General features: G+C 44.4%; 3 protein-coding genes across 25 annotated transcripts; 1 reads left to right on the top strand and 2 right to left on the bottom strand.

The window, feature by feature from the left end:
* Positions 1–31,010: 31,010 nt before the first annotated feature.
* On the bottom strand, positions 31,011–47,495 carry LOC141735666 (syncytin-2-like). The gene is given in 5 exon segments (XM_074568716.1): positions 31,011–31,060; positions 37,570–37,573; positions 38,792–39,277; positions 39,279–39,421; positions 46,453–47,495. Coding segments are annotated over 5 exon segments (1,572 nt in total). The 5' UTR covers positions 47,342–47,495.
* Positions 47,496–47,879: 384 nt separating this feature from the next.
* On the bottom strand, positions 47,880–94,752 carry LOC141735445 (ubiquitin-associated protein 1-like). Of its 20 annotated transcripts, none has more exons than XM_074568230.1 (10): positions 94,683–94,742; positions 92,175–92,278; positions 80,363–80,495; positions 80,124–80,229; positions 77,403–77,443; positions 71,427–71,551; positions 67,370–68,296; positions 61,218–61,415; positions 59,638–59,739; positions 56,417–57,629 (listed from the first exon to the last, which is right to left on the bottom strand). In XM_074568230.1, the coding sequence occupies exons 5-10, from the start codon at positions 77,434–77,436 to the stop codon at positions 57,489–57,491; spliced, it is 1,527 nt and encodes a 508-aa protein (XP_074424331.1). In that variant the 5' UTR covers positions 77,437–77,443; positions 80,124–80,229; positions 80,363–80,495; positions 92,175–92,278; positions 94,683–94,742; the 3' UTR covers positions 56,417–57,488. The 20 variants fall into 20 exon arrangements, with proteins under 20 accessions (XP_074424338.1, XP_074424331.1, XP_074424333.1 ...); XM_074568232.1 differs by having other exon boundaries at positions 94,564–94,696; XM_074568231.1 differs by lacking the exon at positions 94,683–94,742 and adding an exon at positions 93,583–93,651.
* Positions 94,753–96,554: 1,802 nt separating this feature from the next.
* Positions 96,555–128,087, top strand: LOC141735487 (DDB1- and CUL4-associated factor 12-like). 4 transcript variants are annotated; one of them, XM_074568353.1, is made up of 10 exons: positions 96,564–96,813; positions 97,602–97,856; positions 109,614–109,655; positions 117,028–117,234; positions 118,528–118,588; positions 120,314–120,507; positions 121,608–121,673; positions 122,362–122,524; positions 126,514–126,698; positions 127,452–128,087. In XM_074568353.1, exons 1-10 carry the CDS (start codon positions 96,730–96,732, stop codon positions 127,608–127,610), a joined length of 1,416 nt encoding a protein of 471 aa, XP_074424454.1. In that variant the 5' UTR covers positions 96,564–96,729; the 3' UTR covers positions 127,611–128,087. The 4 variants fall into 4 exon arrangements, with proteins under 4 accessions (XP_074424457.1, XP_074424454.1, XP_074424455.1 ...); XM_074568354.1 differs by lacking the exon at positions 109,614–109,655 and having other exon boundaries at positions 96,568–96,813; XM_074568355.1 differs by lacking the exon at positions 121,608–121,673 and having other exon boundaries at positions 96,583–96,813; positions 127,452–127,756.
* The last annotated feature ends 9,282 nt before the right edge of the window (positions 128,088–137,369 follow it).

The raw sequence follows: 137,369 nt of genomic DNA, 5'->3' as shown, positions 1-137,369 counted from the left end.
AGTTATATTTCAGCCATCGCCCTCCATACCAAAGAGGCTTCAAACGCTTGGCTTGCTTGATTGCAGCGCATGTCTCACATTCATGGATGACCTGTGCAATAGCGTCCATGGTCAAGTCCACCCCTTGGTCACGAGCCCATCTATATGTCGCATCTCTTCCTTGATGGCCTGAGGAGTCATGGGCCCATCAAGCTATGAATAGTTCACCCTTATGTTGCCAGTCCAGATCCACCTCAGCCACTTCAATCCTAGCAGCCCGATCCACCTGCTGGTTGTTCTGATGTTCCTCCGTGGCCCGACTCTTGGATACATGGGCATCTACATGGCGTACTTTCACAACCAGATTCTCTATCCGGGCAGCAATATCATGCCACAATTCAGCAGCCCAGATGGGTTTGCCTCTGCGCTGCCAGTTACTCTGCTTCCACTGCTTTAACCACCCCCACAGGGCATTTGCCACCATCCGTGAATCATTACAGAGATAAAGTACTGGCCATTTTTCTCGTTCGGCAGTGTCCAAAGCCAGCTGGATGGCTTTCACCTCTGCAAACTGGCTCGATTCACCTTCTTCAGCAGTTTCTGTGACTTGACGTATAGGACTCCATACAGCACAATGTGACAGGACCCATCAGTGAACAGGGCATATTTCTTCTCATTTGCTGGCAGTTTATTATATGGTGGGGCCTCTTCCACATGCATCACCTTCTCCTCTGGTAATATTCCAAAATCTTTGCCTTCTGGCCAGTCCATGATCACTTCCAGAATTCCGGGGCGACTGGGGTTTTCCATTCGAGCCTGCTGTGTGATCAGTACGACCCACTTATTCCATGTAGTATCAGTTGCATGATGTGTGGTGGGGACCCTCTCTTTGAACATCCAGCCCAGCACCGGCAGTCGAGGTGCTAAGAGGAGCTGTGCTTCTGTACCAACCACTTCCGAAGCAGCTCGAACCCCTTCATATGCTGCCAATATCTCTCTTTCTGTTGGAGTATAGTGGGTTTTGGATCCTCTGTATCCCTGACTCCAAAACCCTAGGGGTCAACCTTGGGTCTCCCCTGGTGCTTTCTGCCAGAGGCTCCAGGTAGGGCCATTCTCCCTGGCTGCAGTGTACGGCACATTTTTAACACATTGTCCTGCTCGGACTGGCCGCAGGGCTACTGAAGTAACTCCTGTTTAATTTATAGAATCACAGAATCACCTAGGTTGGAAGGGGCCTTTCAGATCATCTAGTCCAACCATCAACCTAACTCTGACAAAAAACATCACTAAACCATATCTCTAAGCACTATGTCTACCCATCTTTTAAATACCTCCAGGGATGGTGACTCTACCACTTCCCTGGGCAGCCTGTTCCAATGCTTAATAACCCTTTCATTTGTTCAAAGGCTTGTCGTTGCTCAGGACCCCATTTAAAATTGTTCTTCTTCCGGGTTACTTGATACAGAGGGCTTACAATCAGACTGTAATCTGGGATGTGCATTCTCCAAAAACCCACAATACCTAAGAAAGCTTGTGTTTCCTTTTTACTAGTTGGTGGAGACATAGCTGCTATTTTGTTGATCACATCCATTGGGATCTGACAATGCCCATCTTGCCATTTTATTCCTAAAAACTGGATCTCCTGCGCAGGTCCCTTGACCTTACTTCGTTTTATGGCAAAACCAGCTTTTAGAAGGATTCTGACTATTTTACTCCCTTTCTCAAAAACTTCTTCTGCTGTGTTGCCCCATACGATGATGTCATCAATGTATTGCAGGTGTTCTGGAGCTTCACCCTGTTCCAGTGCAGTCTGGATCAGTCCATGGCAAATGGTGGGGCTGTGTTTCCACTCCTGAGGCAGTCGATTCGAAGTGTACCGGACACCCCTCCAAGTGAAATCAAACTGTGGCCTGCACTCTGCTGCCAAAGGGATCAAGAAATATGCATTCGCGATATCAGTTGTGGCATACCACTTGGCTGCCTTGGACTCCAGTTCATACTGGACTTCTAGCATGTCCGGCACAGCAGCGCTCAGTGGTGGCGCGACTTCGTTCAGGCCACGATAGTCCACTGTTAGCCTCCACTCTCCATTAGATTTTTTGCACTGGCCATATGGGACTGTTAAAGGGTGAGCGAGTCTTGCTGATCACTCCTTGAACCTCTAGTTGACGAATCAGCTTATGGATGGGAATCAGGGAGTCTCGGTTGCTGCGATTGACACCTGTTCTTTGACCCTCAGCAGCCCAATAACAGAAAGGTCCCCTGAGAAACCAGGCAAGGTAGACAGCCATTTAATTTCCTCCATCTCCAAGGCAGCTATGCCAAAGGCCCAGCGGTACCCTTTTGGGTCCTTAAAATACCCTCTCCTGAGGTAATCTATACCAAGGATGCATGGAGCCTCTGGGCCAGTCACAATGGGATGCTTTTGCCACTCATTCCCAGTTAGGCTCACTTCCGCCTCCAGTACAGTCAACTCTTGGGATCCCCCTGTCACCCCAGAAATACAAATGGGTTCTGCCCCTCTATAGCTTGATGGCATTAGGGTGCACTGTGCACCCGTGTCCACTAGAGCCTTATACTCCTGTGGGTCTGATGTGCCAGGCCATCTAATCCACACCATCCAATAAACCCGGTTGTCCCTTTCCTCCACCTGGCCGGAGGCAGGGCCCCTCTAATCCTGGTCATAGTATCCATTACTCACTTCTTGCAGAAATGACTTAGAAGTCCCTTCAAGAGGATCAGATGTAAGATCAGGTCACCTGCTCTGTCAGGGTGTCCTGGTTTGAGGTAAAACAGAACCAATTTTCTGTTCAGTAATTTTACTTTGGAGCTAAGCCTCTTCTAACTAACTGAACTCTCTGAAATTAACAGCATATTGTTCAGACATTATTCGCTCTCAGAGAGTGTCCTGGTTCCGGTGGGGATAGGGTTAACTTTTCCTGGTATTCCATGCCATGTGAGCCACGCTCCCCCTGAGCTGCCGGGGGAGGGGGCAGGAAGTTGCTGCTTAAAAGCGGGCTGGGGCGTCCCGCGTCCGGCGAGCGGCGGGGAGCGGCGGTTCCGTAATCGCGTTTGTATATTCCCCTATCCGTGTTGTTATTGTTGTTTGCCTGTTCCCTTTGCTGTTCTGTTAAACTGCCTTTGTCCCAACCCAAGAGTCTTGCCTTTTCTTACGATCCTTCCTGTATTAGGAAGGCGCGAGCGAGCGGCACATGGTTCTTTGTTGCCATCTGAGGCTAAACCACGACAGAGAGATAAGACCTGATTATTTATAATTTATGCCAAAGAATGGTATGCAGAGAGGCTCTTGCTTATACATATTGCTATAACAAACAAGGTCGGCTAACTTTGTTATTTGCCATGTTGGAGAGTCGGAAGCAGAAAAGCGTTTCACCTGCAGGGAGGAGCGGACAGGACAGGTGACCCAAAACTGACCAACAGGGGTATTCCATCCCATCTGCCCCATGCTCAGTATAAAAGCTGAAGGATCAAAGGGTCAGCCCTCTTTCTTCAGTGGCTGGCAACCGAGGAGGACCCTGTCTGGTCATCTGCCTTTGATCCCAATCTGTGCATTATTTTAGGTTTTGAATCCAGATCCGGTATCCATTTCCCATCTGTCGCTGAGTCCAGTCTGGGACTTTCCCTGTGCCTGCCGGTGACGTAATCGTCATCCTGGGAGTTTGATACGGTTTTGTATATATTGTATATATTTCGTTATTTTTTTATTATTATTTTATTAATATGTCATTAAAGTAGTTCATTTTTTTTTTCTAAACTCATAAGTCTCTTTCTCTTTCTTCCTCCTCCTCTTTCAGGGAGAGCATCTGTCATTCATTTCAGTGGCCAGTCTGGCAAAACCCACAACACTGGGGAACTGTCCGCTGGAATCTGGAGCAGCACTTTTCCTGGAGGGATCCCCTTTTGTGATTGTTCTTCCTTGCAACTCCTGCACCCGTGTCCGCAGGATCCAAGTAGGTTGTCCATCCCACTTCCTCATGTCCTCTCCGTGGTCACGCAGGTAAAACCACAGGGTGCCTCATGGTATGTACCCTCTATATCCTCTCTCTTGAGCAGAGTAACACCTACTCCTGATAGCTGAGATACTGGCCCATACAGGTGGGGAGTAGGACATATTCTCTTTGAGTTACTGGACCTTATGGGACAATTTCTCCACAGCCGAGATGAGGGTGGGGATAGGGTTAATTTTTCCTGGTATTCCATGCCATGTGAGCCACGCCCACCCTGAGCTGCCGGGGGAGGGGGCAGGAAGTTGCTGCTTAAAAGCGGGCTGGGGCGTCCCGGGTCCGGCCGGCGAGCGGCGGGGAGCAGCGGTTCTGTAATCGTGTTTGTATATTCCTCTGTCCGTGTTATTGTTGTTATTGTTTGCCTGTTCCCTTTGCTGTCTTGTTAAACTGCCTTTGTCTCAACCCAAGAGTCTTGCCTTTTCTTACGATTCTTCCTGTATTAGGAAGGCGCGAGCGAGCGGCACGTGGTTCTTTGTTGCCGTCTGAGGCTAAACCACGACAGGGGGGAAGAGACACTTTCATTGTCTCACCATAGTTGGACAGCCACCTCATTCACTGTTGGTCCCTCTTCGCCTTTCCATTGTATTACTGCCAATGAGTTGGCATACGACGATGGTGCGCTCCGTACAAACTTCTGCCACATGGGCCTTGTGCATTGGACCTCATCAAGACCTGTGGGTAACTGCGCACTGTCCGTGTCATAATAAACCATCTCCCACACGGCTAATTCCCTCAGGTACTGGATACCTCTTTCCATGGTGGTCCACTTGCCTGGATGACATACAACATCTTCACTGAAGGGGTACCTTTCCCTCACGCCTGACAGGAGTTGCCTTCAGAGGCTGAGGGCTTGTGTCTTTTTCCCAATCGCCTTGTCAATGCCCCCTTCCCTAGACAGGGATCCCAGCTGCTTGGCTTCCCTACCCTCTAATTCCAGGCTACTGGCCCCATTATCCCAGCATCAGAGCAGCCAGGTGACAATGTGCTCGCCCAGATGGCAGCTGAAATCTTTGCGCGTATCCCGCAGCTCGCTCAAGGATAGGGATCGGATGATTATCTCTGGTTCTGCCTCTTCCTCCTGTTCTCATGATGGCCCTGGTTCATCATCATCCCTTAGTAGGCGAACTGATTTCTTCGTCTATTTCTTCTTCTGTATAGGGGCACCTGATACCGGCATGGGATGGTTTTCTGGTTTAGCTGCAGTGCCTGTTACCAGGGTTTGAGTAGCCACAGTACCTGTTTCAGGGGTTGGAGTAGCTGCAGTGTCTGTCGGTCTGGTTTCCATCTCTTTCCCTTGAGAGTGCTGCATAATATCAAGCAGTGCCTGGTAGATACTGGCCAGGGCCCAGCACAGTGTGGTAAGTTGTGCCTCTCTGGAATAGCCACAGCATTTTCCTTTCAAATATTCTACCACTTTATCAGGGTCCTGAAGTTGTTTAGGAATGAAGTTTCAGACCATTCTAGGTGAGAAGTTCTCTAGATAACTCTCCATGTTCTCCCACATGCCATGCCACCCATGAGTATCCAGCCTCAGAGCAGATCTCTGGATAGTATTCTTAAATAGTTGTTTAACCCTAAGTAAGAACTGAAACACATTCAGGAGACATAGCAATAGGACCATGCTGGTTTGAACATCCCAAGGATATTCAAAATTCTCAAAAGCTGTTGTACCTGGCCCGAAGGAGAAAAGGGAGGCGAAGGAGTGGGGGAAAGTATCCCCCACTGTTTCCCCCATAGATTGGGTTCGATTATTAATAAATTCTGAGAGACGGTGCCCAAGGTACAGACAGGACAGCAAAACCACATAAACACCCCAAAATAGCTGTCTGAACAGTGATGTTATCATATCATAAACAGATATCACACAGGACAGCAGAATCATAATCCTCATCCCTCTCCCAGAAGTAACAAACATCATCGGAAGGAGTACATAAGCCATATAGGAATTCGCATAACACAGCCATGAGAACAAACCAAGCAACATGGTGACCAGCGACTATTTACCTAATACAATAAACGCATACAACACATTGTTTTTTACAAGCTCTAGTTGGATTCTGGCGTTATCTCAACCCTTCGAGCCCCACGTTGGGCGCCAAAAAGGACTGTCGTGGTTTAGCCTCAGACGGCAACAAAGAACCACGTGCCGCTCGCTCGGGCCTTCCCAATACAGGAAGAATCAGAGGAAAAAGGCAAGACTCTTGGGTTGAGACAAAGGCAGTTTAACAGAACAGCAAAGGGAACAAGAAAACAACAACAATAACACGGACAGAGGAATATACAAACACGATTACGGAACCGCCGCTCCCCGCCGCTCACCGACCGGACCCCGGACGCCCCAGCCCGCCCCAAGCGGCGACTTCCTGCCCCCTCCCCCGGCAGCTCAGGGTGGGCATGGCTCACATGGCATGGAATACCAGGGAAAATTAACCCTATCCCCGCCAGAACCAGGACAATAATCAAATGTACCCTGGCATCGAATCTCGTAAAACACTGTCGCATTCAGTACTAACTTTGTTAAATCACTGTTTTATGTCAATAAACATTTCACTACTTCTCTCTTACAAGTGAAGTTAATCACTCCGCCCGTGACACCTGGTGTAGTCGGCAGGATGTCAGGAGTTATCACTAATTATTTATGGAGGCATGGAGTGAACCCGAGCCCCAAATTCTCAGAGGAATGGGCTTGTGATAATTGTCACAATTGGGAAGTCGTTGAAGAGCACTTAAAAGCAATTAGGGGCCGTACAAAGGATGCAAAAGATAACGAAGTCATCTGTAAAATGTTAGGCACTTGTTCAGAAGCCCCGTACCAAGACAGTGAGAATAGAAATAGGAGAGAGCAGGACCTAGAGAACGAAATAGAGAGCGGGAAGGCAACTGAGTTACTGATATCTTTTAAAAATGAGCAGCTGCAAAAACAATTGCAGGAAGAAAAGGAGAAAAGGCAGAAATTGGGACAAAAGTTCAAAATGATGCTTATACAGGCTCCCCACCCCCCCGACATTGTACAGATTAGGAAACTGATAGTATCCACTGAAGAATGGGACGGAAACATTTGGGGTGCTCCCAATGATAGCGAGTCAGAAGAAGACATTCCTTTTGTGAGAAATAAATTCCGGTCCGAATGAAATAGGCTCAGGCAGAATCCTCTGTGAAGCACATTTTTATTCACGTTCTTGCAAGAGCGGGTGACCTAGCAAGTAGGCACACTTTCAGTTCTTGAAACACACCTTTTTATTCCCTAATCCCGGCCAAATTTTTCCCTCCCCTGTTTCCCATTGGTTGGGTACTCCAGGGTTCACAGTCTGTCCGAGGTGCCTAAAATCCTTCCCGGATGTCCTGCCTCTGTTTACTTCTCTTTATGCTCCACCTAAAGGGATTATCTGACTAGTTTATTTCTTTCCTTTTTGGAAAAATTGCTCAATGTCATTAGCCCTGGTTAAATGTTTGACTGCCCTTCTAGACACTAATCCAGTAGGAATCGGTTTGTCCTTTTGTCTGTGTGATAAGAGATGTTCTACAAGCCTTTGCTGGAGCCTTAGTCATTCCCTTATCATGCCACCTCTGATGGAAACGGCTTTTCTCCTCTGCAAAAGCAATACCTGCCTTTCTTACAACTTCCCCCTTTCCTTTTTCATAATCTTATTGCTTTTTGCATTTCTAGGGCATGGTTCCATATGAGGCCTCTAGAGCCGACAGCATGATGGTAACATTATTCTTTTTCTTCTTGACAGTTTTTATTTTCTTCTAGATGAAGCATTTTCCCAGGGTATGGGGGAGGGTCTACTTCCATTCGTTTTGTTAGGGCAGTTTCAATTAATCGTTGAACTAATCCTCGCACACAGGGAATGATACAGCATCCTGCAGCCACTAACATTCCCGCTACCATTATAAGAGAAGTCAGTATTGATACCACCCTACCTTTCCATTTCCCAAACCAGGAATCCAGCCAACCTGTCAGTGAGGTGCCTATTCCAGAGCTCTCAGCTAACTCATCAGCTAGAGTGGTGAGCCCTTGAAGGGCTTTAGTTATAGTACCATCTGGAGCTGTATCGTTTGGGATGAAGGTACAGCACCGATTCCCTAACATTACACACACACCTCCCTTCTCCGCTAAGATCATGTCCAGGGCGATCCTATTTTCCCATGCCATTCGGCTGGTTGCATCCAATTGTTCAGCTATTCCTTTTACTGCATCCCTGGTATAATTAATAAACCTCTGTTGGTTATAGTGAATATAATTTACCCAATCTACATTTTTGTTTATAGTTACCCACCAGAAAAAGGACAGATTTGAATCCTGCTCCTGTCTGATTCCTTGCTTTGTGTTCATCTGGGACTCCTCTAGGGACTCCAATGGGATCTATATATATCCGTTCATCAAAGGATACACCCACACTTCCTTTTACTCTATTGCCTGAGCTCAGGGATCCTGTTCCTTTGTCAAATGCTAGGGTGAATGGTATTGCCAATTGTACCATTCCACATGTACCTTTCCAGTTAGCCGGCAACACAGATCGCAAGGTCTTCCCTCCACAATACCACCAGAGATCCGCCCGAGGCACTCGTATCGCTGAGTAGTTTCCTTTTACGTCCTTGGTCCCATTCAGAGTTTCAGTGCACAGGGTAAATTCCCCCACAGGTTTGGCAGCATTCACACCCTGGGTATGAAATTCCCACACTATCCCTAAACTTTCCACAATTCCTTGAAGGAATTTGGAAGTAAAATGACTGCCCTGATCTGAGTTTATAGTCTCCACTAACCCGTATCTGGGAATAATTTGTTCTAGTATTATCTTAATTGCCCCTGCTGCAGTAGCTGACACCAAGGGGTAGGCTTCCACCCATCCAGTAAGGCGGTCCGCTAGGACTAAAAGATCTTTTAGCCTGCCTGTTGGTGGTAGTTCAGTGAAGTCTACCTGTATACTTTGGAACGGTCTCAAGCCGGGCTCTCTTCCTCCTGAAGGTTGCTTTCTCAAGGCTCTCTTGTTTACTGTCTTACAAATAATACATCCCTCACAAATTTGGCTATTGTGTATATGCCAAAGCATCTGTACTTCCACAAAACTATTCGCACGTTGCATGCGTTCCCCAATGGCTTCCCTGTTGTAACACTGTCACTATTTCTCACATTGTTTGTTGACCATTTCCCTTCCATCAGGCAGAATCCATTTACCACATTTCTCCACTGCCCCTGCTTCTGTCATTGCTTCTCCTGCCCCAAGGCCCCCTCTTTTGCCACCTTGTCTGCTAATCTGTTTCCCCTTGCGGTAATTGAATTGCCTCTCTGGTGACCTTTAACATGTAAAGCTGCTATCGCACTTGGTATTAATATATTAGCTAACACCTGCTTTGTGAGTTCTTAGTGTAAAAGTTCTTTCCCTTTGCTATTTACTAGTCCTCGTTCTCCCCAAATTTTACCAAAGGTATGCACTACCCCAAAGGCATAACAAGAGTCTGTATAAATTGTTCCTTCCCCTTTCTCCAATTAATTTTAGTGCCTGGTTTAAGGTATACATCTCACATGTTTGAGTAGACCATGCACTAGGTAATTTTTCAGATGCTTTTACTTGTTGGCTCACTCCATGCACCACCGCATATCCATTACACCTCTTTTCCTTCTATCACTCTTGAAGAACTGTCTACAAACAAATGAAGACCCCCAGACAGGGGTTCTTCCCTTAAGTCAGGGCGTATCTTAGTCTGGTACTCAATTACATCTATGCATTCGTGTGTAAGTTCTTCATCCTTTGCCTCTACTTTTCCACAAAAAGCTCGCTGGGTTAAGTGTTGCATGAAAAGGGGCAAAGCAGTTTTGACAGAAAATAAACCCCCTTGCGTTCTAACACTCCTCACCGAGGTGGGAGGCTAGGTGCGGCTAGGTTTAAATTCTGAGTGATGCCCAATTCAGCACTATCAGTCCAATCGCGTTTAATATGTATTAAACTGTTACGCTTTGGATACACTAATAGTGGACTGCACCTTCAGTCTAGTCGTGCTCATGAACTAGCACGGCCACTCTCGAGTCTTTGGTCGCGTTCAGTGAGAAACCGAAACAACTAGCTACTTAAAAAAGTGCAGTTTATTTAAGCAACAGATGTATAGGTTCTTATGGGTTGCCAGCGATAAATACACTGTCTGCAAAGCACGTGCAAATGAAAGTATTGTTACATATACAAAACACGCGACAAAGTTATAAACGATACAGCCTGGCTCTAAATGTAGAAAAGAGAGTCTCTAGAGAAATCTCCAGAGAGACTTCTAAGTTTCCCGAGGAAGCACTCGGTATAATCTAAGTCTTACCCAAAGGCGTCCCTATGGCGGGGGGAAGAGAGGCTCAGCCCATCGACTGATCCCAGAAGTCAGTGATGGAATTCTTTGCGATGGTGTCTTCCCTGGGTATCCCCCCTCTCTCGGGCTATTTTTATGCTATTTGTTATCTTCAAGGTGGAGTTTGAGTGACTTTAGTCATACATCATGATTGGTGTAAATTTCTCTCGCTTCACAATTAAAGGTATAGTTCATGAGAAATTCAGGGCGCAGGCTCAAGGAGGAGTGGTCACACCTTGGAGGCGGGTAGCCTTTGGGATGGAGGTGTGTTTTGGTATTATAATGACATTATAATGAGCAAAGTTTGCACAAGGGACAGCATTTCATCAAAATTTGACAAAATGTTGGCTCTGAGTATTGAGCGGGCGGCTAATTGGCAGCTTATCTGTTTCATGGTATCATCCCATTCCCATATCCGCTATACATCATAAGGTAAAGCCGCGGAATAATTGCATCCCGTCCCGTACCTCATGTAGCTTATCAGGGAACCACAGGTGTTGTATCCTTCATGCCAGCTGTGGCTATTTTCTACCTCAGAAGCCTCTTGATTTTATACTTTTCCTTAATGTGAGAACAATGCTGTACTTTTGTATTTTTAGCCAATTTAGTATTTATTCCACATAATCCACCCCGTGACTACAGTCACTCAAGCTCCACGATACTCAATACTGATAGGAAAGATCACATGTGTTCTTGTGGTGAGGGATATCAAGTGCAAATACATCTCGTGGAGTGATCAAATGAGTTAAACTTTTCATCATAATCCAAAGTCTATCATACAAAACAATTGTCAAAGCGAAGCACAAAACAATGAGTATTAGTAAAACAACAACAGGATGGAGCATCTTGTTATAAAGTCCTGTAAGTGTCGGCGACCATCCAAAAAGAGTATCTCCCCATCCATGTCCTCCGTCTCTCTTGACTCTTTCCAGCACTTGGTGTATTTCTTCAACATCATGATGGACGGTAATCAAAGTTCTCTGTCCATTTTCTTGGGCCTCTTTCAACAGTCGCTTCAATTCATCGTGTTGTAGCAGCTTCTTCACCAGTGAGAGATTCATTCCGATAGGGGTAGGCAACAAATCTCGAATCAATGTATAATTAGATTGTAGCAATTGAAAAGATGTAACAGGAGCTGAATAATTGAAGTCACATCCGATAATGTTAGTAAAGTTACAAACACAAAGATTTGAGTGATTACTTATATCAACTACTATGTCATCTATGAATACAAGACTACAGGGAGACCTCATGCAAACGCACCCTTTCCCAATATATACAAGCACAGTCTCTGGGGTTTCATCGGGATGTATCTCAAAGTGACAAACATTCTGGTTGGTGTCAAGACAAATGTCTTGTGCTTTGAGAGTATTACTCTCACAAATGAATCCTTGTTGGTCTCGTGAAACGCATGCGTCAACATCAACAGTTTGCCATTTATTCTCATTTTGTTGTGCCCACACTCTGTGCTCTATTGGATAGAGTATGGCTCCTTGGTGATTCAACCCCAGCGCAATGATTGGGTATATGGTGTATACCAAAGCATTGCGTATTGTTAAGACAAAAGCTGTGGCCTTGCTCTCAATGGGATCATAGGTGAAATTAACCAGATACCACCAGGACTGAAATTTTTTCTCAAATTCAATTGCGTTATCCCATATTACTTTTCGAATTTCGGTGGGCAAGGTGCCTTCTTCACCTTCCCTTATGATTGCGGCTGTCATAGATTGCATCCACAATTGGGCTTGGATACAACTAAGAGCCAAGGAAACATTGTTTTGGGTTGTACTAAGTGCATCTGTGATCAGCTGATGGTCTTTTTCACCCGTTTCTTCCCACTGAGGCAATATATTCGATAAAAGCCATTGGTGGTTTCCCAATGCTAGTAGAGAGGACTGTAGGGGATGTCTTAATTTGTCCAGATCAGTAGTGGTTGTGACTAGTTTGTTGGCAAGTATCTCAGCATCTATACTATTTAAGACTCCCAGGCCTGTTCCTAAAATACCAGTCACATCCCTCTTCAGTCGTTGTGAAGTGGCAAGAGTTCGTCTGCGTAACCATGCTGACCATCCTGCATAAGATGTACTCAGGAATGGTAAGCAGGTGGGTTTGATCGCAGAGATTTTAATCTGCATTGACAATTCTACTCGTTTGAGGGAATATGTGGGATTAAACAGTATCTGTTGTTGACCTGTGTGTTTAATAACATAAGGGCCAATGTTGAAAATGTAAGGAGTTAGACTAATGGAGGGCTTAGAAGGTACGCCTTTGAGAGTTTGTGGGGGTGTAGGTTCTGGATTCATTTCAGCAAGTTCAGGTGTATTTGAGTCAATCATGAATTCAAATAACAATTCTGTGCCCTCGTAGCCCCAAATACAATACACTACTGTAGGTTTGATGAAAGTGAAATTGTGCCAGCAATCTGAATTTGGCTCCATAATTTTGTAACAATCAGTGTTGTATTTGTCCGGTTTGGTAGAGTCTACATAGATGGTTTTAATTACAGTTGGCCTGTGGTGAGTAGACCCATTGATAAATTGGCAACCAATGTGTATTCTCTTTCCAAGGGCGGCCTCGATTTTAGCCATTTGAAGTGATTCATTCCATCTCCATTTATCTCTGGAATATACTTCACTTCCTTGTATAACCAGAGTGGAGAGATTTAACCCCCTTTTGTTTTCTGGTGTTCCAGTGCTTGCAGTGTACCGTGACAGTGCATTATCCCAAAGCTCAGGTGCTACGTCTATCTTGAATTCAAATAGCAGCGCTATTTCATCCTGTTGCCAACGACAAGTTACAAGAGTGGGTTCCACAAGAGTAAAATTATACCAGCAATCCCACTCGTCGGTGACACAGTGCTTTGTCGTCATTGAGCGTGGGTTCTGAGGGCGAAATATCTCTATTCTCATGGCCTTCTCATGGTTTGAGCCGTTGATCATTCTACACCCTACTCGGATTTCCACCCCTGCCTTACCTTTCAGGACTGGGTACCAACTATTCCAGGTCCACTCATGTAACACCTCATTTTCCTGTAGAACTACAGTGGCCAAACTCAAGTCTCCCTTTCTTGTTCCTGCCATCGCATTGTGTTTAACAAAGGCTTGAGACCATGGCCACTCTGGGTCTCTTTGACTACAAACAACGGAATAAAAAGGTAAAACTGAATAGCATCAATTCCATCTGCCAATTCGTCATTTTAGAATTTGGGCCTCCAGGTAGCCATACATAATAAAAATAGTATTATTGCCAGGATCAATGTCAGGATTCCCTGGAGACACTCAAAGTTAGCATAGGCCAATCCGTCCGTACAGCTCATCCAAGGTTCCTGTAAGACACAAAGGAAAAGAAAATCTGCTCGGTCTTATTCGACCGACGAGGTTAAAAAGAAGGCGAGATCCACCGGGTGCTGATCCGGTGTATCTTCCCTGAACAGTCTTTGGCTTCCCATGCATAGGGATTTTTGGGAGTAGCTGGCACTGTCCCAATTTGAGGCATTTTCACTAGCACAGGTTGCCCAGGGTGAAATCTTCTGGGGTATTTTCCCGGTTCATTGGGAGCTTTTGGAGAGATAATATTGGCAGATACACAGAAAGCTTTCATTTTAGGACAGCCATCTCCACTCCATCTGTTATTTAATTGATAGATGGCATCATCCAATCGCAAATGCCAACCAGGTTCATGAGTTTTTGCAAAATGCTTAACCAATCCATTGGTGCGTTCAACAATGCCATTAGCCTGGGGATAATAGGAAGTATGAAATACCCATCGAATCCCTTCTTCTTTGGCCCAATCTTGTACCACCAAAGCGGTAAAGTGTGAACCGTTATCACTTTGGATTTCCTCGGGAAGGGGAAGTGTGCTGAACCACCCTTTTAGGCCTTTCACTGTGTTGTCCCCGGTAGCTGATTTGAAGCTGGTGGCCATACTGAGGCTGGAGATAATCTCCACCCCTACCAGGACATATCTTTTCCCACCTGATGATCTCAAGGGCCCAATATAATCAATCTGCCAGGAATGCCACAACGTTTTCTTGTCCCAAATGTGTAAGGGAGGCGCCTTACTCAGATGATCTTTGCTGAGTCGTAGGCGACAGTGTGAACAGGCAGTTACTACTTGTTCGCACAGCTTAACCGACACAGGCCCTCTTGTCACCAGGCAGAAGGAGGGGAACTAGGAGAGGATGGGGGGGAATGGAAGCAGGTACCTGCTTGGGGCAGCAGGAGAGCCCCCTCCAGACCTCCCATGCCTCCCCAGGTGCCCGTACAGAACAGATATGGGCCTCTGGAGATAGATGATGGGGGAACTAAGGATGCTGATAAAGCCCCATCCAGGGAATTGTCAAAGCAGCCAGCTCCACGCATTAAGACTGCTTTTGTGAAGAGCAGGAGGAGGGCAATAGTTATGGGGGGTTCCAGTCTGAGGGGAACTGAGGGTCCCATATGCAGGCCGGACCCTTCCCACAGGGAGGTCTGCTGCCTCCCTGGGGCCCATGTTAAGGATATAAGCAGGAAGCTTCCTGGCCTGATGCGGCCCTCAGATTATTACCCTCTTTTGATCTTACAGGCAGACAGTGATGAGCTGGAGAGAAGAAGTCTGAGGGCAATGAAGAAAGATTTCAGGGCCTTGGGATGGCTTGTCAAGGGTTCGGGAGCACAAATTGTGTTCTCCTCTGCCCCTCCAGTTTTGGGGACTGACGAATGGGTGAACAAGAAAATCGGACAGATCAATACCTGGCTCCAAAACTGGTGCTACGAGCAAGGCTTTGGGTTCTGTGATCATAGTTTGATCTGCAGGACACTGGGCCTGCTTGCTAAGAATGGGGAAACCTTATCCCGAAAGGGGAAAAGGGTACTAGGCCAAGAGTTAGCAAGGCTCATGGACAGGGCTTTAAACTAGAAATGAAGGGGGAAGGGGATAAAACCAGGCCCACTAGTAATGAGCCTAGGGATAAAGGGCCAAGGATGGGGGTGAAATCGGTAGCCCAGCTCAAGTGCATCTACACGAATGCACGTAGCATGGGCAACAAATGGGATGAGCTGGAAGCCATTGTGCAGCAGGACAACTATGATGTAGTCGACATCACGGAGACGTGGTGGGATGCCTGTCATGACTGGAATGCTGCGATAAATGGCTATAAGCTCTTCAGAAGGGACAGGCAAGGAAGGAGAGGTGGGGGTGTGGCTCTGTACATTAGGGAATGTTTTGATTGTATAGAGCTAGATTCCAGTGATGATAAGAAGTCAAGTGTTTATGGGTAAGGATGAAGGGGAAGGCAAATAAGGGAGATCTTGTGCTGGGAGCATGCTAGAGACCACCCGACCAGGATGAGGAGACAGATGAAGTATTCTATAAGCGGCTGGCTGAAGTCTCGCAATCGCCAGCCCTTGTTCTGGTTGGGGACTTCAACCTGCCGGCTATCTGCTGGAAATACAACACAGCAGAGAGCAGGCAGGCTAGGAGGTTCCTCGAGTGCATGGAAGATAACTTCCTGACACAACTGGTAGGTGAGCCTGCCAGGGGAGGTGCCTCGCTAGACCTACTGTTCACAAACAGAGAAGGACTAGTGGGAGATGTGGTGGTCGGAGGTCGTCTTGGGTTTAGTGATCATGAAATGGTCAAGTTTTCAATTCGTAGTGATGTAAGGAGGGGGGTTAGCAAAACCTCCACCTTGGACTTCCGGAGGGCAGATTTTGGCCTGTTCAGAACACTGGTTGAGAGAGTCCCTTGGGAGACAGTCCTGAAGGGCAAAGGGGTCCAGGAAGGCTGGACGCTCTTCAAGAAGGAAATCTTAAAGGCCCAGGAGCAGGCTGTCCCCAAGTGTCGCAAGTCTAAAGGGCAGGGAAAATGGCCAGTCTAGATGAATAAGGAACTTCTGATGGGACTTAGGAATAAAAGGAGGGCTTACCACCTTTGGAAGAAGGGACAGGCAACTCAGGAGGAGTACAGAGATCTCGTTAGGTTATTCAGAGAGAAAATTAGGAAGGCAAAAGCCCAGCTGGAGCTCAACTTGGCCACTAACATTAAGGACAACAAAAAAATTTTTTATAAATGCACCAACAAAAAGAGAGCCAGGGAGAATCTCCATCCCTTACTGGATGCCGGGGGGAAAGTTGCAACCAAGGACGAGGAGAAGGCTGAGATACTTAATGCCTTCTTTGCCTCCATCTTCAATAGTCACACCAGCTATCCCCAGGGGGTTCAGCCTCCTGAGCTGGAAGATAAGGATGGAGAGCAGAACAACCCACCCATAATCCAGGAGAAAGTAGTCAATGATCTGCTTCTGCACCTAGACACACATAAGTCTATGGGGCCAGATGGGATTCACCCAAGAGTACTCAGGGAGCTGGCGGGAGAGCTCACCAAGCCTCTCTCCATCATTTATCAACAATCCTGGTCAACAGGGGAGGTACCAGATGACTGGAGGGTGGCTAATGTGACGCCCATCTACAAGAAGGGTCGGAAGGAGGATCCGGGGAACTACAGGCCTGTCAGCCTGACCTCGGTACCAGGAAAGATCACGGAGAGGATCATCTTGAGTGAGCTCTCAGGGCAAGTGCAGGGCAGCCAAGGGATCAGGGCCAGCCAGCATGGGTTTAGGAAAGGGAGGTCCTGCTTAACCAACCTGATCTCTTTCTATGACCATGTGACCCGCCTTCTGGATGTGGGGAAGGCTGTGGACGTTGTCTATCTGGACTTTGGTAAGGCCTTTGACACCGTCCCCCACAGCATTCTCCTGGAGCAGCTGGCGAATCATGGCATAGACAAGTGTCCTCTTTGCTGGGTTCAAAACTGGCTGGATGGCCATGCCCAGAGAGTTGTGATTAAGGGGGTGAAATCCTCTTGGTGGCCGGTCACCAGTGGTGTCCCTCAGGGCTCAGTTTTGGGGCCAGTTTTGTTTAATATCTTTATTGATGATCTGGATGAGGGGATTGAGTGCACCCTCAGTAAGTTTGCAGACGACACCAAACTAGGTGGGAGTGTTGATCTGCTTGAGGGTAGGGAGGCTCTACAGAGGGACCTGGACAGGCTGGATCGATGGGCCAAGGCCAACTGTATGAGGTTTAATAAGGCCAAGTGCCGGGTCCTGCATTTCGGTCCCAACAACCCCAAGCAACGCTACAGGCTTGGGGAAGAGTGGCTGGAGAGCTGCCCAGCAGAAAAGGACCTGGGGGTGATGGTGGATGGCCAGCTTAACATGAGCCAGCAGTGTGCCCAGGTGGCCAAGAAGGCCAACAGCATTCTGGCTTGTATCAGGAATAGCGTGGCCAGCAGGAGTAGGGAAGTGATCGTGCCTCTGTACTCGGCACTGGTGAGGCCTCACCTCGAGTACCGTGTTCAGTTCTGGGCCCCTCTGTACAGGAGGGACATTGAAGTGCTGGAGCGTGTCCAGAGGAGAGCTACCAGGCTGGTGAGGGGTCTGGAGACCAGGTCCTATGAGGAGAGGCTGAGGGAGCTGGGCATGTTTAGCTTGGAGAAGAGGAGGCTGAGGGGAGACCTCATTGCCCTCTACAACTACCTGAAAGGAGGTTGGAGAGAGGTGGGTGTTGGCCTCTTCTCCCAGGTGAACAATGACAGGACCAGAGGAAATGGTCTGAAGTTGTGGCAGGGGAGGTTTAGGTTAGATATTAGGGAGAATTTACTGAAAGAGTGGTCAGGCACTGGAACAGCCTGCCCAGGGAGGTGGTTGAGTCACCATCCCTAGAGGTATTTAAGAAACGTCTAGATGTGGCACTTCAGGGCATGCTCTAGTGGCAGAGATTGTAGGTTGTTTGTTTGTGGTGGCTTGTGGTTTGGTGTTTTTGGTTTTTTGGGTTGTTTTTTTTTTGGTGTGTGTATGGTTGGACTCGATGATCTCAAAGGTCCTTTCCAACCATGAAGATTCTATGATTCTATCATTCAAAAAGACTGAAAGATGACTTTCAGAGTACATTATTTTCATTTTTATATGTAACATATATTGAAACATGAAGGAGAGCATTCTTTGAACTTTAAGATCATGAAATGTGTATGCCCAATAAAGAGAAAGGATTGTAGGGAAGACATCCATGTTTGACTAGATGAAAAAGGAAATCTAGAGAGGTATTCCTATGACTTCCTACATAATGTATCTGATGCAAGATAAAAAGTTTGCAGAGACAAAGCACCTCCAACCAGGACGAGGAGCTGAGGTGCAGATGTTGAGGTGTTGGACTGCATCCAAAGAAGAGCAATGAAGCTGATGAAGGGTCTAGAGAACAAGTTTTATGAGAAGCGGCTGAGGGAACCGGGGTTGTTTAGCCTGGAGAAAAGGAGACTGAGGGGAGACCTTATCGCTCTCTACAACTACCTGAAAGGAGGCTGTAGAGAGGTGGGGGTTGGTCTCTTCTCCCAAGTAACAAGGGATAGGACGAGAGGAAACGGCCTCAAGTTATGCCAGGGGAGGTTTAGATTGGATATTAGGAAAAATTTCTTCACCAAAAGGGTTGTCAAGCATTGGAACAGGCTGCCCAGGGAGGTGGTATAGTCACTGTCCCTGGAGGTATTTAAAAGATGGGTAGACGTGGTGTTTAGGGACATGGTTTAGTGGTGGACTTGGTAGTGTTAACTATTGTATCTTAAGGGTCTTTTCCAACCTAAAAGAATCTATGATTCTAAATAGACAAGACTGGCACAAGAACATAAGAGAGGAGTAGGAGAGGAAGGGCATAGGCAAAAGAGCCTGCTTGAGCATATCTCCTTGTGGAGGAGTGTGTTGGGTTGACCCTGGCCAGTAACTAAGCACCCACGAGCCACTCACTCACTCCTTTGCCCAGTGGGATAATGGAGAGAATTAGAAGAGCAAACACAAGAAAAACTTGTGGGTTGAGATGAAGACAGTTTAATAAATGAAGGAAAGAGAAAAAAAAAAACACAAAAGATGCAAAGGCAATGAATTGCTGACCACCTCCCACAAAGAGATCGATGGCCAGCCAGTCTCCGAGCAATGGCTACCTTGTAAAGGCTACACCACACACACACCAGATTTACTGCTGAGCGTGATTTAATATGGCATGGAATATCCCTTTGGTAAATGTGGGTCAGCTGTCCCAACAATAACCCCTCCCAACTTCTTGCCCACCCTTAGCCTACTTGTGAGGGTAAGGGTGTGAGAAACAGACAAGGCTTTGATGCTGTGCAAGGACTATTCATGAATAGCCAAAACACTGGTGTGTTATCAACACCATTTCAGCCACAAATCCAAACACAATGCCATACAAGCTACTATGAAGAAAATAGGCCAGCCTTTATTCTGTGCAGCAAAGTGCTTCTTTACCTGTGTGGCCTAAGTTTTGATGTAAGCATTCTCCCAATCGATACCACTCAGGATTTAAGGTGATTTTCCTAATTTTAGTTAGCTCATCTACCTTTTGATTCCACTTTGTGGCTCGTTGATTATCCTTAGCATGAGCTTTTACCCATCCTATCTTGAAAGGTGATTTCCTGGATATATCTAGTAATAATTGCCAATCTTTGTTTCTCCAAACTGGGGATCTATTTACCTCCCAATTCAAGGTTTCCCACTGACAGAGACACTGTGCGGCAACAGCCCACACAGCATAAGAGTCTATATATATAATTTTTGCTCCATTTGTTTTTGACAAAACAGCAGCTCTTATTTCCCCTACTTGTGCACTACCTTCACCTTCCTCTATTACTTGTTTGCTGGTGGAAATATCTAATGCAATGGCCTTATATTGCCATTTACCATTTACCCTTTTTGCTGAAGCATCCATAAACCAAATGTTTTCTGTTGGTGTACCCTTAGCGAGGGGTGGTGCATCCAGAACGGGTGAAGGTTTAAAAGGTTGTTGTAACGCTAAAGGGTCTGTGTTTAGGGGCATCTGCAATTTGGAGACCTTAGTGTGTCCCTCAGTTAATGGCATGTTTTCTGCAACTCCTGAATATCGGTCCATTGGTGGTGAGCAATTATTTACACTTGCATCACTTGTCTTTCTTGGGTTTTATTTTCCTCTCTCTGTTATTTTTTGTTTTTTCCTTACATTTTTTTGTTATTATTATTTCTTTTTTAATTATTAAATTGATTTTATCTCAACCTACAAGTTTCTTGGAGAAAGTTTCTTGGGGAGAGTGAGCAAGCAGCTGTGTGCTGCTTAGTTGCTGGCTGGGGTTAAACCACGACAGTCCTTTTTGGTGCCCAACATGGGGCACAAAGGGTTTGATAACAGATTTGACCAGAGCGTATATCTGCTAACAGTTGCTGGTCACGATATTGATTTACCTGTTCTTGACATTAGTTTATCCGATCTGTGCCATGCTCTTTTTTTTTTATGTAAATGTTAAAAATTTGTTTTGGCTTTTGCAGTTTGCTGTGCTCTGTAGTGATTAGTGTTGTTTTGCCTGGGTGATTTATTATTAAAGCACTGTCCTTGAGCTTAATCTGGTATTTGGGCTCTGTACTGAAGCAATTACTGTACTTTGGGTACCATCTCATGGAAACAATTAATAATTATATTGTAAACTTGGAAAGTTAACAATAACCAGATACTATTTAGATCTTGTTACCCTCTGTCCTCTCCTACCCCTTGCTTCTCTAAGCATCTCTTAATATCCTCAGGGGCAGGGCATTGGGGTAATCCCTTGTCAATTTCCCAACTCACTGGGGGAGGTGTGTGTGTGTGTGTGTGGTGTGCATGTGTCACCCGAGCTAAACACTGTGCAACTGGCCTCTACACCTGAGGGCTGGGCCAGCCTGGCACCCATTCGAGAAAAAACTGCTCCCTGCTTCCAAAATGGCATTTCGTATCAATATCCTGTCTGTCATAGGGGGGAGCAGGGTGAAGAGAGAGAGAGACATGGTGGAGGGTTCTTTCTGGATCTCAATAAGAAAAGCCCGACAACAAATGGCTTAATAAAATAGCTTGTTTAATAAGACAGAATAAGAAGAGGAATATAGATAGTGAGTAAATATTGTGTCCCTTCAGATGCTGGTAACCCCACTTTTGTGCAGCATTGGATGGTCCCGGGATGGATTTTCCTATGGCACGCTGCACAGATCCCATCTGTGGAGAGAAGTTCCTCCTTTTTGTTCATTCTGTTGTAGTAAAATTGATATTAACTAGAAAAATAAAATGTAACATGTAACCGAAGCAACCAAGGGAACCTGCTGCTGCTGCTAAAAGTCCTCTGTACAGCCCCAACCCTATTCGACCATTTATAGAGAAAGAGTAACTAGACATGATTTATATAAGATTAAATTAAGGAATTAACTACTAGACAATGTAGCTTTGTTGATAAGCAGGATATTCCCATCAAGAGACTGATGAACTGTAGGCCTGGTCAGCAAACCGAAAATACCACCTGGAACGGCCAAGATTAGAGGAGAAGCAGGTAAAAGGTCATTTTGGCAGGGGGAGATCACCAACCACTGACTCATTGACCTACCCAAATGATACCACCTACTCAAAAGAGAACAATGGAAGAAGAAAACAGTCTGAACGCTAATTTACATAGGAAGCGAATAAATCTCAACCAATCATTAAAGAGAATAACAATGAATATGTATTAATTGTTAGAATGTGTAATAATCAGTGTATAAAAACGGAAATTTTTGAAACTAAGGTGTGCTCCTGTTTTGGGATGAGCACCCCATTTCTGCGCATTAATGGAATAAACTTGGAAATACCTCTGCTCTGTGTGTTACTGGCTTGCACACCAGGTAAAGAACCCAGATTTGGGACAACAGTTCGAGATGTTATAGGATTTCCTTACAAGGAAACAATTCTATTCATAATTTCTACTGTCAAACAGAAAAGATGTTCACATGAGAATGTCTTGCTGCATGTTTAAATGCAAGGCCACACAGGTGTCACTATCACCCATACCAAGTGAGAGATAACGGCAGGCTCCTCTGCTACAATGAGCAGGCTGAGTTTATACTGTGGCCAAGGAATGTGTGCGGCACAACATATGCCTGAAGGCCAAGCTGTACGTGCAGCACAGCGCAGGTTGTAAAAAACATTCCACAGCATCTGGGAGAGAGTGTAAGAAAGGCAGGTATTGTTTTTACAATGGAGAAAAGCTGTTTCCATCAGAGGTGACATGAAAAGGACAAACTGATTCCTACTGGATTAGTGACTAGGAGGGTAGTCAAACATTTAACCAGGGCTAATGACATTGAGCAAATTTTTTACCAAAAAGGAAAGAAAAAAACAAGTCAGATAATCCCTTCAGGTGAGCATAAAGAGAAGTAAACAGAGGCAGGACATCCGGGAAGGATTTTAGGCGCCTCGGACAGACTGTGAACCCTGGAGTACCCAACCAATGGGAAACAGGGGAGGGAAAAATTTGGCCGGGATTAGGGAATAAAAAGGTGCGTTTCAAGAACTGAAGGTGTGCCTACTTGCTAGGTCACCCGCTCTTGCAAGAACGTGAATAAAAATGTGCTTCACAGAGGATTCTGCCTGAGCCTATTTCATTTGGACTGGAACGTATTTCTCACAATTTGGGGGCTCGTCCGGGATCAGAAGTCATCTTCTTGGGAGTCCCTGTCGCCTAAGGACGGGAAGATGCATCCCGTTGATTTCAATGGTCTCATGGATCATCAGCGGGGATTCTGGGAGGAATCAACCAAGATCTCGAGACCCAGTTGGACGGCAGACTCTGTGAACCACAAGGGGAGAGGGATAGGTGCAAGTAGGCACAAGCATTACGACCAGGCAACTCCATGCACGGACCAAGATAAGAAAAATTGGACTGTTAAAGTATTACCTTGGTGGTCGGGGACGTTCTGAGAGACCTGATGTATGTCAGTGAGATGTACATTGGTACGAAATGAGTGTGGAGTCTGGATCCGTGAATCTGCTGTTCTGCGAGGAAAGAAGCGAGAGAATAGAGTGAGAGGAAAGTCTCGGGAGAATCAGAATGGGAAATAAAAATTCTAGGCCTAGGGATGGAAAAGGGGATACTAAGAAGGACCCCGGGAACATTCCCCCAGACAGTCCATTAGGGAGGATGTTGAGATATTGGAGTAGTTCATCTTGTACAAGGGATAAGGACAAGGCGAAAATGATATAATATTATTGTTTTGTTTGTACAAAGGGGCCTATATGACCTCCTAGTGTGTTTTGGCCCAAATTCAGGTGTGATGAAGTTTGGGTTTGACAGACTTTAAATGTATATGTAAATAGTAAATATGCATTTTGTTGGGTTAAAATAAGTAGATAGGGGAGTTGGGGTCATCCATATCCGTTTTATATATTTTTATATGTTAAATATCCGTTTTTATATGGTACAGGGGCCCCTTGATCCTGGCTGCTTTCTGCCAGGTGCTCCTGTTTCTGTTTCAAGGAGGACAGAGCCTGGCTCCACCAGTCTATTTCTTCTTCAGCCTCCCTAATGCTCCTTAACCTTTCAGCTTCCTCTCTCAGCTCTGCCACCAGGCTGAGCAGATCATTCACCTGTTCACAATGCACACAGCAGTTCTCATAGCTGCCTCCCATTGCCAGTGAAAGGCTCTGGCACTCCCTGCAGCCTGTGACCTGGACGGCTGCGTGTCTCCGTGGGAACTCTGTCTGGGTTCCCACATCCTTTCTGGCTTTCCGGGTGGAAGCCATAGCTAAGCTCCTTAGCCCCTTAGAGAGTGCCTTTATCGTGGTGCTCTCAGGCGATGCCCTGGGCGACACCCACTCACCGCTTGTTTGCTCAAGTGCCCAACGACGGACGGGGAGGGGAATTTACGCCTCGTTCAGACCTGCCGCCGGGGGTGCTGGCTCCGCCCCCGGCTCCTCAGCTGTCACCGCCCCCCGGAAGTGCCGGGTACCGGCCCGGGTTGGCCACTTTTCCAGGCTTCGAAAAGCCCCAAAACCGATCCCCTTGCTGGCCTTTTTTGCCGCGATTCCCTTCCCCAGTACGGACTTACCTGCACTGGAGCTGGTCTTGTCGGCGAGTATCCGTTTTATATGTTTCCAAATAAGACTCCTAATGATAAATCAGATGACACAAAGGTCGAATCTACAAAATGGGACCCTTTAGATTGTTTGCCAGCCCCTTATAATCCACCCCAAGCACCACCAGTGCCAGCGCTCTCAGGTCCCAGTGAAGCTGCAGGAGCGGGGGAGCCCCAAGCCCCCGGGAGAGAAGAGCCACCTCGGGAAGATTCCCAAGGGAAAGTCCCCAGTGTGCCCCCCACCAAAGCATGCTCCAGGTTGAGCAAGGAAATAGAGCAATGTCGTAAAGACATCCTAAATCTCCCTTTCCCTTCAGAAAAAGAGTGGTCAGAAGGAAGCGGGAGCAAGATAACTGCATATCCCCTAAGGGAGGTTCCTCTAGGAGCAGGAGAAGTGGGTTATGTTAGTGCTCCACGCACGAGTAGCGAAGTGAGGGTGTTTAAGAGAGAGATGAAATCTTTAATTGAGGATCCCATAGGGGTAGCCGAACAGTTAGATCAGTTCTTAGGGCCAAGTTTTTATTCATGGTCCAAAATGATGTCCATTTTAAATATTTTGTTCACGGGAGAAGAAAGAGCTGCTATGCAGGAATGGGAAAGACGAAACCCACCTGCTCAGGGTGTAGTGCCAGCCGAACAGAAATTCCCAAATGTGGATCCCCAGTGGGATAATAATAATCCTGAAGACAGAACAAATATGAAAGACCTGAGGGAAATGATAATTTTGGGCATTAGAGAAGCCGCTCCTAAGTCGCAAAATCTTATTAAAGCTTTTGAAATACAACAAGGAAAAGATGAGACACCCTCCGCCTTCTTACAAAGGCTGAGGGATCAAATGAGAAAATATTCAGGCGTGAACCCCGATGACCCAGTAGCACAGGGGTTATTAAAAGTTCACTTTGTCACGAAGGCCTGGACGGATATACAAAGGAAATTACAGAAAATGGAGGGGTGGAGCGAGAGACCCTTAGAAGATTTGCTGAGGGAGGCCCAGAAAGTATATGTCAAAAGGGAGGAGGAAAAACAGAAGCAGAAAGCAAAAATGATGGTATATATCTACTGTGGATCAAGTGGTAAGACAAAGGATTGATCCTGTAATAACTCAAAGGTGAGAAACTTGGGGGCGAGGAAGAGGGGTGAATAACAGGGGAAGAGGACGGGGAAGAGGGCTGCCCCGACCACTCCTACCAGCAGCTCGGGGTTCACCGGCAGGGTGTTACCATTGTGGGAAAATAGGCCATTTTAAGCAGGAGTGCCCTGACTCAAGAAAGGAAGAACGAGTGTTGTCGTTGATGAATTTTGATGATGTAGCATAGGGAAGTCAGGGGTTCCCCAGCTCGAGGTCCCACCGGGAACCCTTGATAAATTTAAAGGTGGGACCTCAGGAAGAGGAAGTGGTCATCTTAGTCAATACCGGAGCTTCTAGAACTTCTTTGAGTTTTATACCCCAAGGGGCAAGATTGTCTAATCAGTGAATAGTTGTGTCGGGAATAAAGGGCGAAGGTCTCTCAGTCCCTGTTTTTGAACCCATGACTGTGGGAAGCGAAACTGAGAAAGTGATGGGAACTCTGTTATACATACCAGAAGCTGGGAGTAACCTCCTGGGTAGGGATCTTATCACTGGTTTAGAATTAAAGATAGAAACTTTAAGAGGACAGATAGCGGTATCTGTGAAGTTGCTAACAGAACAGGATGAGCAAAAGATAAGTCCCGAGGTACGGGTGAGTGAAGGGAACCGAGGAGGGTTAAAAATAGAACCCCTCAGGGTAAAACTCATTCTGCATTCAAATGTGATTCGACAAAAGCAGTACCCAATTCCCCTTGAGGGAAGGCGAGGGCTGCAACCAGTAATACAAGCACTAGCCAAAGATGGGTTAATAGAACCCTGTATGTCCCCTTTTAACACTCCGATCCTGCCAGTACGAAAAACGGATGGTTCATATCGCTTAGTGCAAGACTTGAGAGAGATTAATGAAATAGTGCAGGCACGACATCCGGTGGTCCCGAATCCCTATACCCTAATGAGGAAAATTCCTCATCAGCATAAATGGTTTAGTGTAGTGGATTTAAAAGATTCTTTTTGGGCTTGTCCACTAGATGAAGGGAGCAGAGACCTATTTGCATTTGAATGGGAAGATCCAGATACAGGGAGAAAGCAACAATATCGATGGACGGTGCTACCACAGGGATTTACAGAATCTCCTAATCTATTTGGACAGGTGCTGGAGCAAGTGCTCGAACAGTTTAAACCCACTCCAGGGATAGCCCTGCTTCAGCATGTGGCTGATTTGTTAATCTCGGGAGAAGAAGAAAGCAAAGTAAAAGAAGCCACCAATGAGCTATTACATTTTTTAGGTCAGCGGGGGTTAAGAGTCTCAAAAACAAAACTACAGTATGTAGAGTCAGAAGTGAAATATTTAGGACATTTGGTTAGTGAAGGAAGCCGCAAGATAAGTCCTGAAAGGATTAAAGGAACAGTGGAATTACCCTTGCCTGAGACCAAAAAGGAATTGAGAAAGTTTCTAGGATTAACCGGGTACTGCAGGCTGTGGATAGAAGGGTATGCGCAAAAGACTAAAGGACTGTATTCTAAATTATTAGATGATGAACCGAATGTATTAAGATGGACGGAGGAGGAGAAAAATCTGATACCCGAACTAAAGCAAAGCCTAATAACTGCTCCAGTTTTAGCTTTACCATCCTTGGAGAAACCATTTCAGTTGTTTGTGACCGTAGACAAGGGAGCTGCATTGGGAATATTAACTCAAGAATGGGGGGATAAACAACAGCCAGTAGCATATTTGTCAAAGCTCCTAGACCCAGTTTCTCAAGGATGGCCCGAATGTGTGCAGGCAGTAGCCGCTACTGCTTTATTAGTAGAAGAAAGCAGGAAGCTTACCTTTGGAGGAATGATGGTCGTTAGCACTCCTCACCAAGTAAAGACCATCTTAACTCAGACGGCAGGGAAGTGGTTGACTGATTCGAGAATATTGAAATACGAGGCAATTTTGATTGAAAAGGATGATTTGATTCTAACCACCAGCTCGTGTTTGAACCCCGCAACCTTTCTATGGAAAGGGGAGGTCGGAGCAGATAGTGGAAAACTTGAGCATGAGTGTCTAGATATAATTGAATATCAGACTAAAGTCCGACCTGACTTGAGAGAAGAACCTTTGTTTGCAGGTCTCCATTTGTTTGTAGATGGCTCATCCAGAGTAATAGAAGGAAAGAGATGTAATGGGTATGCAGTAGTAGATGGGATGAGTCAACAAGTGGAGGAGTCCGGAAGGTTACCCAGTGCATGGTTTGCTCAAACATGCAAACTATATGCCTTAAATCAAGCCTTGAAACTCCTAGGAAAGGAAGAAGGAACAATTTATACAGATTCCAGATATGCTTTTGGAGTAGTACATACTTTTGGTAAAATTTGGGAAGAATGAGGATTGATAAACACTAAAGGAAAAGAACTGGTGCATGAAGAATTAATCAGACAAGTGTTAACAAACATATTAGTACTGTGCGAGGTTGCTATTGTCCATGTAAAGGGCCATCAGAAAGGTAACTCCATAAGAGCGAAGGGGAATAGGTTAGCAGACCAGATAGCTAAGGAGGCAGCTTTAGAACAAGGGGTGGTAAGAATCTATAACCTTATTCCCCAATTGCCAGCGGTAAAAACCCCATTGATATTTACGGAAAAAGAGAAGGCGGCTCTTACGGAATTGAGAGCAGTAGAAAGAGATGGTAAATGGATTCTCCCGGATGGGAGAGAAATGATCAATAAGCAAACCATGAGAGAGATAATGGCGATTTTACATCAAGGAAGCCATTGGGGAACACAAGCGATGTGTGACCTAATATTAAGAAAATACGGATGCTTTGGCATATATGCAATAGCCAAACAAATTTGTGAGGGATGTATTATTTGTAAGACAGTAAACAAGAGAGCCTTGAGAAAGCAACCTTCAGGAGGAAGAGAGCCCGGCTTGAGACCATTCCAAAGTATACAGGTAGACTTCACTGAACTACCACCAACAGGCAGGCTAAAAGATCTTTTAGTCCTAGCGGACCGCCTTACTGGATGGGTGGAAGCCTACCCCTTGGTGTCAGCTACTGCAGCAGGGGCAATTAAGATAATACTAGAACAAATTATTCCCAGATACGGGTTAGTGGAGACTATAAACTCAGATCAGGGCAGTCATTTTACTTCTAAATTCCTTCAAGGAATTGTGGAAAGTTTAGGGATAGTGTGGGAATTTCATATCCCCAGCATCCCCCATCATCAGGAAAAGTTGAGGATGAACCAGACCATTAAGAGACAATTGTTGAAACTGATTTTAGAAACCAAATTACCATGGACTAAATGTTTACCAATAGCACTGTTGAGGATCCAGACTTGTCCTAGAAAAGATACAGGTCTCTCGCCCTATGAGATGCTTTTTGGACTACCTTATATAAGTAAGGGAGTAACAGAGTAGCAGAGTAAGAGGGTAACAGAGAAGACTTGCCCACTTTTGAAACTAAAGATATGTTTCTTAAGAACTGTATACTGGGGTTGTCATCTTCTTTCTCTCTTCTCAGAGATAAAGGACTATCTTGCCCAAACTCCACCACTGGAATTTGCAGTCTGTGCCTTCCGACCAGGAGATTGGGTCTTGATCAAATCCTGGAAGGAAACCAAGCTCCAACCAGAATGGGAAGGCCCGTTCCAAGTGTTACTGACGACTGAGACTGCAGTGAGGACAGCCGACAGGGGTTGGACTCACTACACTCGACTCAAATGACCAGTGGATCCCCCACCTACAACTGAACAGTGGAACATATATCCCACTGACCATCCACTGCACCTCACACTGAAGAAGAAGCAGCCAGTGGACAGTTGAGAAGTTGACTCTGTCATTGTATTGTATGCTGTTGAGAATGGTAAAGGAAAGAAGTCAGCTAGTCACAGTATTGGTGATAGTGGTGGTAATTTGCCTGTTACCAGGAAATCAAGCTATCCATCTGCAATATCTGGTAAAACTGATGTAACCGAAGGAAATAATACCCTGTAGACTATACAGCTTGATGCATGTCAGGTACTGAACTGCGGAGACTTAGAAGCTCAGAGACAGTTAAGTGGTGAAAACAAGTATCTGTGCCCAGAGCCTCAACTGGGAAATGGGGAAGGGTATAGTAGAGCACCACCTTGTCCCTCGTGGGATAATGTTTGGTGGACAACTCAGTATGGTGGGTGGACTGTTAGCGTGAGAGGGATGAACCCATCCTGGGTACCATTAAAAACGAAAGTTAGTTTTTACAAAGGTCAAGCCCCGCCTGGATGTGGGAACCTACATTGTAACCCTTTGATAATTACTGTAACAGGAACTGATTTGTTAGTGAACCGAATTTACGGATTAGGAGCACATGTTAGTGAACGAGACCCTGTGGGTAGATTCAAGATAGTAGTGTGGAAGCAAGAACAAAACTATAGTAAAGAAGGAAGTGGGACCGCTGATCTTCCTATAGTGGAAAAATGGAAACCACCAAATGACCCAAAGGTAGTAACAATTAAAGAAGTTGAGGATTTGAAGCGAACTTTTGAAACAGAAACAGGATACGGAGACACAAATGCCTGGGTAGAATGGGTTAAGTATATGGTACGAAGTTTAAACCAGAGTAACTGCTATGCTTGTGCCTCAGGAAGACCCACAGCACAGATTGTCCCCTTCCCATTAGGATGGAGTAAAGACTCGCCAGGGATGTGGTGTATGATCGCCTTGTACCAAGAAGAGACTGCATGGGAAAATGAAACCTGCAACACTCTCTCTCTGTTATTCCCTGCTCTGCAATCCAGGGACGTCAAAGTGACACCTGTTTTCTCCGCTTCGACTGGTAACCGTACAGCTTGTCTCTCCTGGCAGGGTGTAAATGCTACCAGGTTTTTAGGAGAATTCAACTTATACACTGAAACCTTGAACGTGACTGGAGATGATGCAGGAAACTATTCAGCATTACAAGTACCCAGGACAGATCTGTGGTGGTACTGTGGAGGAAAAATCCTGCACTCTGTACTACCGGCTAATTGGAAGGGCACATGTGGGATAGTTCAATTGGCTATACCATTTACCCTGGCATTTGAAAGAGAATCTCCGCACCCAAAAGGTAGAGCCAAAAGAAGCCTAGGGATATAATTTGACGAACGACGATATATAGATGCAATTAGAGTCCCTAGAGGAGTTCCAGATGAACACAAAGCAAGGAATCAGATAGGAGCAGGTTTTGAATCCCTCTTATTTTGGTGGGTGACAGTAAATAAAAATGTAGACTGGATAAATTATATTTATTATAATCAACAGAGATTTATAAATTATACCAGGGACGCAGTAAAAGGAATAGCGGAACAACTTGATGCTACAAGCAGAATGACTTGGGAAAATAGGGTAGCCTTAGACATGATGTTAGCCGAAAAGGGAGGAGTATGTGTAACTGATGTTGCACTTTTATACCAAACAATATGGCACCTGATGGTACCATAACCAAAGCTCTCCAAGGACTCACAACTCACAACTTTAGCCAAAGAATTAGCTGAAAATTCAGGGATAGATAGTTCTTTAACCAGGTGGTTAGATTCTTGGTTTGGGAAATGGAAGGGAATGGTAGTATCCATCTTCACCTCACTAATAATAGTAGCCGGAGCATTAGTTGCTGTAGGGTGCTGCATCATCCCTTGCATCCGAAGGTTAGTACAACGGCTGATAGAAACCGCCCTGTCAAGCGAATGGAAGTAGATCCCCCTCCATATCCCGGAAAAACGCTTCATCTAGAAGAAGAAGAAAATAAAAACTCTTGAGAAGAAGAAGAATGTAACATCATGCTGTCGGCTCTAGAGGCCTCATATGGAACCATGCCCTAGAAATACAAAAAGCAATAAGATTATGAAAAAGGAAAGGGGGAAGTTGTAAGAAAGGCAAGTATTGCTTTTGCAATGGAGAAAAGCCAGAGGTGACGTGTAAGGGAATGACTAGACAAAGAGGCTCCAGCAAAGGCTTGTATAACGTCTCTTATCGCACAGACAAAAGGACAAACTGGTTCATACCAGATCAGTGTCTAGAAGGGCAGTCAAACATTTAACCAGGGCTAATGACATTGAGCAATTTCACCAAAAAAGGAAAGAAATAAACAAGTCAGATGAGCCCTCTAGGTGGAGCATAACAAGAAGTAAACAGAGGCAAGACATCTGGGAAGGATTTTAGGCGCTCCGGATAGGCTGTGAACCCTGGAGTACCTAACCAATGGGAAACAGGGGAGGGAAAATTCGGCCGGGATTAGGAAATAAAAAGGTGTGTTTCAAGGACCAAAAGTGTGCCTACTTGCTAGGTCACCCGCTCTTGCAAGAATGTTCAAATAAAATGTGCTTCATATCGTTCGCTCGTTCACTGCCTGAGCCGTTATTGGATAAGGAGCGTTTCTCACAATTTGGGGGCTCGTCCGGGATGCGAAGTCATCCCCTCTGGGGTTCCTTGATGCGTCCCGTTGATTTCAAGGGTCTCATGTATCATCGCCTGGGGCTCCGAAGGGAATCGACTAGGATCCCGAGACTTCGTTAAGCGGCAGACCATACGAAGCACAAAGGGAGAAAAATGAACTTAGTGCAGTAGGCACAGAGATTACGACCAGGCAACCCTGTGCACAGACCAAGGTAAGAAAAATCGGACTGTTAAAGTATTGCCTTGGTGGTCGAGGACATTCTAAGAGACTTGGTGTGTGTGAGTGACTGAGATGTACTGCGGTACAAAGCGAGTGTGGAGTCTGGATCTGTGCCCGGGGATTAGGGAATAAAAAGGTGTGTTTCAAGAACTGAAGGTGTGCCTACTTGCTAGGTCACCCGCTCTTGCAAGAACATGAATAAAAATGTGCTTCGCAGAGCATTCCGCCTGAGCCTATGTTATTCTGACCGAAACTTATTTCTCACAAAAGGACTGAGAAAATGTGAAAGAAACAACCCTGCGGACATCCAAGATCAGTGAAGAAGGAGGGGGAACAGGTGTTCCAGGTGTCCCCTAATCGGGGTTTAGGTTCCTGTCTGGTGCGCAGGAGCCAATGAGCACCGAGTCGAGATCCACCTTCTAATTTTTAATGCAGTTCTGTATGGAAGGGGGTGCCAGGCAATAGTTCGCAAAGCTAGCACACCTCTTCAGAGGGCATTGTAGGTTTGTATCCAGTTTAAAACAAAGAAAAGTTGGGTAAAACTTGTTCATTGGTCACCTTTTAATTATAAAACTAATGCCGTTCTGCGCATTAGTTATTATACAAAGGTGGTCTGACATTAGCATGTAAGGTCTTCTCCCAGGGGTGTGATTTTTACCATGCTAATTAGTCTTAGGTTACCTTAGGTTACCCTCGGGCAATGCCTCTTTCCCTTGAACCCATCCCCCTTGGATTCATCTTTGTTGGCATTAGCACATTCCTGTGTTATCTTGTTGTGATTCTTTACATTGAGGACCACACCAGAGCAGAGATTCCCCTTCAGCCTGTGGTGAAGACCATGGTGATGCAGGTAGTCCCCCTACAGCCCTTGGCAGTCTATGGTGGAGCAGATATCCACCCTGCAGCCCATGGAGGATCTCACGCTGGAGCAGGCAGGTGTGCCCTGAAAGAAGCTGCAGCCCATGGAGAGCCCATGCTGGAGCAGGTTCCTGGCAGGAACTGTGGCCCTGTGGGGGACCCACAGTGGAGCAGTCTGTTCCTGAAAGACTGTACCCATGGAAAGGACCCATGCTGGAGCAGTTCATGAAGAACTGCAGCCTGTAGGAAGGACCCACGCTGGAGAAGGTTGTGAAAGACTGTCTCCCATGGGAGAGACCCCACATAGGAGCCCTCGGGTGAGGAGGAAGGAGTGACAGAAGAAGTGTTATGAACTGACTGCAACCCACTGCTTGGGAGGGGAGGAGGTAGAAGAGTCAGGAGTGAAGTTGAGCCTGGGAAGAAGGGAGTGGTGAAGGAAGGTGGGTTTAGTTTTGTTTTTATTTCTCACTATCCTACTCTGTTATTAATTAGCAAGAAATTAAATTAATTTCTCCGAAGTTGAGTCTGTTTTGCCTGTGATGGTAAGTGGTGAGCGATGTTCTTGTCCTTATCTCAGTCCACAAGCCCTTCCATCGCATTTTCTCCCCCTGTCCTATGGAGGAGCAGGAGTGAGCAGCTTGGTGGGTACCTGGCAGCCAGCCAAGTTCAAACCACCACAAGAGCTTTAGTTGGTCATTTTGACTTGTATACTGCGTTTTTGGAGAATAACCTACTTATTCATTGTAGTATGTGGTTTTGTTTTTATTGTAGCATTTTGCTGTCTGAAGTTCTGAAATAATAGTAAAAACTTCAAGGCTTTGGGTTTCTTTTTTCATTTTAAAGTGATACTTGCTTGATTTATGGGATAGAGCACCACTGAGAGGTGTTAGGATCTTCTAGGATTATGTCTTCTGTCCTGTAAGAACATAAATATTTTTGTAATTGTACTGGGTCTAGTTGAGATGGAGTTAATTTTCTTCATAGCAGCCCATATGGTGCTGTGGTTTAGATTTGTGACCAAAACAGTGTTGATAACACACTAATGTTTTAGCTATTGCTTGCATAGTGTCAAGGCCTTCTCTGTACCCCTCCAGCAAACAGACTGGGCAGGGCATGCAAGTCTCCCACTCTGTCCCCTGCAGTGAGTAGGCTAAGGGTGAGGAACAGCTGGGCTAAGCTGTTGAGGGATATTAATTGTTTAGCATAAATAAGTTTTAAATAGAATAAATTACTTAGGATTATAATTTGGTGTGATTTGTGCTGCTTGCTTAGCTCTACTTAGCACGAGTAGCTATATTTGCTGAAGCCTTTAGGCCGTGAGAAATCTATTCTTCTCAGCACTTTTCCTAGCAGATGGCACAGTGTTGTTTAATGTTTTAGCATGGGAAAGTATTGGATATCATACTGATGTTTCTCTCTAGTCTAGGACTTTTTGGTTCCCCATGTTCTGCCAACAAGGACAGGTGCACAAGGAATGTAAACCAGAAGATACAGAGGCTCCAACCCTTGACGTAAACTGCAAATCAAGAAGATAAGAGCCTGCCTGCCTGGACACAGAAGAAGAATCCAATTAGATGTCAGAAGACCCCAGACCAAAAATCACCATTGGACTAAAAGACATGTGGACAGCATGCGACAGGTGTGTGAGGGGCGGGTGTATGGATCACAAGGGTATAATTGCCCAGGGATTTCTTTGATCAGGGTGCCTCCCTAAACCCTCTCTTTGGAGGCGCCCAGCCCAGGCTGTTCTTACTGCTGTACCTTTCAATTAAGTTAATTATTTTATAAAATCCAATGTCTGATACTGCTGCAGGAAACCTAGGGTCAAGCCTGAAGAAGGAAGAAGCGTGCCCGGGAGTAAGTGTGTATGCATGTGTGTGTGACACCATGAATGGTGTGTGAATGCTCAGGCAGCAGCTTCTCCTTTAACAAGATGACCTCCAGAGTAACAAAAGCATCCTATAGAAGTCTGACATTTCCTATGTCTCCTTCACTTGAGGTTTTTTTTAAGTATTCGCAGGTACCAATTACCTTTTGTTTCAGAGATCTAGTGTATGTTAAACGCTGAAGAGTCGTTCTCAACCTATTAGCTTTGAAATCAGCTGTTAATGTTTCTCACTTGAGGAAAGGGCTTGTGATCCTGAAAGCAAATCTAAATTTTCCAAAATGCATGAATTGGGCTAATTAAAACTATTACTGTTGCCTGCAAATCTTGTTCTATGTCTTGGATTATGAAGGCTACAGCAAAATACCCCGTAGTCCTAGTGTTAGATACTATTGAAACATCATAGAATCACAGAATGGTTTGGGTTGGAAGGGACCTTAAAGATCATCTAGTTCCAACCCCCCTGCCATGGGCAGGGACACCTCCCACTAGACCAGGCTGCTCAAAGCCTCATCCAGCCTGGCCTTGAACACTTCCAGGGATGGGGCATCCACAACTTCCCCGGGCAACCTGTTGCAGCGTCTCACCATCCTCACAGTGAATAATTTCTTCCTAATATCTGATCTAAATCTCCCTTATTCCAGTTTAAAACCATTTAAAACCGTTACCCCTCGTCCTGTCGCTACATCTTTCCTGTAGGCCCCCTTTAGGTACTAGAAAGCCGCTATGAGGTCTCCCCAGAGCCTTCTCTTCTCCAGGCTGAACAACCCCAACTCTCTCAGCCTGTCCTCATAGCAGAGGTGCTCCAGCCCTCTGATCATCTTCACGGCCCTCCGCTGGACCTGTTCCAACAGCTCCATGTCCTTCTTGTGCTGAGGACTCCAGAGCTGGACGCAGTATTCCAGGTGGGGTCTCACCAGAGCAGAGTAGAGGGGCAGAATCACCTCCCTCGACCTGCTGGCCATGATTCTTTTGATGCAGCCCAGGATGCGGTTGGCTTTCTGGGCTGCAAGCGCACATTGCCTGCTCATGTTGAGCTTCTCATCCACCAACACCCCCAAGTCCTTCTCCTCAGGTCTGCCCTCAAGCCATTCTCTGTTCAGCCTGTATTTGTGCCTGGGATTGCCATGATCCAGGTGCAGGACCTTGCACTTGGCCTGGTTGAACTTCATGAAGTTCGCATGGGCCCACCTCTCAAGCCTGTCTGAGTCCTTCTGGATGGCATCCCTTCCCTCCAGCGTGTCAACCGTGCCACACAGCTTGGTGTCATCGGCAAACTTGCTGAGGGTGCACTCAATCCCACTGTCCATGTTGCCAACAAAGATGTTAAACAGCACTGGTCCCAGTACTGACCCCTGAGGAACGCCACTCGTCACTGCTTGTCACTGGGACACTGAGCCATTGACCGCAACCCTTTGAGTGCGGCCATCCAGCCAGTTCCTTATCCACTGAATGGTCCATCCATCAAATCCATGCCTTTCCAATTTAGAGACCAGGATGTCGTGCGGGACAGTGTCGAACACTTTGCATAAATCCAGGTAGATGAGGTCTGTTGCTCTTCCCCATCCACCAACGCTGTAACATTGTCATACAAGGTCACCAAATTTGTCAATCATGACTTGCCCTTGGTGAAGCCATGTTGTCTGTCACCAATCACCTCCTTATTTTCTATGTGCCTTAGCATTTAAACAAATGTTTATTTAAACTTTGTTCCCTTAATTTTACCTGTAAATGGTGATGAAGCTGGTCTTAAGATGGAAAGCAGCTATGTAAGTATGATTTGTAGAGCTTACTGTAGCCAGATGGGATTTCTTTTTCTTTTTGAACTTTCATTCTGTGTTTTGTCAGTGCGTGCTAGCAGGCTGTATATTCCTCAAGAGTCAGCCTTATAGTTCCACATATTAGAAAACTCATGTGTTGTTTTTTTTTTTTCCTGAGTCACAACAGTTTTTCTGATCAAAGGGTGAGAAATTGAAAGCATCCAAAATTCTAGAAAATTAGATCTCATTTGCCGTTTTGACTAAGTAGATGAGAGATTTACAGCATATCTGTTACTACTGCATGCTGTGAAGCATCGCAGAAAAACTTGAAATTCTGTGATGTGTTGTGTGGTAGAACAGACTGACAAAACACTTGACTGCACAGCCACAAAGTTGACCCGGTGAACATGTCACCGAAATCGGGAATGAACTTCTTAATACCAATGTAGTCTTAAGAAGCAGGTATTCTTTTATTCGGCACCAGGGACATGGGGGATCTCTCCACTTAACATGTCCACTGAATGCGAGATTCACAGAGACTTATATCCATGCAGAATATGCATGGTCATTACATTTCCCAGCACTCACTGCCATATTCATTACATTTCCAGAACTCATATCCATATTCACATCACCTTGGCACATGCGCATTAAGTCTGTTAGGGGCTTCATGGTAGGTTTTGGGTGGTTCCTAGTGGTGTACGGTGGCTGGTTTGAGCTGATAATAGAGGAATCTCTTTGTGTGGATTGGGGAAGATAAATGCAGAAGCTTTTGCAACTCCCCCATTTATTTTGCAAGTTTGTTATTGGTCCCTCCAGTCTCTTCGAGGATGTGGTATTCTTCGCCGTTTGTTCTTCACAAGGAGTTACATTTACCTATTTACCAGACTCTCAGTCCCTGGTTGTAACAAACATACTGACAAAGAAGGATATCTCCTTAGTCAGGCTTGAGATGTTCATGATAAGCTCAGCCGGAAACCTCCTTTATGGGGAGTAGTTGCTAGGACAAAGAAACCTTGATGGCTGCAGGACAAAGAAACTGTGATAACGAACTTATCTTCCAGGAAAAAAGGCGTCAGCAATAACTATTCCGGAAACCGATGTTCTACACCCACTTACGTATCTACAACAAAAAGCAAAAAGGTATAAAAAGTAACTTGCTAACTACTGTGCTAGTTTTGGCTGGGAAGCAAGATTTTAATGACTTGGTCTCCAGACCCCTCACCAGCCTGGTAGCTCTCCTCTGGAAGTGCATTGGATTTACGTGGCAAGGTTTTGGGGAAATGAAGAACTGCAGCCTGTAGGAAGTACCCATATTGGAGAAGTACTTATGAAGGACTGTCTCCCGTGGGAGTCACCCCACTCTGGAGCAAGGGAAGAGTATGAAGAGGAAGGAGCAGCAGAGACAAAGCATTATGAACTGACTGCAACCCCCAGTCCCCATCCACCTGCGGTGTTCGGGGTGGGGGAGGAGGCAGAGAATCTGGGAGGGAACTTGAGCCCGAGAAGGAAGGAAGGGTGGGGGGAAGGTGTTTTTAGATCTGTTCTTATTTCTCATTATCACACTCTGATTTGATTGACAATAAATTAATTTCCCCAAGTTGAGTCTGTTTTGCCTGTGATAGTAATTGTAAGTAATCTCCCCATCCTTATCTCTGTGAGAAATGCTCCTTATCCAATAACAACGGCTCAGGCAGTGAACAATACGAAGCACATTTTATTTGAACATTCTTGCAAAAACAGGTGACCTAGCAAGTAGGCACACTTTCAGTTCTTGAAACGCACCTTTTTATTCCCTAATCCCGGCCGAATTTTTCCCTCCCCTGTTTCCCATTGGTTGGGTACTCCAGGGTTCACAGTCTGTCCGAGGTGCCTAAATTCTTCCTGCATGTCCGGCCTCTGTTTACTTCTCTTTATGCTCCACCTAAAGGGATTATCTGACTAGTTTATTTCTTTCCTTTTTGGAAAAATTGCTCAATGTCATTAGCCCTGGTTAAATGTTTGACTGCCCTTCTAGACACTAATCCAGTAGGAATCGGTTTGTCCTTTTGTCTGTGTGATAAGAGATGTTCTACAAGCCTTTGCTGGAGCCTTAGTCATTCCCTTATCATGCCACCTCTGATGGAAACGGCTTTTCTCCTCTGCAAAAGCAATACCTGCCTTTCTTACAACTTCCCCCTTTCCTTTTTCATAATCTTATTGCTTTTTGCATTTCTAGGGCATGGTTCCATATGAGGCCTCTAGAGCCGACAGCATGATGGTAACATTATTCTTTTTCTTCTTGACAGTTTTTATTTTCTTCTAGATGAAGCATTTTCCCAGGGTATGGGGGAGGGTCTACTTCCATTCGTTTTGTTAGGGCAGTTTCAATTAATCGTTGAACTAATCCTCGCACACAGGGAATGATACAGCATCCTGCAGCCACTAACATTCCCGCTACCATTATAAGAGAAGTCAGTATTGATACCACCCTACCTTTCCATTTCCCAAACCAGGAATCCAGCCAACCTGTCAGTGAGGTGCCTATTCCAGAGCTCTCAGCTAACTCATCAGCTAGAGTGGTGAGCCCTTGAAGGGCTTTAGTTATAGTACCATCTGGAGCTGTATCGTTTGGGATGAAGGTACAGCACCGATTCCCTAACATTACACACACACCTCCCTTCTCCGCTAAGATCATGTCCAGGGCGATCCTATTTTCCCATGCCATTCGGCTGGTTGCATCCAATTGTTCAGCTATTCCTTTTACTGCATCCCTGGTATAATTAATAAACCTCTGTTGGTTATAGTGAATATAATTTACCCAATCTACATTTTTGTTTATAGTTACCCACCAGAAAAAGGACAGATTTGAATCCTGCTCCTGTCTGATTCCTTGCTTTGTGTTCATCTGGGACTCCTCTAGGGACTCCAATGGGATCTATATATATCCGTTCATCAAAGGATACACCCACACTTCCTTTTACTCTATTGCCTGAGCTCAGGGATCCTGTTCCTTTGTCAAATGCTAGGGTGAATGGTATTGCCAATTGTACCATTCCACATGTACCTTTCCAGTTAGCCGGCAACACAGATCGCAAGGTCTTCCCTCCACAATACCACCAGAGATCCGCCCGAGGCACTCGTATCGCTGAGTAGTTTCCTTTTACATCCTTGGTCCCATTCAGAGTTTCAGTGCACAGGGTAAATTCCCCCACAGGTTTGGCAGCATTCACACCCTGGGTATGAAATTCCCACACTATCCCTAAACTTTCCACAATTCCTTGAAGGAATTTGGAAGTAAAATGACTGCCCTGATCTGAGTTTATAGTCTCCACTAACCCGTATCTGGGAATAATTTGTTCTAGTATTATCTTAATTGCCCCTGCTGCAGTAGCTGACACCAAGGGGTAGGCTTCCACCCATCCAGTAAGGCGGTCCGCTAGGACTAAAAGATCTTTTAGCCTGCCTGTTGGTGGTAGTTCAGTGAAGTCTACCTGTATACTTTGGAATGGTCTCAAGCCGGGCTCTCTTCCTCCTGAAGATTGCTTTCTCAAGGCTCTCTTGTTTACTGTCTTACAAATAATACATCCCTCACAAATTTGGCTATTGTGTATATGCCAAAGCATCTGTACTTCCACAAAACTATTCGCACGTTGCATGCGTTCCCCAATGGCTTCCCTGTTGTAACACTGTCACTATTTCTCACATTGTTTGTTGACCATTTCCCTTCCGTCAGGCAGAATCCATTTACCACATTTCTCCACTGCCCCTGCTTCTGTCATTGCTTCTCCTGCCCCAAGGCCCCCTCTTTTGCCACCTTGTCTGCTAATCTGTTTCCCCTTGCGGTAATTGAATTGCCTCTCTGGTGACCTTTAACATGTAAAGCTGCTATCGCACTTGGTATTAATATATTAGCTAACACCTGCTTTGTGAGTTCTTAGTGTAAAAGTTCTTTCCCTTTGCTATTTACTAGTCCTCGTTCTCCCCAAATTTTACCAAAGGTATGCACTACCCCAAAGGCATAACAAGAGTCTGTATAAATTGTTCCTTCCCCTTTCTCCAATTAATTTTAGTGCCTGGTTTAAGGTATACATCTCACATGTTTGAGTAGACCATGCACTAGGTAATTTTTCAGATGCTTTTACTTGTTGGCTCACTCCATGCACCACTGCATATCCATTACACCTCTTTTCCTTCTATCACTCTTGAAGAACTGTCTACAAACAAATGAAGACCCCCAGACAGGGGTTCTTCCCTTAAGTCAGGGCGTATCTTAGTCTGGTACTCAATTACATCTATGCATTCGTGTGTAAGTTCTTCATCCTTTGCCTCTACTTTTCCACAAAAAGCTCGCTGGGTTAAGCGTTGCATGAAAAGGGGCAAAGCAGTTTTGACAGAAAATAAACCCCCTTGCGTTCTAACACTCCTCACCGAGGTGGGAGGCTAGGTGCGGCTAGGTTTAAATTCTGAGTGATGCCCAATTCAGCACTATCAGTCCAGTCGCGTTTAATATGTATTAAACTATTACGCTTTGGATACACTAATAGTGGACTGCACCTTCAGTCTAGTCGTGCTCATGAACTAGCACGGCCACTCTCGAGTCTTTGGTCGCGTTCAGTGAGAAACCGAAACAACTAGCTACTTAAAAAAGTGCAGTTTATTTAAACAACAGATGTATAGGTTCTTATGGATGAGAAGCTCAACATGAGCAGGCAATGTGCGCTTGCAGCCCAGAAAGCCAACCGCATCCTGGGCTGCATCAAAAGAATCATGGCCAGCAGGTCGAGGGAGGTGATTCTGCCCCTCTACTCTGCTCTGGTGAGACCCCACCTGGAATACTGCGTCCAGCTCTGGAGTCCTCAGCACAAGAAGGACATGGAGCTGTTGGAACAGGTCCAGCGGAGGGCCGTGAAGATGATCAGAGGGCTGGAGCACCTCTGCTATGAGGACAGGCTGAGAGAGTTGGGGTTGTTCAGCCTGGAGAAGAGAAGGCTCTGGGGAGACCTCATAGCGGCTTTCTAGTACCTAAAGGGGGCCTACAGGAAAGATGTAGCGACAGGACGAGGGGTAACGGTTTTAAATGGTTTTAAACTGGAATAAGGGAGATTTAGATCAGATATTAGGAAGAAATTATTCACTGTGAGGATGGTGAGACGCTGCAACAGGTTGCCCGGGGAAGTTGTGGATGCCCCATCCCTGGAAGTGTTCAAGGCCAGGCTGGATGAGGCTTTGAGCAGCCTGGTCTAGTGGGAGGTGTCCCTGCCCATGGCAGGGGGGTTGGAACTAGATGATCTTTAAGGTCCCTTCCAACCCAAACCATTCTGTGATTCTATGATGTTTCAATAGTATCTAACACTAGGACTACGGGGTATTTTGCTGTAGCCTTCATAATCCAAGACATAGAACAAGATTTGCAGGCAACAGTAATAGTTTTAATTAGCCCAATTCATGCATTTTGGAAAATTTAGATTTGCTTTCAGGATCACAAGCCCTTTCCTCAAGTGAGAAACATTAACAGCTGATTTCAAAGCTAATAGGTTGAGAACGACTCTTCAGCGTTTAACATACACTAGATCTCTGAAACAAAAGGTAATTGGTACCTGCGAATACTTAAAAAAAACCTCAAGTGAAGGAGACATAGGAAATGTCAGACTTCTATAGGATGCTTTTGTTACTCTGGAGGTCATCTTGTTAAAGGAGAAGCTGCTGCCTGAGCATTCACACACCATTCATGGTGTCACACACACATGCATACACACTTACTCCCGGGCACGCTTCTTCCTTCTTCAGGCTTGACCCTAGGTTTCCTGCAGCAGTATCAGACATTGGATTTTATAAAATAATTAACTTAATTGAAAGGTACAGCAGTAAGAACAGCCTGGGCTGGGCGCCTCCAAAGAGAGGGTTTAGGGAGGCACCCTGATCAAAGAAATCCCTGGGCAATTATACCCTTGTGATCCATACACCCGCCCCTCACACACCTGTCGCATGCTGTCCACGTGTCTTTTAGTCCAATGGTGATTTTTGGTCTGGGGTCTTCTGACATCTAATTGGATTCTTCTTCTGTGTCCAGGCAGGCAGGCTCTTATCTTCTTGATTTGCAGTTTACGTCAAGGGTTGGAGCCTCTGTATCTTCTGGTTTACATTCCTTGTGCACCTGTCCTTGTTGGCAGAACATGGGGAACCAAAAAGTCCTAGACTAGAGAGAAACATCAGTATGATATCCAATACTTTCCCATGCTAAAACATTAAACAACACTGTGCCATCTGCTAGGAAAAGTGCTGAGAAGAATAGATTTCTCACGGCCTAAAGGCTTCAGCAAATATAGCTACTCGTGCTAAGTAGAGCTAAGCAAGCAGCACAAATCACACCAAATTATAATCCTAAGTAATTTATTCTATTTAAAACTTATTTATGCTAAACAATTAATATCCCTCAACAGCTTAGCCCAGCTGTTCCTCACCCTTAGCCTACTCACTGCAGGGGACAGAGTGGGAGACTTGCATGCCCTGCCCAGTCTGTTTGCTGGAGGGGTACAGAGAAGGCCTTGACACTATGCAAGCAATAGCTAAAACATTAGTGTGTTATCAACACTGTTTTGGTCACAAATCTAAACCACAGCACCATATGGGCTGCTATGAAGAAAATTAACTCCATCTCAACTAGACCCAGTACAATTACAAAAATATTTATGTTCTTACAGGACAGAAGACATAATCCTAGAAGATCCTAACACCTCTCAGTGGTGCTCTATCCCATAAATCAAGCAAGTATCACTTTAAAATGAAAAAAGAAACCCAAAGCCTTGAAGTTTTTACTATTATTTCAGAACTTCAGACAGCAAAATGCTACAATAAAAACAAAACCACATACTACAATGAATAAGTAGGTTATTCTCCAAAAACGCAGTATACAAGTCAAAATGACCAACTAAAGCTCTTGTGGTGGTTTGAACTTGGCTGGCTGCCAGGTACCCACCAAGCTGCTCACTCCTGCTCCTCCATAGGACAGGGGGAGAAAATGCGATGGAAGGGCTTGTGGACTGAGATAAGGACAAGAACATCGCTCACCACTTACCATCACAGGCAAAACAGACTCAACTTCGGAGAAATTAATTTAATTTCTTGCTAATTAATAACAGAGTAGGATAGTGAGAAATAAAAACAAAACTAAACCCACCTTCCTTCACCACTCCCTTCTTCCCAGGCTCAACTTCACTCCTGACTCTTCTACCTCCTCCCCTCCCAAGCAGTGGGTTGCAGTCAGTTCATAACACTTCTTCTGTCACTCCTTCCTCCTCACCCGAGGGCTCCTATGTGGGGTCTCTCCCATGGGAGACAGTCTTTCACAACCTTCTCCAGCGTGGGTCCTTCCTACAGGCTGCAGTTCTTCATGAACTGCTCCAGCATGGGTCCTTTCCATGGGTACAGTCTTTCAGGAACAGACTGCTCCACTGTGGGTCCCCCACAGGGCCACAGTTCCTGCCAGGAACCTGCTCCAGCATGGGCTCTCCATGGGCTGCAGCTTCTTTCAGGGCACACCTGCCTGCTCCAGCGTGAGATCCTCCATGGGCTGCAGGGTGGATATCTGCTCCACCATAGACTGCCAAGGGCTGTAGGGGGACTACCTGCATCACCATGGTCTTCACCACAGGCTGAAGGGGAATCTCTGCTCTGGTGTGGTCCTCAATGTAAAGAATCACAACAAGATAACACAGGAATGTGCTAATGCCAACAAAGATGAATCCAAGGGGGATGGGTTCAAGGGAAAGAGGCATTGCCCGAGGGTAACCTAAGGTAACCTAAGACTAATTAGCATGGTAAAAATCACACCCCTGGGAGAAGACCTTACATGCTAATGTCAGACCACCTTTGTATAATAACTAATGCGCAGAACGGCATTAGTTTTATAATTAAAAGGTGACCAATGAACAAGTTTTACCCAACTTTTCTTTGTTTTAAACTGGATACAAACCTACAATGCCCTCTGAAGAGGTGTGCTAGCTTTGCGAACTATTGCCTGGCACCCCCTTCCATACAGAACTGCATTAAAAATTAGAAGGTGGATCTCGACTCGGTGCTCATTGGCTCCTGCGCACCAGACAGGAACCTAAACCCCGATTAGGGGACACCTGGAACACCTGTTCCCCCTCCTTCTTCACTGATCTTGGATGTCCGCAGGGTTGTTTCTTTCACATTTTCTCAGTCCTTTTGTGAGAAATAAGTTTCGGTCAGAATAACATAGGCTCAGGCGGAATGCTCTGCGAAGCACATTTTTATTCATGTTCTTGCAAGAGCGGGTGACCTAGCAAGTAGGCACACCTTCAGTTCTTGAAACACACCTTTTTATTCCCTAATCCCCGGGCACAGATCCAGACTCCACACTCGCTTTGTACCGCAGTACATCTCAGTCACTCACACACACCAAGTCTCTTAGAATGTCCTCGACCACCAAGGCAATACTTTAACAGTCCGATTTTTCTTACCTTGGTCTGTGCACAGGGTTGCCTGGTCGTAATCTCTGTGCCTACTGCACTAAGTTCATTTTTCTCCCTTTGTGCTTCGTATGGTCTGCCGCTTAACGAAGTCTCGGGATCCTAGTCGATTCCCTTCGGAGCCCCAGGCGATGATACATGAGACCCTTGAAATCAACGGGACGCATCAAGGAACCCCAGAGGGGATGACTTCGCATCCCGGACGAGCCCCCAAATTGTGAGAAACGCTCCTTATCCAATAACGGCTCAGGCAGTGAACGAGCGAACGATATGAAGCACATTTTATTTGAACATTCTTGCAAGAGCGGGTGACCTAGCAAGTAGGCACACTTTTGGTCCTTGAAACACACCTTTTTATTTCCTAATCCCGGCCGAATTTTCCCTCCCCTGTTTCCCATTGGTTAGGTACTCCAGGGTTCACAGCCTATCCGGAGCGCCTAAAATCCTTCCCAGATGTCTTGCCTCTGTTTACTTCTTGTTATGCTCCACCTAGAGGGCTCATCTGACTTGTTTATTTCTTTCCTTTTTTGGTGAAATTGCTCAATGTCATTAGCCCTGGTTAAATGTTTGACTGCCCTTCTAGACACTGATCTGGTATGAACCAGTTTGTCCTTTTGTCTGTGCGATAAGAGACGTTATACAAGCCTTTGCTGGAGCCTCTTTGTCTAGTCATTCCCTTACACGTCACCTCTGGCTTTTCTCCATTGCAAAAGCAATACTTGCCTTTCTTACAACTTCCCCCTTTCCTTTTTCATAATCTTATTGCTTTTTGTATTTCTAGGGCATGGTTCCATATGAGGCCTCTAGAGCCGACAGCATGATGTTACATTCTTCTTCTTCTCAAGAGTTTTTATTTTCTTCTTCTTCTAGATGAAGCGTTTTTCCGGGATATGGAGGGGGATCTACTTCCATTCGCTTGACAGGGCGGTTTCTATCAGCCGTTGTACTAACCTTCGGATGCAAGGGATGATGCAGCACCCTACAGCAACTAATGCTCCGGCTACTATTATTAGTGAGGTGAAGATGGATACTACCATTCCCTTCCATTTCCCAAACCAAGAATCTAACCACCTGGTTAAAGAACTATCTATCCCTGAATTTTCAGCTAATTCTTTGGCTAAAGTTGTGAGTTGTGAGTCCTTGGAGAGCTTTGGTTATGGTACCATCAGGTGCCATATTGTTTGGTATAAAAGTGCAACATCAGTTACACATACTCCTCCCTTTTCGGCTAACATCATGTCTAAGGCTACCCTATTTTCCCAAGTCATTCTGCTTGTAGCATCAAGTTGTTCCGCTATTCCTTTTACTGCGTCCCTGGTATAATTTATAAATCTCTGTTGATTATAATAAATATAATTTATCCAGTCTACATTTTTATTTACTGTCACCCACCAAAATAAGAGGGATTCAAAACCTGCTCCTATCTGATTCCTTGCTTTGTGTTCATCTGGAACTCCTCTAGGGACTCTAATTGCATCTATATATCGTCGTTCGTCAAATTATATCCCTAGGCTTCTTTTGGCTCTACCTTTTGGGTGCGGAGATTCTCTTTCAAATGCCAGGGTAAATGGTATAGCCAATTGAACTATCCCACATGTGCCCTTCCAATTAGCCGGTAGTACAGAGTGCAGGATTTTTCCTCCACAGTACCACCACAGATCTGTCCTGGGTACTTGTAATGCTGAATAGTTTCCTGCATCATCTCCAGTCACGTTCAAGGTTTCAGTGTATAAGTTGAATTCTCCTAAAAACCTGGTAGCATTTACACCCTGCCAGGAGAGACAAGCTGTACGGTTACCAGTCGAAGCGGAGAAAACAGGTGTCACTTTGACGTCCCTGGATTGCAGAGCAGGGAATAACAGAGAGAGAGTGTTGCAGGTTTCATTTTCCCATGCAGTCTCTTCTTGGTACAAGGCGATCATACACCACATCCCTGGCGAGTCTTTACTCCATCCTAATGGGAAGGGGACAATCTGTGCTGTGGGTCTTCCTGAGGCACAAGCATAGCAGTTACTCTGGTTTAAACTTCGTACCATATACTTAACCCATTCTACCCAGGCATTTGTGTCTCCGTATCCTGTTTCTGTTTCAAAAGTTCGCTTCAAATCCTCAACTTCTTTAATTGTTACTACCTTTGGGTCATTTGGTGGTTTCCATTTTTCCACTATAGGAAGATCAGCGGTCCCACTTCCTTCTTTACTATAGTTTTGTTCTTGCTTCCACACTACTATCTTGAATCTACCCACAGGGTCTCGTTCACTAACATGTGCTCCTAATCCGTAAATTCGGTTCACTAACAAATCAGTTCCTGTTACAGTAATTATCAAAGGGTTACAATGTAGGTTCCCACATCCAGGCGGGGCTTGACCTTTGTAAAAACTAACTTTCGTTTTTAATGGTACCCAGGATGGGTTCATCCCTCTCACGCTAACAGTCCACCCACCATACTGAGTTGTCCACCAAACATTATCCCACGAGGGACAAGGTGGTGCTCTACTATACCCTTCCCCATTTCCCAGTTGAGGCTCTGGGCACAGATACTTGTTTTCACCACTTAACTGTCTCTGAGCTTCTAAGTCTCCGCAGTTCAGTACCTGACATGCATCAAGCTGTATAGTCTACAGGGTATTATTTCCTTCGGTTACATCAGTTTTACCAGATATTGCAGATGGATAGCTTGATTTCCTGGTAACAGGCAAATTACCACCACTATCACCAATACTGTGACTAGCTGACTTCTTTCCTTTACCATTCTCAACAGCATACAATACAATGACAGAGTCAACTTCTCAACTGTCCACTGGCTGCTTCTTCTTCAGTGTGAGGTGCAGTGGATGGTCAGTGGGATATATGTTCCACTGTTCAGTTGTAGGTGGGGGATCCACTGGTCATTTGAGTCGAGTGTAGTGAGTCCAACCCCTGTCGGCTGTCCTCACTGCAGTCTCAGTCGTCAGTAACACTTGGAACGGGCCTTCCCATTCTGGTTGGAGCTTGGTTTCCTTCCAGGATTTGATCAAGACCCAATCTCCTGGTCGGAAGGCACAGACTGCAAATTCCAGTGGTGGAGTTTGGGCAAGATAGTCCTTTATCTCTGAGAAGAGAGAAAGAAGATGACAACCCCAGTATACAGTTCTTAAGAAACATATCTTTAGTTTCAAAAGTGGGCAAGTCTTCTCTGTTACCCTCTTACTCTGCTACTCTGTTACTCCCTTACTTATATAAGGTAGTCCAAAAAGCATCTCATAGGGCGAGAGACCTGTATCTTTTCTAGGACAAGTCTGGATCCTCAACAGTGCTATTGGTAAACATTTAGTCCATGGTAATTTGGTTTCTAAAATCAGTTTCAACAATTGTCTCTTAATGGTCTGGTTCATCCTCAACTTTTCCTGATGATGGGGGATGCTGGGGATATGAAATTCCCACACTATCCCTAAACTTTCCACAATTCCTTGAAGGAATTTAGAAGTAAAATGACTGCCCTGATCTGAGTTTATAGTCTCCACTAACCCGTATCTGGGAATAATTTGTTCTAGTATTATCTTAATTGCCCCTGCTGCAGTAGCTGACACCAAGGGGTAGGCTTCCACCCATCCAGTAAGGCGGTCCGCTAGGACTAAAAGATCTTTTAGCCTGCCTGTTGGTGGTAGTTCAGTGAAGTCTACCTGTATACTTTGGAATGGTCTCAAGCCGGGCTCTCTTCCTCCTGAAGGTTGCTTTCTCAAGGCTCTCTTGTTTACTGTCTTACAAATAATACATCCCTCACAAATTTGTTTGGCTATTGCATATATGCCAAAGCATCCGTATTTTCTTAATATTAGGTCACACATCGCTTGTGTTCCCCAATGGCTTCCTTGATGTAAAATCGCCATTATCTCTCTCATGGTTTGCTTATTGATCATTTCTCTCCCATCCGGGAGAATCCATTTACCATCTCTTTCTACTGCTCTCAATTCCGTAAGAGCCGCCTTCTCTTTTTCCGTAAATATCAATGGGGTTTTTACCGCTGGCAATTGGGGAATAAGGTTATAGATTCTTACCACCCCTTGTTCTAAAGCTGCCTCCTTAGCTATCTGGTCTGCTAACCTATTCCCCTTCGCTCTTATGGAGTTACCTTTCTGATGGCCCTTTACATGGACAATAGCAACCTCGCACAGTACTAATATGTTTGTTAACACTTGTCTGATTAATTCTTCATGCACCAGTTCTTTTCCTTTAGTGTTTATCAATCCTCATTCTTCCCAAATTTTACCAAAAGTATGTACTACTCCAAAAGCATATCTGGAATCTGTATAAATTGTTCCTTCTTCCTTTCCTAGGAGTTTCAAGGCTTGATTTAAGGCATATAGTTTGCATGTTTGAGCAAACCATGCACTGGGTAACCTTCCGGACTCCTCCACTTGTTGACTCATCCCATCTACTACTGCATACCCATTACATCTCTTTCCTTCTATTACTCTGGATGAGCCATCTACAAACAAATGGAGACCTGCAAACAAAGGTTCTTCTCTCAAGTCAGGTCGGACTTTAGTCTGATATTCAATTATATCTAGACACTCATGCTCAAGTTTTCCACTATCTGCTCCGACCTCCCCTTTCCATAGAAAGGTTGCGGGGTTCAAACACGAGCTGGTGGTTAGAATCAAATCATCCTTTTCAATCAAAATTGCCTCGTATTTCAATATTCTCGAATCAGTCAACCACTTCCCTGCCGTCTGAGTTAAGATGGTCTTTACTTGGTGAGGAGTGCTAACGACCATCATTCCTCCAAAGGTAAGCTTCCTGCTTTCTTCTACTAATAAAGCAGTAGCGGCTACTGCCTGCACACATTCGGGCCATCCTTGAGAAACTGGGTCTAGGAGCTTTGACAAATATGCTACTGGCTGTTGTTTATCCCCCCATTCTTGAGTTAATATTCCCAATGCAGCTCCCTTGTCTACGGTCACAAACAACTGAAATGGTTTCTCCAAGGATGGTAAAGCTAAAACTGGAGCAGTTATTAGGCTTTGCTTTAGTTCGGGTATCAGATTTTTCTCCTCCTCCGTCCATCTTAATACATTCGGTTCATCATCTAATAATTTAGAATACAGTCCTTTAGTCTTTTGCGCATACCCTTCTATCCACAGCCTGCAGTACCCGGTTAATCCTAGAAACTTTCTCAATTCCTTTTTGGTCTCAGGCAAGGGTAATTCCACTGTTCCTTTAATCCTTTCAGGACTTATCTTGCGGCTTCCTTCACTAACCAAATGTCCTAAATATTTCACTTCTGACTCTACATACTGTAGTTTTGTTTTTGAGACTCTTAACCCCCGCTGACCTAAAAAATGTAATAGCTCATTGGTGGCTTCTTTTACTTTGCTTTCTTCTTCTCCCGAGATTAACAAATCAGCCACATGCTGAAGCAGGGCTATCCCTGGAGTGGGTTTAAACTGTTCGAGCACTTGCTCCAGCACCTGTCCAAATAGATTAGGAGATTCTGTAAATCCCTGTGGTAGCACCGTCCATCGATATTGTTGCTTTCTCCCTGTATCTGGATCTTCCCATTCAAATGCAAATAGGTCTCTGCTCCCTTCATCTAGTGGACAAGCCCAAAAAGCATCTTTTAAATCCACTACACTAAACCATTTATGCTGATGAGGAATTTTCCTCATTAGGGTATAGGGATTCGGGACCACCGGATGTCGTGCCTGCACTATTTCATTAATCTCTCTCAAGTCTTGCACTAAGCGATATGAACCATCCGTTTTTCGTACTGGCAGGATCGGAGTGTTAAAAGGGGACATACAGGGTTCTATTAACCCATCTTTGGCTAGTGCTTGTATTACTGGTTGCAGCCCTCGCCTTCCCTCAAGGGGAATTGGGTACTGCTTTTGTCGAATCACATTTGAATGCAGAATGAGTTTTACCCTGAGGGGTTCTATTTTTAACCCTCCTCGGTTCCCTTCACTCACCCGTACCTCGGGACTTATCTTTTGCTCATCCTGTTCTGTTAGCAACTTCACAGATACCGCTATCTGTCCTCTTAAAGTTTCTATCTTTAATTCTAAACCAGTGATAAGATCCCTACCCAGGAGGTTACTCCCAGCTTCTGGTATGTATAACAGAGTTCCCATCACTTTCTCAGTTTCGCTTCCCACAGTCATGGGTTCAAAAACAGGGACTGAGAGACCTTCGCCCTTTATTCCCGACACAACTATTCACTGATTAGACAATCTTGCCCCTTGGGGTATAAAACTCAAAGAAGTTCTAGAAGCTCCGGTATTGACTAAGATGACCACTTCCTCTTCCTGAGGTCCCACCTTTAAATTTATCAAGGGTTCCCGGTGGGACCTCGAGCTGGGGAACCCCTGACTTCCCTATGCTACATCATCAAAATTCATCAACGACAACACTCGTTCTTCCTTTCTTGAGTCAGGGCACTCCTGCTTAAAATGGCCTATTTTCCCACAATGGTAACACCCTGCCGGTGAACCCCGAGCTGCTGGTAGGAGTGGTCGGGGCAGCCCTCTTCCCCGTCCTCTTCCCCTGTTATTCACCCCTCTTCCTCGCCCCCAAGTTTCTCACCTTTGAGTTATTACAGGATCAATCCTTTGTCTTACCACTTGATCCACAGTAGATATATACCATCATTTTTGCTTTCTGCTTCTGTTTTTCCTCCTCCCTTTTGACATATACTTTCTGGGCCTCCCTCAGCAAATCTTCTAAGGGTCTCTCGCTCCACCCCTCCATTTTCTGTAATTTCCTTTGTATATCCGTCCAGGCCTTCGTGACAAAGTGAACTTTTAATAACCCCTGTGCTACTGGGTCATCGGGGTTCACGCCTGAATATTTTCTCATTTGATCCCTCAGCCTTTGTAAGAAGGCGGAGGGTGTCTCATCTTTTCCTTGTTGTATTTCAAAAGCTTTAATAAGATTTTGCGACTTAGGAGCGGCTTCTCTAATGCCCAAAATTATCATTTCCCTCAGGTCTTTCATATTTGTTCTGTCTTCAGGATTATTATTATCCCACTGGGGATCCACATTTGGGAATTTCTGTTCGGCTGGCACTACACCCTGAGCAGGTGGGTTTCGTCTTTCCCATTCCTGCATAGCAGCTCTTTCTTCTCCCGTGAACAAAATATTTAAAATGGACATCATTTTGGACCATGAATAAAAACTTGGCCCTAAGAACTGATCTAACTGTTCGGCTACCCCTATGGGATCCTCAATTAAAGATTTCATCTCTCTCTTAAACACCCTCACTTCGCTACTCGTGCGTGGAGCACTAACATAACCCACTTCTCCTGCTCCTAGAGGAACCTCCCTTAGGGGATATGCAGTTATCTTGCTCCCGCTTCCTTCTGACCACTCTTTTTCTGAAGGGAAAGGGAGATTTAGGATGTCTTTACGACATTGCTCTATTTCCTTGCTCAACCTGGAGCATGCTTTGGTGGGGGGCACACTGGGGACTTTCCCTTGGGAATCTTCCCGAGGTGGCTCTTCTCTCCTGGGGGCTTGGGGCTCCCCCGCTCCTGCAGCTTCACTGGGACCTGAGAGCGCTGGCACTGGTGGTGCTTGGGGTGGATTATAAGGGGCTGGCAAACAATCTAAAGGGTCCCATTTTGTAGATTCGACCTTTGTGTCATCTGATTTATCATTAGGAGTCTTATTTGGAAACATATAAAACGGATACTCGCCGACAAGACCAGCTCCAGTGCAGGTAAGTCCGTACTGGGGAAGGGAATCGCGGCAAAAAAGGCCAGCAAGGGGATCGGTTTTGGGGCTTTTCGAAGCCTGGAAAAGTGGCCAACCCGGGCCGGTACCCGGCACTTCCGGGGGGCGGTGACAGCTGAGGAGCCGGGGGCGGAGCCAGCACCCCCGGCGGCAGGTCTGAACGAGGCGTAAATTCCCCTCCCCGTCCGTCGTTGGGCACTTGAGCAAACAAGCGGTGAGTGGGTGTCGCCCAGGGCATCGCCTGAGAGCACCACGATAAAGGCACTCTCTAAGGGGCTAAGGAGCTTAGCTATGGCTTCCACCCGGAAAGCCAGAAAGGATGTGGGAACCCAGACAGAGTTCCCACGGAGACACGCAGCCGTCCAGGTCACAGGCTGCAGGGAGTGCCAGAGCCTTTCACTGGCAATGGGAGGCAGCTATGAGAACTGCTGTGTGCATTGTGAACAGGTGAATGATCTGCTCAGCCTGGTGGCAGAGCTGAGAGAGGAAGCTGAAAGGTTAAGGAGCATTAGGGAGGCTGAAGAAGAAATAGACTGGTGGAGCCAGGCTCTGTCCTCCTTGAAACAGAAACAGGAGCACCTGGCAGAAAGCAGCCAGGATCAAGGGGCCCCTGTACCATATAAAAACGGATATTTAACATATAAAAATATATAAAACGGATATGGATGACCCCAACTCCCCTATCTACTTATTTTAACCCAACAAAATGCATATTTACTATTTACATATACATTTAAAGTCTGTCAAACCCAAACTTCATCACACCTGAATTTGGGCCAAAACACACTAGGAGGTCATATAGGCCCCTTTGTACAAACAAAACAATAATATTATATCATTTTCGCCTTGTCCTTATCCCTTGTACAAGATGAACTACTCCAATATCTCAACATCCTCCCTAATGGACTGTCTGGGGGAATGTTCCCGGGGTCCTTCTTAGTATCCCCTTTTCCATCCCTAGGCCTAGAATTTTTATTTCCCATTCTGATTCTCCCGAGACTTTCCTCTCACTCTATTCTCTCGCTTCTTTCCTCGCAGAACAGCAGATTCACGGATCCAGACTCCACACTCATTTCGTACCAATGTACATCTCACTGACATACATCAGGTCTCTCAGAACGTCCCCGACCACCAAGGTAATACTTTAACAGTCCAATTTTTCTTATCTTGGTCCGTGCATGGAGTTGCCTGGTCGTAATGCTTGTGCCTACTTGCACCTATCCCTCTCCCCTTGTGGTTCACAGAGTCTGCCGTCCAACTGGGTCTCGAGATCTTGGTTGATTCCTCCCAGAATCCCCGCTGATGATCCATGAGACCATTGAAATCAACGGGATGCATCTTCCCGTCCTTAGGCGACAGGGACTCCCAAGAAGATGACTTCTGATCCCGGACGAGCCCCCAAATTGTGAGAAATACGTTCCAGTCCAAATGAAATAGGCTCAGGCAGAATCCTCTGTGAAGCACATTTTTATTCACGTTCTTGCAAGAGCGGGTGACCTAGCAAGTAGGCACACCTTCAGTTCTTGAAACGCACCTTTTTATTCCCTAATCCCGGCCAAATTTTTCCCTCCCCTGTTTCCCATTGGTTGGGTACTCCAGGGTTCACAGTCTGTCCGAGGCGCCTAAAATCCTTCCCGGATGTCCTGCCTCTGTTTACTTCTCTTTATGCTCACCTGAAGGGATTATCTGACTTGTTTTTTTCTTTCCTTTTTGGTAAAAAATTTGCTCAATGTCATTAGCCCTGGTTAAATGTTTGACTACCCTCCTAGTCACTAATCCAGTAGGAATCAGTTTGTCCTTTTGTCTGTGTGATAAGAGTCTAGTTTTGTCTTAGTCATTCCCTTATCATGTCACCTCTGATGGAAACGGCTTTTCTCCATTGCAAAAACAATACCTGCTTTTCTTACATCAATAAAGCCAAGCCCCATTACTGCATTACATTATCAAACCATTTTAATTCCTATCACAGTTCAGATCTGAAGTACAGCTACAGGGACTCTTGCCTCAGGGATATCAGAATGGAGCCACCATCACAGAATCACAGAAACTTCAGAGTTGGAAGGGACCTCTAGAGATCATCTAGTCCAACTCCCCTGCTAGAGCAGGATTGCCTAGAGCACATCCCTCAGGGCTGCATCCAGGCGAGTCTTGAAAGTCTCCAGAGAAGGGGACTCCACAACCTCCCTGGGCAGCCTGTTCCAGTGCTCTGTCACCCTCACCGTAAAGAAGTTTTTCCATGTATTTGAATGGAACTTCCTATGTTCTAACTTGTGCCCGTTGCCCCTCGTCCTGTCACTGGGAACCATTGAAAAGAGTCTGGCACCATCCTCCTTCAACCCACCCTTTAGATACTTGTATGCCATAATAAGGTCCCCCCTCAACCTTCTCTTCTCCAGGCTAAAGAGTCCCAGCTCTCTCAGCCTTTCCTCATAAGGGAGATGCTCCAGTCCCTCAATCATCTTAGTTGCCCTTCGCTGGACTTGCTCCAGCAGTTCCCTGTCCCTCTTGAACTGGGGAGCCCAAAACTGGACACAGTATTCCAGTTGTGGCCTCACCAGTGCAGAGCAGAGGGGGAGAATGACCTCCTTCAACCTACTGGCCACACTCTTCCCTATGCAGCCCAGGATTCCATTGGCCTTTTTGGCAACAAGGGCACATTGTTGGCTCATGGATAATTTACTGTCTACCAGGACCCCCAGATCCTTCTCCTCAGAACTACTTCCCAGCAGGTCCACCCCCTAACCTATACTGGTGCTTAGCATTCTTCCGCCCCAGGTGCAGGACCTTGCACTTGCTTTTGTTGAACCTCATTAGGTTCTTCTCTGCCCAGCTCTCCAGCCTGTCCAGGTCACGCTGGATGGCAGCACAGCCCTCCAGAGTGTCAGCCACCCCTCCCAGCTTGGTATCATCAGCAAACTTGCTCAGGATACACTCTGTCCCATACAGAGGGGCAGACTTGTTTGGATATTAATTCTAAGAAAACTGAAACAAGCAACACAACCAAATGCTCTCAGCAGTGACAGTAAAGCAGTTTGAGTTTTGTTTTCCAGCTTTTCTGACTAATCAGGAACACCATTTCCTTGTTTCAAACTGTCAGTTTTCCCACCTGGGAAGGAAAGCTGGGCAGCAGCTGCTGACCCACCAAGCTGCTGAATGTCCTTCTTAAACAAGTTTTAATTTCAGTCCCACCACTATAAGCTGGTAAAGCTCAATGCTATGGGATACGATGGAAGACAATCTGCTCTGGTCCTGTTCATCCATCTCCGCCTCTCCTAGATACTTACCAGCTACATCTCTCTTCAGCATCATTTTGTTTTATGTAAAGGTATGTAATTAACGTAGTTGAGCACCTCACAGAGAATTCCAGAAGTTAACACTGGATCCAGAACAGATGTTTTGGCCATATAAAGTTATCAACATAATGGAGACAAATGCCATCTCCTTTGTAGTCCTGATGAGCTAAACCCTCCTACTGAAAACCTGAACTGGGAGAGGAAAATGACTCGGCTCACTCCCTCAATGTCCAGTGCTCCCAGCTCCGTGCTGTAACATGAGTTTGGATCCCTAGGCTTGATTTTTGCAACAAAACAAAAATAAGTCACAAAAAAAGAGCAGCACATTCCACGACTGCAGCCGCCTGCCCAGAGACCTCTGGTTGTTCTGCCCAACACAGACAGCATTCATGTAAGCCTACAGGAGCAGGCAGCACCTGGGCAGGCAGGATCCAGGAAGTTCTTCATCTGCTGAAGTCAAAGAGCATGAGAGATGGGAACCATGACACTGTGAGTTATATTTGAGTGTTTTATTAGTTGTTCTTCTGCAGAATCAAAGTATTTAGCAAATTACTTTAAAGATTCCTCAAGACTGCTGATATTTTATGTATTTAGAACTTGAACAATGTACAAAGTAATACTTTGAACTATCAAAAACAACCCAAAACCTGATTTCTAGTACTAGATGCTATTATGTAATTCTATAGCAGTGTGAAAAATTGAACTAATGCAGTGAGTATATTTGTTTTAAAGAAAGTGCTTGAAAGAAACCTCCTGCATCACACTGAGTATTTTTTAAAACAAAAAGATAACTGATTTCCTAGCAGGGCATTGTCTTAAATATCCTACAAACCTGGGGGATTAAGAATACTGAGCTCTCTACCTTCAGGTTCCAGAACCAACAAAAGTTGCAGGTCCAGGTAGAGTTCACAACATACCTGTTTCAGGAGAAACTATACACCACTCAGCATTGAATGCTCATATTTGGCAGAAGTAATAAACAAACCAAAAAACACACCCCCCATGAGGAGCAGCTTCTCTCTTTATGCATAGCAACAGTTTCTGAACCAGTGTTTTACTAAGTTACAGACTAACTTTCAACCAAAAAAAATAAGACTCCATTGCACTAAAGGTCAAATTTAACCAGTTAATCTGGATTATGACACAGTCAAGTAATTCAGTACAAGCAGACACCATGAAAGCAGCTTCAAAGAACCAAAGCATCCTAGTTTCAGAACCAACTTAGTATTCTTCTGTCCAATTCCAGTGCAACGGTGCAGGGGAGAAACCACTCCTGTCTCTACCTATGTACAATTTCAGTAGAATTCCAGTGAGCAGTCTAAACTCTCTGTGGCCAAGCTGGAAAAAGGAAACTTAGGAAAGGATGCTTTTAATTTAAGAAATAAAGTTGGCTCTCAGTGGAAAGAGAAATGTTAGTGACGCATGTGGGCGGGCTTGCTCAGTCAGTCTCCCTTGCATGCGAAAAGCCAGACTCCTTCCTGCCGAGAAAAAGTCACACTGGACGTGAAGGTGGCAGAGCTGGTGCTGCTCTGTTGCATGCTGAGAATCCAGGAATGTGTTTTCAGCTGGCCCCTGCCCGAGCCATCAGATCTTCCAAAGCATTGTGTTGGTCATTGTTATGTAATAATAAGACCTCCTTAATGTCTTTTAGTTCAAAGCCCATTTCTTTAAATTGACTCATTAGTTGGAGAAGTTCTGTGATCTGAAAGACACAGACAGTCCATTATTTGCAAGAGAAAAGAGGATCAGTGCTTGGTGAAGGTTTAGCACAGAGTATCTTCAGCGACTGAGCACCCTATGGGGTGGATTCCTACCCCCCAAGTACAGCCCGTTCCAGCTCTGTTTGGAGTCCACTCACACAAGAGCTGGCAGAGCTCTGGGTACAGTAGCCCATAGAGCCTCACCTTCAGTCCCCTGTATTCGCAGTCCTGCATTGCCAAAAATCCTCTTCAGCAAGGGCACCAAAGCTCAGTCTGTGGGGGTGCCTCTCCCAGTAGGAACTTTATCAGCCTGGCCTAATTCAGACTTTGATTAATGTCATAAAAATCATAGAATGGTTCTGGTTAGAAGGGACCTTAAAGATCATCTAGTTCCAACACCCCTGCCCTGGGCAGGGACACCTCCCACTAGACCAGGCTGCTCAAAGCCCCATCCAGCCTGGCCTTGAACACTTCCAGGGACGGGGCAGCCGCTTCCCTGGGCAACCTGTGCCAGTGTCTCACCACCCTCACAGTAAAGAATTTCTTCCTGATATCCAATCTAAATCTCCCCTCTTTCAGTTTAAAAACATTACTCCTCATCCTATCGCTATACTCCCTCATAAAGGGTCCCTCCCCATCTTTCCTGTAGGCCCCGTTTAGGTATGGGAAGGCTGCTATAAGGTCTCCCCAGATCCTTCTCTTCTCCAGGCTGAACAACCCCAACTCTCTCAGCCTGTCCTCATAGCAGAGGTGCTCCAGCCCTCTGATCATCTTCATGGCCCTCCGTTGGACCTGTTCCAACAGGTCCATGTCCTTCTTGTGCTGAGGACTCCAAAGCTGGACGCAGTACTCCAGGTGTGGTCTCACAAGAGCTGAGTAGAATCACCTCCCTCGACCTGCTGGCCATACTTCTTTTGATGCAGCCCAGGATGTCACACTGGTCCCCAATCTAGCAGCTACTGCTGCATCTGATTTTTTTTTTTTTTTTTAAAGTTACTTGGACTTTAGGAATGGTACAGTAGCCCTTGTTATCAAATGTCTCTTCAGATCTAGGGTAAACTTGGGGGATTAGCACAAATCCTATTGGACACACTGTGTACAATACTACCAACATCAACCACGAATCTTCCCTGAGCTTTGAAAAAATAAAGTGAATCAGCTGATCAGACTTTTATGAACCCTCTGCCATTTACAGGGCCTCTACTCCACTGGGGGAGCAGGGAATGGCACCACAAAAAAAAAAAAAAAAAAAACCACAACCAAAAAATGGGTTGAAATGGACAATAAGGAGATTAGCCATTTCCAGTTTTGGGGTTAAGCTAGTAGCAAATGAGTTCCCTGAACTCAGTCACTTCTCCCATCTGCACACTGTTGTTCCTCTGTTTGCAAGCTCATCACTAAGTCCAAGAAAGGCAGGAAGGCATATATATGTTTAGTGGGGTTGAGTTGCACCTCTAAAGATTTCATATAACAACTTGGAACACAACAGGCTGGCATACTTTAAAAGATCCTGCTGTCCTCTGCCCTGGCTACTCACTCCTGCCTCTGTACTTTTAGTGCTGGTAAAACAAGTCAGACAATGAACCAGAACCCAAAAAACATATTTCCCAGCTTCTTCCAGAGAGCACGCTAACCCAATTTTCTGAGCAGCCAGGCAGATGCATTTGTACAGGGGAGAAAATTCATGGCCAGGGCAGACTGGCAGGGTTTAAAAGGTAATTTGCTGCTGCTCTGTATCAAGCACCTTGCCCACAAGAGAACTCTGTGTTCAAAACATTACAACCAGAATAAACAGGGTCTTCAAAAAAATCCTGTCCCCATAAAAATGCATGCAAGTGAGAGTGATAAAGCAACACAGAAGAATTCTAATCCTTTAACACGTTCACTTTATCATCGCAAGGATGTCCTTCAGTAGTCAGTTTTGGAAACAAGGCAGCATTACTATGAAAGCCAAAATAGTATCAGCCAGAGGAACTGACATCTCTATTCCGTAGCACATTGCACCCTCACCTTCTTCTCTGAACACTGGTGCATTTCCAAAGCTGCTTCAACAAGAAGTGGATCAAAGCCCTTCTCACAAAGCTGCCCATGTGCAAACAGGTAATCCAAAACCTGCAGGGAATGAAGAAGAGTTTGCAGAGTGGCATTCACAGCATGTGGTTTTACACACAGAGGGGGCTGAGCATGACTCTACCTCAGGCTTCACCAGGGACTGAGATAAAGTCCTTCCTAGTAGAGTCAAGATGCTCTTTATGCAAGAGCTTGTTCAGAGAAGACAAACAAGCCCTTCTATCCTCCTGTGCTCTCCCACCAGCTCTGAACATCATCTCCCACTCTAGTCAAAACAGTCTCAGAAGCCTATCTTTAGCCTTTCATGCCTGATCACTGAGCAGAAGGCAGAAGTTTAACCGTGCTTTTTATACCACAAGTTTTTAAAACGAAACTGTAGATCCAGCAGTCAAGATGTGTCAGCTTTTAGGTTCCTCTCAGACAGCCGTAAGAGCTGATGCGGTCTGAAAGCAGTTAGCCTTTTAAGATCAACTCAGCGTACTGGTGAGTGAGCTGTAAATCCCAGCTCACATGCACAGAAATTGCTGCCAAATTTCTTATCCATCCTCAGCTTTGAGAGGTAGGGGGAAAGGTCAGATAGGTAACGCTAGGTACATGGAAGAATGCAGCCTGCAAATACAGCAGGATTTAAAACCATCCTCCTAAGTGACATTTTTTCTATTTGATACTATAGTTCACTCCAGCACACAGCTTAAACTGCTTTCGATGCATAGGTAGTGGGCAAGCAGATCAGCTCCACAAGCAGAAGCCACTGGGACACTCCTCCCCAGGTGATAGGCACAGTCCTGCCAGGTGATGCTCTGCGCAGCACACAGCCTGCCTAGGGTCAGCACAGAAAGTTTGGCCACACTCTGCCCACTTTAAAATGTTTGAAGCGGATACAAGACCCAGAGCCATGCTTCACCCTGCAGCACTTAATGCTACGTGACCTTGTTTTAGCAAGCGTTTGAGGCAACACGAGTCAGGAAGCACCACAACCAGAGCACGCAAAAGAAAGTCAGTTAGTGGTGCATTGCGAGAGCCTTGCAGGGCTGTCGTAAGCCTGCAGGGGCCAATCTCTACAAAGAGAGATATCAACATCATAACCCATGCTCAGAACAAGGGAAGTTAACTGTTTTTTTTTTTTTTTTTTGTCACACAGCACTAAGCACAGCATAGAGCCACACTAAGCTTCCTTCAGATGGTTTTGTGGCTCCTGGGAAGGCCCAGTACCTTTCCCAGCTTCACATGGAGCTAAGGGCCCATCCAAGCTCAGCACAGCTCCGACCTAACACCCACAGGTGTGGCTGACTCAAGCAGTCTCTCATCAGAAACACACACAAACACTCATTTTTTTTTTTTGTTTCAGGAGCCTTTACTGCCAGGTGACAACTTCTCTAGTGGTTAATATCACAGCAGCTACAGGCTGCAACCCCTTGTTAGAATAAAAGTATTCCCCCATCCTTTTGCAAATCCAAGGTTGTTTCTCAGCAGAATCAGCATCCAATCAAGTATTTCTTCCCCATCGCACAAGCTCTTACCTGGTCTATGTTCTGTCCCTTCTCCTTCATGGCTTTCAGGACGTTCTCAGGCAAGCATCCCATGTTGACGACCGTCTCTACACACTGCCTCTCACTAGCAGAGAGGACCTGCCGTAGTTCAGAAGCAGGGCCACCCAACTGCTTTGTGCGGCTAGTGTTATTGGGCACTTTAGACACTGGGAAATTTTGGCACATTACCTAAAGGGGAAAACCCAGAGGCTGAGGTAATGGTCATGGTCATCTTCTGCATCCCCACATCCTGTTTCTGGCTAGTGCAGAACCAGGATACCCCATGTAATTAATCCAAGAGGCTTTCTAGACTGCTTTGGAGGCTTTGTTCTGCATTTCTACCCATTTTCATCTCAAGGGTAAGACTTTATCTTCTAGGACACAAAGCTCAAGAAATCATGATCAGTCTGAACGGACTTGTTTACCCAAGAACTTCTCCTCATGGTGGTAGAGGGGTTCAAAGCTCTTCACACATTCCCTTCCTCCAGGCACTTTTGCCAGAGCAAAAAGCACCAGAATATGGGATACACTGAAATGGGGGACTGAAGTAGCCCTGAAATCAGATAGTTATCAAATTGAAGGATGATGCTTTGTTATTGATGCTGCAGCCAGGAAAACCAAAACTGCTTCTGACACCAGAGATTCAAGAACCCAGGAAAACCAACTCCTCCATCTACTTGAGCTTGACAGCCTGTGCTTGTGGTCAGTGACTTCTAATGGAGGAGGGAACTCCTAAAGGAATTGCAGGGGACAAAGCCAGGACTGATCACTCAGCAGCCACTCTCCCTTACATCTCAAACTTGCATTTCAGTGCCCTTCAAGAAGCAGACATGCAGTGCTTTCAGTATGTGCTTGCATGCTGTGCCTACTTTTATGGACTTTATACAGAGGCCAGGAGCCCTGCCTGCAGCTGGTGTGCCCACACACATCCCACTAGTGTAGCAGTATGTGTTCTGAATGGTCCACCAGGAGGAGGAGAGCCTCATCGTCCCATAACCAGAGATTTCTCTAAATAAAATGCATCATACTAATTGGGTCTCTGACCAGTTTTGTTTAATTCCAACCAGTTGTTTTCACTAGTCATTTCTCCCTCTGCCAATGCCTGCAAAAAGCAAACCAGTGAGCTTCAGAATCAGTGCAGCCTCAGAGAAATCACAAGTTTATTTCACAGAATCACAGAATCTTAGTGGTTGGAAGGGACCTCTGAGATCATCGAGTCCAACCACAAAAAAAAAAAAAAAGCACCCACCTACTAAACTCCCCACCCACAACCCCACACACAACACCCCACCACAAACAATAATCTTGGGCACTAGAGCATGCCCTGAAGAGCCATGTCTACACGTTTCTTAAATACCTCCAGGGATGGTGACTCCACCACCTCCCTGGGCAGGCTGTTCCAGTGCCTGACCACTCTTTCAGTAAAGTAATTCTTCCTAATATCTAATCTAAACCTCCCCTGCCGCAGCTTCAGACCATTTCCTCTGGTCCTGTCATTATTCCCTTGGGAGAAGAGGCCAACCTCTGCCTCTCTACAGTTTCCTTTCAGGTAGTTGTAGAGGGCAATGAGGTCTCCCCTCAGCCTCCTCTTCTCCAAGCTAAACATGCCCAGCTCCCTCAGCCTCTCCTCATAGGACTTGTTCTCCAGACCCCTCACCAGCTTGGTGGCTCTCCTCTGGACACGCTCCAGCACTTCAATGTCTTTCCTGTAGTGAGGGGCCCAGAACTGAACACAGTACTTGAGGTGAGGCCTCACCAGTGCCGAGTACAGAGGCACGATGACTTCCCTACTCCTGCTGGCCACGCTATTCCTGATACAAGCCAGGATGCTATTGGCCTTCTTGGCCACCTGGGCACACTGCTGGCTCATGTTAAGCCGGCTGTCCACTAACACTCCCAGGTCCTTTTCTGCCGGGCAGCTCTCCAGCCACTCTTCCCCAAGCCTGTAGCGTTGCCCGGGGTTGTTGTGACCAAAATGCAGGACCCGGCACTTGGCCTTATTAAACCTCATCCCATTGGCCTTGGCCCATTGATCCAACCTGTCTAGATCCCTCTGTAAAGCCTCCCTACCCTCAAGCAGATCAACACTCCCACCTAGTTTGGTGTCGTCTGCAAACTTACTGAGGGTGCACTCAATCCCCTCATCCAGATCATCGATAAAGATATTAAACAAAAGTGTCCCCAAGACTGAGCCCTGAGGGACACCACTGATGACCAGCTGCCAACCAGATTTTGCTCCATTAATCACAACTTGCTGGGCATGGCCATCCGGCCAGTTTTTTATCCAGCGGAGGGTACACTTGTCTATGCCATGATTCTCCAGTTTCTCCAGGAGAATGCCGTGGGGGACGGTGTCAAAGGCCTTACCAAAGTCCAGACAGACAACATCCACAGCCTTCCCCTCATCGAGAAAGCAGGTCACATGGTCATAGAAAGAGATCAAGTTGGTCAGGCAGGACCTCCCCTTCATAAACCCATGCTGGCTGGCCCTGATCCCTTGGCTGCCCTGCACTTGCCCTGAGAGCTCACTCAGGATGATCCTCTCCATGATCTTTCCTGGTACCGAGGTCAGGCTGACAGGCCTGTAGTTTCCGGGATCCTCCTTCCGGCCCTTCTTGTAGATGGGCCACCCTCCAGTCATCTGGCACCTCCCCTGTTGACCAGGATTGTTGATAGATAATGGAGAGAGGCTTGGTGAGCTCTCCTGCCAGCTCCCTGAGAACTTTTGGGTGAATCCCATCCGGCCCCATAGACTTATGTGTGTCCAGGTGCATAAGCAAATCATTAACTACTTCCCCCTGGATTACAGGGGAGTTGTCCTGTTCTCCATTCTTATCTTCCAGCCCAAGAAGCTGAACACCCTGGGGGTAGCTGGTCTGACTATTAAAGACAGAGGCAAAGAAGGCATTAAGTATCTCAGCCTTCTCCTCGTCCTTGGTTGCAAGGTTTCCCCCCGCATCCAGTAAGGGATGGACATTCTCTGTCACTCTCTTTTTGTTGATGTATTTATAGAAACTTTTTTTGTTGTCCCTTATGTTAATTGCCAGGTTGAGTTCCAGCTGGGCTTTTGCCTTCCTGATTTTTTCTCTGTATGACCTAACACGATCTCTGTACTCCTCCTGAGTTGCCTGTCCCCTCTTCCAAAGGTGGTAAACCTTCCTTTTTTCCTTAAGTCCCATCAAGAGCTCTTTGTTCATCCAGGCCGGCCATTTTCCCCGCCCTTTAATTTTGCGCCTCATGGGGACAGCCTGCTCCTGGGCCTTTAGGATTTCCCTCTTGAAGAGCGTCCAGCCTTCCTGGGCTCCTTTGTCTCTCAGGACTACCTCCCACGGGACTCTCCCAACCAGGGTTCTGAACAGGCTAAAGTCTGCCCACCAGAAGTCCAAGATGGAGGTTTTGTTAACCCCCTTCCTTACCTCACTATGGATGGAAAACTTAACCATTTCATGGTCACTAAGCCCAAGACGGCCTCCAACCTCCACATCCCCCACTAGCCCTTTGTTTGTGAACAGTAGGTCTAGCGAGGCACCTCCCCTGGCAGGCTCACCTACCAGTTGCGTCAGGAAGTTATCTTCCATGCACTCGAGGAACCTCCTAGCCTGCCTGCTCTCTGCTGTGTTATATTTCCAGCAGATGTCTGGTAAGTTGAAGTCCCCAACTAGAACAAGGGCTGGCGTTTGCGAGACTTCAGCCAGCCGCTTATAGAATACCTCATCAACCTGCTCATCCTGGTTGGGTGGTCTATAGCAGACTCCCAGCACAAAATCACCTCTGTTAGCCTTCCCTTTCACCCTTACCCATAAACACTCAACTTCATCACTGGAGTCTATCTCTATAGAGTCAAACAGCTCCCTAATGTACAGAGCCACACACCCCCCCCCTCCTTCCTTGCCTATTCCTTCTGAAGAGCTTATAGCCACTCATTGCAGCATTCCAGTCATGACCATCATCCCACCACGTTTCCGTGATGGCGACTATGTCGTAGTTGTCCTGCCGCACAATGGCTTCTAGCTCATCCTGTTTGTTGCCCATGCTACGTGCATTAGCGTAGATGCACTTGACCTGGGCTACTGATTTCACCCCCATCTTTGGCCCTTGACACTCAGGTTCATTACCAGCGGGCCTGGTTTTATCCCCTTCCCCCTTAACTTTCGGCTTAAAGCTCTGTCCATGAGCTTTTTTTCTTTCCATCCTAGAAACCCTATATCCAATTCACTGGTAAAGCATAAACTCCAGTGGTAACTCCAAATCCAGTTACAATTTCTAGTCTTGTGAAAAAAAAAAATATAAAAAAATCACTGTGGAATACACTTCTAAAAAAAGACAGGCTTATTCTTGTGTAACCTTGAAGAAAAGGGATGCACGACCCTTCTGCTCCCAACCACAGGGATGACTGACTTCCTTTATCATTTTCATACTCTAAGGATTTTTGTTATATTTATTTCTGTTTCTTGCAGCTCAGCTGTCATCTTCCAGACACTGGGACCATATTGTGGAAGTATGAAACAAGTATATTCTGAAGTCTTAGAATTGAAACAGAAAGAACTAGTTCTGTCAGCATATCTATTTCTTGGTTTGCTACTTCCAAAGCAGAAATAGCTTCAAATTAAGATCTTTATTATTTCTCTTAGTAGGACTATTGTTTGTTTATCAGTTTGTATCTTCCCTTACAGCATTCTTGAGAATATACCTTCCCTCTTGGTCTCCCTCTTTTAATCCAGAATAGAGATTTGAATAATTAGAGTAAAAATTTAGCCATCTGAATGACTATCTATTTAGTAAGTGATCTTTCATGTTAATCCCTAGAGATGTGTCATTACTTTGAGGTTTCACCTCTGAGCTACATACAATCACCTCTCAAACCTGTGATCTGTAGCAGCGAGCAGTTGCTCAACACATAGCTGCTTCTGCCAAAGTTTACTGTATTAAATTTGTTCTAGTGATCAATAAAACGCTGTTCTGCTGTGCTCTGACAAATACACTAGTTGCCAGAATACTGTATTTTGCAATTAACAATGCATTTACCTAAGCCTGAAAAGAGGAGAAAGAACAGGAGAGAAGTGTCACTTGTTTCAGAGCACATGGTGTCACACAAAAACATACAGTATGCCAGTAAGGCCACAGAATCACTGAAGCACCACTTATATTGGACAGAAGAAGCCAGATTATTTTAGAGCCAGCTAGAGGATTTGACTACACAGTTTCCACTAGGCTTCATAAATACTGGTGTCCATATCTTAGGTTCTTTGGGAGAAAAAAGTCCACAAGCTTACTCAAATCTCTGCTTTTATTCACAAAGAGACAAAGACAACAGCTGGTGTGAAGTTAAATGTCCCCAAACTAATTTTAGAACTTGCTATAAGTTTGAGGAAATGAAGCGTCAAACTCCTGTCTCAGAGCTGTACGACAACCAACTGTAACATTAGTGATCTGAGATGATCCTCAAGACTGCTTTTGGCATCTACAAAGCAATTCTTCCACCCTCCTTTAAAAGGAAGGCGGTAAATACCAGGTTTCAGACCATCATTTTCATCCTTTTAAAGGTTAGATTTTAAAAGGATCTCAGGAATAAAAAAAATAATAAAATAATTAAGAGAGAGAGACAGACAATTCTTTTATGCAGGTCAACTGCAAGCACTTTTTTTCTTCCCTGAATGACACAGCACACGTGTTTAATCCGTTATTGCTTCTATTCCTTGAAAAGTCTGCATTTCCCATTATTTACAGAAAATAAATAAGCAAGCCAAGGAACAAGTCTAGCATAGATTTAACTCAAAACCTAAGAGCAGTTCAGAACCTGCTATATCTCAGTTGGATAAGACAGAATGCAGGACTGTACAAAGATGATCTCATACGCTTAGCTCAAAAGGTATGCAACTATGAACAACAAGAGCTGAAAGAAAAGTCATCAGAATTGGTCTAAAAATATCATATTGGTGGGAAACCTGCAGAGTAATAATTTGAGGTTCAGAACTGCCAGCACGAAGACCTGTTCGATTGATCAATTTGCCATGTAAACGAAGAGGAACTACTACACATGATCTACACACCACTCCCATTAAATGAACCTAAAAGCACAGCATTTGCCTCCGCACCTCCACATCTCCCCAGCAACCCCAATTCTAAATCCACTGCATGTTTACCATAGTCGCTGTGCTTTGAGATGATTCTTCTGTACAGACTGTTGACACAGCCAGGGAAGGCAGCCTGGATGAAGAGGATAATGTTGATGTCTCCATGCCACCATCCTCATTTAGAGCGGAAAGACCAACCATGTGGTGTCCATTCAGTTCACTAGCTTTACTCTGAGCACAGGTCTGCAAAGAGCTGAGCAATGCACCATTGCGGAGACAGGTAGTGTTGTGGAAAGCGCTTGTGAGCTTTGATGATTTTTGATCACTCTCATCAGAGTCAAGTTTAGGAAAGGACAGGGATTTTATATTGCTCACTGAAGTGATAGGGGACAGAGACGCTTTGGAAGACAAGGACATCTTTTCACAGTTTCCCAACTGCGGTAAAGTGATAAAGCCATTGGGTTTGTGAAGGGGCTTGAAGTCCAATGTGGCCCTTTCTATGGATGCCAGAACTTCCTCATCTTGCAACACAGACTCAGACTCTCCTTTGGGCAAAGTGTTATCTAACAGCTGGGCAACAACTGGCCCAGTAGTACCAACATGAATTTCAAGGATATTTTTTAATTCCTCCTTATCATCGATAGTTTTTAATTCCAGTTTGTCAAATGGGTCTTCTTCACATTCAAAATCAGCTGGGTTGAAGTCTGCTTTTGGACAAGGTGGACTGAGAACCTTTTGCTTCACAGCACTGCTGTTGGCTGGTGTGGGAGTAAGAATATTATTGTGCTGCAAGCTAGCAAGGATGGGGTTAATAGGAGGAGGCATGGCCTCAGGGCAAGGTCCCTCCGAGAACCTCATTTTGTTGCTGACTTCTGGAGCTGCTTTTGAGTTCGCTAGTGCTTCTTCTGCCTTGCGTTCAGCTTCTCTCTGGCCAACTTCAATTTTTTTGATATCTTCAGCCCACTTGATTGTTTTCTTTTCCAGTGAGAAGTCATACTGACCAAGGGTGGAGGGGAAAGGAGAGGAGGGGGGGGGGGGGGAAAAAAAGATAAGTTATAAGGGTCATAGCCACTACTTTCACTACTTCTAACAGCAAGATAGGTAACATAGAATAGGAGCTACATGAACTACCATGGACAGGCATCAATTTTCTCCCAGCATCTCTTGCAACCTACAGACTCACAAAGCTAGAAGACACCAGAAGCAGTTCATTTTGCCTCTAGCAGCAAAACCTGTCTATAGTCTGGATTAGAATATCATATTTCACCTCCTTCCTACATTTAGTTTTGCTTTAGAGATACTGATCATCCTACAATCAGTTTCACAGTTCTCCCACCCTCTCACCCCAAGACAACAGATGTAGCAAGGGGAAGTCTAATGTGTTACTAGATGGACAATCATACCCAGGTCTGGCACCACTGAACTATACCCCCTGTCCACAAGTCATTCAAGACTATGGCAGAGTATTTCTGCATCCAAAGACCAATACAGTATTGCTCAGTTCCCCCTAAAAGATTCCTAAGGGACTGTATATTAGAGTTTTACACCCGCTAGTTTAAGAGGTATTGGTATTCTTACCCCAGTGACAACGGCTCACCAGCCAAAGGGGATATACCAGATACACCAATGATGACAACTACCTGCAGTAGCAGATTTTGCTGCAGTTACTGGCATGACAGGATCCCACAAGCTTTTCTATTTAACATCAACTCCTTCAGGGCCAGGTTAGCACAGAAAGGCATTTGTAAGCTACTCGCTACCAACTTACTGGCCACCATAGTGGCCCGGTTGAAAGGACAAAATTCTGAACAAACTAAATCTACTTAAAGCTTTAATATCTTATGAAGGATGAACAGACTCAAATGCTCTTTAAATAACCACAAAACGTTCAGAGAACATAGCCTACAAACTAAGTCCAGGGTATAATCTATCTGTGATGCACAAGAACTCATAAGGATATTGGCACATAACCAAACAGGAGTGCTCTTGTCATGGGACTGCTAGGTCATACAAATTCCTAGCTATAAAGAACAACAAGCCAGCAAGGCTTGCTAGGCCTCTACCAGGCTTTTCTGGGACTCGCTATGCGTTACATCACATCCTATCCTATAACGGGCTCCAATGAGATTCTGGAGACCTGTTGTCTCAACTGCATAAGTTTTCCTTTCCCTTAGCTCTAAGAGGCCAAGAGGTGTGATACACAATTTATCAGCAAGGTAACTTTGAAAAATAACTCACTGGCAGAAGTGCTGAGCACTGCTCATTATACATTATTTGCTATCTGAGCAGAGCTATCATAGTTTTGTGTGTGTGTATATGATTTTTTTATATGCCCTAGTTTGAGGTAAAACAGAACCAACTTTCTGTTCAGTAATTTTACTTTTTAGCTAGGCCTCTTCTAACGCTCTGAAATTAACAGCATATTGTGCCGAAAACTGTTCGTTCTCAGAGTGATAAGACCAATGTTTATAGTTCATGCCAAGGAACGGCATACAGAGAGGCTCTTGCTTACACTTATTGCTATAACAACCAAGGTCAGTTAATTTTGTTATTTGCCCCATTGGAGGGTTGGAAACGGAAAAGCGTAGAGGGGGTCACACCTGCAGGGAGGAGCAGACAGGACAGGTGACCCAAAACTGACCAACGTGATGGTATTCCATCCCATCTGCCAGAAAAAGCAGAACCATCGACAGCAATCTGTCACAGTTGAAGTGAAAACAATCATCAGTTTGGACTGACCAAGGAAAATCATGGATCCAAATGAGAAAACATAGTTCAGTTATATTTCTTGTATCACAACCTGCATTTGGAGATTAGATTTTCAACAGTTATGCTAAAGCAATTGATTTTATGCTACCAAGAGTTTATGGTAAGAGACATGCTCCTCAAAGACCTGGAAGCCATCCGTACCAAGCTGTAACCTGTTTGCCCTACAGCTGGAGAAGAATTCCCACTCAAAACTATAAAGAAAATAAGAACTGGAAATGTATTTCTTCATCCCACTATTGTGAGAACCCATAAAATATGGTCATAGAAACACTTGTTACCCTCAAACAAGATTCTGCAAGTATGTCATAGCATGGGTGTATCAGTTCTTACCATTTTTCCTTTTAAAAATGCTACTCAAATTTAGTCAGGGTAACATTTAGACCTATAACTATTACACAAAAACATTGTGCTTTTTTAAAATAGATAGCCTAATAGCATTTATTTCAGTGTTTTTAAAGCAATAAGTAGAAACTTTTTACACAGCCTATCATATTTTTAATCTTTCTATACATTCTAACAGATCTTCTGCAACTGTTGCCTGGCATACTGTCCTGGTTTGAGCGACACAGGATTAATTTCTCTTTCAGTAATTTTACTTTTTGGTAAGGTCTCTTCTAATGCTTAGGAAAGCTACATTTTTAGAAGACTCTAGTGTCTGAATTTGTGAAAATATTTACTTTACAGCCAGCTAGGCTATGTGGGTTTCAAGGTCTCAGTGTTTTCGAGCCTTGCCAGGTGCAGGGATGAGGAGGAGCGAGACCTGGGCACTTGACCCAAGCTGGCCAACAGGATTATTTCATACCATGAACGTCACATTCAGTATAAATTAGAAAGTTTGCTGCGTAGTTTCTCTCTCCCTTGATGGCTGTGGTCCAGAGAACTTCTTGCCCCAGTGCTGGACCCCTGAGGCCTTCCCTTCCTCCTGAAGCTGTAGCGCTCGCAGTGTCTGACATTTGCTGTCCACTGCTGGGAGTGCACAGCTTCCTACTGATAGAATGGGCTGAGTATAATCCTTGTATATTTTATATTGGTATCAGGATCAATATTGGTTCTTTAGTATTATTAATGTTAATTATTTCATATTGGTCTATTAAATCTGTTTATATTTCAACCCTCAAGTTTCCTTAGGTTTTTTCCCCCCCGATTCCCCTTCCCAGGTGGGGAGGAGTCATCAGGTGATAGAATGATTGTCTAAACAACAATATATTGTTGTGGCTTCTTCAAACCATAACACATATGAAATTACACTACAGGACCAACAAGACTAACATTTAAACACATGTGCAAACTGTGACTACTTGCAATTTACAGCACCACACGTTGGGGGCTAGGGGGAAAGGCAAAACACATTACTTACCCAGGCTTCTCTGACAAGCTGAGAAGAATCAGGCAGGCAGAAACCAATGGGGAATCCAACCTTTGCTGGGGTTTTGAATTTGTCTCCTATCTTAAATGGGACATCATCAAGATAACTGAAAGGGCCTAAGATCAAAAGCAGAAAGCGTATCAAAAAATCTTGCGAGTTTAATGCATTCAATTAAGACTCACATTTCTGTATTTGGGAGATATTTTATCTCTGCTGCTCCAACTACACCAGGTGACTCAATACAAAGGAAGTTGCTTGATCAGAAACACATTGAATCTGTTTGGACTTCACTGTGTCAGTTTTGGTGGGTAGTTTTCTGTTGCTGGGTTTTTTTGGGTTTTTTGTTGTTGTTGTTGTTGTTTTAGTGTTCTAGCTCATAGCTATTTATAAAAACCAAACATACAACACAACAATCGAACAGATTTTGAAGTCAATATACCCAACATTTTAGCTTCCCTTGTGACAAGACTATGTCTACACAGCTGGAAGCTGAGTCTCTCCTGAACACTGTATTCTGTTATGTCTCTATAAAAAGACCCATTGTTTTTGTCATATTCAAAACAGGCTTTAAAATAACCCAGCTTTAGAGCAGCTAAGACAAACTAAAATCCAGGTTTTGGCATACACGTAGGAAGTAACATTTGGACAGAAGTGGTCACAAGGGGGCAAAATGACTCAAAGTCTAGACACTCCACTTTAACCAAGACACAGTGAAATAGCTGAAGACTATTTAAGCGCAATTCTGATTTTTGAAACAAGGCAATCTAACTTAATCCGCTATCTGATTTGCTATCACTCCAATGAGAGGCCTCAGACTTATTTCACAGTCCTCATCTGTCCTTTATATCTATCACTTACGTGCGGTATTTAAAAAGTGTTTTAGGACGAAACTCTTTCTTCAGGCATCCTGCAAACTCAAGAGGCAGAATCACTTAAGAACTCAACCACCTCCAAGAGGCCAGACTATAGGTTTGTTTTCCTTGAGCTACTGTGAAGAAGTATTAGAAAACACACAATATAAATTGTGCTCAGCTTCTCAATTAAAGCTTCTCCATTAACTGAAAGAGGTTTCTTGGATCACTGGTCTAATCTTCTGGAATTACAGGAAAGGTTTCTGGCTGTGTATAACAACCTGAAGTGTTCCTCTAGCACTTATTTGTAACTTTGAGTGTTACAGATCCAAAAAGACATTAGTGGCAACATTAAGATGGTGTTCAGTGACTAACCTCTTGCTCAGTGAGCTGTGCCTTGCCATTTTTATCTGACCCATTTTCATACTCAGAGACAGTTTAAGTACTCTTTGTGTTCCTTCAATGTTGACTTATCTAAAACAAGGCAGTCACAGGCTCCAAAAGGATGAGCGGCTTTTGAAAACAACATAAGCTTGAACTTCCAATTATTCAAACAACAGGAGAGCATTTGAAGTTACATGCTTAGGCATAGTTACAGGTGTATGCTAAGAATACCCTTCAAGACAGGAAAAGGGTTCCTTTCTCTCCATCCATATCACAGAACGGTAGGGTTGGAAGGGACCTCTGGAGATCATCTAGTCCAACCCCCCTGCCAGAGCAGGGTCACCTAGAGCAGGTTGCACAGGAACGCGTCCAGGTGGGTTTTGAATGTCTCCAGAGAAGGAGACTCCACCACCTCTCTGGGCAGCCTGCGCCAGGGCTCTGCCACCCTCAAAGTAAAGAAGGTCCTCCTCATGGTTAGGTGGAACTTCCTATGCTCAAGTTTGTGCCCATTACCTCTTGTCCTGTCCCCGGGCACCACTGAAAAGAGCCTGGCCCCATCCTCCTGACACCCACCCTTTAAGTATTTATAAGCATTGATAAGATTCCTCCCTCAGCCATCTATTTTTCCAGACTGAAGAGACCCAAATCCCTCAGCCTTTCTTCATAAGAGAGGTGTTCCAGTCCCCTAATCATCTTGGTAGCTCTTTGCTGCACCCTCTCCAGCAGTTCCCGGTCCTTCTTGAACCGGGGAGCCCAGAACTGGACACAGTACTCCAGGTGGGGCCTCACCAGGGCAGAGTAGAGGGGGAGGATAACCTCCCTCGACCTGCTGGCCACACTCTTTTTGATGCACCCCAGGATGCCCTTGGCCTTCTTGGCCACAAGGGCACATTGCTGGCTCATGGTCATCATCCTGTTGTCCACCAGGACTCCCAGGTCTCTTTCCACAGAGCTGCTCTAGAGCAGGTCAGCCCCCAACCTGTACTGGTGCATGGGGTTATTCCTCCCCAGGTGCAGCACCCTACGCTTGCCCTTGTTGAATTTCATAAGGTTCCTCTCTGCCCAACTCTCCAGCCTGTCCAGGTCTCTCTGTCTGGCGGCACAGCCTTCTGGTGTGTCAGCCACCCCTCCCAGCTTTGTGTCATCAGCAAACTTGCTGAGGGCGCACTCTATCCCTTCCTCCAGGTCATTGATGAATATATTGAAGAGGACTGGGCCCAGTACTGACCCCTGGGGAACACCACTCATCACTGACCTCCAACTAGACTCTGTGCCCCTAATCACGACCCTCTGAGCTCTGTCTTTCAGCCAGTTATCTATCCACCTTACTGTCCATTCACCTAGCCCACTCTTCCTAAGCTTCCCTATGAGGATGCTGTGGGAGACCGTGTCGAACGCCTTGCTTAAGTCAAGGTAGACCACATCTACTGCCCTCCCCTCATCTCTCCATCCAGTCATGCCATCATAGAAGGCTATCAGATTAGTCATACATGATTTCCCCTTGGTGAATCCATGTTGACTACTTCTGATAGCTTTCTTTTCCTCCACATGCCTTGAGATGATGCCCAGAATGAGCTGTTCCATCATCTTTCCAGGCATGGAGGTGAGGCTGACCGGCCTGTAGTTCCCCGGCTCCTCCTTCTTGCCCTTTTTGAAGGCTGGAGTGACATTGGCTTTCCTCCAGTCCTCAGGCACCTCACCTGTTCTCCAGGACCTTTCAAAGATGATGGAGAGCGGCCCAGCAATGACTTCCGCCAGCTCCCTCAGCACTCTCGGGTGCATCCCATTGGGACCCATGGACTTGTGGATATCCAGTTGACTTAATTGATCTCTCACTTGATCCTCCTCAACCAAGGGGAAGTCTTCCTCTGTCCAGACTTTCCCTGTTACTTTCTCCGAAGGTTGGCACTCCTGAGGGCTGGGCCGAGCAGTAAAGACTGAAGCAAAGAAGGCATTCAGTAACTCTGCCTTCTCCGCATCCTCCGTCACCATGGCTCCTGTCTCATTCAACAGTGGGCCCACAACTTCTCTAGTTTTCCTTTTGCCTCCAATATACTTGTGGAAGCCCTTCCTGTTGAGCTTGACATCCCTGGCCAGGTTTAATTCCAAGGAGGCCTTGGCTTTCCTTGTTTCATCCCTGCACGCTCTGGCAGCATTCTTGTAATCTTCCCCAGTGGTCAGCTCCTTCTTCCACTTACTGTAAACTTCCTTCTTCCACTTGAGCTTCCTCAGAAGCTCCCTGCTCAACCATGCAGGTCTCCTGCGTCCCTTGGCCGATTTCTTTCTCTTAGGGATGCACCCATCCTGAGCTTGGAGGAAGTGGTCTTTGAATACCAACCACCTCTCTTGAGCCCCCCCCTTTGCCTTCCAGAGCCCTAGCCCACGGGATCTCTCCAAGCAGTTTCTTGAAGAGGTCAAAGTTAGCTCTCCTGAAATCCAAGGTTGTGATTTTACTTCTTGTTGTTTTGTGAATACTGCCCACGATCCTGAACTCTATTTTTTCATGATCACTACAGCCAAGGCTGCCCCCTACCTTCATGTCCTCCACCAGTCCCTCTTTGTTTGTCTCCTTGTTGGCTCCTGCATCACCTGAGTCAAAAAGTTATCATCAATACACTGGAGGAACCTCCTGGACTGTGCATGCCTGGCTGTATGGTCTTGCCAGCAGATATCAGGGTGATTGAAGTCCCCCATGAGAACCAAGGCCTGTGATTGTGAGGCTACTTTCAGCTGTCTGTAGAAGGCCTCATCAGCTTCCCCATCCTGATCAGGTAGCCTGTAATAAACACCCACTACAGTGTCCCTCATGTTTGCCTGCCCCTTAATCCTTACCCACATGCTCTCAACCCTCTCTTCATCCGTCCCCAGGGAGAGCTCAATACATTCCAGTTGCTCTCTCACATAAAGAGCAATTCCACCACCTTGCCTTGCTGGCCTGTCTTTCCTGACAAGGACATAGCCATCCATGACAGCATTCCAGTCATGTGAGCTGTCCCACCGCATCTCAGTAATTGCAATGAGATCATGGCCCCGCGACCTCACACAGATCTCCAGCTCTTCCTGTTTATTCCCCATGCTGCGTGCATTGGTGTATAAGCATTTCAGAGAGGGAGGTGTGTGTGTAGTTTTCACCCTTGAGGGGTGGTAGGCCTTCTGGCTCTCAGAAATACTGCCACACTCCCCCACAAGTGCTGAGCAACTACGCCCAGGCACCTCACTGGCAAGCCCAGTAGCATCCCCACCCCCCTTTCAGTCTAGTTTAAATCTTATGTTCCCATCTTCACCTCCATTTGAACGTGGTCCTAAGCAACCTGCTCTAGGTGGCTCTGCTTGAGCAGGGTGTTTGGACACGATGATCTCCAGAGGTCCCTTCCAACCTTAACCATTCTGTGATTCAACAACAGTCCTCTAACCTCCAATAAGCAGCTCAACAATAAGTACAAGAGATACATCAACTATGTTGACCAATTTCATCAGCCTGCCAGAGACACTGAGCCAAAGGTAGCTGTTGGGCAAGATGCTTTACAGTAAGCCAAAATTCACTTGGTGGGATTAATTCTTAACAACCCTGGAGAAAATGAAAAGATTGCCCTGATGATTTCTCAAGACATAATAAGCCAAGGAAGTTGCTCCACTACTCCTCAGAAACAGTACTGTGACAGTATCACTGGTATCTTTAATAACAGAGTACACAAAAGGGTAGGCAAGTTAACCAGCCAGCTTACAGCACCATTTGTTTTGATTTTGTTATTTTGAAGCCAGAAGCATGTTTCATCACACCGTACTGTTTTGAGAAATATTTAAGATAGCTTGAACTCTAGCTCCAAGCAGCATCTTTGCTAGTCTGGTTTAGGAAGCAGAAGAGAGAAATAAAAACAGACTCAAAAGACAAGCAGTTCAGAGTGTTCATAGATACAAGAGAACAACTGCTGAAGAGCTGGCAGCTATCTAATAAATTGTCTTGCAGCAAGATCATTGGGCCACAGCAAAGGAAACCATCTAAAAATTAAGTTTTGATAGATCATTTTTATTAATCCTTAACTGTGTATTTAAGTGAGGCATTTCTTATTCTGTACTTCAACTTGACACTTGCAAGACTGAATAAAATGCTCAAGGAAAAGTGAAATTCCCCAGGACCCTCTTATCTGAAAGATTATCCAGGAAGATCAAGGCTGAGTTTCTAAAAGCAGAAGTTTCTATAGCATGAAAAATCACGTTAGAAGTTTCACATGAACCTTCCAGTACTGCCTCGAACGATTGCCAATTTGAAGAACCTGCGTTACATAAAAACTGAACTTTAATGTTCCACAGAAATATCAGTCCTCCCAAATTACACCCCATTTTCTAAGATAAGCACATATACAGGCAAATAATTTTTATGATACCAATCATCTGCATGACACTACACATCTCAAATGTAGAAGACATTCTCTTCTTCACTTGCCTGATGAACCAGATTAGTCCAGTTTAAGAAAAAAATTCTCTGCTGAGCAAAAAGCAAACATAGCTCAATGATATATTAAAAGCTGTCACAGACTGAATTTCAGTTTAACCAGAGAACAGGCACAGCATCAGCAAGCAACTATGCAAGAAGGAAGCTTCATTCCTAACAAAAAAACTACTCAGAGGCTAAACAGATTAGTCTCTATGGACTGTCTAGGCTGGGACATTAGTTAGCAGCAATATTAGGATTCATCCTATTGAAGAGACAGGAATGCCAAATTTCACTTACCATGAGAGTCAGATCCCAACTTCTTAGAAGCCATTTAGAACCTGAAAAACAATTTAAATCAGCTTTAACAACTTTATACACGTAGCACAGCATAAGCCTATGAAGTTCTACAGCCCCATGGAGCACATCCTTCCTCCCGTGACATTAAGAATACACCTTTCTACTGGAAACGTCACACTGATCCTCTTAGTTTAATCCCTGTCGCTCAAAAAAAAAAAAAAAAAAAAAAAAAAAAAAGAAAAAGGACACCATCATATTGGGTTCACAGTCAGTTAGACAGCGTGACACTTGTCTAGACACACTGGGTAATGCACAGATAATAACACAGGTATACAATAAATTATACCATTAGGAAGATATTTTCAGATATGCACAAGAAAACAACGCTAACAGCAGTCCTCATCCACTGCCCACAGAATTTCACTAACAACTTTTAAAATTTGGATGCAAATCCTACACAGCCAAGATATTAAACACAGAAGTGCCTAGGCAGCTTTTAACACAGAGCAGGCCTGTCCTGAGAAGAGAGCTGTTTTTAAGATAGAATTAGCTATCTGTCAGCTAAAACCCTGCTCCGAGATGCTTATGGTGTGTTCAATAACATAACTGGTTCTTTTGCTAGATTAGAAGTACATCACAATATCTTTTTCAAGACACCAGAGCATAATTCTTCAGATACTTGAATTTTTAAGTCCTCCTTTGACATTACACATGACAAAGAATCAGAATTGCCCTTTGTTTCTGAAGTCTTTCGGCTCATAGATTGAAGCACCCAACAGCCAGTCTTCAAATATATGAAGTACATCCTGGTACACCCTCACCAGGAGCAGACAGTGCTCAAAGCGCAACTTGGAGCAGGGGATCTAACATTCACACCCATTGTTCCCTAATCAAGATCTTACTCTTAACCTCACTGTTTCCATTGCAGATTCCAACTGAAAAATCACCTTAAAGGAAGGGTGTCATAAGGTGAGGGTTACATAGACAACTTAGCTATTCCTCCTGGCAGCTGCTGACATGTCTGGAGTCAGAAAGAGCCAGTTTTGAGTATTTTAGGAAAGTACCTTTTGCTGTGCAAAGGTCCCTTTCAACATCATGTTGAAATCAATAGATGAACCAACCCTACTGGCTAACAGGAATTCAATACATGGCTAAAGCCAAAGCTGCATGAAGATTATTCGGGTGCAACCAGACTTCATGAAACACAGCAAGCAGACACTAGGCTATGGGGAAGTGAGTCATGCTGGGCAACTCCAGGCATAGCTTGTACATAAAAGCTGTGTGTCATTCTGCTCAACGTTAGTCAGGTTCTTCTCAGCACATCTCACCATCTCTCTCAAAATTGGCATTATGTCCAAAACCACTCCACCAAGCCAGAGAACTGGTTTTGTCACTAGCCGGCAACTGCTTCTCAGAAGCAAACAAACATTGTGGCTTCAAAGACAGAAGAAAAAGGAGGTGAAACAGTACCAAGCCTGCCATCTCAGGAAGGCTGTCAAGGGCAAAGCCACAAGACCACCCAGTACAGTTGCATGTCAACTACTAGAGCTGAATGGGCTTCATTATTCCCAGTGCCACAGAGGGGACCAGACTGCAGACTACAGCACATGAAATAGGCTGCACCTTTCAGACCTGGATCACAGTGTCAAACAAGCTGCTATGTTGCTAGTTCCTCTGTATGAGAGTAGCAATTAAGATGTCAACTTAATTTGTTATTATTGAAAAAGTCAGGCCACATGTGAAATTATACAGCCATCACATACCTTACCAGTCCTCTGTATGTCAACGGAGACTGAGGCACCACCTGCAAGCATGTACTATGGCTGACCATCATCCACTACTATTACAGCAGAGCTGAACTAGGGACAAGGCCTCTACACACTTCAGTTTCTCTGAGTTTGTCTTTATTCTAGTTACTATCTCAGACTGAAAAGCAAGTGCTCCTTTTCTAAAGGATTTTAAAACTTATGATGAGAGGAAGTAACCTCCTCACTTTGGCAACTCAACTGACAAGGAAGTGGTTTATTTTATGCTGTCTACCTCATTTACCAGAAGCAGCTTACTCCAGACTGTACCTACATAAAGAAAATTCAGAGAGATCATTTTTAGAATGATAATTTATATCCCCTCTCCAGACATCCATTGCAAGGACATACTAAGTTTACCACCTCACACACTGATCTTAGTATCACAGTAACTTCGCGTTCAGTTACCTATCAATTTGCTCCAGGGACATTAGTAGCAATGCATACAAATCCTGCAGAACCAAAGATGCGCATGTCTAGCATCCAGGGAGTTTTGCAGTAGTATATCAATCTGAAGCTGCATAAAGCCTTGGATGTGTCCTCAGAGTCAAAATATCCCACATAAGCAATAAGTATCTTGCTTTTGTTGGCAATCTTGTAGTAAAATCCTAGTGCAGGCCAGGCACCTGCATTAACTTCAAGGTGCAGTGGGAAAAATATTCCTCTGCCATATGCAACACCTTATTTTAACTAAGGCACATCAGTAGCAAACTAATCATGAAATGCACCATTTCCAGAGACAGTCACGCTTTAGATTTAGGTAGCATTTGACTTTATAGCACACTAGCTCTTCCTGATGCACTGTGAGCATGCGCTTATTAAGATACTGTTACTGCAGAAAGGACTGCCAACAAGTAGACTTGTTAAGCACTGCACACAGTAATGCTAGAACAGGCTGCCAGCCACATTTCGTCACCTCCTTTCCAAAGAGGGTTTAATTAAAATAGTGTCTTCTGACTAATCAGATTTGATAGGCTATTCAGGGACCACCGTTACAAGCATCTTGCTGTTGCTCTGTCCTGCTGGATGGAAAAACAGATAAAAATAAAAATTTGCAGCCAGTTAGAAGGTTACCAATGTTGCTACTATGCTTCTGGGCCTGAACTATATTTGCTTAGTCAAAGCTGTTATACTGCATAGTAAAGGTTTGCTTACCTTTGTTACCGCTCTTTTAGAAATTTAAAGGACTTGCTCCCAAAGCCTTACTCCAAACCAGCTAATGGATAACTGCAGCCCTATTACTGTTGCCTTTGATCTCCAGACTCCAGAACAGGATGCTGAAGGGCATCTGCGAGAACGGCACACAGGGGCACAAATTTTGGTCTGTTGCTTTACTGCACATTTTAAATTGACAAAGAACATACTCTACTGCACGTAAACTTTTTCAACACCTTTCCTAGGCTAGGGAAACAAGTTAGTGGCATAGTACAAGGTTGTGGGGCTTGGGTGGTTTTTTTGTTTGTTTTTGTTTTCTTCTACAAGGGTCTAAAAGTTATAAGCAACTTTAACATCAGCAGTCACTGAAGCAACCTGATGTTGTTGTAGTAAAATTGATATTAACTAGAAAAATGAAATGTAACATGTAACTGAAACAACCAAGGGAACCTGCTGCTAAAAGTCCTCTGTACAGCCCCAACCACATTTCATTAATTATAGAGAAACAGTAACTAGACATGATTAATCTACGATTGAATTAAGCAACTAACTACTAGACAATGTAGTTTTGTTAATAAGCAGGATATTTCTGTCAAGAGAATGATGAACTGTAGGCCTGGTCAGCAAACCGAGAAAGCCACCTGGAACTGCCAAGATTAGAGGAGAAGTAGGTAAAAGGTCATTTTGGCAGGGGGAGATCTCAACCACCAACTCATTGACCGCCTACCCAAATGATACCACCTACTCAAAAGAGAACAATGGAAGAAGTCGACAGAGCTCGCGCACTAATTTACATTGAAAGTGAAGAAACCTTGACCAATCATTAAAGAGAATAACAATAAATATGTATTAATTGTTAGAACGTGTAATAATCGATGTATAAAAAGGGAAACTTCTGAAACTAAGGTGTGCTCCCTTGGGACAAGCACCCCATTTCTGCGCATTAATGGAATAAACTTGGAAATACCTCTGCTCTGCATGTTATTGGCTTGCACACTGGGTAAAGAACCCAGATTTGGGACAACAATGTGAGCTCTTCCCTTCCTGTCTGTATGTTAATTTTTCACTTAACACTGAGGCAATAGGGCAACATTCTTAAAACCAGCCAGCGGAACACTGTATAGCAGAGCCCAGAATAAAGGCAGAGGACCTCAGAGTAATGATAGAAGGGGATGGGGGGGTGAGGGAAACAACCACAACAAAAAATTAACGCAAAGATGCAGAAACAGAAAAGTGATAAGACAAAACTGATGACAGAAACAACTGGCAGATGACAAGCTAGAAAAGCTTGAAGGGACGGCATAGAGATGACCAAGACAGTCCACCTGACATGTCATCACTTAAATCCGAATGACTACTTAGCTGTGCTGCCAGACAATAAGGAGAATGCAGAGAAGCATGACTTGGTGCAGTCATCACACCAAGGGACAGTCTCATCAACAGATGAGAAAAACAAAATTACTACCAAGAGTGACTCATGAGGAGCTGCTGAGAAGTTGGGGTGTTTTTAAATTATTGTTTTCACATTCCTCCTGTTGGTGTTTTCCCTGAAGTTTATATCTACATCCCTTTTCTTATGAAAGAGCCCTGACTGGTCAAGTTGGAAGCATCCTATCACTAATGGTACCTGGAACAGCTTTCTCAGTAATAACTCAAGCCAATTTAACTATTTCTCAAGAAGAACTGGTTTCTTGTTGCTATAGCTCTTATTTTGGGGTGCAAGTATGTCTATATTCCAGACCACATGAATTCTCTGAAGTAACTCCCACCTAAGATTCAGATAAGTGAGAAGTGTACTTATAGGTCAGAGGAAACCAGTGTCTCAAGTTATCAACCATAGTCGATTCAGCACATCTACGATTTTTCAGAGAAGAAAGACCTGATCTTGTAACTTGCATTTTGCCTGCTAACACACATTGTGTAGTCTAAGTACATAGAACTGAGGATACATCCATTCACTCTGAAAACTACAGAGTCAGAAAAAAACATTTAAGAAGAGGGGGTTTTGGCTACCTATATTACATTCATGAACTACTACTGATTTTACACTGAGAAACAGTGAAAAGCAGTTTGCTTCAAGTGACTGATTACTAATGCATCATGGGTATTCCAGATTTAGACAGCAGTTTAAGTTTTTATAAAAACTACTTGTTTCATGCAAGTGAAAGGCTATAACCAACATCAGGATTTTGTATATAGCCTCATACAACAAAAATAGCAACGGGCACCGTCTACTTCTAAGATAAAAAATCAAAGTTAAGATTCTCACCAAAGCTTCCCACCTACGTAAGCGTTCAGTTATTGCTACGCAATTGAGATCTTACTTAGACTGACAGTAAAAAGCTAATCACAGAAGTTTACTATAGTACAATGATTGAGGGGCGGAGGGACTGGAACCAATAAAACAGCAATGTTAAAAATATTTCCAGAATACGTGAGTAGGAAGGACAGGGAGAAAAGAGCCCCTGAAGAGTAAGTAGGTCTGTGTGCAGATCACATTATTGTATTACAAGACAACACTCTATAGCGATGGCAATAACATCCATTATAGAGCTTTATTTACATGCAGATGTTGGATAGCATCTTCCTAGCAGTGACAGACATGAGGAGAAATTGATTCTTCAAATTATGCCCTTGCTTAATGTGACATAGCGGGCAATTAGACCTGATGCTTCAGTACATATCAATCAATGGGAAGTTAAAGCAGAAGACAGCTCTTCCACAGACTCTTAGAAAAGCACACCATCTCTTGCTCTGTTGTTCCATATGGATTCATTACATTAATATTAGATACCTGTAGTTACGCAGCTATCCTCATGTCACGGCCCACTTTGTTCATTAAAGACACTGCACTTTTTAAAAGCAAATACTATTTGAGCTGGTTAAGGATTTAAGGCTCTTAACTGATAACGGACAGCTCTATTCCTCCTTTTAGAACCTGACTGCGTATTTGGAACATAAGGTAATTTGCCATACATTTCACACAGAAATAAGAGAAAACCCTACAAGCCTGAGGAAACGTAGTACACTAATGCACCAGTTTTTCAATCACTGAATCACTTACCAGCCATACAAGTTTCCAATGAAGTTGAAGCTTATATACCACACAAGCCTCTAGAACTAACAAGTTTCACAGGCAAGAGCATAAGAGAACTGAAAATTACTTATAGACAGCCCTGTGGTCAAGGCAGATCAGTGAAAGCTTTTCCTTTGGCCAGAGACTGATGTACCAAACAAGAGTACAGAAGATGCACCTATTCTAAATTCACATTTAACTGTTGCAGCAAACGAGCGACCTTTTAAAAATGGACTCTTTCCAAAAAGAGAGTCCTGTCACAAGAGAAAGGCATCTTCAGTTAACATCTAAGGCCAGCCTGACTCCCAAACTCAGCAAATAAGGGGACAGCCCAGGTTCTGTCAACTCCAAGAACAGATGTGGATTTAGAGTGTATAGAGTGTAATTCCTACTAGCAACTGTTACCTAAGTTACTTAAAGATCATCTAAAAAGAAAAGCAGGGGGAAAAAAAAAATAATAAAAAAGGTGTTTACTTTTTTTTTTTTTGCTTCTCAATATCAGCTTCACTAATTTAGAAGCTGCAACATCACCAAGAAAAGGGTGGTAAATTAGAGATCGAAGGACCATCTCCCCCTCCTTGACATGATAAACCATAGCAGAAAATATAAATATGCTGTGCAACTCCTACATTCTAGGAAAAATAAAAAAAAACAACCAAGATGGTCCAGCACTCATACCACTAGTGAGGGCTATAATAATCTCACAACACAGTAACAAAACAAGTCCTAAATTTGATGAGCAGAGCAACTGTCTTTAACTACTATTTTCTATATCTAAAGTCTTGGATAGCAAATACCTACCACTTCTGAGAGCTTAAAATAGTCAGATGGAAAGCATCTAGTAATAATTAAGCTGAAGTAGCTAAATTTGTTAATAAGCACAAGACTTCATACTACTATGAACGAGTCAAATCTTTAACAGCAATCTTAGCACTAGCCAGAGCCAGGTACATGCATTAACTTTTCTAGTTAATCCTAGCACTTCAGAAGAAAACTAATATTTCAATGTAACCCTTCTCAAATGAGAGAGGCTGCTAGCTAGAGAAAGTTGATAGCTTCAACAACAAAATACCCCACTTATTCTGTTCTTTTGGTAAAGATATATGAAACACAGTGGAATATCCTGCACATTTAAAATGCGTGTCTGGAACCCAGAGCAGCATAAGCTAATTAAAATGCTGCTCTATTTGTTGCAGTGATACTTCAATGTGTAACAAGCTAACTCTTAAGTACTTAAATATTATTAATACTTCAGACTTGTCCCGGTTATGAATGAGGAGAGCTATTCCTGAAATGCTGCCAAAATAACAGAGTAAAACATCTTTTGCCATTAATCAGAACATCCACTTTTTAATCCAAAAATAACAGAATCCGTGCAGTTTCAAGCTTTTTCTTCTTATGCTCTTTGACTGAGAGAGGTGTACAGGTAGCTGATCTTATATTATCTAGTGTCCTGGGTTGAGCAACACAGGACTAATTTCTCTTCTAATGCTGAGGAAAACTGCACTTTTAGAAGACTCTAGTGTCTGAACTTGTGAAAATATTTACTTTACAGCCAGCTAGGCTATGTGGGTTTCAAGGTCTCAGTGTTTTCGAGCCTTGCCAGGTGCAGGGATGAGGAGGAGCGAGACCTGGGCACTTGACCCAAGCTGGCCAACAGGATTATTTCATACCATGAACGTCACATTCAGTATAAATTAGAAAGTTTGCTGCGTAGTTTCTCTCTCCCTTGATGGCTGTGGTCCAGAGAACTTCTTGCCCCAGTGCTGGACCCCTGAGGCCTTCCCTTCCTCCTGAAGCTGTAGCGCTCGCAGTGTCTGACATTTGCTGTCCACTGCTGGGAGTGCACAGCTTCCTACTGATAGAATGGGCTGAGTATAATCCTTGTATATTTTATATTGGTATCAGGATCAATATTGGTTCTTTAGTATTGTTAACATGAATTATTTAGTCTTATTCTATTAAATTTGTTTATTTTCACCCCTTGGGTTTCCTTGGTTCCCCCCCCCCCCCCCGATTCCCCTTCCTGAGCGGGGAGAGTTCATGGGGTCATAATAGCAATAAATTGTTGTGGGTCCCTCAAACCATAACTTCTAGAAACAAGTTCAGCTCTGTTGACAATACCAGGACCTACTCCCAATACTGACACAAGAACTCAAATTATTTTATTTGCAGAAAGGAATTTGTATTCTTTTGATTAATATTAATTAACTGGATTTTAATGCATTTAAACATACTACAACAATTAAATGACTCCACTTAAAAAAATACATTCCAAAGAATGTTATACAACTGTTACCTTTTCCTTGTTACAGCTCAGAAGAGAAATGTTACTATTTATTGATATTTATATTTTTGGTTAGAAATTTGGTGAAATACAAGTACTTATGGAATTACTTTAACAAAGCAGACAAAAAACATCTAGCAAGAAATCAAGTCAGACAGAAGTTTTAAAATGGAAAAGAAAAATCAGCTAGTAGGTCAGACATCACTTGCCATTTCATATATTTGAACTCAGCCAAAATACACGCGTACTGCACTGTACAAGAATAATGGGACCAGTGTTAAGACTACTATAGATTCATCCATTTTTTCCTCTTATACTAGGGTCACAGGCTCTGCCCACTCTCACCACGCATTTAATATTTTCCCAGCAAAACTCAGTACAGTACTGACAGAAAACTGTTAAACTAACCATTCCACCTACAAACAACTTTGCCCTGCAGCTAAAACCTTGAACTCAGCATGGAAGCCACTGCTTCAAATCCTGATTGTACCCTCAGTCCAAGCAGTTTAAATACACATAAGGCCACCAACAGCCTTCTCCCACTCCCTACACGATTTCTCCCATAACACGGTTAAAACAGCTGAACTTTTCCAGCCATCTGGCATCCCTGTTTTCCACTAACATACCTCATTTCTCTCAACTGAAAGAGCCACGTTCTGAGAAAGCAAGTTCCCTGCAAATTCACTTAATTTAGAAGTCACCAATCGTGGAATGGTTTGGGTTGGAAGGGACCTTCAAAGATCATCTAGTCCAACCCCTCTGCCACAGGCAGGGACATCTTTCACTAGATCAGGTCGCTCAAAGCCCTGTCCAGCCTGGCCTTGAACACTTCCAGGGATAGGGCATCCACAACTTCTCTGGGCAACCTGTTCCAGTGTCTCACCATCCTCAGTGTAAAAAAAAGATTTCTTCCTTATACCTAATCTACATCCACCCTCTTTCAGTTTCATCTCTCAGTGTTGCCTATTTTCCAGGAAACACCCCTATTCAGCATAAGTTACTCTTTCACCAAATATACACTTTGAGATACATGAAAGCAGAAGTTCTAAAAACTTCCTATTACTGAAGCATCTAAGAGCTGATCCCAGCATACCTGGGAAAGCGTGCTCACCAAAACACTTTTCTGCTTTTTGAAAAACTTTTTCCTGATTTTCAAAACATACCTCATAAGCTTGGTTTGCCTTGGTCTTGACAGCACTAATGAGAGAAATGTGAATTCCATCTTGGATGCTACAGATGTGACATTCTTTACACACTTACTTGACCTTTTTTTGGGCTTTATGTATCTTCTTTCACCCATCAACATGTTACTGATGCAGTTTCAGCTTTTGATGCTAGCTCATTTTGTCCTTAATTCATGTGTCACTCCTAAGCCAATAGGTATCTGTCTCCATCCAACTCTTCTTATCAAGACCAAGACAAGAAAATAAGCATATACAAAAATACACATCTGAAAAGAACCCAGGTTTTTCTGCACTGAAGGACAAAACTTACAAGAAAACAAAACAAAACAACAAAACCACACCAAAACACTCTTCACTGTTCAAGGTGAACACTCACTTCAGCTATTTTCATACCTTCACTGAGCTGAGATCTCAGTAGGGACACACTCCTTCCCAGACTAACTCAACAGAACAAAGGAATCAAACTGAAATATAAAAAAGTTAATCAAGCCAATAAAAATACAGTCCTATTGCAGTAATGCCTAAATAAGAACCAATCTTGTTTCATCTCCAGATATAGTACCAGTTAAGCCTGCTTTCATGTTTTTCCACACAGTCCAAACAGGACTGAATGACTGTATTAAAAATATGACCTAGATGGGAAATATTATCAGTAGTCAACACTGAATTAAATTCCACTACCAGAAGTCATATTTTAAATTAGCAAGTTCTACTACTTTTAAATGTGAAACTGGTGCCTAACAGAGCATAAAGAGCAGCAAAGAGTTTTTAAAGTGAATACTTACACCTTAATTATTTATTGGAAAGGCTTGTTACCTTTAGAGAAGACCAGAGCTGGTAGCAAAGATTAAGTTCTGCTCTTTAAAAACACATAGTAACAGAAGTATTATTACCAGCTATCAAAAAAAAATAATAAAATACTCTGACATGAAGACAGCAGCAGGCACCTGAACAGGCTAAGCAGAGCGGTGGTACCCACATCAAGTACACTTCTGGCATTGAAATCATTGGGAACACAGGAAGTTAAGTTGTCTTGAGCAAGCTTGTCTAATGTAGAAAAGTAGAAATTTATCTTTGTGCAGAGAAGTCAAACTGAGGTTGCCCTCAGCTATAGTGGATATATTACAAAACCAGAATATGATAAGTAAATGAGCTGTTATATATTAGAAAACTTCAGTGACCTACACCACCTAAATCAGCACACATCCAGTGTGATGTTTCCAGCAGAAACAACTTCCTTGCAGTCTCTTGATTTTGGAGTTCTCAAACAGCAAAGGCCCCTCTATTTAGGGCTGCTTAAATGGAAATATGATTCAGCCTATAGTCCAACAATGGATTGAAGAGTTCAGGAATGAAAGCCACAAGCAACAGTGAAAAAAATAGAGAGAGTCCATACATCTGTTAAATAAGGTTTATTCTACGTGTACAACTACCACAGCTGAGGTTTCTAGCAGTGAAAATACACAAACACATAGACAATCCCCACCCTCTGAGAAGGAAAAGGCCAAGCTTGGCCAAGCTGGACATTCATAAATCCATGGGCCCTGACAGGATGCACCCGCGAGTGCTGAGAGAGCTGGCAGATGTTATCGCTAGACCACTCTCCATTGTCTTTGAAAGGTCATGGGGAACAGGAGAGGTGCCTGAGGACTGGAGGAAGGCTGACATCACTCCAATCTTCAAAAAAGGCAAGGAGGAGGAGCCAGGGAACTACAGGCCGGTTAGTCTCACCTCTGTCCCTGGGAAGGTAATGGAGCGACTCATTCTGGATGTCGTCTCCAAACAAGTAGAGGAACAGGAAGTCATTGGAAGTGGTCAGCATGGATTTACCAAGGGCAAATCATGCCTGACCAATCTGATAGCTTTCTATGATGTTATAACGGGTTGGCTGGATGAGGGGAGAGCTGTAGATGTCATCTACCTTGACTTTAGCAAGGCTTTTGACACTGTCTCCCATAACATCCTCATTAGGAAGCTGAGGAAGTATGGGCTAGATGAGGTGACAGTGAGGTGGATCGAGAGCTGGCTGTGTGACAGAACTCAGAGGGTTGTGATCAGCGGCACAGAGTCCAGTTGGAGGCCTGTAACCAGTGGTGTCCCTCAGGGGTCAATACTCGGTCCAATTTTGTTCAGTATATTCATTAATGACCTAGATGAGGGGACAGAGTGTATCCTCAGCAAGTTTGCTGATGATACCAAGCTGGGAGGGGTGGCCGACACTCCGGAGGGCCGTGCTGCCATCCAGCGTGACCTGGACAGGCTGGAGAGCTGGGCAGAGAAGAACCTAATGAGGTTCAACAAAAGCAAGTGTAGGGTCCTGCACCTGGGGAGGAAGAATGCCAAACACCAGTATATGTTAGGGGCAGACATGCTGGGAAGCAGCTCTGAGGAGAAGGACCTGGGGGTCCTGGTAGACAGCAAATTATCCATGAGCCAGCAGTGTGCCCTTGTCGCCAAGAAGGCCAATGGCATCCTGGGCTGCATAGGAAAGACTGTGGCCAGTAGGTCGAGGGAGGTCATTCTCCCCCTCTACTCTGCACTGGTGAGGCCACAACTGGAGTACTGTGTCCAGTTTTGGGCTCCCCAGTTCAAGAGGGACAGGGAACTACTGGAGCGAGTCCAGCGTAGGGCAACCAAGATGATTATGGGACTGGAGCACCTCCCTTATGAGGAAAGGCTGAGAGAGCTGGGACTCTTTAGCCTGGAGAAGAGAAGGTTGAGGGGGGACCTGATTAATGTTTACAAGTATCTAAAGGGTGGGTTTAAGGAGGACGGAGTCAGGCTCTTTTCAATGGTTCCCAGTGACAGGACGAGGGGCAACGGGCACAAGTTAGAACATAGGAAGTTCCATTCAAATACATGGAAAAACTTCTTTACAGTGAGGGTGACAGAGCACTGGAACAGGCTGCCCAGGGAGGTTGTGGAGTCCCCTTCTCTGGAGACTTTCAAGACTCGCCTGGATGCAGCCCTGAGGGATGTGCTTTAGGCAATCCTGCTCTAGCAGGGGAGTTGGACTAGATGATCTCTAGAGGTCCCTTCCAACTCTGAAGAGTCCGTGATTCCGTGAAAGGGGAGCAACTACCCAATCCTCAAGACATAACTTTCTATCACAAATGTACAGAGCAAAATCCAGAACAAGGTACTGGGAGTGACAGACACACACCCAATTACAAGTCTCCCTTTATAAACTAGGAATCTAGTTTTATTTTAGAGTTCAGAATTGATGAAGCAAATCAAGTTGAACACATAAGCACATCTCTTTGTCTAGATTAAGCACAGTGCTAACACTGGACATAGCACAACTGGTAATACACATACTCTTAGAAATCCAACCTCCCAAACTCAAGGAATAAATCTCACTAGTCATTTCAGTCATGGCTTCATCTGCTGCTAACCTAGAGATGTCAAATGGTGCAAGCACAAACATATACGTTAGGAAAGGGCTTAAATCAAATCTTTCACGTAATCTAGTAGATAGTTATCATGAATGCTGATCTCCAGCAACATAGACCAGACTAACCAGGAGCTCACAACTCTTTACTCTATTACTAGTTTCCATGATACCAACTACCAATAGCTAAGTAGCTTAAGAACTGACTACTTCTTGAATAGGACTCATGTTCTTCTGACTTCCCCACTCAAAATGTTACTCTGATGTAAGAGTTTGACACAAAGTGCAGCTGAGAAAATACAAGCTCAGAATTTTCATTTCAACTCAGCCAGTTAGAAACTGTAATACTACTAATGCAATGTGGCATTTTGAATCAATCTGCTTTCCCTTCTAGAAGGGATTTAAACCTAAGTCAGAGCAATGATATTCTGTTTCCCCTTTGATATACTCCTGTGTTTCAAGTACATTGCAAGCTTAAAGGATTCTGAAAAGACCTCGTAGCCTTTCAAAGAGGGAGGAAAAAAAAAAAAAAAACACAAACCCAAAAACCACCACAACCAAGTCTGGACATACAAGCTGTTCTTCCAAAATTTCCCAGCCACAGGAAAAAACAATATTTCTTAACATTTAAGAAAGTGTCTTCCCCACACAAGCAAGGATTTGGAATAAATCTGATCATTTGAGAGGGAAAAACCCCAATGCTTAGTTTCTCTTAGGAGACCTCAATACAAGACTACACTGACTACAAAAGGTCATTAGGGACACAGAACATGAGCTTATTCAAACCAAGTCAGAGGGTCAAAGCATTAAGCAATGCACATGCACACCACAGAGGATTACCTATCTAGGTAGTTAACACAGAAAAACTGTGAGCTCAGGCTCGTATCAATCAACTGCAATCCCAATGATCAACTGTAGAGTGGTACATGCTATAAGATCAATAGCATTGCCTTCCTAATTATCAGAGCAAGCAGACACAATACAGGGAAGAGAAATCAACCTTTGATACACCCTAGTAGACCTACTTTTTCAAACAAGAAAGCTATTTGTAAGCAACCCTTCTTTGCCTTTTCTTCAAACAATAGTTTTCAAAAACATCTTCCAGAGATTTTCAGTTACAGCCCTACTAGACCTTCTTTACACTGACATTGATCTGAATTGCACTGATCAATTTTAAATAGATAGTAATGCTTTTAGGTAGAGAACCTTGTTAAATGACAGCTGAAGCTCTGGAATTTATGATTGAAAAGACTGGGAGTGATTATATTAGAAACAAAACGTCAGAGAAGGCTGGATAGAAGTTCTGTCTAATAAGTAAAGATAAGTTTCTCACAATCAATTTATCAAAATATTCAACCCAGTATCAACTGTAAAATACAGGAACAGGCTGATGTCAAAAACTTATATTGACAACAACATTGAACGTCCTGAATTATCAATCCCTAAAGTTTGTGGAAGCAACACAAAACCATAAACTCACAAATTTAAAAAGGAGGAGGATGAGTAACGTGATGCCTTCTGTGGCATTATAGCACTTTTGCCACCAACACCAGCCAAAACAGCTCTGGCTGCCAGTGTGACAGAATTAGATGAGATGGTCTGCTGGATTGGTCCAGAAACCTGACTCCTATTCTGTTAGTTAGAGATTATTGCCTCTAGGATGAGTACTGGGACCGCAAAACACCATGTAAACAACAGGGATGGAGTTCTTCCACATGTTTTTGACAATTTTTCATCATTAAGATTTTTCTATCCATCAACATAAACTATACAGTAAGTCTCCCAACTGATCAGTATACTCCTAAAATATCCTGAAAATTGAAGTTCATTTCATTAAAGAGAAACTAACATTTATTCATTCACATATCGCATACCTGATATTTCCTTGGTTTTCCCTTTGAAGTTTCAGCTTACGTTTGACTTATGTAGAGTCTCAGTAGAAGCAACTTCTTCCCCGACTCCTTTGTTCCACAGTGCACTCACAAGGAAAAAAAGAAGTATCAAATTTGCAGGCCAGATCCAGACAGTGAGACAAGAAAGGTACAATCACTTTCAGTTTTGTTTCTGAGACTAAAAATCACAAGCTTGCAAACGCTAAGTTTAAAGACTACGTTTGCTCTCCCCCTATCCTTAGGATTAAGGTTTTACCTAAAAGGTTTAGGTCACCCAATTGCAACGGTGATCTAAAGCATCACTGCCACTTTTGAATCACAGCTCTGCACGTACAGAAAACTGAAGTCATTAAGCAGCAGTACTACCATGGTACTGCAACCTAACAACATCCTGCACATAGCCTTGAATAAATTGGTCCCACTCCACTATGCTGCTACCACACGTACCATCTCAGCCCCATTCCATTCCCTTCCCCATAGCTAGTACAGTGCTACACATAGCTTTGTTCTGTATGGTGAAAAGGAGAGGAGGCGGCCAAAATAGGTGTGTCCCCCCCCCCCCTTCCCTGAAAAATGCTGTCGCAAAGCAGAGATGGCAGGTATGCAGGGTCAGCCCTATGAAACCAGCAGTTACAGGAGTGCCTGCCCAGGGCCAGAAAGTCACATGCTCCAAAGACTATAAGGAAAGGAAGGTGAGGAAGAAGCCTGGCTAATTGCAGTACTGCCTCTTCCTCTTTTTCCTTAACACCCTAGATCACAGTTGGAGTAAAAATCCCCCCCCCCAAGCTCCCACAAAAGCCTCTTAACCCCATAACAGGCTGAGAGATGCAGTATGCCTTCTATCAGTAGCACAGCCACTGAAGTTATATCACCAGTCACAACTCAGTTGTTCCTTATTTTGGCAATACTCACTTATCATTTAGGAATATCCACCTCAAAGTGCTTAAATTCAACATGAACACATTTTTACTGAGTCCAGGATGGCAGCTATATTAATTGCACAGCCAAGTGCCAGAGACCACCTGCTTATCTCTAGTCTAATGAGACAGCATCAAGGTCATAAGATTTCTGTAAGAATACTTTTTTTTTTTGGCTTGTTTGGAATTTTTAAGTGATGTGGGGAATAAAATCACTTGATAAGGTGATTGCTCATTTCTATCTATTGTAATTTCTATTACTAATTAAAAAGACAAAGCAATCCTAACTTTCCCTTTAAAATGATAGATTTTGAGCTATCAAAACTCAAGAAGATGGTTCTTGAATTATACTGAAGAGCTTCATAAAAGTGTTAAGTGTTTTACTTCTAGTAAGCACTGAGCTAAGCAGAACACAAGGCATTATCAGGAAGTTAGATACTACAAAACTGAAGTATTCTTACACCAGCACATACATCCATGGTATATCTGCATCTCAAATGCAGAGAAAGATATGATCCTCTTCCCCATTCAAAAGCAGAACAGCTAACTGGAAGAGACTTAGAAATAGGTAATAAGCATAAACAGAGATGTGGAAGGCTACAACCCATGAAGTAAACAAGATTTTGGCTTTTCAGCCTACAAGACGATGCAATCAAAGAGTGAATACAGTAGAAATCTAAAGTCACAAGTGGCACAGGCAAGATGAGTACTATGGTTTTCACAACATAAGAGCCAGAAATTAACAAATAACCTGAAAGCAGACTTGACAAAAACCACACACGCCCCCCAAACAAATGCAGATGCTTTGGTTCTTCACAGAAGATTTAGTTACTGTAGGGAGGAACTTACTTCCAAATATGATGGACATGAACCATTTACTCATATTTCAATGGCAATCAGCTCTTAGAAGGCAAATTCATCAAGAGTTACTACATAGAAAGGTATTCCCTTGACTCAGTCCCCAAAACTGCCAGAAAGCAGAAGAGTGTAGGTAAAGGAGTGTTGCCCTACTTGTCTGACCTCCCTCTGTTCCCCAGGTCTAGCCCAGGACAGAGTACCAGGACTCCATCCCTCTGAGCTCTGACCGTGCAGGTTCTCACCTCCATTAAACAGTACCTTCAAAAGCAGTATCGAGACGCCGTGAAAACAGAGCAAGGCTACACTCCAACGCAGCACCCACAGTCTCACTCCCCTTTACAGGAGGGGAGCTGAGCCCCACCTGCAAGCCCACCCCAGGAGGACAGTAGCCCCACAGCCACCCCACCAGCGCTTCACATCTACTGAATCACGACGAAAGCACGGAGGGTCTCTTACGCCGGACAAGGAGAAGCGACAGCAAAATTTGTCCCAGGGGCAGTGCGGAAGGCCTAAGGCAGCAGCCAGCTACACTCCCCTCCCCAGGCCCCACTACAAGGGAGACCAACATCCGCACCCCCTACCGACCCGTTCGTTACCTGCACGGTGCCCAACAGCTCCAACTATCCCCGCGATCACTGCCTACTACCCACCCCTATAAAACCCGCACCACATCACCACCTCCAATCCTACAACCGAGCGACACCATCTTGTTTACCTGCCCTCCGCCTCACCTCCCCAGCGACATACTCGCGTCACGCCGCAAGATCACCTGCCCCCACTGGCCCAATCAGGAGATGCTCGCGGTGACGTCACCTCAGCGGGAAAAGGGGCGGGGCGAAATGACCCCCGCCTCTTTCCGCGAGGGGTGACGCGACGCCGTTGGTGCCGGTGCCCGGGCCTGTCTCCGGGGGCTCCTCCAGCACCTCGTGCCCCTCTCCCACCTGGGCACAGCGACAGGCTCCCCCCGGGGCTGGATGAAGGTATCGAGCTGGGCCCAGAGGGGGTATTTTGCCCCATACACCTCAGCCCCTTTCTTTAGCAGCCATGGCCACATCAATGCCTGCCCTTGTCCCCTCACAAGGGGCTGCATGCCTGCCCAATGGGGCTGAGGGGGCACTCCCACCAGGATACACCGGAGCAAGACGCTTACCCCCAAGAGCAGCTTTGGCAGTGGATTTTCGGCCTTTTGAGAGGGCCTTGATCCAAAATGGAGGAGTTTAGTCCAAAATGCAGGTGGTAGTTGTGTGTGTGTGAGGGAGGATGTGAGGGGGATTAATTGTGGTAAATCACGACTGAAAACAGATAAACTAGAATTATGCCTTAGGCTTTTTATCCTCAGGGGAAGCTGGAAAGCCTTTTACAGATTTTTTTTTCAATTTGGCTTTTCACAGCACCTTTGCCTGAGGTTTATTAGACAAAAACACACAAAAAAAGGCATAAAAGAAATGCCTTCTTTATCAGGAAAATAGTATGTTTACTGATTTCATGCGACTTGAGGCATCAGAGCGTTTCCAGTGGTCAGGAGCTGGCTTTTTTTGCAGTCTGCCTGCATATCACACATTTCTCTTTCCTTTTTATTTTCTCTGCAATGTCACTTGCAAAATGACAATCATTGGGTTTGGGTTACTCTAATTTTTGCTTCTATAAGCACAGGAAAAAGTGTACATGAGCTATGTGGACATAAGGAAAAGCACATATCCGTCCGCATCAGTTTTAAAGCAGCATAATTAAATACAAATATTCTATATGCCCTTTAATTCCCCTGCAATAAGGGAGCTTCCTGGTGGAACAGAGTACCTCATCGTGCACTAAGCAATGTGCACCAGACCCTTGTATTCACTCAGAGAAGCCAGGTGATAAAGCCAAGCTGTCTGCTAGTTAAAATGGTCTCTAAGGGAAACCTGGGATGAAGTTTTGCAAAGCAAAGCCAGTGCCAGGCATTAGCCCCTCCAGGCTGGCAGTGGAAGGGGAGGAGGAGGTGTTTTATGCTTGCAGTCAGACTTTCCTGCAGGAGAGATTAAGAACTTCAGTATAAATTGTGCGTGTTGCAATCAACAGGAATACTCTCACAGGCTGACACACAGTGGATGATACCAAACCTATGTATTCTGCTGCTTCGAGCTACTGGAGTACCCTTCCCATGTCTCCCCAGTGCTGTAGCATCAGCCTATTCCTCCTTGCTCCTGGGACTGTGATATAGCTGCTTTTTGTCTCACATGAGCAGCACAGGCATGGGGCTGCCAAAATAATGCCCGTCCCTGCCCTCCAGACATTGCTCAGCAAGCTTCGGTTGCTCAAAAGTAAATGAAGAAAGAAAAGAGCTAGCCTGTGCTTCTCCTATACTTAAATTGACGGGGCATGGGGAGGCCGCCAGCCAGCCCCGCCGATCCGTGCAGGGCAGCGGCGAACGAACACGGGGCGAGGCCGGGAAACTTCATCCCGAGCCCCGCCGATCTTCCGCCGCTGCCGCCAGGGGGAGCTGCCCTGCCCCTAACGGGGCCACGCTGCCTGGCAACCGCAAAGGGGGTGGTTGCTAGGAAACAAGTCTCTCGGGTGGGGCGGGGAAGCCGCCACAAAGGCGCGACGCGACTGTCGTAAAAATAGCCTGGGGAAAATGTCGTGAAGCGCGGTCGGTGGGCCCTGTGGTAGAGGCAGCGACCGGGTCTGGCTCCTCTGTACTTATATGCTCCGTCCTCTAGCAGCTGCCTCTCTCTCCTGCTCCATGTGGGGCACGGACTGGGCTCTCAGCCTCTCCTCCTACTATGGCCCGGAAAACAGTTAGCAGGAAACGGAAAGCAGCAGCGTCGGCCGCTGTCGCGGGACCCGGGGGGCTCCAGGGGGAGCAAGTAGGCGGGGGGGGGGGGCAGGAATGGATGTACGGGGTGTGGGGGGTACGTGCCGGTGTCTGGGGGGAGGGGTGACCTTGACCAGGGGTTGCCGTGTCCCGGTGCTCGGTTAGGGTGGGGAAGGAGGGCGGGAGGGTTCTGGTGCTTAGGGAAGGTGTTGGGGGGGGAAGGGAGAGGAGTACTCTCGGCCCCGGGGGCGAGGAGTGTCTCGGTGCGATACAGTAGGCAGCCCCCGCTTCCGGCTCCGAGGACTCTCCCGGGTTCCTGCCGCTTCCCCCCCCCGCTCCTCCCGGTGCTGCCCCTGTTGGGTTCAGCTGTTCGGCCCATAACTGACGGGTCTCTGCCGCCCTTGGTCTGAGCGATGCTGTGAGGCCACTCGAGGCTGGGCCGGAGGAGGCCGATGAACGGCGCGGTTTGTATTGGGCGACCCCCGTGGTGTCACCCCAAACCTGCCGAGATCATGGCCGGGGGCTGCCCGGGGCTGCCCTCTTCTATTTAAAGTGCTTCTTGGCTTCTTGTTTCTATAAGTATTTGGCATCTCAATGGTGCCGAACTGGTGTGGACTCTTTGCAATATCATTCCAGTGTTACCTCTTTACCAAATATTTATGTTTAATTTTATGTTGCTGAAGGCTGTGTCAGCATTTCCGAGACAATATTCATGTATGGTATTCCATAGGTAGTTTGGAAGACGTCAGTATTTTGCTGAGAATATCTTTGAATTTAGAAGGATTGTGTCTTAAGTTTGTTCTAGTTGCTTTATCTAATTTCCATACTACTTTTCCACAGTATGGGTGGGATCCCTCAGTTCACAAAAGGAAAAGACTCCCCCTGGTGAAAAGGTCTCTGGTGTACTACCTGAAAGGTAGAGAGGTCAGGATGCAGAATGAGTCCAGCTATCACCACTTGTTGCATGGATATGCAGCCCAGCAGCTTCCCAGCCTCCTGAAGGAGAGAGAGTTTCACCTCGGAACCCTTAATAAAGTGTTTGCCTCCCAGTGGCTGAACCACCGACAAGTGGTGTGTGGGACAAAATGCAATACAGTAAGTGCTACTACTCTCTCTCTTCCCTCTGTTAATTATTCCACCCCCAAATGATGCTTACCATAATTGAAGTATGTAGACTGTCAAGGAAAACATTAGGAAGTAATTAGGAGCAGGATCCAAATTGTGCACAATTAATTTTGAATGAAGGTAATGTTTAACGATCGTCCATTCTCATCTGGAAATATGGTGCCATGCAGATGGCTGGAAACCTGAATGTAAGGCCTGTACCTTGATGCAGCATCTGTCTAAGCTGCACAAAGCAATTTTCATCTGTTTGCTGGATGAAGAGCAACAATGGGGTTGGATCTTTTTTCTTGTACTGCAAATGCAAAGTTAATGAATGGTGTTAGCTCTGCTAAATGGTAGCTATCATGCCTGTCAGAATTTGCTAGTAAGACTCCTTTTTTTCATTTTGCTCAGTCTTATATAGTTTGGTTTTATGTATGGTTCCATGCTGATGACTTTGAAAAGTTGCTACAAAACTAAAAGCTATGGTTAAACTCCAGATATTCTTCAGAGTAGGTAGAGACATTCCAAGCTTAAAAAATGAATTTCAGATCTTCATGATTATCCTTTGCTTTTTCACTTTGTGATTATTTTTTTTACTCTAAATCTGTTTTCAGTGTTCAAATAACTTCCCTTGCTTATGTACCTTTATATGCTTTAGCAAAAATTGAAACCTCTTCAGATTCTTAATGTTTCAGATCCAAAGCATCGCTTTATAGGGGAATATTAAAATAATGTCCTATGTGATTAATAAATGCAGGAGATCATACTTCTTAGGTAATGTTCTCTCTGTTGGAGTTAGTAGCCCAACTTCATTGGATGAGGTTGCAAACTCATGTATGAAGTTCTGATTGAATTAGTGTAAAATCCCAAACTTGTTCTTTGCAAGTTGGTTAGTGCTACAGAAATGAATTGAGTGTTGTAAGGAATGTATAGATCAAGCAGTTCTTAAATCTCAAAGTATATCAGTTGGTGTGATTGTTTCTTTGCCTTAAGATATTAAGATTTTTTTTTTTTTTGCGCAGAAGCTGCGCTCAGTGATTTGACTTGCAAGGGACAGTGGTTTTTGTGTGGTTTTTTTTTTTTTTAAATTTCAGATGCTCTATTAGTATTCATAGTTACACAGTGGGAGGCTTTCATGTAGTATCTCTTAAGAAGCAAGGCCTAGCTGTATAAACAAAACAGTCTTTTAACAGGAATAAGCCTGAAATAGGATTTCTCTGCCTTCTTTCTCCACATGTGTTCATAGTCTTGACTGGTCAGCAGCCAGCACTGTTCATGGAACAGCTTACAGGAGACAAACTCCTGCTGAAATACAAGCTCTTGAAAATTTTGCTTAATCTAGCAAGATGCCTCTGTGTTTTATAGAGCTGCAACAATTTTGCTATGTTCTGTAACTTTTGTAGTTCCAGTGCTGCTACAATGAAGATAAACGGGCAAGTGCAGAACTCAAGAGGGATTCAACCATATTGTTATTCCTGCTGTATATGCTGCAATGAAGTGTATGCTTCCACAGCTAGACTTAATGTTACAGATGGACCTTGTCTTTTATTAAGCATCAAAGATTATATATGAATTCTGAATACTCTAATAGCTTTGCTTTGTGTTGCTTTGTTGCTCTGGTTGCTTTGTGTTCATGTCTAAACAAGTAGAGCGTTAAACTCTACACTCTGATTATTAGGTAACTTAATCAGGAGATGAGAGAGGGAAAATATTATAAAGAAGAATTCCTTTGCCGATTCTCATACACTGAGGTTGTGGCATTTAAGTTGGGAGTAAATCTAAAACAACTTGGTTGGGGTTTTTCAGCCTGGAGAAGAGAAGACTCTGGGGAGACCTTATAGCAGCCTTCCAGTACCTGAAAGGGGCCTACAAGAAGTGTTGTCTTGTAGGCAGTTCCTTCTTGCCTTTTAGTTTGACCAGCAGGTCCCAGCTCAGCCATGCTGGTCTATTCCCTTTCTTGCTTGATTTCTTACACCTGGGGATCGAGAGCTCTTGTGCTCTATGGAAAGCATCCTTGAAGAGCTGCCAGCTCTGTTCTGCCCCCTTGTCCCTGAGGACCGTTTCCCAGGGGGTCCTATTGACTAACTCCTTGAAGGTTTGCTTCCCTAAAATTCAGGGTCCTGACTAGGCTCCTCGTCTGGCACGTATCCCTTAGGACTGTGAACTCCACCAGTGCGTGGTCACTGCAGCCCAGGCTGCCTCCAGTCTTGACATCCCCAATGAGCTCACTGGCATTGGTGACTATGAGGTCCAGTATGGCATCCCCTCGGGTAGGGCTGTCTATTTCCTGTCTTAGGAAGTTATCATCGAGGCACTCCAGGAACCTCCTGGATTGTCTACAGCTCACTGTGTTACTTTTCCAGCAGATGTCGGGGTGGCTGAAATCCCCCAGCAGGACGAGAGCCTTCGAGTGCGATGCCTCCTGTAGCTGGAGGAAGAAGGCTTCATCAGTAGGCTCCCCTTGATCAGGCAGCCTGTAGTAGACACCAACCACAAGGTTCCCCTTGTTGCCTCGGTCTCTAATTCCTAGCCATAAACTTTCGACTTCCTCTTGGCTGTTCTTTAGGGACATCTCTTCACTCTCTATCCCTTGCTTACCATAGAGGGCAACACCTCCGCCCCTCCTTCCTCACCTGTCCCTTCTGAACAGCCTGTAGCCATCGATAGCCACACTCCAGTCATAGGATTCATCCCACCAGGTTTCAGTAATGGCCACTATGTCATAGCTTTCCAGCAGCATGGTAGCTTCCAGCTCCTCCAGTTTGTTGCCCATGCTGCCTGCATATGTGTAGAGGCACTTCAGCCAGGCTGTTGGCTGTGACGCCTTCTTAGAGGAGCACCCCTTGGGGTGTTTCACGGGTGTTTTCCTGTTGAGTCAGACTACCTCAGGAGCCCCTGGCTTGTCTCCATAAGACTTGGGCTGTGAAGTAGCATCCCCAGCATGCCTCGGGGCAACAGGTCGAAGGCCCTTAACTAGCGCCCTGTCCCTCTAACCCTGATGTGATGTCCCACAGCTTGTCACAGACAAGCCTAATATTATCATCCCCCTCCCCCTTCACATCTAGTTTAAAGCCCTGTTGATCAGCCCCGCAATCTCTTGGGCAAAGACCCTCTTCCCCCTTTGAGAAAGGTGTTTCCCATTTGATGCCAATAACCCCGGTGCTGTGTAGGCCATCCCATTGTCAAAAAACCCAAAATTGTGGCAGCAACACCAGCCACGGAGCCATGTATTAATGGACTGGATCCATCTGTTCCTTCCAATGTCACTGCCTGCGACTGGAAGGAGTGAGGAGAAAATAACCTGTGCCCCAGACTCCTTTACCAACCTTCTCAAGGCCCTGAAGTCCCCTTTGATTGCTCTTGGACTACAAGTCACAGCTTCATCTCCACCTACATGGAAAATCAGTAATGGGTAATAGTCTGAGGACTGTATCAAACTAGGGAGTTTCCTGGTGATGTCCTTAACCTGGGCCCCAGGAAGACAGCAGCCTTCCCTGTGAGGAGGGTCTACCCAGCGTATTGGACCCTCAGTTCCCCTTAGGATGGGGTCACCAATGAATACAACCCTTCTTTTCTTCCTTGTGGGTGTGGTAATAATATGGGCAGTACACCTTTCTGACTGTGGATATGTCTCTAGTGTAGACTGCCCATCATCCACATCCTCATTTGACTGGCTGTCCCCATTCAGTACCTCATATCTGTTGCTCAGAGGTACTGGGGTGGGGGGGGCAGGGGGGGCAAGGAGAGAGTTCACCTGCTGCCCCGACCGTGAACCTGCCTCCATTCACTCTTCATTTAGGCTTCTGCCTGACAGGGGCAGGGTACAGGGGCCCCTTGATCCTGGCTGCTTTCTGCCAGGTGCTCCTGTTTCTGTTTCAAGGAGGACAGAGCCTGGCTCCACCAGTCTATTTCTTCTTCAGCCTCCCTAATGCTCCTTAACCTTTCAGCTTCCTCTCTCAGCTCTGCCACCAGGCTGAGCAGATCATTCACCTGTTCACAATGCACACAGCAGTTCTCATAGCTGCCTCCCATTGCCAGTGAAAGGCTCTGGCACTCCCTGCAGCCTGTGACCTGGACGGCTGCATGTTCCTGTGAGAGCTCTGTCTGGGTTCCCACATCCTTTCTGGCTGAGAGAATGACCTTCTGCCAGGTGGAGACTGTAGCTAAGCTCCTTCCAAAAGGGTGATGACTGCCCTTCTTGTGGTGCTCCCAGGTGATGCCCACTCATTGCTTGCTTACTCAGTGTGTGGCAACCTGGTTGCTGAAAGGCTTCTTTTATGAGGGGGGGAATGGTCCCAGCATGCCTTGTTTAGATCTATCGCTGGGGGTGCTGGTTTTGCCCATGCCTCTTCAGCTGGCTCCGTCCCACGCCTCTGTAGCAGCCCACCCACGAGCTGCCGGGTTCTGGCCTGGGCTAGCTACTTTTCCCGGCTTCAAAAAGCCCCCAAAGGATCCCCTTACTGGTCCTTTTTGCCAAGATTCCCTTCCCCAGTGTGGACTGACCTGTACTGGAGCTGGTCTTCTTGGCGAGAGTTTATTAGTTTCCAGTTGCTTGAGAATATAATTGCCTGGAATCTAATATTTTTGTTTGCTTTTTTTTTTATCAGTCAGGCCTGATAGGTATACTTGTGTTTAAAAACTTCCTTGCAGAACGCTCTCTTCTGGTTTCTTGGGTGGCTTTTCCAAGGCACGAATGGGTTGCTTTCTGAATGCTAGTTGATACCTTTTCTCTCTTTTGTGGATTCATATGTTGCCTTGCATGCCCTGCTGTAAATCCTCAGCTCTTGTTTCTTCTTAGAGACTTCTAATTTGTTCAAGAGATCCCACGTCTGTTCTGTGCATCTCATACAATTATAACCTAGTCCTGTGGTCCTGGGGTTTTAGTGGTGAGAATACAATGCACGGTTACTCTTCCATCCACGAATATGGACTCTGTATGGGGAAAACTACTTCCACTTGCTTTGCACATGTAATGAAGAATCAAGACAACTACTAATTTCTGATCCCAGGGAGGGAATGAGAAGTTATGCTCCTGCAGTTTGTAACTCTACTCAAAGTCCACCAAAACTCAATGCAAGTAAACCTCTGATGCCTGTAATTAACACTTTCATTCACTTTTTTTTCAATGGCTTGTGAGTAAATAGCCAGGTGGTGTTTCTTGTCTCAAGAGTACTTGGTTTTCTGTCAACTGCATGCGATACCCATGTCTGCCTACAGAGTCTGGTAGTTTCTGTGCCAGGTATGGCGTGGGTGGTAGAGATGCCTTTTAGCAGGCGAAGTCTCTCGCTTCTCCATCCTTTGCCATCTGTCAACATGTGTTAACTGTCTGCTAGCCTCCTGAAATTAAACACGGAGGGCAAGACGCAAATAAAAACTGACAAATGTGATTTTGGCACTGAACAAGTTCAATGATATCAAAGTGTGTGCATTTTAGCTAGTAGTGCTTCAGAGTTTCACAGCAAGGTGGAGTGCCTGATTGTGTGGTCTCGTCTCTGGAAATGCGAGTTCAGAGTCAGTCAACTCACTAGCTGCTTCTACCGCTGCTCACTTCTCAGATGTTTCTTTATCTTAGATTGTTTCTCTTTGGACCCTTTCAAGGAGGATGTGTGAGGCCTGTACTGCACAACCTGTGAGTAGGTTTTGTGCTAAGATAAGTGCATGTTCTGGAAAGGAGATGTACCAGTTTGATAGCTTAGTCTTTAAAGAGCCCATGTTTCTTTGGGGCTTGGCATATATTAATAATTCTATATTGCCATAGAACAGAAGAACCCTTATGCCAAGCGTTCTATGAACATTGTAAACATCGCTATTTTCTATCTGAATAAAAGACAGGACTGAGAACTGGGAAAAATCAAACAGTGTTACTCAGTGTGACCAGCAATGGTATTGGTGTAATGACGCTGTAAGCATTGTCTTGCTTTTGTTGTTAGCAAAAAAACAAATTTGAAGAACAATGATGTCATTTTCCAACTTGGCTGAGGGTAAAATTTTTGTGACCAGCTTTGGCTGGTCTGGAGTTGTGCTGTTGCAGAATGGGATGTTCCCACCTGCTCATTCTTGCTGGCACTGATGTGTGTGTGGCTGGGGAGTCAGCTGGATCAGCTTGCTGCTTTGTGTTCAGATGAGTTTTCTTGTAGGGTTAGCTTTCACCAAAGGCAGAGATGAGATACAGCTGACCGTGCAGAAACCTGAGCACTAGTTGCTGTCACAAGGGTGGTGAGACTGTTTGGGTGGGTGAGGAAGCAGCACTTGGGTTCTCAAAGATTGGCTTAAGCCAATTGTGATACTTCATTGCAGTTGATTCTCTCTTAGTGACTATTTTTAGCAAGGCAATGTGTTTATCTTGTGTTTCTTTCAAAAGTTAGAACGAATGACAAGATGTGCCTGTGATTTCTGAGAGCAATACGTGAAGAGCTGGGGCACAGAGTATATCTTGAGCACTTCTTGCATGAAGAACAAACAGTCTTTCATGTGTGTTCTTTGTGCCTTGTAAATCTATGTCTGTCCTGCTTGTGTAATAAAAACATGCTGTAGCTCAGGGTGGGACCCTTTGTTTTTGTTCCGATTGATTTGTATGATTGACTAAAAGATAGCATTGTCTGTTCGCTGCTGCCCCTGAACACAGACCAGCATATGGAGGACATGAAATGTCATTTCATAGGCCTGTTTTTTAATCTTGCTCTATAAAGTCAATGCTTTCAGTTAAAGTTGCATGGGAAGGGCACTTATTTAATGAATTGGTAACTTTGTTGGGTGTGTCGTGTCCTGTCTGTCCCCCTGCCCCTGTGTCATCGCCACCCCCTCCCCCCCCCCCCCCCCCCCCCAACTGTTGTCTCCAAAAGGCAGGTCAAAAAATGGAAGTAGACTTGATGGAAGAGCCTGGCAAACTGTTCTGCTCTCAGTATTATATATAAGGGAAGAATGGATTTTGCATTTCAGACTGGTCCTCAGATATTTGATTTCCTGCCACAGTCTTTACTTTTGGCAAATTGATTAATGAAATTCTTTAGTTAATGAAGTGGGGCAGTTTCTTGACTTTTCTTGATTAACTTGATTGCAAGCAGTTTGAAAAGGAGACAGCCACATAGTAATTGTATAGGAGCCATTTGCCAAAATGACTTCTTACCACTTCTGCAAACCAAAAGAAAAATAAGCATACAGCTGGTAATCTCATGGGGTGTGAAAAGTAGGGCCAGATCATAAAGATTCATGGCTATGACAACTGTAGTACCTAGCCATGCCTGTCTGCCTTGATCCTCGAGTGATAGCACTGTTGCAAGTTGTACATCTGAATTGCTTTTTTTAAAAAAAAAAAAAAAGGGGGGGGGAGATGGATTTCTCTGTCATGTCATCCAGCCTGTTTCCTTGTTAGAACAAGGTTGTTCTGCAGAGAACATGATAGCTGAGTCTGCTCCGTTTCTCACAAACGAGGTGTGGTCCTTGGACTTTTGGCAGATTGCCAAAGCAATCCTGGCTTGGTAAATCCTGGATGTCAAGTTATTTGGCACGCTAATGTCTGACACATATACGTTTTACTAGCAGGAAGAAACAAATTATGTGCAAAGCTTAAAATCAAAGGACAAATATGCACAGCTCACTGTTTGGAGGTTGTCAGGGGTTTACTGCATCCAGGAAAAGTTTTTGTGGCTGACCTTTAGTTTCTATATAATGAGTAGCTGGAAAAGAAGTTCTTATTCCTGCTTGAGATAAAGAAAAAAAAAAAAGTATAGTTCAGCTATCAGGACTTTGTCAAGACTCTTAAAGCCAGGCTGCTTTGGAGTTATTTGCAGATGTACTTATTTCAAGAGTAGCGAAGCTACCAGTTTGATTGGAAATAGGTCAATTTCTGGGATTTTTTTTCTTCAGACTTATGTCATTGTATGCTGTGGTTTTGGCTGCACTTCTTTAAAAGCAGTCAGATATTTTGTACTTTTACTGTAGTGTCTTTAAAACTCTTAAAACGGTATTCAAATTTTCTGCGTTCTTAGCTGGGTGCCTATCTTGTTTCTTAACATTTTTCCCTTTTTGGCTTTAGAAGTGTCTAACAGCTGTTTGGCTTCTCTTGGCTTCTGTTTGCTGGATTTACAGGGAAGACTTCTTGGCAATCAGTGGTGCAGCTTGCAAGTGTGAGTTTCTGGCTTCCTGTCCTGCCACAGGTGATGCAAGAGTCTTAGCATATGCAGACAGTGCTTGCTTATTTTATTCTAGGGATGTAGTGGTTGTTTTTAAACTACCCACAGTGTGACAAGTGACTTACCAAGCAAGGGGAGAAGTTACTGCTTAAAACTGCTACTGCTGAAACTACAAAGCCAATCCCTTAACTGTGTGAAACTTCTTGCCCTAAGAGCCGTTGCTGTTCTGGTTATGGTAATACTGTGCAACTGGAGGAGAAAAGTGAGGAAATGATAAAGCAATTCAAGGGCTGATGATGGATTAGAGTGGGGTACAAGCAGATGGAAGTGCCACAAGAAATGCATCCTGTTGCTGCTTCTGGGAATATCTTAATTTGGAAACTTTTTATAGGAAAATGATGTTGAGGGTGAAGATCCAGGGCAGGAATGTGAGGGTCTGATGCTTCAGCATTGTGTGTTTCCAAGTTCTTTACCTTTTCAGCCCAATTAGTTTAGGGTTTAGCTAAAAGAATTTTGCATTAGAGTAAGTCTTTATTAACCTAGTATCAAACAGGGATGTATGACAGTGGTGTCAGACTAGAGAATGTGAAGGGGTTTTAATTTTGGTCCTCGTACCTGTTGAGGTGCTCTTTGAAGTGTAAATCTCTTGCAGCTGAAGCACAATTTTGCTGAGTCTGTTGGCATCCTGAGCTGTGGATGTGTTTTCCTAATTAGCACTTCTGGTGCCAGCTTTAGGACCTGCAGATGACACTTGCAAGCCTTAATCTTAGGTACTTAACTGTTGATTTGGGGTTTTGGTTTTTTTTTTTTCTCAGTAGTTGAAGGAGGTTAGGGGAGGGAATTAAGTGTTTCTGCTGGAAGGAAATGCTGAGGAGGAAAAGAGGATATGCACTTATAGGGGAAGGACAAGGGAGGATGAGAGGAGAGGGAATTGCTGGTCATGATCCTACAGTGCAGGTGTTAATTTTCAGGGATGTGGTTAGGGCAGAGGGGCTGCTGCATGCATCATGCTTTTACCTGCTGTCTCGGGCAGTGAGCTGTATTGTAAAACTTGGGAGAAGTGAGGAGTGCCTCCCTTCTACTTAGCTGCACTTCAGCTGTTTCCTGGCCCCACACCTGCATGCAAGATAAAAGAACTAAACATGAAAAATTAGTCCCTGTAGGAACAGTAATCTGTTTGTGCAAGACTGCCTACAGAGAAAGACTAGTTGTGGGTTGAAGAGTCTAGACACAACACACAAATAGTGATGAATGGATTTCAGCTTTCTCTGCAGAATGAGTTTAACATACCATACCTTATCAGGTTTTGATTTGACATTAATATTCTGCTAGTTCATTACATCAAGAATAATAGATACACTGCTAAATTTTCTTGGGGTTTTGATGCTTATTAAAAAACATATCTACAGTCTGTGAGAGTTCACCAAAACCAACTTGTATGTATAACTCCTCTCTGAGAACCTCTAGATTTCTCTTCTGTCCTTCTAGAAATAACTGACAAAGGATTTCAGAACAATTTCCTTGATGTGTATTTTATAAATTGCATTGAGTTTTCTTGGGGTTTTTTGTTGTCTTCTCCATCTTCGGCTCACTTCCAGAGGCTTTGAGACGATCTTCTTTGGTTATAGAAAGAACAAACTTAAGGAGGGAGGGGAGGATGGAATTTAATTGTAATCCCGGGCTGTGATTCTACATCACTTTCCTTAGTGCCAAGTTAACTTCAGATCCTCTTATTTCCTCACTTCACTCATGTTTCCTCACAGGGCTTTGTCCCCTCTGTTATACCTATTTGACTGTTAGTGCAGCTGTGCTCTGAACAACATCTGTGAAATGATCCAGCACAGGAGCCTCCCAAATGAAAGTGCACTTTGGCAGGCAATGTAAGCCTTTGTTCTGGTTTAGATTGTAATGGTAGTATATGTTTGAACTGACATAACTGGGTATAATGATGTCTGTCTGAAGAGTTGTAAGGCTTTGTAACTGAGTTTTCTGCCAAGGTGACAGTGACATAGAGCTCCAACTTCTGGTCTTTTTGCAGGATGAGATATGTAGCTAGACTTTTTTTTTTTTGATGTTTGCACTGTCAGTACTATATTTAGTTAATATTCTATGTGTATCACCAGAAAATAAACTCCAATTATATAAACTTAAAAGTGACAGTTTGTCAAAGCCAAAACTTCATGCTAAGTATCTTACCTGGGAGGCAGGAGACTTGTGCTAAGCCCCCTGGGGTTTGCTGGCTGTTTTGAGGTAGGTCTCTCGCTGTCATACAGGAAAACTGGAAAACAATATTGTTTTGTCATGGTATTAAACAGGGAAAAGTCTTAGATTTGAGGGGTTTGTTAAATGGGAAACCTCCCATGACAAACAACTTCTCTTCCATTGCTGTGAAAATCAAATGAGTCTTGCTGAGATAAACAGCTCCTGTGCAGGCACGTCCGCAGCGGAGCCGGGCGATCGCGGCGAAAAGGGGCTTTTCCCAAGCTTTTCTGAGGCGGGGAAAGGCCAGGGCAGTGCAGGGAGCCGACAGCTCGCGCGAGGGCGGCTGACGAGGCAGGGACGGGGCCAGCAGCAGCAGCGGCCACCCCACTCCCACAAAAGGCAGCCCTAGGGAGCGCGAGCGAACAGGATGGGTAGCCATGGCATGGCAGCGCGCGCGAGAAGAGCGCGGAAAGCTCAAGAGGGGAGCTTAGCCATGGTCTCTACCCAGCAGAAAGCTACATCTTCTGTACTTGCCAGAGCAGGTGTATCCACACAGGTAGAGCTCCCATGGAAACATACAGCCCCCCAGGTCTCAGGCTGCAAGGAGTACCGCAAGCTTTCATGGCTAATAGATGGTACAAGGGATGACAGCTGTGTGAGGTGTGACCAGGTGGATGATCTGCTCAGCCTGGTGGCAGAGCTAAGAGAGGAAGTAGAAAGGCCAAGGAGCATCAGGAAGTGTGAGAAAGAAATAGATTGGTGGAATCAGGCTCTGACCTCCCTGAGTAAAAAAAAACTGGAACAGCCACCAAAAAAACCCACCCAAGATAAAGGAGATCTCATACTGTGAGAAATAAGTTCCGGTCCGAATGAAATAGGCTCAGGCAGAATCCTCTGTGAAGCACACTTTTATTCACGTTCTTGCAAGAGCGGGTGACCTAGCAAGTAGGCACACCTTCAGTTCTTGAAACACACCTTTTTATTCCCTAATCCCGGCCAAATTTTTCCCTCCCCTGTTTCCCATTGGTTGGGTACTCCAGGGTTCACAGTCTGTCCGAGGTGCCTAAATTCTTCCTGCATGTCCGGCCTCTGTTTACTTCTCTTTATGCTCCACCTAAAGGGATTATCTGACTAGTTTATTTCTTTCCTTTTTGGTAAAAAATTTGCTCAATGTCATTAGCCCTGGTTAAATGTTTGACTGCCCTTCTAGACACTAATCCAGTAGGAATCGGTTTGTCCTTTTGTCTGTGTGATAAGAGATGTTCTACAAGCCTTTGCTGGAGCCTTAGTCATTCCCTTATCATGCCACCTCTGATGGAAACGGCTTTTCTCCTCTGCAAAAGCAATACCTGCCTTTCTTACAACTTCCCCCTTTCCTTTTTCATAATCTTATTGCTTTTTGCATTTCTAGGGCATGGTTCCATATGAGGCCTCTAGAGCCGACAGCATGATGGTAACATTATTCTTTTTCTTCTTGACAGTTTTTATTTTCTTCTAGATGAAGCATTTTCCCAGGGTATGGGGGAGGGTCTACTTCCATTCGTTTTGTTAGGGCAGTTTCAATTAATCGTTGAACTAATCCTCGCACACAGGGAATGATACAGCATCCTGCAGCCACTAACATTCCCGCTACCATTATAAGAGAAGTCAGTATTGATACCACCCTACCTTTCCATTTCCCAAACCAGGAATCCAGCCAACCTGTCAGTGAGGTGCCTATTCCAGAGCTCTCAGCTAACTCATCAGCTAGAGTGGTGAGCCCTTGAAGGGCTTTAGTTATAGTACCATCTGGAGCTGTATCGTTTGGGATGAAGGTACAGCACCGATTCCCTAACATTACACACACACCTCCCTTCTCCGCTAAGATCATGTCCAGGGCGATCCTATTTTCCCATGCCATTCGGCTGGTTGCATCCAATTGTTCAGCTATTCCTTTTACTGCATCCCTGGTATAATTAATAAACCTCTGTTGGTTATAGTGAATATAATTTACCCAATCTACATTTTTGTTTATAGTTACCCACCAGAAAAAGGACAGATTTGAATCCTGCTCCTGTCTGATTCCTTGCTTTGTGTTCATCTGGGACTCCTCTAGGGACTCCAATGGGATCTATATATATCCGTTCATCAAAGGATACACCCACACTTCCTTTTACTCTATTGCCTGAGCTCAGGGTTCCTGTTCCTTTGTCAAATGCTAGGGTGAATGGTATTGCCAATTGTACCATTCCACATGTACCTTTCCAGTTAGCCGGCAACACAGATCGCAAGGTCTTCCCTCCACAATACCACCAGAGATCCGCCCGAGGCACTCGTATCGCTGAGTAGTTTCCTTTTACATCCTTGGTCCCATTCAGAGTTTCAGTGCACAGGGTAAATTCCCCCCACAGGTTTGGCAGCATTCACACCCTGCCGTGAGAGGCACGCTGGATGGTTACCAATTGCTGTGGAAAATGCTGGTGGCACTTTAACATCTCTAGACTCCAAGGCAGGAAACAGTAAGGAAAGTGAATGACAAGTCTCATTTCCCCAGGCGGTCTTTTCTTGGTATAATGCTATCATACACCACATCCCTACGGAATCTTTCCTCCACCCTAAGGGAAAAGGGACGATCTGTGCTGTGGGCCTTCCTGAGGCACAAGCATAGCAATTGCTTTGGTTCAAACTACTAACAGTATATTTTACCCATTCTACCCAAGCATTTGTCTCGCCGTGCCCTGTCTCAATCCCAAATGTTTGTCTAAGATCTTTAATCTCAGTAACCGTTACCAAAGCCGGATCATTCGGTGGTTCCCACTGTTGTATTACTGGGAGTTTAGTAGTCATAGTTGTCCCTTCTGCTTAACTGCTATTTTCCAGTATGGCTGTTCTAAATCTTCCCCTTGGATCTCTTCCAGACACATCTGCTCCTATTCCATATATTAGGTTAGCCGTATCATCCCCCTGGGTTATAGTTATCAACAGAGGATTACATTCAAAAAGGCCACACTGTGGGGAAGGTGATCCTTTGTAAAAATGTATTTTCTTTTTGAGAGGGTACTAATAAGAAGGCTTGATCCACTTGTCATCAACGGCCCACCCTCCAATTTGGGTGGTCCACCACACTTCACTCCATCGGTCACAAGGTGCAGCCTCGTGATATCCCTCTGCGACCCTACAAATTTCTGGGCACAGGTAACTGTTTTCACCACTCAACCATCTTTGGGCCTCTAGATTCCCACACTTCAGTACTTGACAGGCATCAAAGCGTACAGTCTGTGGGGTATCTCCTTTAGTGATATTTATGATAAGCCTAACCGGGTAATCTGGGTGTGCACTTTGTAGGTGATCTGGGCGTACACTCCAGCTTCCTAGTGGGAAGCTCAACACCGCCCCTATGACCAGTAACATCGCAAAATGCTTCTTAAAATTCATGGTGTACACAGATTTATATCTCCCAACTGGATCATCCCGCCCTAACCCATGGCTCACTGTCTCTTTAGGGTTACTCGCAGCGGGCTGTCAGTAGAATGTACAGTCCACTGTTCTACCGGATCTGTTGGCGGGGGTTCAACTGGTCCTTTGAGTAGAGTGTAGCGAGTCCAACCCCTGTTGGCCGTCCTCACTGCAGTCTCAGTCGTCAGTAACACTTGGAACGGGCCTTCCCATTCTGGTTGGAGCTTGGTTTCCTTCCAGGATTTGATCAAGACCCAATCTCCTGGTCGGAAGGCATGGACTGCAAATTCCAGTGGTGGAGTTTGGGCAAGATAGTCCTTTATCTCTGAGAAGAGAGAAAGAAGATGACAACCCCAGTATACAGTTCTTAAGAAACATATCTTTAGTTTCAAAAGTGGGCAAGTCTTCTCTGTTACCCATATAAGGTAGTCCAAAAAGCATCTCATAGGGCGAGAGACCTGTATCTTTTCTAGGACAAGTCTGGATCCTCAACAGTGCTATTGGTAAACATTTAGTCCATGGTAATTTGGTTTCTAAAATCAGTTTCGACAATTGTCTCTTAATGGTCTGGTTCATCCTCAACTTTTCCTGATGATGGGGGATGCTGGGGATATGAAATTCCCACACTATCCCTAAACTTTCCACAATTCCTTGAAGGATTTTAGAAGTAAAATGACTGCCCTGATCTGAGTTTATAGTCTCCACTAACCCGTATCTGGGAATAATTTGTTCTAGTATTATCTTAATTGCCCCTGCTGCAGTAGCTGACACCAAGGGGTAGGCTTCCACCCATCCAGTAAGGCGGTCCGCTAGGACTAAAAGATCTTTTAGCCTGCCTGTTGGTGGTAGTTCAGTGAAGTCTACCTGTATACTTTGGAACGGTCTCAAGCCGGGCTCTCTTCCTCCTGAAGGTTGCTTTCTCAAGGCTCTCTTGTTTACTGTCTTACAAATAATACATCCCTCACAAATTTGGCTATTGTGTATATGCCAAAGCATCTGTACTTCCACAAAACTATTCGCACGTTGCATGCGTTCCCCAATGGCTTCCCTGTTGTAACACTGTCACTATTTCTCACATTGTTTGTTGACCATTTCCCTTCCGTCAGGCAGAATCCATTTACCACATTTCTCCACTGCCCCTGCTTCTGTCATTGCTTCTCCTGCCCCAAGGCCCCCTCTTTTGCCACCTTGTCTGCTAATCTGTTTCCCCTTGCGGTAATTGAATTGCCTCTCTGGTGACCTTTAACATGTAAAGCTGCTATCGCACTTGGTATTAATATATTAGCTAACACCTGCTTTGTGAGTTCTTAGTGTAAAAGTTCTTTCCCTTTGCTATTTACTAGTCCTCGTTCTCCCCAAATTTTACCAAAGGTATGCACTACCCCAAAGGCATAACAAGAGTCTGTATAAATTGTTCCTTCCCCTTTCTCCAATTAATTTTAGTGCCTGGTTTAAGGTATACATCTCACATGTTTGAGTAGACCATGCACTAGGTAATTTTTCAGATGCTTTTACTTGTTGGTGTCGCGTTAAAAGGACTGTAGTTTCGATATTTGTCTGCCAGAGTCCCAGGACTTTCACTGATTTACTATCAGAGTCCCACCAAAGGACTTCCACTGAAGCAGATTCACAAATAATCAAAATTAGTTACTTTATTGAGAGCGGCAGTCGCAGATTCGAGATTGCCATTGATAAATTCACTGACTACAATAGCGCTAATTACTTAAGGTTAATATTGCTAGCAAAAATAACGATAGTACAACAACCCGGGGTAACATTCACCAGGGGGTGAAAGGCGCAGCGCTTACCCAGAAAGGCGTCCCTGCCTGGGGTGGAGGGAGAGAACACAGCCCGTCGACTGGTCCATCAGGTATCAGGTTTCTTCTCTCCCAGTTTAACAGTCGTTTTCTCCATCCTTTTATCCCCAAAATGACGAGGTTTCCCTCCCCTAGGTGACATGTAGTATGATTTGGGTGGAGAGACGAGTGCTATAGTCATATATGTTTAGCGTGATCTCTAAAATCTTCATTAGCATATACAGGGGTGTCAACTTTAATATGCATTTCACAGGTAATGAGGCAAAGGTCAATTACCGGGCATGGTAGCCTCTCAAGGAAACAGAGCGCTACACAAGGTCTCTGTTATCTTGATTTTACTGTCTCTGCTGATGAAAAGCAGGGCTGTCCTGGCTCCCCAAGACTACCCCGTTATTTATGTATCCTGTGATAGCCGGACAAGCCTTCACTCCCCTGGGTTGCACAAGAGATAGCAAAGCCAGTCTTAATTGCTCTTTGAGCGCAGAGACTTCACCTCATTATCCAAATTCCACAGTTGACTCACTCCATGCACCACCGCATATCCATTACACCTCTTTCCTTCTATCACTCTTGAAGAACCGTCTACGAACAAATGAAGACCCCCAGACAGGGGTTCTTCCCTTAAGTCAGGGCGTATCTTAGTCTGGTACTCAATTACATCTATGCATTCGTGTGTAAGTTCTTCATCCTTTGCCTCTATTTTTTTCCACAAAAAGCTCGCTGGGTTAAGGCAAGGGCTGGCAGTTAAAATCGAATCATCCTTTACAATTAAAATTCCTTCATACTTCAGTATTCTTGAATTGGTTAGCCGTTTTCCCGTGGTTTGGGCTAAAATGATTTTTACTTGGTGAGGGGTGCTAACTTCTATTATTCCCCTGGCCACCCTCGGGAGAGCAGATCTAGGAGTTCAGATAAATAGGCCACTGGGTGCCGCTTATCCCCCCCACTCTTGAGTTCCTAACACAGCCCCTTTGTCTACAGTTACAAATAGTTGAAAAGGTTTCTCCAAAGAAGATAAGGCTAAAACTGGAGCTCTGATTAGGCTCTGTTTTAAATCTTCCACTAAATCCTCCTCTTCTTCTGTCCAAACTAATACATTCGGTTCTTCAGCTAACACTTTGGAATATAGTCCTTTAGTCTTTTGAGCATACCCCTCTATCCACAGTCTGCAGTACCCAGTCAGCCCCCCAAAATTTTCTCAGTTCCCTCTTGGTCTTTGGCAGAGGTAAGTCTACTATTCCTTTGATCCTCTCAGGATTTATAGGATTTATTTTTCGACTCCCTTCACTGACTAGATGTCCCAAGTACTTCACTTCTGTTTCCACATATTGCAATTTTTTTTTTTTTTTTTTGAGACCCTCAAACCTTGCTGTCCCCAAAAGTTCAGTAACTCATTCGTGGCTTCTTTTACCCTGCCTTCTTCCTCCCCGGATACCAATAAGTCATCCACACACTGAAGCAGGGCTACTCCCGATGGAGGGCTGAATTGTTCAAGCACTTGTTCTAACGCTTGCCCAAACAAATTAGGGGATTCTGTAAATCCCACAATGATAACACCCTACTGGTGAACCTCGAGCTGCTGGTAGGAGTGGTCGGGGCAGTCCTCTTCCCCTGTTATTCACCCCTCTTCCTCGCCCCCAAGTAACAGTCTAAGGGGTCCCACTTTGGGGATTCAATTTCTTTGTCGATTGAAACATCACCGACAGTCTGGGCTGGGAACATATAAAATGGATTTGGGTGTCCCCGAATCCTGAATCTATTCATCTTGACCCAGCAAAAAGCATATTCACCTTCTTCTGATTCCTTATTATTCCTTATTATTCACATACATGTTTAAAGTCTGACAGACCCAGTCTTCATCAGATCCAAATTTGGGCCAAAATACACTAGGAGGTCTTATGGGTTCTTTGGTCCAAACAAATGCAAATGCAAACATGTTCCCCCGGGACACCCTGAAGATTTCCCACGATGGACACGGGACCCCTAGGGATGTCCCCAGGATCCCCCCCCAGACACCCCTGGGATCCTCTAAGACAGACACAGGACCCCCTAGGACACCCCTGGGACCCTCCCCAGGATGTCCACAGGGTTGATCCTCCTCAACCAAGGGGAAGTCCTCCTCTTTCCCCTGTTACTTTCTCCAAAGTCTGTGACTCCTGAGGGCTGGGCCGAGCAGTAGAGACTGAAGCAAAGAAGGCATTCAGTAACTCTGCCTTCTCCGCATCCTCCGTCACCATGGCCCCTGTCTCATTCAACAGTGGGCCCACAACTTCTCTAGTTTTCCTTTTGCCTCCAATATACTTGTGGAAGCCCTTCCTGTTGAGCTTGACATCCCTGGCCAGGTTTAATTCCAAGGAGGCCTTGGCTTTCCTTGTTTCATCCCTGCACGCTCTGGCAGCATTCTTGTACTCTTCCCCAGTGGTCAGCTCCTTCTTCCACTTACTGTAAACTTCCTTCTTCCACTTGAACTTTTTCAGAAGCTCCCTGCTCAACCATGCAGGTCTCCTGCGTCCATTGGCCGATTTCTTTCTCTTAGGGATGCACCGATCCTGAGCTTGGAGGAAGTGGTCTTTGAATACCAACCAGCTCTCTTGAGCCCCCCTTTGCCTTCCAGAGCCCTAGCCCAAGCAGTTTCTTGAAGAGGTCGAAGTTAGCCCTCCTGAAATCTGAGGTTGTAATTTTACTTCTTGATGTTTTGTGCTTGGTACCTATGATCCTGAACTCTATCATTTCATGATCACTCCAACCTAGGGTGCCCACAACCTTAATGATGGGTCTGACAAATTTGGTGGCCTTCTATGATGGGGCTACAGCGTTGGTGGATAAGAGGAAAGCAACTGACATCATTTACCTGGACTTGTGCAAAGTGTTTGACACTGTCCTGCACGACATCCTGGTCTCTAAATTGGAAAGGCATGCATTTGATGGATGGACCACTCGGTGGATAAGCAACTGTTTGGGTGGCCGCACTCAAAGGGTTGTGGTCAACAGCTCAATGTCCAAGTAGAAACCAGTGATGAGTGGTGTTCCTCAGGGGTCTCCTGCGGAGACCTTATAGCCTCCTTCTAATACCTAAAGGGGGCCTACAGGAAGGATGGGGAGGGACTCTTTATCAGGGAGTGTAGCAGTATGATGAGGGTAATGGTTTTAAACTGAAAGAGGGGAGATTTAGATTGGATATTAGGAAGAAATTTTTCACTGTGAGGGTGGTGAGGCAGTGGAACAGGTTGCCCAGGGAAGTTGTGGATGCCCCATCCCTGGGGGTGTTCAAGGCCAGGCTGGATGGGGCTTTGAGCAGCCTGGTCTAGTGGGAGGTGTCCCCGCCCATGGCAGGGGGGTTGGAACTAGATGATCTTTAAGGTCCCTTCCAACCCAAACCGTTCTATGATTAAAATAAAACCTACTGAGATTAAGTTAGTTTAGTTTTTTAGGAAGGAATTTATGCGTTTTTCAGCCATACTTGCAGCATTTGTTGATTCCAACTTTAAAAGAATATCAGTTCAAAATAGGGAGGATATTTGATCATCTTGTTTTTCTTATCTATTAATGACTTACACCTGCTTTTTTCCCCAGTTATTTGTAGTAGATGTCCAGAATGGTCAAATTACCAAGATTCCTATTCTGAAAGATCGTGAACCCGGCATGGTGAACCAGCAGGGTTGTGGTATTCATGCCATTGAGCTCAACCCCTCGAGGACCCTTCTGGCCACAGGCGGAGACAACCCCAACAGTCTTGCAATTTATCGTCTGCCTACACTGGATCCTGTCTGTGTGGGAGATGTAAGTGGGAGTATTTGGGGAAAGTGGGAAAGTTTATTCTGTCACTTACTACTATGAAGTGTTTAAGGTCAGAGCAAGGTTAAGGTTTGTGAGTCTTGTAATGGAGAGTGACTTTCTGATAGCTTGAAAACATTCCTGATTGTTGTCTTTTTTGACAAGATATCTTAAATATGCGTGAGTCCATAAACATGTGAGATGATTCTCAGGGTTCCGAGTCAGACTACTTCTTCACCCTCATTCAGGTCACCTTCAGATTACTTTTAAGCATTGAAAATTTGACAAAGTCTTAACTGTTGAAGTCTAACTGTGGTGATGATCTCTGAAACTAGCTTTAGTGAAAAAGCTCTTTTGGGAAATTGAAAAGATGATGTGTGTTGTTCAAATTTCCCCTTCTCCAGTGCAGCTTATGTATGTATTATTTCAGAGATGGAACTTGGCTTTGAGGATTAGTTCTAACCCAGTGGTTTATGGCAGTTTGATAGACTTCGCTACTGCTTATATTTCTGAAACATCATGATGCCTTTTTAAAATAGCCAGGCTTAAAAAGAAAAAAAGCTGAAATTAGTATAGTGCTGTTCCGTAAGCACTTCTCTCCCATTTCTCCTTTTTGATTCAGGACTTCACATAGATGTTAACTACAACAACAGAGGTCAGGTCAGGGTTTCTGCAGTAGCAGATAACCAGCTGGAGAAAGGTTTGACTCTGAAGATTTGTATGACTCGTTATTCATTTGCGTGCTGCTGTGACTCTGCAGCTTTTCAAACGGAACTAGAGCCTCGTGGTCTCTTTCTCCAAGTCTTTCACCTGCTAAAGAAAAGATTCTTGAAGTCATAGTCTTGAAAAATTAATCTGTAGGTCATATATTGTAAACATAATGTTTTGGTTACTTCTTATAGTAGGGACGTGCATTTGAGGAAAAAGTATATAACTACTTTACAGAAGTAAAGACTGCTGCTCTCAAAATGGAAAACCTAACTTCTTAGAGTTGAAATCAATTTGTCCTTGGTCAGAGACCTGTGTTTCCATCACGTAATTGCTCTCTATTAATTATACACTTCAAAATTAAAAAATGTTAAAATTACTGTTAGGTACTTAAACTGCTCCAGCTTGATGTTAGGTACTTAAACTGTTCCAGCTTATTTGTACGTTTTAATGTAGGTCTGTCCTTCTGAGTTTGTACTAAACAAAAAAAATAAATAATTGAAAATCAAAGCAAAGAATACTTGACTGCTTTGAGACCACTCTAGAATATAATGGCACAGAAAAATCTTTTTTTTTTTTTTTTTCTTTTAGGATGGACATAAGGACTGGATATTTTCAATTGCATGGATCAGTGATACTATGGCTGTTTCTGGTAAAATAAATTTTTAATTTTTTTTTCCACAGAATTTTATACTGATGTACAGCACTTAATAGGTCTAAGGGAAGCACCTTTATCAAAACATTTGAAACCACTTGGAACTACTTTGCCTGTTTAAATCATTCTTGGTCTTAGTACAGTGCTTTGCTTTGTTTTATTTGTAGGGCCCTGGTCTAGATTTATTTTATTTTATTTTCTAGTATTAGAGGGAATACTACTGTCTTTATGGTAGGTGTTGCCATGAGAGGGTGTCTAAACACAGTGAGTTAAAGGGAAGGATTCCACACAAGAAGAATTTCAAGAGGGGTGTTGTTATCAGTTAATAACTTTGGAATACAGCAGAGCAGTATTGGTTTCCTGAAATCCTGTGAAAGACTGATTAATGAAAACTCAGTTTGTTTTATCAAGATATCAGTAAAGTCATGTGTGCGTGTGTGTGTGTATATATATATATGCATGCATACTAGAGCAGTTAATCTAGAAGGCTGTAATAAAAAAGGTCAGTAACTGACTTTTTAGTAACTAGTTGGATAATCAGTGTAGCTTAATAAAATATTGCTTAACTTCGGTAAAGGCAGCAATACTAGTATGCTGTTGCATTAATATAGTAGTTTACTGTCTTTCTGTGCTGACAGGGCGTAGTATTCCATACAGGGAGGTGTCAAACTGCAGGTGACAGAAAATCGTAACAGTCTCGTATAAAAATCAAATGCTCGAATTGTTAGTTCAGGAATATTTTTTCAAAAAACAAAAAGCTAATCCTGGAGTTTGATTTTGAATTTAATATAGAAGTTGATCCTTGCAACTCTCCAACCCAAATATCTGTGTTTTTTTAAAAAAAAATAAAAATACATTGTGTAGGGAAGAAATTGAGGTACACGTCAAATCTGTCAGGGCTGACTTAAATGGAAGTGAGTTGCCTAAACACCAGAAGGGATGGGTATAGGACCTTGGATTAAGTCTGTGTTGATCTATGAACCAAAGACATTCAGCTTTCTACATCTAGTGTTGTTACTCTTATTGATTCATATTTTTGGATTATTATCTTCAAATTCAGTAGAAAAATAAAATGAGTTCTTTCTTGTTTGGCTTCAGTTCCTGTGTTACGTTCTTTAAACAAGAGGTTGCATGGGTTTAAAAAAAATAACTTTAAAAATAGATTTGATACAAATTGGTACAAATTGTGATTTGAAATAGCTGTTTCTGTTCAGTTCATAAATGTGCGTGTACATATCCATAAGCATACTGGCAGAAATCAAATGATCCGAAACTGGTGTAAACCCAACTGAGTTTTCTTGGAGATTTTTCTACTGGCTTAACAGATTCTGTCAGTCTTAGCCTTGGTAAGCCAGGCTGAACACGTAGGCTATTCAGTTGCCTCTGAGTTTATTCTGTGTGTGAATCTTTAATGGTGATTGTTGTACAGGATTGTGGGGTTTTGATGCATCCTAATCAGTTTGAAAACAGATGAGGTGATCTAGCTGCTTGGAAACCACATAGACAAAACAGTTGACAATGAGTTCACAATGTTATGAACTTTACAGCTCAGTAAAATCATTATTTTGTTAATTAATATATAGGCACCAATAGTGCGTTCAGTTAGATTAAATTAATAGTATCCTTTCTTTCTTTCAGACCCTATTGTTTATTGCAGCTCCTTTTTTTAAAAATAATGGGAATTATGTATATGTGAAATGCTGTTATGGACTATTTATTCAGGTTCCCGGGATGGTTCAATGGGTCTCTGGGAAGTCACAGAGGATGTGTTGTCCAAAAGCGATACCAGACATAATCTCTCTAAAGTTCCTGTCTATGCCCACATAACACACAGGGCTCTGAAGGATATCCCCAAGGAGAACACCAATCCTGACAACTGCAAAGTCCGAGCATTGGCTTTCAACAATAAGAACAAGGTCAGTAAGATAAGCAAGACAGTTGAGAAGTCCTAAAACTGTCCATATGTATTAGAAAAAGAAGAAAGTAATCTAAATCAAAAATACTGGAGAAGCAACCTGATTCCTCCCCCCCCAAATCCTTTGGCATCTTTCTCATATAAGATGGTCATCTTTATCTGCTATGTCTGCTTCTGCCCCAAGTGCTTGGAGAAGTCCAGTAGAGAAAAAAAATCATATATTTTCAGAAGGAACAGTTTTCCTGTGGGTTTGATTTTTAGACTTGCACCCTAAAGGGGGCAGACAGGGAATGTTTACAAGAAGCAGATAAAGCACCAAAATGCCTCTTTCAGCTTGAATCCCACTCTTAAGTGCTCTTGCTGCTTTCCTTCATCTTTTGTGAAGACCAGCTAACATCCAGTCAGTTGCTGTTTTGATGGCTGAATTGTTACTGGATTGCTCAGCAAGTGAGGTGACTGACATGCAGGACAGGCACCCCGGTGCTTGCTTTGGTGTTATTTTGTTGGCGTTTGACAAACAGTAAATGTTAACCTCCCCCATGCTGATCTCTTGTTATTATTGTACTGGGGCAAGTGGGAGTAGCAATTCACCCCCCTGCTAATTTTCTTTCTGCCCTCAAAGAACAGAGAAGGTCTGAAGCAAAGGCAGGTGTGCTATCAGAAGCACAGTGCTGCTGCAGGCTTTATTTTTCACTGTAGCTGTTAATTATTCCTCTGTGATGGAGACTTGGTGTAGCTTTTTCAGTAGAGTATTGCTTGGAAAGGAATGCTTACTTCAGGGTCAGAATCAGTGTGGGAGCTGCTGTAGAGAATTGCCAACCCCAGATTGCACTGTTTAAAAATTCATTATTTGTCTAACAAGATCTACACTTTTGAAAGTTATTTTTGGTTATTTACTGTTTTATTAATTCATATTCTACCTGGCACATTTGTGCTATATTGTGTTCTATCATGATCAATATAAAATGAAAATTGATCTTGATAAGCACATAGAGGATTATGGATGAGTTCAATCTGGAGTATGCAGCCTGCCTAGTAGAGAGTGTGAGTTTGTAAGGACATCTACAATACAGAAACTAACTTTTTTTTTTTTTTAAATAGGAACTGGGAGCTGTGTCCCTAGATGGGTATTTTCATCTTTGGAAAGCAGAGCACACACTATCAAAGGTGTTTTTCTGTTTGTTGGTGTAAAATTTCAAAAATTGCCTAGCCGTTAAGGCTGTTTGCTGTTCTTCATCTCCTTTAAATGCTTGAAGAAAGAGAAAAGCTTTATGTAAAATGAAGTGTCCTAAAAATTAGAATTTGGGGAGAGAAACTTCCCACTCCCCTTATTTTGGAGGGTGAGAGGTGTTCTTAACTTTCTGCCAGTTCTGGGTGAGCTGAAGTGAACTGTTCCATAGAGTATGATGGATACTTGATTAGCAGTGTTCATAAAGGAAGTTGCGCTTATTTAAGTGTAGCTGCAGATCAAACCCAGAAATGTCTATGCTAGTGTATGATATGAGGTAAGCTTTTTCATCTGAGAGCTGATGTCTGTGTATACCTGCCGAAGAAATAACAGCAGCTTAGAAAGATGTAAAACAACTTATCAAAATGTTCTTTGCATAATATTTAGCTTCAGCCTTTATCATCTCAGCTTGGTTCAGATAAGGCATCCAATCTCCTTCGGGTTTTCTATTTCTCTGGGTCAGGTTGTTGCTTTTCTCTTAAAGTCCTATTGTGATGAACTTATTTTTTAGCTGCATTTTGTTTTTTTTTTTCACTGCAGCTTCCTTGAACGTAGCTTACAGAATTGTTCTACTAATGTTTTGCTCTTTTCTCATAACGTGTTGATTTGTCTTTCCTCTGTTTCCAGTTACTTTCCACAAAGTTGCCATACTGCAGGGAGAATGTGTGTTTGGCTTATGGTCAGGAGTGGTCAGTGTATGCAGTAGGATCACAGGCACATGTCTCCTTTCTGGATCCCAGGCAGCCTTCTCACAATGTTAAATCCATCTGTTCCAAAGAACGAGGCAGTGGTAAGAAATTTATCAAAGGGTGCTTCAAATGGTTTGCTTGCAGAAGTAGCTATTAAGACTGCAGTAAGATAAGCTTTTAATAAATAGGAAGGGTTTTTCATGTGATAGACTAAATCATTAATAGTACATATAGGTTTTGCTTTTATGACAGTATTCCTTGAGCAACCAACAAAGCAAACTTAAAAGCAGCTCTGAAATCTAATGATAGACAACATTAGTGCTTTTATGATCAACTAAATTGTACACCATCCAAATATTACTGAACTTTTAAAAGTGTGTGTTCTACTTAATTTTTTACTGTGTCTTATTCTGTTTCACTTCACCTCAAAGCAAATCCAGTCTTCATACCACTATTAATACTGTCTATTCTTGTGTTTTTCTCTGGGAACAGGAAAAAAAAGCATGTTGTCTGCTCTGTGCTATCGTATTGGGAGTCTGTGCTGTGAGTGAATGCTTGCTTTGTAATTTTAAAGCCACGAGTGAGACTATTAATTTTCAATGTGTATTTATTTGCTTTAAATATACAAAAGCTCACTCTTAAAAATTAAAAAAAAAAAAAGAAAAAATTTTGCAGATTTGAGTGCTGTTTTCCTCTTCTGATGTGGATGCAGTATGTCCAATTGAACCTTACACCAGGGCCAAGTGTGAGGGCTTGCAGGGTGCATGATCCCATAAGCTTTTTCCCATACCCTTTATTTTCAAGCATGAGAAGGCACTGAGCTGTGATGCCCACTTTAAACCATATTAATCCCAGACTAATAAGTTGCAGTCCTTATTTAGCTTGGCTCTGTGCATCCATCTCTTCATTGGGCAAGTTATCAAAAAGAGAGTGCATATAGGCAAGGATTAGGAAAGTTTTATTTATGTGGTTACCGGAGTTTGAACAGTGCTGTCTAGATAAATGTCAGGGTCTGCTGCTTTCAGATACGGGAGAAGCTTCTATAATATGAGAAAAGGTGCTTCACCAGCTCACGTTGTCACCTGAACACCTTACCAGCAACAGCCCTTGTCCTGACCCACTGTCAGTGAGGGCTCTGTGGAGGTCCTGACACTGTCACCTTTCAGTATCATAGGGAAGAAATACCAAGACACTGGAGTGTGGCGCCCAGCGGCAACTGGTGGCTGAAAGCTTCTGCCTTGAGTATGTGATCATTCCTGCTGGGGGGATGATATATGTGTAGGTAGTATTTCTGGGGCACTAGTTCATGTCTGGAGAAAGCCTTTTTGTTCAATACTGTTTCCTGTTCTGCATAGTAGGCAGACTTTTTTTTTTTGGCATGGTGGTGGAGGCACTTAAGTACTATTAATTCCCAAGATACCAAGTGTTTCAGCTTTCTGTTGATCTCACTGGGACTTGGAGCGGTGCAGCACCTCTAGAAAGTAGGCTGGCTGTTGATATGCAGACTAAAATCTGGGTTGACTTTTAAGTGTTTTGAAGTGTTACCTGAATATGCTTTCAGCTTCCAAATGCACCTGCTGAATGTGGTAAGTCCACATCAACTTCAGATCATTAATGTTGTATACAAAAGCAGGTCAGAGTAAGGTTGTCACTTAATGAGGTCAGAGTAAGGTTGTCACTTAATGAGACTGGAACTGGGACTGGTTTTTACCTAGTGTAACCCTGTCTGCCCTACATGAGAAGGTAGCTAATGCTTTTTAGTGCATCTTGTAAGTGTTGCTTTTCTTAGTAGCTGTGCAGGGAAGTGCAGGCCCTGGACTCTAATTCTTGATCTGCAAGAGCAACTGCTTTCTGCTTGGCTGGCATGCAGTGCTATGTTGTGTGCCCTTGACTTCATATCCTGAAGGCAGCAATGTAAACATAGTGGACAGAGCTTGTGCAGCACAGACTCTGTGCCTACTCTGTATAGGACATGCTACCGTGTCTTCATTTCCTTCTGGGATATGTGAAGCCTCCCTGCCTCTCAGGAGTAGGACTCAATTTGCTGACCCAAATAGTCCAGGTCCACAGGTGGTAGAGTGCTGGGAATGTAGGAGAGCTTACCATGATCGGTTCTAGGCACAGACTATGCTTTTAGTTTGATGGGAATGATTAATCTGAGGTAATTCAGCCCCTTAAGAGCCAATTTGAAGTGCTGTTCTTGAAAGCCTGTTTTAAACATCCTCTTAGTAGCGGGTACATTACAGATTCCTTCAGTTAATTTTTTTTTATTAGAGAAAGATCCACAGTTGTTCTGCATTTTATAGCTTTTTATTAATAAACTGCATTGAAAAGTATATGCTATCTGCTTTTGTACTCCATCACCTGTTTCTGTTAAGTGTTCTGTTGGGTTGCTTGTCAAGAGTGTTTTTGGAGCAAAAATAGGAGGAGGGTCCCCTCTTGTGCCTTTTTCCTCTTATCCAAGTGACTGCTCTTGCTGATTGCAGACAGCTTAAAGCTTTCTGCATGTATTTGTCAGAGCCAGGCCCTTGTAATGGAGGGGGAGAAATGTCTCCAACTTGCTCACATGCATTTGTAGTTCTCCGAATTAAAGTAGAGATTCTTATATGAATCTAGTAAATCTACTTCAGCAGGTGTGAGACTTGCACAGTGGTTTCCTATCTATTAAGCCTGCAGTCAAGACTTCACCTCTCATCTGGAGCATGACTATATGGCCTTGCCTGTTCTAAGCATGCGTCACAGATGCTGGCGCCTGTGGATGTAACATCAGGTTGCAGAGGTGGAAGGATGAGGATGTGTTTCTAGTTAGAACTCTGTACAATGGGAAAGGGGGGAAACTCCCTGTCTGCATCTACATCTCTTGGATGTCTGCAGTCACGTGTCCTGCTGGGTGTATTCCAGTATGTTACAAGTTTTGTGATGTCACGCTTGGTACAGTGACAGCAGTTGGCATAACTCACTCTTTTCCCCTCCTGTTTGAATGATTGTTTAGGCTGTAATTCAGTGGTACTTTAAAGGGGGCTTAAAAAGCCCTAGAGTTTATAAGCTGGTGTCATGTTGTGCAGTAAGGAAAAGCATAGATGTGGTGGGATTTAATCTGCGTAGAAGAGTTGTTTGGGGTAGAGTGCTTACACAGAACAAACCTTTTGCACAATAGAGATGAGATGACAGGACACTTTGCAAATTGCAAATTCCTACATACAGAATCTCCCCAAGACTATTTCCAAGGGATCCTTGTTTAGCTGAGGCTTCAGACTTAGATTTAGTGAAAACAAAATGTACTCCTTTTACTCAATCTAATAGTGTAACTGAATTGTGCTAGAATGTTTTGTTTGGACTGAAAACTTGTAGCTTCCCATGTAATGGTGTAACATGGTGGTGCTTGGGTTGTAGGATTCTTAGTCTGTTTTCATTGCTGGGTGAAGGGCTAAAAGTGCCAGCTACAAAGAATAAGGTGTGCTTGTATGAGACTACTTGAGCAGGAATGGCTTCAAAATTATTTCAGAGCCTGATCTATCTTAGCAGCAAAGTGACTAATGATTATTATGGTTATGCTTGCTTACAGCTAGCCTGTTGATCAGCAAAATGCACTTAGTGGCAGCTGGGACGGTAATTTTTCTCACATAGTCACTTATTGCAGCTTGGCAGGTAGCTAGATAGAGTGTAAGATCATTGGAGGAAACCAATGTGATGTTCTTTCCGCTGTCTGTTGCCATGTACTCGCTCATGGTGTGTTCACTTAGAGGCTTGTAGCAGACAGAACAAAGCTGCTGTTGATCCTAAATGGCTTATGATCTTTGCTTATCTGGCAGAGCTGGGGCCTGCTGAGAATGAAGCTTCTTACTATGTGTCATCAGTGTAGCTGATGGCCTCAGAGAAGGGAAGTAGTATATGTAATTGAAGCTGCTGTTTCAATAGTATGAATGGGATTTATCTGCATTGTTCCATAGCAGTAGGGAAACTTATGTGTTGTGGAGAATACTAGTAGGTAGTTCCTCTTAAAGAAAATATTAGACACCAAGCAGCAGCACTGCAGAGCCAAAGCATCCATCTTCCTTACTGCATTGTATGTCCCTTCTCTGTTTGACAGGTATTCGATCGGTGAGCTTCTATGAACACATCATCACAGTGGGAACAGGGCAAGGTTCCTTATTATTTTATGATATCAGAGCCCAGAGGTTCCTGGATGAAAAGCCCCCATGTGCCTGCTATGGACAGAAGCAGAAATTAGGAGGCAGTGAAATTTTGAAGTTGACTACTGGGAAAGGCTGGCTGGTGAGTAGCTTGTAGGAGACCCTTTGCACAGGAGTGCCATAGGGCTTGAAACAGTTCTTTTTGTAGTAATGGGAGCTATTGTATGAAATGCGACCTAGTAAAACAGTGATCATGTAACCAATAACTGTAATCATGAAAAGCAAGAAGTACTGCAGAATTGTTTTCTACAAAAGCTTTATGAAAGGATATTGAACGGTTGGTTGCTTGAGCGTAAGGCATGCTGACTACTTTTCTTATGCATTGATTCATAAATTAACTAGATTTTATATCTTTATATTTTTAAATGTAATCTAACTTCTAGTTTTTTAGAACCTCAAATGCAAAATACATTGTCTTCCTTTAAAAACGTGGTACTCTAAGAGTGATTTAATCTAATTGTGTGCAATTTTAAAACTGTCTTTCTGAGGTAATGCCATGGCAGGCACTTGAGTTCAATTTCCTGTATGTTATCATAAAGCAGTTAATGGCTTTGTCTAACTTCTCTATCTTTTGTATCATTGTGATGTAACTTTAAAAACTAATGAAACTTGATATCTTCCCTACCCTTTATCTCCTCCCCCCAATGTTTGGTCCAAATGGTCTCAGGAAAAGGTTCAGGGCAACTCTGGTATTTTCAAGTTGATCTATCTAAAGCTTCAGGGAGTATTAACAGAAAAGATCCCTTTTTAGGCTCTGGAAGCTACATTCTGCTTTTGTGAAATAAGGTCTTGTGTTGGTTTGGCAACAATAACAATCTAAACTTTCCTTTAACAGAATCATGATGAAACCTGGAGGAATTATTTTTCTGACGTAAACTTCTTCCCAAATGCTGTTTACACCCACTGCTACGACTTGTCTGGAATGAAACTCTTTGTGGCAGGAGGCCCTCTTCCATCAGGACTTCATGGGAATTATGCTGGTCTCTGGAGCTAATGATAACTCTTTGTAAATGCTGATCTTTACACAGATTTCCACTTCTCTTTCCCTTTTTTTAACAGCAAAATTGTGTGATGCCATTGATTTCTGATTTAAATGCAAGTTATTTTTTGGCGGAGTTTTCTGTTGGTCTCCAACAGTCTTGTACATCTTCTTGAACCAGTTTTTTTTGTGTGTTTTTTTTTTTTTTGCTTTAAATTCTTTGATCCATTATACGAAGGGGTTTTGAAATATTTTTTTTTTTTTATATTGTACTTACTCCAAATGACTCTTCCCCCACATTTAGGCTATCTTGGCCATGTGCCCCCTCCCCTGCTTTGCTGTGAGGTAGGATTCCTTTCTTATAGAGTGGTTGCTTCTGAGCTTTCTGTGAAAGTCTAGGGGCTGCATGTCTGCAGATACATTGTGTCAGTTACATTACCTGGAATGAGGACTACTTGTAATTAAAAAATATTAAAAATATTTATGAGATAAGCTATTACTTTATGTGCAGGGCCTGGCCTGGGTTGATCTTATTTTTAAAAGTACAAGTCTAATGAAATTGTTTAGAGGAACGTGTTAATTTTAAGCTGTACTCATTGGAGCCCAGGGACAGATTCCCCAGGGGTATTGCCCATCGAGCCCAAACTGCAGAAGCGCAGGAGTTCTCAAAAGTGCGTTTGTATTTGAATTGTAGTTTTCAGCAGTGCCAGGAGCAAAAATTGATCATCTTTTCCTTCTCTACCTATCCTAGGTATCAGCTCGCACAACTGGAGTTTGCATAGGTTGTTCTGCAGGGTGATACAACATTGAGGGCCTGCAGAGGTGCTGAGAGGAAATGAGGGTTAGGGACATGAATCATAGAATCACAGGGTTGGAAGGGACCTCTGGAGATCATCTAGTCCAACCCCCCTGCCAGAGCAGGGTCACCTAGAGCAGGTTGCACAGGAACGCGTCCAGGTGGGTTTTGAATGTCTCCAGAGAAGGAGACTCCACCACCTCTCTGGGCAGCCTGCGCCAGTGCTCTGCCACCCTCAAAGTAAAGAAGTGCCTCCTCATGTTTAGGTGGAACTTCCTATGCTCACATTTGTGCCCATTACCTCTTGTCCTGTCCCTGGGCACCACTGAAAAGAGCCTGGCCCCATCCTCCTGACACCCACCCTTTAAGTATTTATAAGCATTGATAAGATTCCTCCCTCAGCCGTCTTTTTTCCAGACTGAAGAGACCCAAATCCCTCAGCCTTTCTTCATAAGAGAGGTGTTCCAGTCCCCTAATCATCTTGGTAGCTCTTTGCTGCACCCTCTCCAGCAGTTCCCTGTCCTTCTTGAACCGGGGAGCCCAGAACTGGACACAGTACTCCAGATGGGGCCTCACCAGGGCAGAGTAGAGGGGGAGGATGACCTCCCTCGACCTGCTGGCCACACTCTTCTTGATGCATCCCAGGATGCCATTGGCCTTCTTGGCCACAAGGGCACATTGCTGGCTCATGGTCATCATCCTGTTGTCCACCAGGACTCCCAGGTCTCTTTCCACAGAGCTGCTCTCCAGCAGGTCAGCCCCCAACCTGTACTGGTGCATGGGGTTATTCCTCCCCAGGTGCAGCACCCTACGCTTGCCCTTGTTGAATTTCATAAGGTTCCTCTCTGCCCAACTCTCCAGCCTGTCCAGGTCTCTCTGTCTGGCGGCACAGCCTTCTGGTGTGTCAGCCACCCCTCCCAGCTTTGTGTCATCAGCAAACTTGATGAGGGTGCACTCTATCCCTTCATCCATGTCACTTATTGAAATGTCCCATTCTCAGGAAAGAGGGGGGGGTAAGCGACTTCAGATTTGTAAATTCCCAACAGCACAGACTAAGGTGAGATAAATCTCAGGCTCCATATAGAAACATTTATTAGCTTCAGCTCTGGAGTCCTCAACACAAGAAGGACATAGACCTGTTGGAACAGGTCCAGAGGAGGGCCACGAAGATGATGAGAGGGCTGGAGCACCTCTGCTATGAGGACAGGCTGAGAGAGTTGGGGTTGTTCAGCCTGGAGAGGAGAAGGCTCCAAGGAGACCTTATAGCAGCCTTCCAGTACCTAAAGGGGGCCTAAAGGAGAGATGGGGAGGGACCCTTTATCAGGGACTGTAATGATAGGACACGGGGTAACGGCCTCAAGTTGAAAGAGGGTAGATTTAGATTGGATATTAGGAAGACATTCTTTACTGTGAGGGTGGTGAGGCACTGGAACAGGTTGCCCAGGGAAGTTGTGGATGCCCCATCCCTGGAAGTGTTCAAGGCCAGGCTGGATGGGGCTTTGAGCAGCCTGGTCTAGTGGGAGGTGTCCCTGCCCATGGCAGGGGGTTTGGAACTAGATGATCTTTAAGGTCCCTTCCAACCCAAACCATTCTGTGATTCACAAAATGGTTAGTATAGGTCTTAACAAGGCCATGATACTTGGTTAGGTATATACCAAATTATGGCAAATGGTGAGGTATGCATTGTGTTACTTAACAACAGGTATAGGATAACTTATGGCAAGCAGTACTCAAGGTCGTTACTTAACAACTCTAACTGTTACTTAACAATTCTAAGAGAAACTGAGGGATACAGAAAGGAAAAGACAGAGAAAAAGAGATCTTCCCAGGCATAATATTCTTCTTTCTTGGAAAAATCTTCCCAGGCACGGTCTTCTTTCTTGGGAAGAATCTTCCCAGGCACAATCTTCTTCTTTTGTTTCTTCTTTGTTCCCCTCCTTAGGGGCACTTATTTTCCCCTTTTATGTTTGCTGAATTAGCATGGTCCACCCCTCTTGCCAAGGACAGTCTCGTCTCAGGTTTCTCCCTTCTCCCAGGTGACGTGTAGCATGATTTGGGTGGAGAGACGAGTGCCATAGTCATACATGTTTAGCATGATCTCTATAATCTTCGTTAGCATATGCAGGGGTGTGCGCTTTCATATGCATTTTGTGGATAATGAAGCAAAGGTCACTCATCGGACACAATGGCCTCGAGAACTGAGAACTAGCAAGCTCACCACACGAGTGGCAGAACTATCCTGTCTTCACAAGACAGTTCTCCCACGCTTTCAGGTGCCAGAAGTGTGAGCCTTATCAGTTCTTTGAAGGCCAGGCCTGCATTATTTATTTCCTTGCAAGTGTTTGAGGCATTCCACTGAAGGCTTGGAGGCCCTTCTGCCCCTTGTCAGGGTCCATTTCTTACATTGATGAATATATTGAAGAGGACTGGACCCAGTACTGACCCCTGGGGAACACCAGGTTCTCCAGGACCTTTCAAAGATGATGGAGAGCAGCCCAGCAATGACTTCCACCAGCTCCCTCAGCACTCTCGGGTGCATCCCATTGGGACCCATGGACTTGTGGATATCCAGTTGACTTAATTGATCTCTCACTTGATCCTCCTCAACCAAGGGGAAGTCTTCCTCTGTCCAGACTTTCCCTGTTACTTTCTCCGAAGGTTGGCACTCCTGAGGGCTGGGCCGAGCAGTAAAGACTGAAGCAAAGAAGGCATTCAGTAACTCTGCCTTCTCCGCATCCTCCGTCACCATGGCTCCTGTCTCATTCAACAGTGGGCCCACAACTTCTCTAGTTTTCCTTTTGCCTCCAATATACTTGTGGAAGCCCTTCCTGTTGAGCTTGACATCCCTGGCCAGGTTTAATTCCAAGGAGGCCTTGGCTTTCCTTGTTTCATCCCTGCACGCTCTGGCAGCATTCTTGTACTCTTCCCCAGCGGTCAGCCCCTTCTTCCACTTACTATAAACTTCCTTCTTCCACTTGAGCTTTTTCAGAAGCTCCCTGCTCAACCATGCAGGTCTCAAATCTGCTGTCTTCTGCATTCAAACTCCCTTGAACTTCGTGTGGGACTGGGTGGGGAGAATAGGTCCGATGCCCTTCGGGTCCAGCCATGAAGCATGTCTGTTCCAGGGTGATGGTCTTACCCAATACTTAGCTAAAATGTAGGACTCCAGGGTGCTTCTCCTAGCCTTTTGGCAGGCACCAAACTCTCAGATTGTTACTGATGCCTCTGTCTTCTGCCGGGATGAATGCCTTTCCCCTGCCCCTGTCACCAGTGGAGCAGAGCGTGCCTGTACCTCACTGCTTTGATGCCAAATGGGCAGTTGGTTGAAGGTGAGAAAAAAGGCAAGGCTGGGACATGCTTTGTTCTCCTGTCTCTGATGGACATCACAGCCACCGCTGTAGAGTAGCTCTAATCCCTTACACAGTTCCTGCCAGACTGCATGTGTCCTTGCAGTCCCTCTCATCTTTATACTCAATATTTTCATCAGTAACACTGAGCAGTGAGACTCAGGCTTAATTTACAGTTGATACTAGAGACTTGGATGGAAATCCTGCAAGGAGTGCAGTTCCCTCCCATCCAGGTGTAAATCCTGGCAAGAGAAGAGCTCTCCCAGATGTCCATCTGTCCCAGAAGTATAACTTACTCACTGAGCACCGACAACAAGTACTTCACAAACAGATCTTCTTGCAGCGTTTCATAAGTCTACTTCCCTTGTGGGTTGGTTGCTTAAACTGAATCAGTTCATGGCACTGCATGCATGACTATTTAGGCTTTTCTCTGAAAAGGGGCAAGTTATATACCATGGGGTAGCAAAGGAGCTCTCAAATTTTATTTAGAGACGTTCATTGTTTTTTAAAGATGTTGTTGTGCCTGTGTTCTGTGATGGCAACATACTACTACAGTTATTTTAGGGGTTTTGAAAAGTAGAAGTATACAGAGAAAAACAAATCTTGGTGAAGTATGGCAGGATGTATATTTCTAGGATTACTCTTCCAGCTACTGTGTAAGATCACTCTGTCACAGGGAATGTGTTCTGGTTAGTTTTTTTTTTTATTTGGGTTTGGTTTGAGGTGCTTCCCCCCCTCCCAAAGAAACTAGGCACTTGAGTCTGAGTGCCTTCTGATTCTGATGAAACAACAGTTACTAGTTAGGCACTTAATGCCACCAGTGCCAAAGGAAAATTCCTGGTCTGGAAATCCTAGCCCTGATGTTGATCTATTAATTGAAGCATATTCCATGTCTGGGTAAGGGGGCAAAAAGGGTATTTGTATGGACTGAGCTTCAGCCTCTAAACACGGAGGCTGATCTTTCTGCAGAGTCTCTAGGTTACTGAGGAGGTCACCTTGGCACCCCTGGGAAGCGTCCTTCTCTGCTGACTGATCTCCACAAGTACCTCAACGTGTGATCCTAAAGCCTGGTTGTGTGAGTGCCCTTTTCATCCCTTTTTTTCTGCATAGGAAGCTTTGGACAATTCTCAGAAGAATCTGGACAACAATATAAAATTCCTCAAGTCTCACCTGCTTCTGTGTATTCTGCTTTTCGGGGTGCTTTCTTGCAAACATAACTTCTCATGGGGAGGGAGCCATCCTTGTTGCTGTATGAAAAGCCCCGCAAGAAACTGGAAACAAACTAGATAGTGCTGCAAGCACGCAAACAAATTGGGCCAGAGAGAACTTAATTTCTAGCCTGTTTCAGTGGTTTTTAATGCTTGTAGCAATACAGACGTTAAGTTTCAGAATATTTTTGTGGTTAGTCATATGTCACTTTTGGTCCAGTCAGTGTTAGAAATTGAGGCAGAGAAAGGTGATGATATGCCAACTGTCCAAATATAAGTGATAGGAGAAATGTAAGAAAACCTAGCTTTATCTCCTTTGATTTGATTTTGTTGCCCTACTGGTTTAGATATCAGAATTGAAATCTAGGATCATGGTGAGAAAAGCATGGGTTTACTATTTAAGTGCAGGAATGGCTGTACAGCAGGGAGTCTTGGCTCCTCATGGAGGTGAGTTGGGGGCACCCTGTTGTTCAAATGGCAGATATACTCCTGTGATGGATGGAGTTCAGTCTGGTGACTGCACTTCAGTAGCTTCTTGAATGCCTCACTGTGCTCTGCTGAGGCCCAGTGGCATTCACATTTTCAGGCCATCTTATCTTTTCCAATGTTTTTTAATGATTTCCCTCCCTTGCTCTTTCCTGCCCTCCTGAATGGTCTGTTTGAGGTCTACTCCTCCACCCCAAATCATCTCATTCTTTACTGTAGGAATATTGTACTTGTAGAGGTGACCTCTGTTGAGCAGAAATGGGTGTGCTGACATTTTGTCAAGCTATGCTTGAGACCTTCAATTTGCTTTATTTTAAACTGGGTAGACCTTTGAGGCTGGCTCAGACTGTAGAACTGGGCAGTTGCCCTTGTACATGTTTCACTAATGGGAGGATTACTCAGCAGCAGTCTATTCCTGGGGGGGAAACAGACTCTAGTTTATCTCACATTAGGCACTTGAAGAGAGAAAAGAACTTTAATCATAACAGACCTTCAAACTTTTCTTCCTGCTATTGACTTTTCAGTCACGTGGGATCTTTTGTGCTGCTGGTGAGCGTAGGAAGCAGTTAACTTTACTGCTCAGCTCTTTTCAGTAGACAACCATGTTAATTTGGGTATCTTTGTGTATTACATTTTTATTACATTCATAATCACATGTAATCAAACTAGTGACTTAATTATGGGTTTGATATTACCCAGCTTGTAAGTACTGGGTAGCAATCCCTCAGTAACAATTGGGTGTTATGTGATGGACATCCCTAAGGAAGCAGAAGCTACTTTGCAGTGTTAGCTTGAGCATAGCAATGAGGGTGGTGCTCACCCTCTTCACCAAACACCTTATTCCTGGTAATTCCTATGGTTTTCTCTCTTGTGCAGTTAAGTCAGCCAGGGAGAATTGCTAGTGCTCTCCTTGGGTGTTTTCTGGGATTGCTGTGAAGAAGTGAGTCCATTTGTTTGGTTCCCTCATCGGTGCTGCTGGTGTTAGTCCAAGGTGAGTATATTACCAAAGAATAGTTAATAGGTGTTTGTCCCTAGTCTCAGTTGTTCATTTTTCACATAGATCCATTTTTAAGATTCATTGCAAGAGTGCCCAGTGATCTTACTGGACTTAGTCTGTTCACAAAGATTACATTCACATTGTGGGTGACTCCTGTGACTCCCTTAATGAGGGGGATTCCTAAACTTTATTATGGGGATATATTTGCTGCCTCCATTTCAAGTCTTTGGCAGCTTTTTGTATCTTAAGGTTTAAGATACTTATGTATCAGTTATTCTTCAGAATTTCATCCTCTTCCTTCACTTGAGCACTTGCTTTGTATATAGCTTGCAGCTGCAGAGTTAACAGATTAAAGTTATGATCCAGCTATGTGGAGCAGTGGTTTGGTGTATTAATTTCTGCCCCTCAGATGAGATGCACTTACTGCCCTTGTGAATTAATGTCCCTCACCTGGTGCAGATGTGAAATAAAGCAGACTTGCATAGACCCTTCATAGAGGTCACCTTTTTTGTTTGTTTGCAAGAAGCCAAGAACAGATGGGCTGTCAGTTACTGCATCTTGGCAAAGCAGCATCATCTTTTCCAAGGTGTCTGAGAGGCTCTTAATTAGCTTTTGTCATAATTGCTGCTATGACTAAATTACTGAACTGGGGTACAGCTCAGTCCTAGGAACACTTGCAGAGCTGTGTGTGATGCAGGCGGAGCTGATCCTCTGGCCAGCCCATGCTGAGCTCTGGACTCCTATCCTAGCCAGGCACACACTCTAGCTTAAAGCCAAGTGAAAATCCCTGTGTGCACTACTGGCCACCCCACAGCCAGAGCTCATGGTGTGACCTCAACTTAAAATGCATTTCTGAGTGCTGCAGTGCCTTCAGAAACTTATTTTAAAGTCTTCAAAGCACAGACACCAGGAATTTGTCCGTGTTGCAGACAAGGGAGAGTGTAAAGGAGAATACACCCACATCTTGTCTGAAGGGATCTCCTGCGTATGTTCTCCCTTGCCTCTGCAAGTGGGCACTCTGTGTGGTGAGGATGGGCAAGAGGGCACAAGAGACAAGGTGAAAGCCCAACAGTGTTTGGTATTGCTCTTGGGACTCAGGAATTTAAAAACATAGAGGGGATGCTTATTCATTGCTCAGGAAGTACTTGTGAAAGGGCTTTATTCGCTTTCAGAGAGATCAAGTAGATATCCCTGTCATTCTTGTTTCTCAATGTTAATTCTCAAGGATTTAAATTAAGAAGTATCTTTTTGCTTGTGATGCTGGGTTTCATTATCAAAACCATGTGATACTTTGGCTAATTAGAAGAATGCTTTTGACAGAAAGGAATCTTCACAATTAAAAATTGAGTGCCATTTTCTAACAGCCTTTCCCTCTAGTATCCTGCTGGGAGCCGTATGGTCTAAGAAAGTGCACACAGATCTCAAACAGGGTACCAGGGTTGGCAGAGTTGAGAAAATGTGGGCTACCTGACCAATTTCTGTACTTAAAAAAAAACACCAAATAAAACACTTGATTGTATACACATTCTGGTCATTAGACTGAGAGGGTGTGTAAAAACCCTTGCAATATAGTGCAATGCCTCTGTAGTCCTAGATGTTGATTCTTTGACCTCATAACAACAATCTAGGAGTCAATATGTTGTTTTCTTAGGAATTGCTTTTCTAGATTCCCTTATTAAAAGGGAAAATTCAGGTGCTGAATCTTAAAATCTCATTAAACTTGTACTTTTTCTTTGCCCATTCACCTGGTCTCCTTTCCTTCTCAAGGCCTCTCACAGTCTCAGGGTATATAAATCACTATGACTCATACAAATAAAACTGAAACAGACCAGCCAGAGGTTAATGTGCCTTCCTCTTCTGGTACCTTGATCTTTGTAAAGTTATCTCAGAAACTTGTCACTGTTTTAGGGCTGGGTACATGCATTGTCTTTTTCCAAGATGTATGTGTTGAAGTTGTGACAGGTTTGTACTGTTACTCATGACTTGTTCCATCTGTTTTAGGATGTGGTGTAGACACAAATCATTGCACTGGTTTGTCTTGGGATCAGTCTTACCTGTGACATTTATCAGTGCTTGCTTGTATGTTAATGCGTACACAAATGCTGGATCTCCCTATTGCCTATGACATATATGATGCACAAACTATACAAGGTGTTTTAAAACGCGTGGTGATCACAGCTTGTTGCCTGAGGGTAGGATGTCTTACAGTGAACTGTTTTTAATGTGTTTTTTTTCCAAATATATTTAGTAAGATCAAAGCCGGGGGGGGGGGGGGGGGGCAAAGAAAAAAAAAAAACCCACAACAACAACAAAATCAGGCCTTTGCTAATACTTGCTGGCTTTTGTTCTGAATCCAGGGTCTGATGTTTGTTAACAACTCTTGCAATTCCACCCATTTAACAGAGCCTCTCTCAGCTTGCTGTTTCTGTTGTGAGCTGTGTCAGAAACAGCACTGGATCCTGAACTGTCACAGAAGATGTTAAGTGAAGTAGGAACAGCTCTCTTCAAATGTTAGAGTGCACATTTTTAACTGTAAGGTAAAACTGTTCAAAACTATTGATGCAGCTTGCAAATGGAACAGTGGGAAATTGCAGATAGTATGTGAAACTCTCTGAAAAGGGATGATTCCCCCCCCAATACAAAGGCATTACATATTTATCTTTGTTTACTGAATTGGCAAAGGATATCTTTGTTCTTAAACTCAAACTGACATCTGGAAACTGGGCTGAGTTTCTGTCTCTTATGCAGATAGCAGAGGATGGTGTGACTGATATGAGATGTCCCTTCCCATCTGTAAGGTTAATTTCTTCATAAGAGCATGGAAACAGGAACACTTCTTCACTTGCTGTGGCCCTCAGTAGGCATGCATATCCATAATTAACTGCAGTACTGCATTTTGTTGATCCATGGCCTTTGTTTTTAGAATCAGCACGATTAGTC

This window comes from Larus michahellis, chromosome W, assembly GCF_964199755.1.
Source record: "Larus michahellis chromosome W, bLarMic1.1, whole genome shotgun sequence".
Taxonomy (NCBI): domain Eukaryota; kingdom Metazoa; phylum Chordata; class Aves; order Charadriiformes; family Laridae; genus Larus; species Larus michahellis.
Note: the sequence above shows the minus strand (reverse complement) of the source record. Positions and strands in the feature narration are given on the sequence as shown.

Excerpts from the sequence above, each read along its gene's own strand:
- LOC141735487 (XM_074568353.1), top strand. The coding sequence starts at position 96,730 with ATGGCCCGGAAAACAGTTAGCAGGAAACGGAAAGCAGCAGCGTCGGCC. Across the intron at positions 121,674-122,361 it reads CAGAGCACACACTATCAAAG|TTACTTTCCACAAAGTTGCC; the intron begins GTGTTTTTCTGT and ends CTCTGTTTCCAG. Across the intron at positions 122,525-126,513 it reads TTCCAAAGAACGAGGCAGTG|GTATTCGATCGGTGAGCTTC; the intron begins GTAAGAAATTTA and ends TCTGTTTGACAG.
- LOC141735445 (XM_074568219.1), bottom strand. The coding sequence starts at position 77,436 with ATGGCTTCTAAGAAGTTGGGATCTGACTCTCATG. Across the intron at positions 68,297-71,426 it reads AGCTTGTCAGAGAAGCCTGG|TATGACTTCTCACTGGAAAA; the intron begins GTAAGTAATGTG and ends ACCCTTGGTCAG. Across the intron at positions 61,416-67,369 it reads CTCAAAGCACAGCGACTATG|GTAATGTGCCAAAATTTCCC; the intron begins GTAAACATGCAG and ends TTTCCCCTTTAG.